General features: G+C 36.5%; 2 protein-coding genes and 1 long non-coding RNA gene across 3 annotated transcripts; 1 reads left to right on the top strand and 2 right to left on the bottom strand.

The window, feature by feature from the left end:
- Positions 1–24,125: 24,125 nt before the first annotated feature.
- Positions 24,126–57,207, bottom strand: psat1 (phosphoserine aminotransferase 1). Its single transcript, XM_039750566.1, has 9 exons — positions 57,020–57,207; positions 42,840–42,900; positions 42,690–42,759; positions 36,781–36,986; positions 34,969–35,141; positions 34,538–34,707; positions 30,998–31,126; positions 30,545–30,682; positions 24,126–24,720 (listed from the first exon to the last, which is right to left on the bottom strand). Exons 1-9 carry the CDS (start codon positions 57,077–57,079, stop codon positions 24,603–24,605), a joined length of 1,125 nt encoding a protein of 374 aa, XP_039606500.1. The 5' UTR covers positions 57,080–57,207; the 3' UTR covers positions 24,126–24,602.
- Positions 57,208–57,345: 138 nt separating this feature from the next.
- On the top strand, positions 57,346–83,120 carry LOC120527306. Its single transcript, XR_005633314.1, has 3 exons — positions 57,346–57,495; positions 63,007–63,118; positions 83,039–83,120. It is a non-coding gene; the product is annotated as an uncharacterized LOC120527306 (long non-coding RNA).
- cep78 (centrosomal protein 78) lies at positions 68,779–110,446 on the bottom strand. Its single transcript, XM_039750565.1, has 16 exons — positions 110,273–110,446; positions 107,082–107,341; positions 106,714–106,883; positions 106,288–106,360; positions 96,194–96,297; positions 95,051–95,225; positions 89,437–89,550; positions 87,762–87,826; positions 87,163–87,271; positions 84,659–84,782; positions 83,996–84,050; positions 83,064–83,201; positions 82,229–82,306; positions 80,942–81,108; positions 72,785–72,926; positions 68,779–69,595 (listed from the first exon to the last, which is right to left on the bottom strand). The coding sequence occupies exons 2-16, from the start codon at positions 107,332–107,334 to the stop codon at positions 69,230–69,232; spliced, it is 2,133 nt and encodes a 710-aa protein (XP_039606499.1). The 5' UTR covers positions 107,335–107,341; positions 110,273–110,446; the 3' UTR covers positions 68,779–69,229.
- Positions 110,447–144,179: the final 33,733 nt, after the last annotated feature.

Genomic DNA, 144,179 nt, shown 5'->3' with positions numbered 1-144,179 from the left:
AGTTGCCTACTTTTCTTTTATCCTAATAAAAAGATGGTCGTGTGAGCAAAAAAAAAAAGGCACCGAACGAATCTGTTCCTTCAAATTAACATCGGCGTGGAATAAATGAGATGGAACGCTCCAGGCTATTTGCTTTCGGCATCTTCCGAAGAAGCATGAATGTTTAAGGGTGGGGGTGAGCAGAGGATGCCTTTGGTTTTTATGCCTCGCAAGAATAAAAGATCTCAAAAGCAGTTTTCATCAAAAACTCCTCCTTGCTGCAGTTCTCCAAAACAGCCCCGTGGTTTGTTTGCATCATGTTAGTGACATTCATGTCGTTTTGCTATCCAGTCTGAGTATGACTGGAGGCATCCTGCCAAGAAACATGAAGAGAATGTCCAAAGTCAACCGGCGGCTTTAGCTGTGAAAAAGAAGCGCGGAAAGCCTCTGGCGCGCGATTCGGCTCGGGTATTTACGTGAAGTGCGCGCGCGGGCTGCAAGATGTGCTTCCTGCGCACGATCCTCGCCAAATGTAAAGGCTGCAAAGGAAAGCTCATTGCGCCGTCTGTGTCTCCCTCTTGTGATCATGCGAACAAATCACTAAATTGACTTCAAGTACTGTCACTTGGTAAGGCTATTTAACGGTGGTAAGCAGAAGGGTTAGGTTATGAATGAAACGGGGTAGCTAATTATAAGAAGGGGGAAAAGCGTGGCTCTTTTTAGGGCTACCGCACTCATTACAAGCCTATTGTTTTCCTGCTTTTGCCTTTTCTTCCGCTCATCTATGCGAGCCTCGACGGGGTTTGAAATATTTAACATAAACACAATGTGCTGGAATGAACAAGCCGCGTTTTAATCTTTTTTAAAAAGTCTCGGGAGGTTTCACTGTTGCCTTGGTTACAACAATTCAGAAAGGATCATTTACTCTTTGTTATTCCATTAACGCTCCATAGCGTGGCCACAGTGGCATGGCCCGTTGTGTCATTAGACGGCAAAAAATAAATGAAAAGATATTGCACCAGGAGGAATTTTTAATGACAAATGTGAATCAAAGGGAAATAATTGCACCTGAGGGTAGTGGCAACCAGGAATGTTAAACGGGGACTTCACAAAGAAACGCAGTAAGCGCATAATGCCTGCAATATAACAAAGAAAGAAAATGAGCTCACGGGCAGCATGCGGGTGTAGTGGTTATTGATGCTTTCTCAGGAATCAAGTATCCTGAATTCAAATCCCACTCCCAGTCGTCTGCGTTCTTACCTTGTTTTTGGTGGCATTGGGAGGGAACTTACTCCGGGTAGTCAATTTGCCACAGATATCTCAAAGAAGCAAATCAGATGAGTGTCTGTGCGAGAGGTCCCCAGTATGAACTGTTTTCAGGATTAGTTGCTTCGTGCATCAAATGCTGCTGAGGTAGATTTCTGTCACCATAATTCTTTACTCACAAAAGATGCCATAATGATCCTGTGTAGGAATTCACTACCAATCAAAAGTTTGGATACATTCAGCTGTTTTCTAGTTTTTTTAAATTGGTAACTGTTTTATCAAGTGACCATTATGTTGATTTTAAAATACAGCCATTATTGGTGTTTCTAATGCTGGGGTCACCAACTGCTGTCCTGGGGCGTCATGTACATCGCTCACACTATAACATGGCGTAAGCACAAAAGAGGAAATGTTCATACGCAAAAAAAACTGAGATGCATAAATCTGTGCGAACGCCAACATCCACGTTCTTCTTCTATAAATCAAGGTCAATGCGAAAAGTAACGCACTTGCAGGCACCTGCTGTCCTGCCCCAACTCCTCTCAGAATTATGCCTCTTTGAATATGCAAATCAATATAAATAGCCCTTAAGCTCAGCCTTCTGTGAAAAGACAATGGCAAAATCACGAGGGAAAATAGAAGAATTTCAGCGAATACCAAGTGGAGGCAAGGAAAAACGTACTATTTGTTGGTTTAAACAGTGGTATAAGCAACAAAAGGAAGTTGATCAAGTGACATAGCGTGTTGGAGAAACTCGAAAGCTCAAGTTCACAACGTCGCACTGTGCCCGAAATAAAAAAGAAGTTTTCACATATCAAAGTTGCCATGAAAAGACAAGTCGTAGCCCACCGTCTGAGTGTCATATGAAAGCATATTAGGATACAGAGAAAAAAAAAGGCACACAGTGGGAAAAATGCACGAAATGTCAACTTTAATCTTGAAATTTCCACTTTAATCACGTAGTTTATTTTGCCATTAAAGTAGAACATCATAAACTTCATCTTAAAATCGTTTAATTTACTAGTTTCTCAAATCCCATCGTAACTAAAGTAGCACATTAAATGCTTTGTTTTGTATTTGATCTTCTATGTGCTCTATGTGTGTGAATCACTATGTGCTTCTGGGCTTTCTCTTCCTCCGACAGAACACAGAATCCATTACATTCATAATATTACAGCTCTGTGAATAATTAAAATACTGAGATGTATACGTGATATCATTTTCATGATGATAGTAGTTAAACCATGATATTAAACATGGGAACACGGTGGCGCAGTGATTGTTCATGTCTCACGCAAGATGCTTGCTGAGCCATGCGCATCCTTCGATGAAATTATTTATTGTAGCAGTACTGTCTCTTTCAAACGTACTAACCCCCAGTTCCTATCCTTACTTTTCTTTCTCCAAATACCCAATCACCACACAATCAGCTCTGTAATAGACATTAAGTCATCTGTAAGCTTAGAACGCCGATTCTTCAAAACTTTTAAGGAACATTGAAATATCTTTGTAGTACGTGTTTAATTATTCTATCCATCTATCCATCCAGTGTCACGCCAGTCCTAGCAGGAATACAGAGCGAGGCAAGAACAATCCACAAACGGATTGCCAGCTCCTCACTAGCGCTGCAGCACCGTGTCCTCACATGTTTAATTATTAACAATACAGATTATTTAAATGAAGTTAAAGTTTTATCTGTATAATATAATAAACATACTTTGCTGCATTTCATCTTAAAAATTATATCATCATCATTGTAAATACGCGCTTTATATAGTGGCTCAGGTTGTGCAATAGTATAACTGTAGTGCAAGTTTACAGTGAGGTACTTGTACTTATAAGTACAAACTGTTCTACAAGGAGCACTTGATGGACTGATTGAGTACGTTTATAGTTCTTGGGATGAAACTGTTTGTGAACTGTGAGGTCCATACAGGAAAGGCTTTGAAGGGTTTGCTTTGCTGTGTGAGAGCAGTTCAATAGACAGCATGGCTGAGGCAGCCTGTGCTTGATGCTGTATACCGATAATTCTCTTTCCGATCAGCTGCTGTAGACCTGTGATTCCCCACTCAGATATAGTGATATAAATACTCCGAGTGGTGCAGTGAGAGTAATATAGAAAAAGATGATCCGCTGTGGCAACCCCTAATGGGAGCAGCTGAAAAAAGAAAAAGAAGGTGCAGTGAGAGTAACAACGCTAAAGCAGCTATGGTATTTGGAATACTTTGGCTATTCCATCCATCCATCTATTTTCCAACCCACTGAATCCGAACACAGGGTCACGGGGGTCTGCTGGAGCCAATCCCAGCCAATACAGGGCACAAGGCAGGAACCAAAGCCGGGCAAATTAACGTTATATTGTTACAGGTTAATTACAATTAGATGCCTTAAACTAGTAATCAAATTGCAGTTAGTTTCAGTGTATGATAAAGCCGCATCAGGGATGTGGATCTAAAAAAGAAAGGGTAACCACACAGGAACAGTAGCACTGCTTTGACGCTGAGGGCCACCAATTTGCAAAACCGAGCAGAGAACTTGTGTTGGACTTGGGTTGGAGCTACTGTGAAAATGTGCGTGGCTTTATGCCAAGTTTAGGTTCTATACATCGCAATTTGAGCGTGGAAATGTTTGTGCACAACATTTTTGTGCATTAGGCCCCTGGAGAGCCACAGTGACTGCAGGTTTTCATTGTAACCCTTTTCTTAATTAGTGACCTGTTTTTGCAGCTAATTAACTTCTTTTGAATTAATTTTAATTGACTTGCTCTTGAAGGCTCTTGAAGACCACTTGGTTGTTTCTTATTTAGCAGCTAAACAATAATGAGATACAAAATGAGACAAAACATGACCAACAAACTATGTCCACCATACAATATCTGAAAATAAAGAAATATGAAGGTCTAAGGAATGTTGATCTGCTCAGCTCCACAAAACATTTTAACAGTGCTCTTAGAAAATCAACAATTTTGGAAATGTAGGCTATTGCACAATGAAAGCAGCAACAAGCCATGGAATTAAAGAATGGGTTTACTTAACAACAAGAATTGGCACCTAATTAAGCAACTGGTTGGAGTGAAATTGATTGGAGTTAGAGGCCCTGACTTAGCTGATCTTCTGTTGGGTCATTCACTTCAAATTTCACTTCTTCTTGGGTACCATGTAAGGAAAGCAATTCAGAGGAACGATGAAGAAATTCAGGGGAACAAATCTTAAAAAACAAGTCAATTAAAATGAATTCAAAAGAAGTTAATTAGCAGCAAAAACAGGTCACTAATTAAGAAAAAGGTTAGCATGAAAACCCACAGCCCCTGCAGCCCTCCAGGACTGTAATAGGACATTCAGTTCTAATGTGTATTACTGCCTTAAATAACCAATTTTAAATTTATCATTCACATATGACTGCAAAGCTGTATTTTTAGCAGCCATTCCTGCATCCAACTGAATCCAGCCGGGATGCTGACCATAATAAACATTTTAACATTTTTCTTTTATTTGCTAGTTTTGCTTGCCATACATCCCGGAGCCATCTTTTCACTGTTGTAGATGACATGTAGTTGGCATGTATTTAATCAAGAAACCAACTAAGGACCTGTAAGGCATTTGTTTCTCAAACTATAGCCTCTGATTCCCTTATCTTTTTTATGCAGTTGTGCTTCTGGGTCTTCACCTTATTTTTCAGTCCTAGTTAGACTTAGTTTGCCACTTTCTCTCAAGAGAGTAATAGATATCTTTGTATGAAATTTTCAATTTTTTTGACAATCTGTCACATGAAAAAAACTTCATTTCTGCAAGAAAGGTGTTTCATTTTGGTAATTTGTGAACCCAGAACTGAACTTTAGGAATGCCAGTAACTTGCAACCAAAAACAAACACAATAACAGATTTCAGCACTGCTAATACAATTACAATGGTTTCTGTAATGGCCAATTACCATTTAAAATGACAAATTAAGGCTAAATTAAGAGTGCTAACCATCAGGGCACTGAAGGAATGGCTGTTGAGAATGGGGCTTTGCAGTCAAATTTGAATAATAATCTAAAAGTCAGTCTCATTTCAAGAAGTAATTGCCATTAGCAACACCAGTAATGTCTTGGTTGTATCTTTAAATAAATTTAACAGTGTCCCGATTAAATAAATGTTATCAATTTCTACAAAAAACAAGAAAACTACTGGGTATGTCCAGACGTTTGACTGATAGTGTAAATGGATTAAGGAGGTGAGAAGATTGATGGCTGTAAAATTCATCCTTATACCACACAATTTTTGCAGACTCATCCCATGGCACCATAAAATTTCCTATATTAACTATACAAAGTGTTTTATTAGCTTGTGGAATGTTAAAATACTTTGTAAGGAGCTCTCTGCAAGCTGGAAACTACCAAGCAGAACAGGGGTATCTCCTGGAGAGATGCAGTTGCTGCAGTTGGTTAATTTTGCAAAATATTATTTGGCTGCTAGTTAAGGAAGAAAGAAAAAATTAAGTTTTTTATTATAAAATGAAAGAGAAGCATGTTCCATCAGCTGCAGTACTAGTAGCAGGTTACTAATTTAAAAAATGGTTGAAACAAAGACCTGCAGCCACTTCAGCCGTCCAGAATCTGAGTTTGACATCCCTAGTGTAGAAAGAAAAAAATTGTAAGAGGTTACTTCTTTACTGTCAAGAAATTAGAATAGCTATTTGCAAGTTTTACTGAGCATGTATTTTAATGATATTCTTGCGATATTCTTACGGTGTAACTGTTTTTTTAGCCTTGGTTTGTAAAAGTAATAGACTTTACGCAATGTTCTCCCACACAATTGTGTCTGTTTGGGTTTTGTGTTCTTGAACTGTTTTTATACATCCATCTACTTACGGAGCCTACTTAATCTACTTTCATAGTTAGAGGGACTCAGAGCCTGCCCTGGCATCATTAGGTCCAAAGCAGAAACCATTTCTAGTCTATTGCAGGTAGGTCAGGTATCCCATATTCTCACATAACAATGAGCTGAATAGTGACAGTACTTTTTGTTGTTGCTGCCTCCCAGCTCTGTGCTGCTGGGATAGAATCTGACCCCTGGCTGCAATATTTTTAGGTTAAGTTTTGAAAGGTTTTACGTGTGTATGTGAGAAGAAATATGAAGTACCCATGGGAAAACCCAATGCAGACACCAGAAAAACATGCACACTTCACAAACACAGTGACCAGGCCAAATATCAAAGTCAGTGTTCTAAGGCTACGAGGCAGAACAAACAAAACATCACACCATTTTGTAACCTGAAGTACTTTTATCCATCCATTTTCCAACCCACTGAATCTGAAAACAGGATCGGGGCATCTGGTGGAGCCAATCCCAGCCAACACAGGGCACAAGGAAGGAACCAGTCCAGGGCAGGGTGCCAACCCACTGCAGGACACACACAAACACACCAAGCACACACTAGGGCCAATTTAGAATCGCCAATCCACCTAACCTGCATGTCTTTGGACTGTGGGAGGAAACCGGAGCACCCAGAGGAAACCCACACAGACACGGGGAGAACATGCAAACTTCACGCAGGGAGGACCCGGGAAGCGAACCCAGGTCTCCTAACTGTGAGGCAGCAGTGCTACCACTGCGCCACCATGCCGCCCAAGTACTTTTATTTCATCATAAAATGTTTAGGGTTTTGAATTGATCCACCTTTCCTATCCTGTGCTTATTTTTCATTGTTTAGATATCAGAACAAATAATAATTGTCATTTTTGTTTGGTTAAAATGACAGACAGTTTGACATCTCACTAAATTGCTCAAATTATCAGCATGGTACAAGTGACTGTTCTGACCAACACATGACAAAATGGATGCTGACATGTGCAGACAATTACATAGTCAATGAAGTGGGAGTGCTTATGTGTGTGTGGGGTGCTTTAAAGTCATTTCATATTTATGACACATTTCCAGATACAATGTTAGCAATGGCACATTGATGTACTGAACACAGGGGATGCAAAAACCAGTGTGTTCACAGGGGACGCACAAACCAGTGTGTTTCTTTGTGCCGGTCCCAAGCCCGGATAAATGGGGAGGGTTACGTCAGGAAGGGCATCCGGTGTAAAAGTTTGCCAAATCAATATATGGACAACAATAAAAATTTCCATACCGGCTCGGTCAAGCCCCAGGTTAACAACGACCGCCACCAGTACTGTTAGCCAACAGGGTGCTGGTGGAAACTGGGCTACTGTTGGCCAAAGAAGAAGAGGGGGGAGACGTGTCCGGAGGCAGGAGGAGAGGAGGAAAGTAAAGAGAGTGGAACTGAAGGTAGGAACTTTGAATGTTGGCAGTATGACTGGTAAGGGGAGAGAGTTAGCAGATATGATACAGAGAAGGAAGGTTGATATATTGTGCGTGCAAGAGACTAAATGGAAGGGGAGTAGGCCAGGTGGATTGGAAGTGGATTAATTGTTCTATCATGGTGTAGATGGGAGGAGAAATGGGGTAGGAGTTATTCTGAAGGAACAGTGTTTTGGAGGTGAAAAGAGTGTCAGGCAGAGTGATGATTATGAAGCTGGAAATTGGAGGTGTGATGATGAATGTTGTTAGTGCATATGCATCGCAAGTCGGGAGTGCAATGGGTGAGAAAGAAGATTTTTGGAGTGAGCTGGATGAAGTGATGAACAGTGTCCCCAAGGGACAGAAAGTGGTGATTGAAGCGGATTTCAATGGGCATGTTGGTGAAGGGAACAGTGGAGACAAGGAGGTGATGGATAGGTATGGTGTCAAGGAGAGGAATTAAGAAGGTCAGAGGATAGTGGATTTTGCCAAACGGATGGACATGGCTGTGGTGAATATGTATTTTAAGAAGAGGGTGGAACATAGGATTACGTACAAGAGTGGAGGAAGATACACACAGGTAGATTACATCCTATGCAGAAGAGTTGATCTGAAGGAGATTGAAGACTGCAGAGTGGTGGCAGGGGAAAGTGTAGTTAAGCAGCATAGGATGGTGGTCTGTAGGATGACGTTGGAGATCAAGAAGAGGAAGAGAGTGAGGGCAGAGCCAAGGATCAAATGGTGGAAGTTGTAAAAGGAAGACTTCAAGGTTGAGTTTAGGGAGGAGGTGAGACAGGCACTGGGTGGGAGTGAAGAGTTACCAGACAGCTGTGAAACTACAGCAGATGTAGTAAGGGTAACAGCAAGAAGGGTGCTTGGCGTGACATCTAGAAAGAGGAAAGGAGGAAAAGGAAACCTGGTGGTGGAATGAGGAAATACAGGAGAGTATACAGAGGAAGAGGATGGCAAAGAAGAAGTGGGATAGTCAGAGAGATGCAGAAAGTAGACAAGAGTACAAGGAGATAAGGCGCAAGGTGAAGAGAGAGATGGCGAAGGCTAAAGAAAAGGCATATGATGAGTTGTATGAGAGGTTGGACACTAAGGAGGGAGAAAAGGACCTGTTCCAATTGGCCAGACAGAGGGACTGAGCTGGGAAAGATGTGCAGCAGGTTAGGGTGATAAAGGATAAAGATGGAAACGTACTCACAAGCGAGGAGAGTGTGTTGAGCAGATGGAAAGAGTACTTTGAGAGGGTGATGAAGAGAATGAGAGAGAGAAGAGGTTGGATGATGTGGAGATAGTGAATCAGGAAGTGCAACGGATTAGCAAGGAGGAAGTAGGGACAGCTATGAAGAGGATGAAAAATGGAAAGGCCATTGGTCCAGATGACATACCTATGGAAGCATGGAGGTGTTTAGGAGAGATGGCAGTGGAGTTTTTAACCAGATTGTTTAATGGAATCTTGGAAAGTGAGAGGATGCCTGAGGAGTGGAGAAGTGTACTGGTGCCGATATTTAAGAATAAGGGGGATGCGCAGGACTGCAGTAACTAAAGGGGAATAAAATTGTTGAGCCACTGCATGAAGTTATGGGAAAGAGTAGTGGAAGCAAGGTTAAGAAGTGAGGTGATTACTAGTGAGCAGCAGTATGGTTTCATGCCAGGAAAGAGCACCACAGATGCAATGTTTGCTCTGAGGATGTTGATGGAGAAGTTTAGAGAAGGCCAGAAGGAGTTGCATTGCGTCTTTGTGGACCTGGAGGAAACATATGACAGGGTGCCTTGAGAGGAGCTGTGGTATTGTATAAGGAAGTCAGGAGTGGCAAAGACGTACATAAGAGTTGTACAGGATATGTACGAGGGAAGTGTGACAGTGGTGAGGCCTGTGGTAGGAGCGACGGATGCATTCAACGTGGAGGTGGGATTACATCAGGGATCAGCTCTGAACCCTTTCTTAATTGCAATGGTGATGGACAGGTTGGCACACGAGATTAGACAGGTGTCCCTGTTGACTATGTTGTTTGCTGATGACATTGTGATCTGTAGCGATAGTAAGGAGCAGGTTGAGGAGACCCTGGAGAGGTGGAGATATGCTCTAGAGAGGAGAGGAATGAAGGTCAGTAGGAACAAGACAGAATACATGTGTGTAAATGAGAGGGAGGTCAGTGGAATGGTGAGGATGCAGGGAGTAGAGTTGGTGAAGGTGGATGAGTTTAAAGATGCTAAGATTTGCACTGGGTGTAACGAGGATGGATAGGGTTAGAAATGAGTACATTAGAGGGTCAGCTCAAGTTGGATGGTTGGGAGACAAAGTCAGAGAGGCGAGATTGTGTTGGTTTAAACATGTGCAGAGGAGAGATGCTGGGTATATTGGGAAAAGGATACTAAGGACAGAGCTGCCAGGGAAGGGGAAAAGAGGAAGGCCTAAGTGAAGGTTTATGGATGTGGTGAGAGAGGACATGCAGGTGATGGGTGTAACAGAACAAGATGCAGAGGACAGAAAGATATGGAAGAAGATGATCCACAAGAAAATGTGCTGAACAAAAGGAAGAAGCTTTAAACCACTGAAACCTCCTCAGCCAGTCCCAAGGCTAATGGTGATAACTGTCCAAGCAATGTCATTGAATCCTACACATGCACTGATGTTTCCAAATTATATTATCCTAACGTGATATAGCATGAAGATTGACTAGTTCCTGTAGACCTAGGCCGTCTCCATACTGCTGAATTTTTTTTTAGTTCTTTAGGGAGGAATGTGTATATGTTCAGAAGGCAGATGATGCTCCTTAATGGAGTGAAAATGAAACTTCAATTTGCTCCTGGCACTGGATATATGTTACTAATCACCCTGAAAAAAGTAGCACTTGTGATAATGATATGTTTTATTTATATAGCACCTTTAGCATGCTTAAAACACTTCAATAAAATTTTAAATGTGTTAGTGGTGTTCACTGACTATAATACAGCAATGAACATCATAATCTCTTGAAGCCATAAACAAAGCTTAGGATTATTAAACTATACACCTCCTCTTTATTTGGATTCAGCATTAATAGACTTCAGGCTCCTAAGCTTGAAATACTCACATCAAGCACTTTAACTAAATACTGGAGTACCCCCAGGTTCTGTGCTCATTCTAGTGATGTTCATTCCATCCACTCATAACTGTATCATCACACATAAACACCATTATCAAGTTTGTTGACGGTACAACACTATTGCGTGTGATTACAAACATTAACAGGACAGCTCAAAGAAGGGAGATAAAACACTAGACTGAATGGTGCAAAAACAATAGTCTTTCCCTTACTTTCACAAAATCAAAGAAGCTGATTGGTAAGTTCAGTTGACTTGGGGGAACATCAACAGAGCTCCAGTGCAAAGAGTGAGCTGCTTTAAGTTTTTAGGATTACACATCTTTAAGCAGCTCACAAGGTCAACATCACTTATCACCTTTCACATTAAAAATGTATAGTAGTGCCTTTACTTTTTTGTGGAGGCTGAGTAAAGTTGAAGTTATCTCCCCTAATCCTCACTAACTTGTAAAAACACCCAGCTGACAGCACATTGGCAAGTTTCATCAGAGTTTGGTAAATAAGCTTCACTGTGTCTAATGTCCTGCAGCAGGTGGTGAAATTTGTTCTCACCAATACAGGATGTTTAAGACAAGAAATACCTGAGAGAAGTACTCTTCATCCTCTTAATAAAATTAAACTCCAAGTTGTGAAGGTCCTCTAATTTGTAATATTGGAGTATCTGATGCTGTACATCAGGGTGTAAAACTGCTACCGTAACATACTCTTGACTTGATCTGTGACAAAATGCCCCAATGTGAAAAGCTCTTTACTTTGCCTTTCTGTTTGCAGTAATGACTCGACCTGCACCTCCAATTTATTCACACTACATTTTTTAACCCTTCAGCCATTTCATCATTCTGTCACTGCAATTTGTATTGTTATTTGTATGGTTACATATGTATTCTGATATGTATTATTATGTTCTGATTTGCATTATTATATTTATTGATAATCATTTTTTATTGCTAAGTTCATGGATGTGTACCTGCTGCTCTGCTGTCAATGGGCATTACTAACATAGTTCATTGCACTGTACTGAATAAATTAATAATTAATAAATATTTCCCATTAGATTAAATGCATATATCAATGTAGACAGTAAACAAAATAATTTCAATTGGCTGTAAAATTCAAATTATATGTATTTTATGTAGTGCAAACTGCATCATCATATTAACATCAAGGTTTTGGCTGGATTATTGCTTTGCAGAGAGTGACAGCTTCTTTTATGTCATTGCAGCCAGGCCTATCTCTTATGCCTAAAGCTCCTTGGTATGTAATGCTAAATATAATCACCTTTAGATAGATATGGAAAAAATCTGAAAATAATAAAGCATTATAATACCCTCTCATGAACCGCAAAAACATTAATCTTAAAAGAAAAAAAAAAACTTTGCTATCCAATTTGAGATTGCTGCACACAATGCTCCAAGGACTGAGCTCTGTTATATTGTTAAATATTGCCAGAGCTGTGGATACAGTTCCCCACAGCGAGTCAAGAGGCGTTTTGTCTGTTGCGAATGCAACATCATCATGTCAAGATTTTCTCTCTGTTGCATTTTCAATCTGTCTGTCAGTATTATTTTTTCCTCTTAGCAGCTCAGCAGTTGCACATCATATTACATGCCCAGATTAAATGTGCCTTACCACTTCAACTCCAGCAAAATCTGATGTAGCTAAGCCATGGGAGTGCAATCTTCATGGCATTTATGACTCTGAAAGAGGGATTTTTTACATCTACAGCAAAAAATATTTTATTTCTAATTATATTATTTACTAACAAAGAAAAAATGTCAAGGAAACTCTATTTACAGCTAACCTTTGTATGCATCTTGTTTGTGACAAACAGTAAATACATATACAGAAAATTATTGCAACACAACTCAATAATTATTGTAAGTTGAAAAACAATGGTAGAAAGGTTTTAATAATAATCACTCTTTTATTGTTCAAAATGCAAGAAATTATTTTATTTTACAAAATAGTGATCTTTTTAGATTCAACAATTAATGAAAAACACACTGTCTTTAAGATTTTTAGAAAGAGGATGATCATCATTCCCACAGAAACCCTGAAAAAATCCAGAGAGTACACGCAAACTCCAAACAGGGTTAATTCTTGTAAACAATATTTAAATCAAATGGTAAAAATGTAACTCATAAAACATTTAGCTGCTTACTGTCTGGCTGTCTCTCACAATGGTTAACATCTGATTGTTGTCTTGTTGAAATTAATTATACCCATACTTACTTTGGCCTCACTGATCTAGTGTGCTGGGTTCAGCTGTCACATCTAGTCATTATCTGTGTTGAGTTTGAATTGTTCTTCTCATTTTTGCTTGGGTGTTTCTCCCATATCACCAAAACTTTTCTGTATGAGTGAGCCTGTGTTGGTAAAGTCTCTGTCTCTCTGTGTCAATGAGTTGAACTAAATGGATTTTAGAATGTTATGTTATGTTATGTTATGTTATTCAGGCATTGGACCTTTTCTTCAAAACATGTCACCTGGACCCAGCTGAAGACCTAAATATTCAGCAACATTAAAGAAACTTACCCATGATCCAGCTGCACCAGACACTCCCATTCTAATGATGGATATGTTCTGCCCTGACAGCTGTTTGTTTGAAGACGTTACATCAGCATTAAAAGTCAAGCTACTGTAAGTGCTACTTTTCTCTATTCAAGGTTTTTGTCTCCCGTCACCTATTTTTGTGTGAGTGTATGATCTGCAGAAGAATTGGATAGGTTAGTATAGGCTATAAGATAAGAACACTGATTTTTTAGGTAATGTACTGTACTGTACTGTAGGATTGCCATTATGCTGAATAATTATTTTTACAAGACTTGATTCAGACTTTACCTCTCCATTATCCTATCCTGAAATAAGTGGAATAAAAACATAAATGATTGATTTATAAAAAATAATACCAGAGTAGTTATAGTTAATCTTCTTCTTTTTCTTTCAGCTGCTCCCGTTAGGGGTTGCCACAGCAGATCATCTTTTTCCATATCTTCCTGTCCTCTTCATCTTTCTCTGTCACATCCATCACTTGCATGTCCTCTCTCACCACATCCATAAACTTTCTCTTAGGCCTTCCTCTTTTCCTCTTCCCTGGCAGCTCCATCCTTTTCCCAATATACTCAACATCTCTCCTCTGCACATGTCCATACCAACACAATCTTGCCTCTCTGACTTTGTCTCTCAACCGTCCAACTTGAGCTGACCCTCTAATGTACTCATTTCTAATCCTATCCATCCTCGTCACACCCAGTGCAAATCCTACCTCCAGCTCTGTCTCCTTCTTTCTGGTCAGTGTATATTAGACCAGATATAATATATGTATTATATATTATATTATATATACCAGATATGTATATTAATATTCAGAGTAGTTATAGTTATTTCTGTAAATAAGTAAATATCCTTTTATGTTTTTTATTATCTAAGATTATATATTCATAATAACTAAATATTATTCATGTATAACAGTCTTTATTAATATAAAGGCAATATATATATATATTCCAACCTACCATCCTTTATCTTTGCACTTTCTAACTTCAGTCATTTCAATTCAGAATTTATTTAATGCTTCCATGGTTTGGCAAATATGTTTTTAACACATATTATTATAAATCAAATATACAAATTATATTAAATTTATATGTATATGATACTGTCATCTACTTCTAGGACTGTGTTCTTTGAGTGACAGAAGCACTAATGTGTTTCAATGAACCTGAGTGTTGCTGCCTCTGAAGACTTGTGTTCTTCATATACTGTAGTTACATATGGCAGCATTGAGATGGCTTTTAATAAATTTAACAGAACTTTTCCTGATGGTGGTGTCCTTTGGCAATTTTCTCATGTCTTTATGACCAATGTATTGTGGTCTGATTTTGCCCAAGTCTGATACAGGTTTGGTAACATGCTTGAGAGGAACTTATGAGACCTTGGCAATGGAAAGTTGACTTCCAGGTTCAGGTTTGTCTCTTTCCTACTCTAAGGTTTCCACTCTAAGTACCCTCAAGATGAAGTAGTTAAGACTGATGTTTGCTTACAGGCACCTTATGTTTAGAGTATTTACCTTTTAGAAATACATGTAGTGGATTCTGCATTCAAATGACTCTGTAATCCCATTAGGAGCCTTCTGTGCCCACATGGTGAATAATGGAGATAACTGGAGAGGCATTATTGCAAGGAATGGCCTGTCTGATCTCAGTCTACATAGTGAATTACTATTGGATTATAGTGCTAATAGATTGTTAATAATAAATGCCAATCATATAAATATCAGGCACAAGGTAGTAAGTTTGGACTGTGAAACCAGTGCACATTCATCCAAACACCCTTGCCTTACTCAGATCAGTCACCAACATATGTAAGTCTTAGGTAGTACACAGACTAAATACAAATGAACATGGGGCTAAAAGTGCAGACTCTACAAAAGTAGTTACTGAGGGCATAGGGCTGTGGTGAAGCTGTGCTAAACAATACATCAATGTGCTTCAAAGAGATAAGGTCAATACATTTTAAAACGATAAAAAATACCATAAATCACTTCAACAAAAGAAACATTTTAAAAGTAATCATGTAGGTTTTTTGTTTCTGGCAGTTTATAAATACAAATATATAATCAATTCTAAATATAGCATATATACAAGTACTGTGTTTCTAAGCAACTTTAATTTTGTGTAAATACTGTTATTTGAACTGTTTAGAAACTAAAATAATTCAATTAGGACATAGCATGTGAAAATATATACCCCATCCAGATTGCTATTCATTAGATATTTTGGAGGTTCTAAAGATAATGTGAGCATTGCCATTAAGTTCATAAATGTTAACCTTTTAGGCAGTTGAGCGTCTTTTTTTCATTTTAAGATGAAACTGCTAAAGGTCATCTAGCATGAAAATGTCAGGCTCAAGAAAAACTGGTAAAGCTGTAGTGCAATGCAACGACAGTTGTGCTTGATAACCTTTAATTCTACATTCAATCTAAATAGTTTGATACAGGGAGATTCTAAATGTCTTTTTTTGTGAACTTATCAACAGAAGATCTGTTTTCTACACATACAGCATGTCTTTTAATGGTACTAGTCAGTTTTGTTTTATAGTTTGCAGGTAATATTGACAGAAGTAATCATGTACTTAAAATTAAGTATTTTGAAAAATATATAGCTGCAAAAGCAATCCACAATTCTGTTTGTCGTTTATTCTCTATAAACGTCTTCCCCATTTTCAGTATGAATAGTAATCCTATCTATTACCCATTGAATGATTTATTTCGCTTTAGCAATTCTCTAAGCCACTCTTTTGCAAGCTGACCCTTATGTATTGAGGAGATGAGTTCAGTAGGTTCATCTTGAAGGAGAACTCCTTCAACAGAATATTCAGCAAAACTACTAAGGTGCCTTTTGCCTATTACCACCATGTCTAACAGTGTTTCATTCTAAATTTGTATAGCATTTAACATACACAATCTAGAAAAAAATGCAAAGCAAATTTGGTTTCCTGAATGCGATTTTCAAAGAGCTTCAGTATTTAGCTGTTTGTGATTTTCTCTTGAACAATCATCATCATTTTAAGACAAGAGATACATTTCTAAAAGCAGGTGGCTGCATTGTAGCAGAGATAGTTTTTGTTTCCAGATTTTGCTGACATTAGTGGAAATGTCCAGATTAAGTGCACTTTAAGGTAAACACTGTTGCAGAATCTGTAACGTTAATGAACTGTGAACCAGGCAAGCATACTCAAATGATTAGGTTCTAAGAGCTGAACTGAACCTGTTTTACCTTGAAGCTATTAGGTACTGTATAGTGATGGGGTTTTTTGTTTCATTTTATTAAATCTGAAAAAAATATACATGTCTTCTTATACATTACAATGGTGAAGTTTTTGAAATATTATAAATCATGATAGTTTGGTGTTAATTAGCTGTGTCAATTCTGACAACTCATTGTAATCTAATTTGTTCTTTTTAACAAATATGATTTGAATCAAATGAATAGTGTAAAATAACAGGTTTCACCTAGCACAGCAAGGACGTTATGTGTATCAATAACTACAATGTATAATGATACAAAAATAGTATTTAAAACTGTTCACACGAATCCACATGAATACTGAACTTTACATTTTATTTGGTGCATTGTATGTAACCAGTATGGTGGAATTCTTAAGTCTGCTTGTACTCTCAGTAGAAAATGAAAATAAAACTCAAATATATAAATGTGAAGCTACAATCATATAATGTGTACAAATCTGTAATATTCAGTACAATTTAGTGAAAAATATTGATGACATAACCTATGTTAAGGGACATTACTCATATAATGAGGGTACCCCTGCTGTTAATGATAAATAACATTTGGGGGAAAATACATAATAAAGCATATCAGCTCCCCCTTAATCTTTAAGCCTTCATAATCAGTGAGCGATTGTGATCATATTGCCAAAGATGACGGTTTTAGGTCTTAAATCCAGCAGTGTCTAGTGATCATTGCTGGAATGGTAAATGACCTGTATTTGATATAGCGCCTAACTAGAGTTCAAGAAGTCTAGGCACTTTACAACACAACAGTCATTCACCCATTCACACGCTGGTGATGATAAGCTACTATGTAGCCACAGCTGCCCTGGGGCACACTGACAGAAGTGAGGCTGCCGAACACTGGCGCCACCAATCCTTCCGACCACCACCAGCAGGCAAGGTAGGTTAAGTGTCTTGCCCAAGGACACAACAGCTGCATTCTCATGCCGGGAGCCAGGATCGAACCTGCGACCCTCCGATTGCTGGACCACCCGCTCTACCGACTGAGCTACATATACATTTGATAATACAAGAAATATTGTTAATATGAACAACATATTTAAGAGAACTACAAATGGAAGATTTCTTTGCATCAGTAATAATTTTTAAGTTTTGTATCCACCTTGACGTCATGGTGGCACGATGGTAGTGCTCGTAGTAAGGATACCAGGGTTTGCATCCTAGATCCTCGGTCTGCGGAGGTTGCATGATCTCCCCAGGTCTGCGTAGGTCTCCTCTGGGTGCTCTGGTTTCCTCGCACAGTCCAAAGATATGCAGGTTAGATGGATTAGCAATACTAAATTGGCCCAAGTGTGGCTGAGGCGTGCGTGTGTGTGTGTTTGCCCTGCAATGGACTGGTGCCCTGCCCAGAGTTTGTTCCTGCCTTGCGGCCTATGCTGACTGGGAATTGCTCTGGCAAACCCTGCAATCTTGTTTAGGACTAAATAAGTTACAAAATGTCATGACATCTGCCATTGAAATAGTAAATTCCCCAAGTGCTGTTTTTATAGTATTAAGTCCAAAAAAGTAAAAGTACTCTGTATAGAGTCTATTACTGGTATTCTAAGTCAACCCTGTGGTGTGCAGGACAATGATGGAAGAAGAACAGCATACATCTTATGTCAGTGTTCTCTTTTTAGTCTTTGTTTGTTTTTTCATTGTTGGATCAAAAGATACAGAACCATGCCTATCCACATTTTAACCTCTGAAATAAGCCTGGCTTAGTTAAGGTAGGATTTCAAAGAGAAAATGGTAGAGTTCTGCTTATTGAAACTAACAGACCTCTGACTTTTTAAAAATAGCTACAAATCAAATTATCTTTGCATGAGGAATGGGGGTGTCTGGACAGTACTGTATGTCAGAGTCACAGCAGCAGAACGCCCTTTAGCCCACAATGAAAAAGTATGCCAGTGTAATCCATTTCTCAAGCAGACCCCATAAACTCAAAATAGGTTGAACATAATCTCCAACAGCTGAGTTGACAACCAAAAGCCATACGGGAAAATGCATCTCTGGCTAGAATTTGGTGCACCAATTTAAGTGAATGAGGAAAATCAGTGAAAAGTTAATATTATTAAATTTGGTTTGGATCAAAAAAGATTAAGAAAAGTGTGTCCAGGATTTGCATGCATGCCTGTTAATTAACTGCAAAAATTTAAAGAGCACTGACTGTACATGTTTTGAATCTTATTGTATTATAGGGTCACAAAGAGCCTGATCCTATGCCAACCAGGGCTGTCACATTCATATGCAAATTTAAATAAATATATTTAAATATATATTACAGTTTGAATATTCAAAAATAAGTGAGGTAGGTCTTTTCGCATTAATAGCATAGTAGGGCTATAGGGAGAACAAGCCCATGAAAAATTACTAGTGATTAATCAAATGCATTGCATACATTAATTTCTACTACTCACCACTGTGGCTGTAGCTGATAGAATAATAATTATTAGCTGAAATACCTTTGCATACACTAGTTGTAATTATTTTAAAATTCATCCATCCAAACCAAACTTATCCAGGGTAGGGTTGCAAGGAATCTATATCCTATCCAAGCAATTAAAGGGGTACAAGACTGGAACAATCCGTGGACAAAGTGCCAGTCCATTACAGGGTGAACACACTGACAAACACCACTAGGTCATTCAATTCAGTTTAATTCTAATATAGCAGAATTGTCAGAATGCAGGCATCAGGCACTATATACAGTTTCAAATCTGCCTAACCCATTACCTGACTGTAGGATAGGAGTCTGGACATAAAACACAAGGCAGGAATAGCTCTGAACTGGACACCAGTACACATTAATATTTAAGATATGAAGCAGTATAAACTCCCCAATTCACCTGTCATGTATATCTTTGTGATTAGTACTCTAAAGTACAAGGAGGAAATTTGTTCAAGAAAGGAGAAAATATGTAAGTCCCACCCTTATTTCAATCATGTTCAAAATCAAGACCATGCTCCTGAAGCTTTGTAATAGAAGCAGAAAGTACTGCACCTGTATCATCATGTCATCTTTATTTACTATTTATATACTGATCAGGCACAACATTTAAAAACACCTCCATAATATTGTGCTGGCCCCCCTCGTACTGCCAAAACAGCTCTGACCTGTTCAGGCATGGACCTCACCTCTGATGGTATCCTGTGGTATCTGGCACAAAGATGTTAGCAACAGATCCCTTAAGTTGTGAAGTGAGTTGTTCATTGATTGGACTTGTTTTTCCAGTACATCCCACTGATTCTTAATTGGACAGCGATATTGGGAATTTGGAGGCCAAGTCAACACCTCAAACTCTTTGTCGTGTCCCTCAAACCATTCTGAACAATGTTTGCAGTGTGACAGGGCAAATTATCCCGCTTAAAGATCAGGGAATACAATTGTCCTGTGGTGGGCTGGCGCCCTACCCAGGGTTTGTTTCCTGCCCTGCGCCATGTGTTGGCTGGGATTGGCTCCAGCAGACCCCTGTGACCCTGTAGTTAGGATATAATGGGTTGGATGATGGATGGATGGATGGAATACAATTGTCATGAAAAAGTATACGTGGTTTGCAACAATTACTAAGTAGGTGATACGTGTCAAACTAACATCCAAATGAATGCCTGGACCAAAGGTTTCCCAGCAGAACATTGCCCACAGCCTCAACTGCCTGCCTGCCTGGCTTGCCTTATTCCCATAGTGCATCCTGATGCCCATCCTTCCCCAGGTAAATGATGCCCGCCCACCCATTCAGTCGTCCACATGATCTAAAAGAACATTAGAATAATCTGGACGGGAACAAGCCATTCAGCTCAACAAAGCTTGCCCAGTCCTATTTACTTAGCATCTGTGGAATATTTAAAAAAAAAAACTCACATGGCAAGTGGTATAATAAACTCTCTTAATGCTCATAGCTATAAATGAGCATATTTTTAAACTATTTTTAATGGATACCCAAAATTGTCTTACCAATTTTTTTTTTTTTTTACCAGACTTGTAATGTATTTAGATCATTCACTGAAAAAACTATAGGTATTGTTACCTTAAATGTAGTAATATAGGTTCCTTTTGCATACCAAATAAATTTTAACTGAATGGTAGGCAGTATGGTGACACACTGTGCAGTGTTATGGTCAAACAACGTTTCGATCTAAAACAGTTTTGACTTTGGACATCCTCCTGTGTTTGTGGTGGTAACTTTAACTATGTTTCTTCCAAAGAGTCTAGTTTTCTCCTGCAGCTGTCAGGACATCTAAAAATGTAATTGGTGTGCCTGCATTAGTGCTATAAAATGGTGTACCATCCTCTTGTGATTTCATACTTGGTTCCTTGGAACACTGAATTGGAAAAAGAAGCTACAGCAAAAGAACAGTTTAACATAATGTGAGAGTGGTAAGGAGGTTATTTTTGTGGGTTCAATCATAGATGTTGAATTGTAGATTAATATACTTATACAGTAGATGGTGTTAAACAATGGTTAGTTATAGCTTATTTTCAAATTAAAAATGTTGAATTAGTCTATTATGATGAAGTCAAACTAAGAAAATAAAATGAAATATTTTTCTTACAGGGCGGCATGGTGGCGCAGTGGTAGTGCTGCTGCTTTGCAGTAGGGAGACCTGGGTTCGCTTCCCGGGTCCTCCCTGCATGGAGTTTACATGTTGTCTGCATGGGTTTCCTCCCATAGTCCAAATACAATCAATCCTTAATTGTGGTTGTGTGTGCCCTGCCTGGGGATTTTTTCCTGCCTTGTGCCCTGTGCTGGCTGGGATTGGCTCCAGCAGACCCCCGTGATCCTGTGTTAGGATATAGCAGGCTGGGAAATGACTGGCTGATTTTTCTTACAATGTCTTTGAAAATAAAAATGATTTTGCATAAAGAGAAAAAAAAAATTACAAACGGAAGGGGAGGTTGCAGCCATTAGCTTAGGGATTTAATGGAGTGTTTCATTCCAAATGGAGTATAAAGTTATTTTCTCTTTATTACAACCTCTAAAGCAAAAGCTCATTCATGCATTAGGAATACCATGAGAAATATGAATGCAATACACAGCTTGCTTAAATGATGCAGGGTAAAAACGTCCATGTTGTAACATAAGATGTTCATTAACATTGAGAATTACTGTGAAACATGTAAATAAGCAGACTTAAAACAACATTGAGAAAAACATGAAGGAGAGTATCAAAATCATTGCTAATTGATCAGCTGCTGGTAGCTCTGCTACTGACTTCTGTTGTGATGTGTTTATTTACTGGACATTGTGTATTATCTGTCTGAGCAAATATGGTCTTAATACAAATAATATCCATCCATCCATCCATCCATTATCCAAATATGGCTGTGTTAATACTTCAGGTCTTCCAAAATTCTAAGTAATGTATCCAAAATTAAGCCTGTATATCTTAACTGTAAAATATGTGATAGATCATTAACATTTAGGCATGGTTAAAGTGGTCTGGGTGTATCCTGTGAAGGACTGTTGTGCTTTCCAAAGCTGCTTCATATATTATAACCAAAGCTAGTGAGACAGACACAAGCACTCTGACCTTTACTAGATTATGCAGTTTTTAAAAATGTCACAAACAGATAGGCTAACTTAGGCAAAACTAGCAGACAGCCTCAAATCAATTCTTTAATACACCCCTTGACATTATTGAGATTGGGTATTTCAGCCATACCCACTGTTAACAGGTGCATAACATCAAGCACGTAGGCTTGGTTTCCATTCCATTTCCAAGTGATCTCCATTGACAAGTACTGACAGTAAAATGGGTCATACTGAAGAACTCGGTGGCTTTAAATGTGGCACTGTCATAGGATGACACTTTTGCCACAAATTAGTAGAATATATTTCTGCTCTGCCAGATCTGCCCCAGTCAACTCGAAGTGGTATGTATTATTACAAAGTCAGAGTGTCTAAGACCAACAACAGCTTAGCCACAAAGTGGTTAACGACACAGATTTACAGAGTATGGTGGCCAAGTGCTTAAGCACATATTTTATCCTCTGTTTCATCAGTTACAGCAATGTTCCAAATTGCCTCTGGCAGTCTGATGGATGTACCTACTTTTGGAGAATGCAAAGAGAATGCTACCTTCTAGACTGCATTATGCCTACTGTAAAGTTAAGTGAAGAAGGGATAATAGTCTGGGCCATCCTGGAAGAGTGGAAGAGCTACAAAGGGGATGTCAACACCATATTAATGCCCACGTTTTTTGAATGGGATGTCCAACAAGCTCATCTGGCCTTTGGCCATATAGTGTGTTTTTCAAACAAATGACTTGGGAGCCACAGGGTAATGGACTTGGTGACTCCCAGGCACACAATTAATTCAAATATATTGAGGCATGGATATATACATAGTTAAATAGTATAAACTGATTTATTTGTGACCCGAAACTTGAATATCAAGCAGCCAGGGTTTTCATTTTAAAACTAGCGGTATAAGCCCGTGCTGTAAAAATCCTGGGGCCTAGAAACTATTGAAATCATCAGAAAAAAAATTAAAATGTAGAGGTAATAATTGAAAGGAACTACTCTGAGCGTCTCTCTCCTAGGAGGTTTCATTTTGCCGATGTGCTAGCTTTGCTTGTGTATTAGTGGCTAAGCGAATTTCCGTTTCTTCGGAGGTGGAGCCCTTACTCCAAATCCACTTCTCACTTCCGGGCCGGACAGACATACACACTTCCACACGTAGACATTTATATATAAGTTCTTCAAACTTTGTTTTTTTTACAAAGAACACACATGCAGCCAATATACCATTGTAAAGCCTAAGAATGACACATTGTGCCACATAACCAAACATCCTATTAGCCTTTTTCATTGCTTCTTTGTAAAGTCTGGATATGGACAGTGGCAAGTTCACAATGACTCCTTAGTCCTTTTTATCAGGTGTACTTCTAAGTTTCAGAAGCCACAATTACAACATTTTAACTTCCACACACATTCCTTTACATTTATTTACATTTCATTTCATTTAATTTCCCATTTATTTGCTCAAGCTTAAATTCTGCCTGTATCCATTTGTAATGGTTCTTCTGGTTTAGTATCACCTGCAAAGTCAACCAGCATATTACTAATATTTGCATGAAGATCATGTTAAAGTATATATATATCAAAATGAGCAGTGGCCCCAACATGGATTCCCAAGGTACACTACCTTCTACAATATATTTAGTTTCACCTTTACTGTTTCTAATATACTGCTCCTCCATGACAATTTACTATTAAAACACTAAAAGAAATGTGTACAATATAAATATAATATGTACATAGTGTATTTAAATATATATATATATCTATACATACACGGTAAATATAAATACACTACCATACTGTATATATTTTGAATGCCATGGAGGAGAAATGGGCATCCCGGCTAGACAACGGCATGACCTCCTATCAAAACTGAAAGTGCCAGGGAATGGACAAGGAGCAGTTCCATCCTTCATATGTTAGGTAGCAGTGGTCCAGCTAGAAAGAATCCTGAGGACCACTCAATGTACACTTGATGTTATTTTGAAAACACTCTACGAGCATCCTGAATTCAAAGGCTTGTTCTAATCAAAAAGGTACTGTTTTTATTAATATTTGGTATTTATATAGTATTATTATGGTTTAGAAGGCCCACACCAATAACACAATAGTGCTGAAAATGGAGATACATCTCAAAAATAATCTTTCTACAGTGGACACATATAGGCTGAACAAATAATGTAGTAACTTTTAATCATTTATTAGTGTTTCATTGTAGTTTCACATTTTAATAAGTGCCACATAAATCACTGCTAGGATACAGTTAGGACAAATCATTACAAAAGAAGTAATAAAAAATACTCCGTATACTATTTACAATTATAAACAATAATTGTTTTATCAGCAAAAGCAAAAAAAGTGCTCTACTATTGAAGGTGATAACTGCGTAATGTTATCTCTTGAAAACATTGGGGTCAAATGTGAACTATAAAATGACATTAGGAATTGGTCCCTTGTAAAGACAAAAGGTACAAAGGTAAGTTTTCCTTTAGCTATATAAAAACTAGCCGTCATACCACAGTAATGTACTACATTTTCAAAAGTAACTTCTTAATGAACAGAAGATTATAACACTTGATTTCATTATATTTGGAAATGGGGAATCTATAACATGTTTTGACTCTTGAACACATGTATTTCATGCAGAACTGAAACTATTTACAACATGCAGTTTTTTCGATGCACCTTCATAAACTCAATCATGTATTCTGCCAATGCTTTTGTTTCTTCCACAGTTACTGCATTGTAAAGTGATGCACGAATACCACCCACTGACCTAGAAAAACAAAGTACAGTATCAGTTAAAGTTCTAAACAGAATGGTCTTTGCTTTCAGAAAATGTAACTGCTTTTATTTAAGTTATTATATCCACAAGTATAAAAGTATTCTCTTCCTTTTTTCTAATAACACATAAATCTTCATTGACTTTTTCAGATATTGTTAATTGAAGAACAGCTTCAAATTAAAGGTACCTTTTAGCTTTTAAAGTTAGCCCAAGAACAAAAATTCTAGCTGAATTTATGTAAGATAAAAATGGCAAAAAAAAGCTTTTTGCTTAACATTCAAACAGTAGTACATATTCCAAGTCATTGGAATATATTATGATGAGTCCGTTTTTCAAGACAATCTCATTGAACAATATGGACCTATGATGCATTAGTCTTGTATGAAAGTGTGCTTGTAAAACAACACAATTTAAATGTGCACAATAAGTAAAAACATAAAAATACAAATGTTTCATTTTTAAAGAAAGTGAATTAATCTGAAGAACATTGCTCTTTATTCCACCAATTAAGTAAAGATCGAACAGTTACTGACATGGGTAACAGTCAGATAAAAGTTCAGCTCAGACTGTCTGTCTTGTATAATATTTCAGTAAGTGGTGGTGCAAGTAGATGCACGGCAAAAAGGTAAAATGATTGCCGTCGAGTAGAAAAGAAAAGAAAGATGTTAGCACACTTAAGTACTTTTCACAATGCAGCAACTGTCATCCGGGTCAGGGGGAAGAAGGAAGTAACTAAGCCTTGCACTGTAGTAGCCTACATTAACACAAGGGGTGTGTCAATTGTGTGGATCAGGCACTGTCATTCTACCCTCTCATTCTCAAGCAACAGAAAAAAATATTATAAGAAAAGTGTGCAAAGAAACATACTTCTACTGTCCTGATTGCAACATCAGGCTGTGCATTGATGACTGTTTCAAAACATGTCACTCAAAAGATGTGTACAAAATCTGCATCAGTACAAGAGCAAACACATAATAACATATTTTTCTTGTTGTAAAAATTTCAGCATGTTGGACTTTTTTCCAGGAATAAACGTAACACTAAGGAGGTCTCATTCTGTTGAACTGGTGAACAAAAGCAAATATTCAACAATCCAGGTGAGTAATCTAAATGAGTTTTCCTACTCCTAGTCCAATTGCTTTGTTCTAAATCGGGGTGATTTTTTACATTGTTTCAACTTCTAGTTAGTTTGGTTGTGTCTCATGCTGCAAACCTTGAAGAAAACTAAACAAATTAGTAAACATCCTATGAGCCTGTCATGGACTTCTTTCATTGGGCAGAAGCATTTTTCCCAGGAACAAATATCATGGAAGATCGACAATAGTTGTGTTTGTGAACCAACGCATTTTCCATAATTATTTATTTACCAAACACAGCTCTGTGTGCAAAATGCCTATTATCAAATAACAGTAAAATACTTAAAAAATTATGCGCTACTATGCATGGTAAAAGAAGGGCATGTTTCAAATAACTGAGTGTACAAAAGAAGGCAAGCTGTGCTTAGGGCACGCATGATGTGCTTCAGTTTATGATAGCAGACATATCAAGTAAGTTTCATTTAACTATATGATTTTACTACCCAGTAGCCACCATATGAATGTAACCTCAAAATAGATTTTCTCAAAGCATGTGTGTACTGGAATAACTCCTATAACTGTTTTTTAATATTGTTGGAAAGTTTGATTGAAATTTACTACTTATGTCAAGGTTACTGTGCCTTTGTATCCACATTACACCCAAAAGCGTCTCACAGGGCACTACTTTGTGTTTCTTGCCATCTCTGTATGTGGTTTGAGTTACCCAGTCACATGTGAATTTGCACCTTTTTCTTCCCCCTGACTAAGCGTGCAATATGTGTGCATTAGGTGCAAGGTTTGCTCTGATTAACTGTTAATTGTGTCACATTTGAACATTTGTGATTTTAATCCTCAACTCTGCTGTGAATTAATTCGATAATTACTAAAAGCAGATGCTTAGCGTGTTTACCACAGTATGCACAGTTTCACCCATAATGTACATTACAGCAGGCATGTCAAACTCACTACCATTGGTGGGCCGCTTCGACTGCCATATGTGCATCAGCGGGCCGCACCGTAACAAATACTATTATACAAAGTTACTGTAGCATTCTTTCCAATACTGAAAACTTTAAAAAATGTAACACTTAAAGTTTAAAGAAAAGCAATTTATTTCCATACACTCTCCGTACAACAGTGTACAATTAAGAGTCTTAGCCTCTTAGCTAGGTCCTTATATTGTTATATTCATTGTTTATATAGGAGTCTTACAGTCTGAGATCTATTTCTTTTGTCCCGACACTTGGCATCTCTTGTTAGTAACCAGTTTGTCAATATCAGGCTTGAAATCTTGTGCAGCTGCAACTTTTATGAGGGATGAAAGGTGCTCGACAGTAAGTCTTGAGCGATGTGGGGTTTTGGTAGCTTTCATTAACAAAAACAATTTCTCACAAAGGTAAGTGCTTCCAAACACAGACAGTACTCTCGATACCAACTTATGGATCTGCACATACGAGGGTGGCAGGTAAGCATACAAGCCTGGCGCACCAACTTTGTTGTATTTTGCCTTCAGAATAAAATCTGACTGCAGTTCAATCAATTCCATTTGGATATTCTCAGGCGAATTCTCAACGTTGTAAGAGAACAACGAAAGTCCTGTTTGTGTGAACTGAAATCACGAAAACGCTCACTGAATTCATTGCTCAGTAATTCAATTTGGAAAACAAATCCTCCAAATTTTACTTTACTATGTTTACTTCAAAGTTTATATTGTAAAATAAGCCGATATGCAAAAAGCCACCTGACCTACACTAATTTTACAAACTCAAAATCACAAAAATATGTTAATAAACAACTCACCAACTTCTTGCGTCTGCTTCAGCTCTTCAGCTGTAGTCTGCACTAACTGTTCGTTACAATACTAACACAAAATTACATAAAACTAGAGCAAAAAAACGTGAAAATATGCGGGCTATTACTACTCGTGATGGTCAGTTCTGCCCAGTGGCCAGTCTCAGCAGCCCAGCCAGTAGTGTAGCCTAGCAGGGGCGGCTCTAGGCGGCCCTGGGCAGAGGAAGAATCGGTGGCCCCTTCACCCGCCAATGTCAATATCATATCTTATGCATGGCGGATGGCCACGTCTGTTGAGGACACTGCATAGCCGCCTCGTGCTCATGATACGCTTCTATATGCGCGTGTCCGTAACTTGAAAACCCAGTGGCGGCCCATGATATTCTCATTATGGCAGAACTTCATAATACTACATATAGTTTACTGCTCCGACTCTAGCGACATTAGTAAATACAGCGTACTAATTAACAAGAAACACAATGTTTTTCTTCAACATTGCCATCAGCTACGTCGTTATTTTCTCTTTCTGTTTTATATTCAATACATATTGGCATGGCGGCCCTGTGCAGGTGCACAGTTTGCACATGCCTAAGGCCGCCCCTGCTGCAGCCTAGCACTTCAGTTGTGACGTTGCAGCTCATTAACTTTGATCAAGGCTCGTGGCTATACTAGCAGATGACGTTTCCGGTACCGTAATGCCATGGGAAAACGCTCTTTTGTCAGAAGACAGAAGTAAGAAAAGTCAATAAATAACACCAAAGATGCAGAATGAATCATTCACAAATGATAGTAATCATTTTGTACAAGTTCAGTGCTAACTAGGATCTGTTATGCAGGCCGCACAGATTTCTGTTGCGGGCCGCGTGTTTCACATGCCTGCCTTACAGTATTTCTTGTAGTTAAATCGGTCCCATGTTGGAACACATTCATACCTCCTGTGAACCACTCTAGGATGTGCTTCCTACTGTACCAAGACCACCCTTTCCAAAGGGTCTCAGTCTGGTCTGCACCTGAGTGTGTGTTTACATCTACTTAAACAAACTGGACTTTCATGGAAATTGCACTGAAGTTTGAACAAAATCACACTTAGGGAACTAGGTGTGAAAGCACCTTTAAAAATGCTTGCAAAAGGCAATCATTCCTTGAGGTGTGTGGTATTGTAAGAGAGCATTAACAAACTTCACTATATTTAATATAACCTAGAATATCACAAAAATTTTGGAAAAGAAAAGCAAATGCATGATAAGAGTATAAAGGAAAGGACTATGAATGTCACTGTACGTAAACAAGGCTAGATGAGTGATCTGTATATCTTAAACACCCACATTTGTTAGATTCGTAATTCTTCCTTTAAATATTAACTTGATTTTTAAATTATATTTTAGTATCACATTGGCAATCGAGTCACAAAATTATAAGTTTAAAATATGCCATTACAATAAATTTTGTACATATGAACTTTTGTGTCTTGGTATAATTTGTTTTAACTTACATCTTTTGTAGGCATTTACAAAACCAATACCATGTTTTAAAATTTTTCATGAAATAAAACCTATTTACTAAATAATAAATGTGTCCAGTTCCTCAGAACAATCCGATTGGTCAGTTTGGCTTTGCTGTGATAGGTCAGTATGGCTTTGGTGACACATTCAAAAGAGGAAGTGCAATTGTGAGACACACAAGGAGGAGTAAAAGAGCAGGAGGCACACCAAGAGTCACCTTCAAAGACAGGAAGTACAAAAGCAGACAAGAGGCAGGAAAGGTGCCTCAACATGACAGTCTGAGAAGCAGGCTTTATAGGAACATACTCAACAGAGAAGTTCAGACACATGAGGATACAGAGGAAAGGTGGTGAAGTTACACGAAAGGCAAGAGATATCAAATATTTTAAAATGTATTCTATTACCGGTCTTTGATGGGTCAAATGACTAGTGGCAATAAAATATAACCATGCCTATTAGTTTACTACCTTCTTATTTTTTATTTAATTTTTAAGACTTTGGGAATATTAACAGAAAACACTTCTACATACAAAAAAAGTACTGTGGTTTAAGCAAACTCATATTTGAAATGGGGAATGTATGTTAATAAAAACATTAGAATCCCTTATTTTTAATTACTACAGCAACATAAATGGTTGCAATTAATTGGTAACCATATAATATCTACAAAAGACATCATGCTGTAAGCAAAAATATTCTGATCAAATTAAAACATTTTTCAGCATTCAAATATACTTTTATTTTTTAAGTTAAATACAAAAAGATACACAAATATCCTTTAGTGCCATGTGTGATGGACGGCCAGGGCACCATCTTAAAGGGACACCTTCTTAAAGGAAGGACCAGGGAAGCAGATATGCACAGGGCACTGCCTCCCCTGGAGCACTAGATGGCAGTCCCCCTGGGTTTCATTGGTTCCTCGGATTTCCACAAGGCTCCACGGGAGTTGGAGTTTGGCACAGCCATTCTGGGTTCCAAGGAGAGTTCTTGAGCCCTAATTTGTCAGGCTTCCATCACACCTGCTTCTGGACCTCGCTAATGAGCCACCTAGAGTACTAACAGGTGGAGCATAAAAGGAGCCGACGGGAGAGGACAAAGCTTGCTGGAGGAGAAGTGGATGCGGAAGAAGAGAAAAAAGAGAATCAGAGAGACAAGACAAATGAAAGAAAAGAATTGTGCTATATTGTGTGTACTGTGCATCGTGCTGGTGGAAAATGAGCAAAAAGCACTTCCCACTGAAATAAAAGCCTTGTGTGTTGCAGAGAGTTGTGCTGTGTCTGTCTGTTTCAGGTTTGGGGAGCTGGTGTACCCCCTGCAGGCCACACATGAAATAAAAAAGTTTCAGAGAAACTGTGTATTCAGAATTATGCCACGCCAAAAGATAGTATTAGCACACCATCACATACCCTGGGTCAAAACACACTATACAAATTCTTTACAACATACCTGTGACCTTTCAAACTTAACATGCTTCTTTTTGCAGCTTCATCCAAAAATTTCTTTTCTAATTCTTCATCTCCATTAATACTTCCTATGCGGAAAAAAATATTCATTCGGCTTCTGCTTTGGCTCTCGACAGGACAACTACATGAATAAAAGTGGAATAAAAGATAAGTCAGAGGAAAATGTCTTTTGAGGCTTTTAGGTTCAATGTGATGGATAGACACAGCAACTAGCCCAACATTCCTAATAGTAATGGCAAAAAGACATACTCATTACAGATTCTAATTATAACGTACAGTACTTCTGAATTAAGGTCTATTATAAAAGTTTAGGAAAGAAAGAGCTACAACATTTTTAAAAGAAAAATATTTTTAATGTTGTATCTTTTGTTACTCTGAATATGTTACTTTTTCCTTCAAGTAAAGTAAGATTATAGTCATAAAAACATTTACTCACACATAGAATCCATTGGATTCATCAATTATGTCATAAAGCAGTTTGGATTTGGTAATGCTTAGTTTCTCCATTGCCTCAAGGCCACCATTATTCTTAATCCATTCACATACCAATCCCATTATATAGATACTGAAAAAAAACATATTTTGGCTTTAGAAATGAATCTATTACCCAGTAGTCTCAAACATTAAAAAAGTAAGAGAAAAGCAAAGAAAATGAAGTACAGTGAGTAATGGGCAGCATAATGGCATTTCTTGCAATTTTACTGAGTAAGAAGGTTAGAAAATGGATGGATCTACAATATCAGATAAAATAAAGTTTCTTCTTTTTTACATCAGTCATAAAATACCAGCACTCAAAAGGTCTCAAAAATTAAAAACTGAATTGATACATTCTATACAACCTTGCGAAGCTTTAAAAATTTGAAACAGTTTTTATAATTCACATCCTGATGCACGCTTCACCATATCTTGTGAAATGAACAGTAGTATATTTTATGGCACTTGAGTAAAAACATCAATAGAAGCCATATTGCTTGGCTCCCATGTCCATTTTGAACTGAAACATGGAATGTTGTAAGTCTGGTGAATTCCAATGCATAAAGCTAACAAGACCTGCAAAATGATGAAATCCTGTCTTTCGTGCAGGCCAGAATACAAAAACAGAATGGAATTGGCTTGAGAAGTAACACCAGGGAGCATGTTTTGCTACTCATTTATTGATTTGATCCACTATGTTCAACACTATCACAACCAAAATCTAGTGCAGTGGTTTGGATTTTCAGTCATCTATGTAAACTCCATGTAGACTGGATATCAGGTTGTTCAATGCATGGTGATGCTCCTGCTAGGGATGAAATACCTTAATTTTACTGACTCTACTGCTTCAAAGGTAGTCTCAACACAGGGTGAAGAGTGGAAAAGATCTGATGAAACAGAATTGCACAAAATAGTGCAATAGGAGTAATATTTTCCAGGTGTCTGCCACTTCATGAAGGCATGTATGTAAGAAATGGTATACCCCCATTTGGAAATAATCAAGAATGTCTTGTTGGTCCACAACATGTTCAGAATGTAACTATAGATTATGCATACACATGCCACAACTCTTTAAAAAAGTGGAGATTCCTGTGTAAGCATAACACATTAAAACATAATAACACTTTGGAACAAAAATTACATGTACTGTACAACCAAAGTTTTCAGGATAATGTACAGTATATGTTGGAAGGTAGTTATGCTATTCCAGGAACTATGCCATCAATACTAATTGAACAGTAGTTAGGACTGCTGTGTCCCAGTTCCAGAAGACTGATTGTATATCTGCTCATTTTTTCTTTGCTATGTTCTCCCACGTATAAAATATATGTATGTTGCATTAACTGGTAAATTTAAACTGGCCCCGTGTGAATAAAAATGCAAATGTGGAAGAGTGTGCCTTGAGATGGAGTCATTGAGGCAGTTCTTAAATGGATAGATATATGCACATACAGAGAAGTTCAAGAAGACTTCTGTTTACAGATTGATCTATATTCCCATTCTCAGCTATGGTCACGAGCTGTAGACAATGACCAAAGCAACATAACTATTGTTGGAAATAAGGTTTTTCCATAGGGTTGATGGGCTTAAATTTCTTTAAAGAATGACATACTTCTTTCAAATTTGGAAAAGCTTTCAAACATTCATCTCATAGAAGTTTCCCAGAGCAAATAAAGCTATAGTTGCAAAGTCCACAGAAAGGAGGTACACTGGGAAATATTTCAAGGGTTTACATATAACAGTAACTCACATTCCATTTTTCACTGTGAGCAAATTGGTCATTTGAATTGCTTGGAAAAACTGAGCAAATAAGTGGAGTGACACTACAGTATATTGGATGTCATTCTTTTTCACTTTTAGCCTTAATTCACCTCTTAACACAATTGGTAATGTTGGTTATGTATGTAGCTATTAAAGACATGTTCTTTTCTTCTACATTCATACAATGTGTTATGTACTTAGATGTGTTGGTTACAAATACAGCTGGATCATTTTTACTGGAAAATCTCTTATTTAGCAAAAATCATTGTAATTCGCAACTGCATTTTGTAGGCTACAGTATAGCACAAAATGCTCCAATAACTGCATTCACATCTAAAGTTTCTCATCATTCTTCATAAACTGTGCAACTTTAATGCTTCAAATGTTCTTCAAATTAAAAGAACTACCAACACAGATGGCAGAATACATAATCAGTATGTACAATATTTATCTTTCTGTTTTGTCTATTATAAGTAGTATGGAAATATACTATTTCCAAAATCCATTTTATTAAAGCCAATATTAACAGAGTCCATGTAATCTGATAATAAAAGTAATGATACATTCTTCTGGAAGGGAGGTTCATAGACACCACTGCTTCTTTTTCATATCAAAGGTGTGCTTTTAAGAAACAGACTTATCTCCCAAATCAACTTATATGCTGAAAATATATTTATATTACAGTACCTATAAAAAGTATTTATTCCCTTGGAAGTTTTCACATTTTATTATTATATCACACGGAATCAATGTGGACTTAATGTGGCTTTTTGACACTGACCAACAGAAAAACAGCAATTAATAGCAAAGTGAAAACAGATCTCTGCAAAGTGGGCTAAATTAATTACAAATATAAAACACAAAATAATTTATCTCATTAAGTATTCATCCCCTCCAAGACAATATTTAGAAGACACAACTTTGGTAGCCATGACACCCTTGTGTTTATATGCAAGGATCTCCATCAGCTTGGCACAGCTGGACACTGGAAGAATAGTTTGTTGCAAGGAACCAACTTCAAATGTTGTACATTTACAAATAAAAGTATGCTCTTTTGAGTGGTATAATACTTTTTAAGGTAGACTTTGTTATGCATGGGCTATATGCATTTCAAATATAGGTGTAAAATATTTTTTTTTCATTTTGAAAGCCCAATAAATCAGAAAGTTTAATTTCTTTCTGACAGTTACCTAGTTGCTAAAGAAGAACTATAACATGAGTATTAGCTTTCAAAATTTTAAAGACCTGATGTGGTTTAGTGTGGAGATGTAGAGAGACAAAATTTCTCTAAAGCATGTAAAAAAATATGTAATTTTTATCAAGCTGTAAACTGACAAGTATGCAATTGTGGACCAACTGTTTTGAATATTAAAGATATCTAATACTAAACAACAATCTCTGAAAATATCATGCATCTAGCATAAACAGTTCCAAAGTTATGACATATGGAACACTGTCATTTTTAGTAGTATTTGTTTTTCAGTACGCCATACCCTCATTTTAAAGCCTCCACTAGAAACTAACGATCATGCAAGCCTATAATTATTTTGTACATTATTTTTTGGGGACAATGGCACTATTTTCTGCAAGTGTAAAGCAAATCGGACATGGTCAATCAGGAACATTTTTTTAAATCTGTTGATTTGACATGGATTGACTCAGACTAAAAATTATTTCTGGTAATTAACACAAACAGAAAAAAGATTAAAGATTTTGTAAGCTGTGGCAAAACCATTGCTACCTGAAACAAGGCGGTGTGTTATATAATGAATTCATTCCAGCTTGTACTTTATAGTCAAGTATAATAGGACACTCTTTGGCAGCATATCCCAGTAGGTCTTCACGCACTATGACCACAGTCACACCGGCACAGCCAGCATTCTTTTGGGCACCAGCAAAAAGAAGTCCAAACTGCAGAATAGAAAAAGCAAACCGTGAGGTTTTATTTACAAAAAATCTCATGTATTTCTTGTTTTTGATCTACATACATATGCATTCCAAAAACCAGCTTAGCATTTAAGGTAGAATATGTACAAAATAAGGATGTTCTGCTGAATATTATGCAGTTTATGCATAACATACCAAAACACCATGTAAGATTGTTGTTATTTCATTAATATGTCTTTATTCACTGTTGAAAGAAAACTGTGACTAAATAATTGGAAACTTCACCTTAGACACATCCACAGGCCTGGAGAGGAAATTCGATGACATGTCACAAACAAGTGTTGTTCCTTTTGTGTCTGGTATAAAGTTGAACTCCACACCATGAACTGTCTCATTTGAGCAATAATATACATATGAAGCATCAGGGTTCAAATTCCAGTTACTGACATCCGGAATTTCTAAAAAAAGAAATTTTTTTTACAAAAAACTTTAACTAAAGATTTTCTGAAGTCCAGAGAATTATTTATCATTACAAGGTAATACATGTGTTAAAACTTTAAAACATGAAGTAGCACTAAAAGTTTGTTTCAGACTGAGCACCAAGTTGTTAAAGTCGACACAGCAGACCATCTACAGCCAACAGTCACTTGTTAGTGTAACTTCGTGTTATAGTTACCTTACTTATTTATTTATTTACGTAAAAAAAAAAAGATCTAATGCAATGTTGCCACATTTAAATTTCAAAGCTCTAGATTTCCAGCATTGATAGGACTGAAGCAGCAGGAAGAAAATTAAGGGTAAATTATACACACACATTAAAACATTTTCTGCACAGAAAACCTATAAACATATTCAAGAGGTTGCCTCCTAGTGTAGTAGTCAGGTAAACCTTTATAGTCCTTTATAACTTCACTTAATGTCATTTTGGAGGAATTGGCTAAGTAGGACAACCTTTATTTGGGATAAATTTTTGCAATGTTCCTAAAAAAAATAGAAAATAATAGAATGAAGCCAAAAAGACAGAAGACCTAACCATGTAAGATCACTTAATTTATTTTTAGTAAAGAAACATGTATTTATATAAATGGCACCCATTACACTAGGCTTCTTTATCTTATCTGTTTAGAGTTACAATGCTGAAGAACTCTACCTTTTCACTGTTAAGAAAATAAATACATGCAATTAATTCAGCAGTGTTCAAACTCGGTTCTGGGGACTCCATGTGGCTGCAAGTTTTTATTCCAGCTAACTTCTGTTTTTAATTGGACTAAGTGTTATTTCTCCGTTTCACTCTTTTGGGGTCAATGTAAAATTTACAAATCCTAGTTTGATCATTTTTTACTTAAAATTTTAGCATTTATGTATATAAATGGGGATAAATTTGGAGATTTTTTTTAAAGTTATATTTTAGGACTTCCATTCTCATCACTGTTATTTTTTTTTAGTTATTCAATCCATTATTTACTAATGAGAAAAATAATGTGGGTGACGCTGAAGTAGTTGTGGTCATTCAGCATTCAGTGTTGTTTGCCCAGATGTCTGCTTTGCTTGATATTAATTGTTATTATTGGAATACTGTACAGTTAAAGAAGTGAACAGAAAAAGGTGAACTAATAGGAAAACAACTAAAGAGAGTTAAACTTTTAAAGCTATAGAAAAAATACAAATATTTCTAAATATGTTATAAATGTAAAAAAATACTGTATAACACACTGCCGTGATTTTCTGAATAAAGAATAAAATAAGAGAAAAACATCAGTTAATTAAATTGGATCAGTTATACTTGACTGACTGACTGTGAAACTGTTTGGAACAAAAACCTGTAGCCACAGGGGTCTCCCAGACTGAGTTTAAGAGCCACTAAATTAGTGGAATATTTCTCAGTTTTAGTACCCCTCACTTGTAGCCTTAAAGACTTGCTCTAAATAAAAAAGAATAAGAAAATATTGTCAGCTCAGAAAGTGATGTAAATGTGCAACATCTGTGCTAAGAATAAATGAGCCTATTGCTGCCTGCAATAAACATGTCAACTCTTTTAATGTATACTTTCACAATATTTTGCTTTACTCCTTTTCTTCAAAAAAATAAAAAACTTACTGGTGTAACTGTCCATTTTAGGGAAAACTGTATTTATTTTGCCGTATTTCTCAGCCTCTTTTGCTGCTTTGCCTGACCATGCTCCTGTCACTACATAATCAGCACAGTGATCCTTCTTAAGTCCTAACAGATTCAGGGGCACAGCACTGAACTGGCCAGAACCACCTCCCTGGAGAAAAATGACTTTGTAGTTCTGTGGAATATTACTGCAAAACAAAACAAAAAAATTCAAATTTCTAAGATTAACATTATATCATATTGTATCAAATCACATATATATTTAAATGAAAGTAAATTGCAAAGTCTATTAAAAACAATTTATAAATAATTCATAATACAAAATATTAGTGGCAAATACAATTAATCATAGTATATAAACTACTAGAAACACGCAGACCTATGGTCCTAAAATACGGACAGTTCATATGATGCATGCAGAACTGTTCCATTTTGGAAACATATTCTTTTCTTCATGAATAAAAATACAACTTGTTGCAATGCATTTCTCTCTTGTTCATGTTCTTACATTATGTATCTTAGATTTTGCCTTGCCTGCCTATGAGCCTATGTGTCTGCCTGCATGCTTAATTGTTCTAATTTAAGTGCCTTCTGTGATGTGCTTGATGCTCAGCAGATGTTGTGGCTCTTCTTTATCCTTCCTCCTACGAAAGAGTTTTTTGCCACATTCGATGATCAATAATTATTTATTATCAATAGATAGGCTGGCAAGGACCTTGCTTTTATTACAATAAACTTTTCTGCCTAGCAGTAAAAACACTAACAGGGTGCTGCAATTCTCAATTTTTTTTTTTAATTTCCAGAACATATCAAGTTATATTCAGGTTTACATCTTGCTTGTTTGTGTGTATCAGTGTCTTGTGTGCTTAATTCTTCTAGGTTTTTGTCACTTAACTTTCTTCTGTGATATGCTTGACACGCATACATTTCTCAATTATTGTCACTGTTGCATTCGGTATACTGCACTTGGCCCTCAGAAGATGGCGCTGCTCTTCTTCTTCCATTTAGCGTTTTTTGTCATGTCATCGGCCTCTGTGGTTTACTTGACACTCAGCTAAACTGGTGTTCTTTTTTTTTCACAATGTCATATCACTTTGCCATAATAAAACCCGTGAGCAGAGGCCAGTTTCTGAGATTCCTGCTACCTCACATTTTTTTTAAATTCCCAGTATGTAGCAGTTCACAAGTTATTGTTCAATACCAAGATCAAGGTTTTAACCCCAGTGGTTTGCAAGTATTCACATGATAAATGAACAAATCTTAGCATTTTGTATACACAGATGTACTTAATACATACACAAATGTTTAACCGAAATTTCTTTTCAATTACTTAATTACAAATACAATTATAAAAAAAACTTAATGAAACATGGTTATCAAATACATTATTGTATGAAGGCTATAAACTTGCTTTCCCAAAATTCTGTTCCTTGACTGTTTATAATAGATTATTTTCTGCTACTGGGCTGAGCACTCCACATTCAGTTCCACTGAGACATATACACTTTGCAACAGGGGTTAAAAATCACACTCTTTCCTGGAGACATAGATCAAGATGATACACACAATCAGGCACCTTCTAAAGAGTAAATTCTGTTATACAAGAAGTTTCTAACAATGGTACATTATCATGCCTTCTCAATTATGATTGATGCTAATAAACAGTTCAGGCATAATTCCACCATGGAACCTCTGTGTAAAATAATGAGTTGCTGTATTGCTAGAGTGTAACTGGTCACATTTCACATAAATGTCAAAACACAATAAATAATAATATCAATCTTTTCTATATCTATGTACAACTTAATTACACTTTAGATTTCACAAATTTGAATCTCTCATGTACTGTATATTCCCAAGCACAGTGTATAGCATAAAGACATGAAACAAACAGAAATGAATGTAGTAAATAGGTAAATATTAATAAACACACACCAGAGACTCAACCCACAAAAAGAATACACACTTTAAATGTAATATAGTAAATGTTTAAAACAATGATTTTTAAACAAATAAATACATGTAAATTTACATTTAAGCAGTGTTTCAGCTGTTAATATCAGTTAAATGTGTCAATGTGCAGACAAAGTATTTTATAAATAATTGCTGCATTGGCATCAACATACAATGATGCTGAATTAAAACAGTGTGGTCTACCACACTAAAACCCTCCACTTATGTCCTTGACCCAGTCCCAACAGGCTTTTGCAAAGAGGTCTTCAGTATGCTAATTGATTGTGTACTCGGCACAGTTAACTCCTCATTAGATACTGGAGTCTTCCCAAAGTCTTCCTCACAGCTAATGGACTATGGCACCAGACTTATTTTTAGAGACTTCAAAAGAAATCTGTATATAAGGATTCTACCTTTTTCCATCACTTGTATATCGATGTTATGTGTGTATTGATTTATACTTATCTGTTATCTTTTGGCCTGCCATTTATTCATTATTTTTATCCATTTCTAATTTGTTTTTCTTTTCTTGTATCTTTTTCTTTGACATCTTTTAAAGCACTCTGAGCTGCATCCATTGTATGAAAATGTAGCATAGAAATTAAATGTTCTTATTGTTGGTTAACATACTGAAGAATAAAATTTCAAAAAATGAATTCATAAAGTTAAACAGCTACTGTACCTTACATTAACTTAATTCAAAACGATCAAGTGTGCTGACTTTTTGTATCGGTTTCTAACAATATTACTTTTAATTAAAGTGCACCTAAATTAAAATAACTTTTGTGTATTTACCATGTATACTGTATGATGAAATCTTTTCATTTTTTTTCTTTTCCTGGCACAGAATTCTAAATTTGGATAAAGTTAATATATTTACCCCTTTGATGCAACACACAAATTGCTCCTGGTGGCACCCATACCCCAATTTTTTGTGGTTATGGAAGACGATTTATGATAGGTTGTTTACAACAAACTGGTGAACCTGTCTCAGACCCTACATCACAAAAGCAAACTTTTCTCTCCACCAAATATTGTGCATAATCATTAAACACTGGATTGTTGTCACTGTATTAAATTGAACAGTCTACTGACTACAACTTTTTAATATGCTCAACTTGTTTTGGTATTTCTATTCAGGTAATTTATTTATTTATATTAGTTAAGCTATAAAGTAAAAATTATGCTACACAAATAATTAGCTTGAGTTGTTTTGATTCACAGTAATTATCCATAGATAGATAGATAGATAGATAGATAGATAGATACTTTATTAATCCCAAGGGGAAATTCACATATGCATATTATGTACTGAATTAAACTGAATTTTAATTGTTGACTGTATTAAGTTTACTAATACAAACTGTGCACTGGACTAAATTATAGCCAAATATTTTTTGTGCAGATTTTCAGCCTGATGCAGATGCATTCATTTATGTACTACATTTCACCATGCAACCAAAATTGCCATTTCCTCCATCTTCATCACTTGATATTTTTGGTATTTACTGTACTTATAAGGCAAAGAGGTTTTGGCACCAGTTTGAAATGTTGAGACGAAAAAAACTGATGAGACATTTTTTGTGTTGCGAGTGGTGAGTCTGTGTGGCGAGTGTAGTACAGTGATATGCCAGCCAGTGTTTTATGCTAAATGCAGTTTATTTGGTCATGTATAATTGGTGCCTCATCACATGTTCAATGTTATGGCATGCATGGAGTTTAAATCTGTAACTGGGGTGCAAAAAAAATGTTGTACTTAAGCTTTATTAATTTCATTTCTATTGATAGTGTGAAGGAAATCTTTGTTAAACCAATTGAGAAATGTAAAAACAGCAGAAAATTTCAAAAGGTTGAGAAGGTCTGTGAAGCGAACTTCGCCATTCAGCACGGTGTCTGTCAGTAGTATTAAACATTTCAGACTGGACTTTTTGCTTAATTCTTAACCCTTAACTACTCACGCGGGTGTATTTTGTACACCAATCTCAGTTACTTTTGTCCAATGCCCTTTTACTTGAACCTACCAGCAGCATCTGCCATCTATCCTCAGCTTGATTCACTAAAAGTACAGTGTTGCAACGGTTTCCCTCCACTGTGCCCCCAGACGGTTTAATGAGTGGATGCACCGTACCAAGTTTTATATGGTGCATTTGGTATACCGTGCAGGGAATTTATGTATGTATGACAACGATAAGAATTTCTTCTTGCAATGACTGTGTGTAAAAAACATTCAACAACTGAAGTGAAATGTGATACATGTGCAAATCCCGCAGTGGATTAAAGTGTGACGAATAGGCACTGGAGAAGTGGATCAGGTTTATTTTCAGATAGTCCTAGACTGTGTCATGCTATTCAGTAATAAGGTATTAAATTACATTAAAAACATGTACAATTTAAAATTATTGCAATATTGTAGATTACAACCTCACAGCGTGCATATAAATAGCCATTTAAATATTGGTGCATAAAGTACACTGTGCAAGTACTTATGAGATGAAAAATGGTGTGAGTAGTTAAGGATTAATCACGATTTACTCTATCACATACATAAATACAAACAGTGCATATGTCTCTTTGGGAATATTTTCAGCTGTTGTACTCAGTTTATTGAAGTGTTAAATAAAAACCACCTGTTGAACAATTTGCAAACTCATTTAGCAATTTTATTAGTGGTAGAGATCATTTGAAAAACATGTTATTCATAAAAAGGTAAATAAACAGTGCTGATTAATTATTTTTGACTACTTTATTCCTTATCTGGCACCATGCGTCAAATGACTAAGTTAAGTGACTCTTCATAACTTCCTTTAAAAATCACTGTATCCTTGTGCTTCACCCATTAAAAAGAAGAATTTACTTTTCTCTGTTTTATTAAAGCTTACACTGGTAGTGATATACTTCAGAAATATATTCCCAGTTTTGAATGATAATTATTGTTCTATTAACAATATGTTTGTCTTTTCTTTTTAAATAAAATGCATGTGAGAAATATGCTTGAATCAAAACAAAAACTTATACTGTTTGTTATTATATGCTTATTGTTTTTTGTCCAAGTATGACTCTGCTGTCATTATATTTATAATCCTCTTTTTGGGTCCCAGTATAGTACCAGTTCTCTTTTACTTCTTTATTATATTGGAAGCCTTGAACTGTTACAATATTAGAGAAAATGGAGTTCTGTCACTGACAGTCAAATTTTATGGATTAGGTTGATAGGTACAATATGAATGATATAAACTTTGACAAGTATAAAAAACTGTCCATCTGGACATTTTTGATAAGTAATATAAAATAAATAAAATGTAACAAAAATTAAAAGATAATAGTTCAAAAACTAAAACTTGATAATAGAAAAAGAACAAAAAACTAATTAGAAAATGGCAATAATAAACAAAAATACTAAAACTAAATAAAAACTAAAAAGGAACAGAAAACTAAATGAAAAATAAAATTAGAAAATAATGAAAAACTAAAACTAAATAAAAAATAAAAAAATACAATCAAAAACTAAACAAACTGTATTTTTAAAGTAGAAAAACACTGTTGTATACATGCTCTTCATTGTCCTAAAATGAAAATTAGTAAGCATAACTTTCAATTCCAAAGAATATGCACAGCTTTTACATTTTCTTTACCTCTTTTAAAAACTGTATACGAGAACATAGGCTTTGCTTTTATTTATTTGACTAAGCTGATTTTGAATAGTTAATAATAAAAAAGTATGAAATTTTCATCTGTTAACCTGTTGTGCAATCTATATGTACAAAATGGCAACTACAGTAATTTAGAAATGTCCTTGTCCTGAAAACCATCTAAGGTGAAATACGGCATACCGTACCCCTAAATCAGATTAAACAGGCTCAGGAAGTAAATGTGTAGATGATTTCTGATAACAGATGTGTGGATGATTCTTATTCTAATTATTAATAAACTTTACTCACAGTAGTTCACACAAAAGGTTTTCTGTTGTATGTAGTATTTTTGAGAATTCTGACGACCTGTGGCTCATCTCTGAAAACAAGAGAATGCAATTAAATACATGTAGAGAGTTAATAATAAGAATATATATACATGCAGATGGGGGAACTCACCTAGAACACTAATGCCAAGTCCTTTATAATCCAGTAGATCATTCTGGGCCTCTAATAATACCTGTAGAAAAAAATTATATGCATGTAAAAATGTTCAAAATAATCCATTTATTAAATCCTTCTATTTACTAAATCTGCTAAATCCCACTTAAAGTTGTAGTAAGATAAGACCATTCCTGGTAGCATTGTGCATAAAGCTGGCATCATTCACACTACTCACTTAAATCAGGTCACCAATAAACATTCACTTTGCATTACAAAGATGTTGAGAAAAAGACGTTACATGGAAAAGATGCTATATAAATAAAATATATTATTATCAATCTATGAAGAAAAACACGCTACCATTTTTAAGATTCTGACTTATCAAATACTTCTAATTCAAGTCAACTATTAGGGAGATTTGTTGACATAAAATATTTGAAATACTTAGAAGTACTCTTTAAAAGACTATTGCTAAACAAAACAATACTATAAAAACATGTTCTCATCACTTATTATCAAATTTGTTTAATTCAAATTATAATTACAAGGGGAAGGACAATACTCCAGCAGCCAGACCCAAGATACTATGCGATGTTTTGTGGGGTTCTAGTCTGCTATAAAGCATATACAACCTAAACAAAAACACAATGCAGAAATTTAGTCTACAGTAAACTTGTCAGCATGTCAATAGATATTAACAGTGAATCCACATGAATAAGGTTATCACACACACCCGCTGTAGAAGCAGTGTTTTAATTTTCTTACATTGCTTTGTAATTCATAAACACATTTAGGACATAATAATTAAAAAATACAAATAATAATAGTGGCAAATACTTATAAATACAGTGTTATAAATACCCACATTATAATTCTCGAAATATTGTATTGGTATTGCAATTTATATTTATTTTATATATATTTATTTATATTTATTTCCAATTAATAAACTCTCTTTTCTGCTACAAACTCCACTTCAATCCTCTGCTCCCAAAAATCAGATTGCAAAATATGCATGACAAAGCTTTAAAAATATTGCCAAACCTTTCACTCTATATTTAAAATAAATGGTGCCCCTCTGTCATAAATATCCTGTATGTATTAATATTTCATAGTTACTTCTTATAGACTTCTCTATCTCAGTGTAATCATAGTGAGTAATATGATTTTTATCCAGCTAACCACAGTCCAAAAATCTCACATTCACTATTGACTTTTGAATTGCACCAAGCAGAGGCATCTCTGCATTTAAGACAGAAGGACACTGCCCCCATCCCTCAGCAGATGGCAGTGTTGTGCCAAAATTAAATAAGAAAATTCACCTCAACAATTTAACGTATTGTTAAAATATTTATAACAACCTCAAATAAGTCATCATAATCAACTTTCTGCAGTTTTCCATGTTATACTCAATGCAATTGTGCTATCCAATTTTAAGGTTGCTTTGGTAAGCAATTGGACCCTGCAGCATTCTTTGCAAACATTTGCTCATGCGTTCACATTTACAGCTTGAACTTTAAAATTCCACCTTGAGGCTGGAATGATTTTACCCTTTTAAGCAACTAACCGGTTAATTTTTCTGTGATGCAATTTAAAGTGTTTATGAACCTGTACGTCTTGGGAGTAATTGTCATTATTATTATGAATCACATTGAGTACTCACAGGCGATATAATTTCACACTTTGCCCAGTGAAATTAAATTAAAAATTGATGAATATTCAATTGTGTTTCTGCTTTTTTGAAGGGAGTATTTAATGTTGGTATTGGCATATCTTTTCTATATTGTTATTTGGTTGTTTTACTATGTGAAAAACAATATGCTGATAGATCCTCATTAAGTTTGATATTTTTATGGTACTACTTAACTGGAATTCTATCATCACTGGTGCTAATACATTGTTAAACACTGTTTTTCTCCTTCATATAATCAATCTTCCAATGTACTTTCAATTCAACTTCAATTATCTTTTTTTTCCTGCAACCTCACACTGTTTCACTTGGGGTCAGAGGCAATACCATCTGTGCTCACTTTCCCCAGTTCCGTGACCTGAACTGAACCAAGTGGGAATCCTTCCTGTGATCACTGGAAGCCATATACCAGAACCAATGTACTTAAGAAGAGGAATGGTCTCATAATTTCTGCTCACTAAGTAGCTGATCCTCTTTTTCTTGGTCTCTCTCTCTATCTCCCTCTCTCTCACAGTCATACACACACACACACACACACACACACACACACATTTTCTCTCTCACTTACTCCCTCCGTCCCTCAACAAAGATTCTCAGGATGGTTCTGCCCTTTCTGACAGTGTCTCTTTCGCAGGTCCACATACCCCACTAGAATTTTCATACTAAAAACACCACTGGCATTAATATTGGAAAATGATATCACAATGTTGCGCCATTACTTAGATGAAGACTGACTGATGAAATCTGTGGTACTACAGACAGGCAATCTTTCAGCTAGACATGTGTATTATTGTGTATTGTGTAAACATGAGGAATTCCAGGCAGAGCAGTGGTGTACTTCCATGATAACAAATTAAACATATTGTGTACTAAAACACCAACACATATGAACCAGGCCTCAGTAAGTAGCGTACAGTATTTTGCTCATACACTACATAGAGTTGTTAAAGACAGAATCAAAATGTACCCATGGTAGTAGGCAACCGGAGAATGCATCAAACATTGGTTCAATGACACTGACCGTTTGTAGCTTCTATTAAAAAAAAAAAAAAAAACTTTTTTTCCCATGTAAATTTTTTGACATGCTACTTTAAACTATGTAACTTGCAAATGTTTTGGACTCTATTTGATTATCTTAGACTTTAAAAAGGACTCACGATCCCAGAGGTTTTCTTTCAGGATTCCAAACCATAAAAATACCTCATTCATTCTTTTGCTTTACAGGCTACTATTGATAAACAATGCAAATTAGTGTCAGAGATAAGGAAAATTTTTACTTATTAATTATTGGTTTTGCCTTCAGCAATGCAAGCAAGTATTTAAATAATTTGGTAAGGCTTCTATTTTATTTTCCTTACTTTCCTCTGTTGTAGGAGGTGGTTCTCCAGCTGTTAGACTCATTTCAAGGTAAATGAAGCCCACTCATTTTACAAAAGAGACTAATACAATTTATTGATAAACACAAGGATTATAGACATATAATATCTACAAAAATATATTGATAAATAAGAAAGGATCCAGACTGGCTAGACAAACATAAAAGATAGAGAGACTGGCTATTTACTGGTTATTTACAGGCCTAATTTATCTTGGCATAGACAAACAGTTTTATGATACCAAGTCTTTAAAATTGATATCCGATGTTGGAGTTGTTGTTTTGCTGCTCATGTGGAGCATTCTTCTTGTGTTGGAGTGCACTCTTTCTCTTTGCTGCCTGATCCTTTTCTGTGGTGTATAGTGCTTTCCTCAGTTAGACCATTTGCTGTGTCGTCTACAAATTCATAGGGAAAAGCGTTTTTCTTTCTGGCATAAGAATTTAGATTCTGAAGTTCCCTTCTTAAAGTAACACCTGCTTCTCAAACTGCTGCCATAATTATTTGGGTTGGCAGACTGCATCTCAGCTTTCTGGTCCTTGAAGAGAAGATTGCCATCTTTCAGCTACCCAAAGAGGGCTCATTTGCTTTCTGGTTTCAAAGAAATTGTTTATAGCTGTTTAGACATTCTGGAGAGTTACAGCAGAGCTTCTGTGTGAGTTTCTCCGAGTTCCGGAGAATTCTCTTGAGAGAGCCCAGAGAGTATCCTACCATGGGATGAGTGCAACTGGTTTATGAATGAAGATGGAACCTCTCATTATTGGATTAAAGTGACTTCCTATTACAAAATCGGACTTATTCTGTCCATTTTAGTTGTCATTCTTTGAATTATAGGTCTTTGTTCTTTCTTGAATCTATTTTGAGCCTCATGACTTGAAAAATGTTTGCAGAAGGGTCTCTGAATAGATATTAATTCAACTCTGATTTACATGTTTGTTATCAGATGAAGCACAGGCTGGTCCTGGTACGAAGAGTTCAGTCTCTTACTTTGTAAGCTGAGTGGGGGAAGGATCAGCTGGATATCTATATCCCTGCTGAATCTCCTTTCTTAACAGACCTAGTGTGCCACTAAAAACTACCAAAATGGACAATGCCCACTATGTCCTACATTAGCAATCTGAGAACTTCCTCTATGGTTTAGATCAGCATGGTAAGTGTGCCAGATTTTTGTATTATTTATGCATTGTACCTTTGGCCTACCCCATGATAATGCTGTCAATCATCAATGTTTAAGGTGACAACTAATCCAACTGAGAAAATTCTACATGCCTCCCAAAAATGTTGTTACGTTTTTGTATTGATAACTCAAAGGCATACATTTTCAAATATCATGTAGAATGATTCAAATAATAATAATAATTAATGCATGTTATTTATCTAGCGCCTTTCCCATGCTCAAGGCACATCCACTATAACTATGAAATACTATGATGCACAGTTCCAGAATGTTTCTTGCACTCCTTAGAAATGTGCTTTTGTTAAAAGGGAATGAGGGAAAAGGACCTCAAGTGTGCCTTGGCATTTGGAATAGTTGACAATCAGGGCAAATAACACAAACATGCTTTAACTCTGCATTCAGTGCAAGCTAAAAACATCTTAACATTAATCATTCAACAGTCTTGTCCACACCAGTCCTTTGCAGGCAACACTCATACACATACGTACTTACTGTACGTACATACATTCCAGGTCCATTTAGAGTCACTTATTCAATTAATATTTATATACCTGCACTGAAGTTTGTGTGCACGATGTGCTATGCATGGATGTTTTGACAGATTAGTTATTTCCTTGTACATCCCAAAGATTTATGTTAAAATAAATGCAAGTCCTAACCAATCCTCTGCAAGCAAGTATTGGTACATGTGTGCTCTCTTGGCTGCTAGGATCAGCTCAGTCTCTAAGCTGCACTGGAATTTAAAATGTTTATTCAGAAAATGAACAGATGGATTTTGGCATCTGACTTTGCTTTGTACATATTATTAGTATATGTTTCTAATACATTGTTTACACATTTCAGCCAGACTAGTGTAAATGAATCCAATCCAGTGTTTAAGTCTTCCATTATCATGCTTAAATGCCCTCCCAATACATTAGTGCCTTTCCTGCTCAAATGTAACCTATCTCAGCCACACAATTTCTATATATTCCAAACGCCACCCCAATCTCTCCCAAGTTTAGTCTCTACATTATTAGGTCAACATTTGAGTCAAACATCTAACATTCTCATCTCCTTAATTTTAACAAACTTTCTGTTCTAATGTTTTCAAGTAATGATTTACATTTGACTATCATTACCTATGCAATATGTTCTGACTTTAAAATTAACAACTGGACTGAGCAATACTCTGGAAAAAATATATCTGTATGCTCATAGAGCCACCTATCTATGCACCAAGTAGGCAACACACAGACTAAAAAAATCAGAAATTTAAAATGTATGTTGATGCATTTAAGTGGCATGTTTATTTAAACTATTCAAGTACATACAATAAATAATTTATTCATTATTCAATTCAGGAAGGTGAACAGATATGCTCTATGTTGTTTATGACCGAAAGTTTAAAAAAAAACTCAGTGGGCATCTTGACAATGTACTTTTTTTAAATAAAGCATTACATATTATTTGATTATTACAAAATCATTAAAGGTTGATATAGTATTATTACAAATCATTAAAGGTTGGTTTGCACTAGTGACTATATTTATGTATCTAGATTGCAAATACCATACATTGCATCAATGTTCATATTGATTACTACACATCAATATTGCTGCTACTTCTTTGTCTTGTCTTTAAACAATGTCTTGTCTTGTGTTTTAATTTTACATTTTAATTCAATTTTTAATTTATTATTTGCACTTCATGTTGTTACACTGTGGGCCCTGAGCTTCATAATTTTGTCTGTTTACTTGTATATGGTTGAGATGAAAATTAAGTTTGCTTTGACTTTGAGTAGTACTGATGCAAATTATACAGTCATATGAAAAAGTTTGGGAAACTCTCGGAGCCTACATAATAATTTACTCTGCTTTCAATACAAAAGATAACCGTGGTATGTCTCATTTCCTAGGAACATCTGAGTAGTGGGATACTTGCAACACCAAATTTGTTGGATTAGCTCACTAAGCCTTGAACTTCATACACAGGTGTGTCCAATCGTGAGAAAAGGTATTTAAGGTGGTCAATTGCAAGTTGGGCTTCCCTTTGACTCTCCTCTGAAGTGTGACAGCATGGGATTCTCAAAGCAGCTCTTAAAAGGTCTGAAAACAAAGATTGTTCAGTATCATGGTTTAGGGGAAGGCTACAAAAAGCTCTCTCAGAGGTTTAAACTGTCAGTTTCAACTGTAAGGAATGTAATCAGGAAATGGAAGGCCACAGGCACAGTTGCTGTTAAACCCAGCAGGTCTGGCAGGCCAAGAAAAATATAGGAGCGACATATGCGCAGGATTGTGAGAATGGTTATAGACAACCCATATATCACCTCCAAAGACCTGCAAGAACATCTTGCTGCAGATGGTGTATCTGTACATCGTTCTAAAATTCAGGGCAATTTGCACAAAGAACATCTGTATGGCAGGATGATGAGAAAGAAGCCCTTTCTGTACTCATGCCACAAATAGAGTCGCTTGTTGTATGAAAATGCTCATTTAGACAAGCCAGTTTCATTTTGGAAAAAAAGTGCTTTGGACTGATGAGACCAAAGCAGTTTGCATGGCAGAAGAAGAACACCACATTCCAAGAAAAGCAACTGCTACCTACTGTCAAATTTGGTGGAGGCTCCATCATGCTGTGGGGCTGTGTGGCTAGTTCAGGGACTGGGGCCCTTGTTAAAGTCAAGGGTCGGATTAATTCAACCCAATATCAACAAATTCTTCAGGACAATGTTCAAGCATCAGTCTCAAAGTTGAAGTTATGCAGGGGTTGGATATTCTAACAAGACAATGACCCAAAACACAGTTCCAAATTTACAAAGGCATTCATGCAGAGGGAGAACTACAATGTTCTGGAATGGCCGTCACAGTTCCCTGACTTGAATATCATCGAAAATCTATGGGATGATTAGAAGCAGTCTGTCCATGCTCGACAGCCATCAAATTTAACTGAAATGGAGAGATTTTGTATGGAAGAATGGTCAAAAATACCTCCATCCAGAATCCAGACATTCATCAAAGGCTATAGGAGGCGTCTAGAGGCTGTTATATTTGCAAAAGGAGGCTCAACTAAGTATTGATGTAATATCTCTGTCGGGGTGCCCAAATTTATACACCTGTCTAATTTTGTTAAAATGCATATTGCATATTTTCTGTTAATCCAATAAACTTAATGTCACTGCTGAAATACTACTGTTTCCATAAGGCATGTCATATATTAAAAGGAAAATGCTACTTTGAAAGATTAGCCAATGATAAAAAAAAATCCAAAGAATTAAGAGGGGTTCCTAACCTTTTTCATATGACTGTATGCATCTGGGATAACCCGTTAAAAAGTGTGTAGTGAATAGCAGAGAAATCTTGCTCTGCAAAAGCTACACCCACATGCCTTCTTCCTAAAACACCTTCTCCCAATTTCTTCAGTCTCCGTGTTTTAAACTGCTGCTAGGGATTTGAGGGGGAAAGAAAAAGATACTGAACAAAAGACCTGAGGCTGAGAGAAAAAAAATAGCTAAAACTGCTGTTATCTGTTCTGGAGCTCAGTAGCACAAGGGAAGTGAAGCTTAATAATTAATTTGCATGTTGTAATGAGCACTTTGACACTGGAGACAGACAGACACACATATATAAACAGAGTGTAGATAAAAACAGTATTGCGGTCACGTGTTAAAACGCTGCGACTATTTTGTTATAGCATGTTTGCATTTCCAGTTAAACAGCAATGTCAAATTTCTTTAGTTATTTGTTTAGATATACTGTAAGAAGGTGGATGTTGTGAAGCCCTGTCTGTGTTTTCCTGGTGTCATTAAGTAGATTTGTTGATTCAGATGTTTTGAGCACTGAAATCTGCATCTCCTGTGGCTCTTCGTTATTAGCTCTCTTAATGGCAGTCCAATTTTTCTGTTCATATTTTCATGAATATAGCTACCAATTCTTTCAAGCTTACATTGACTCCTATGCTACTGTTATACATGTGAACAACAGAGAGCACACACAACACCTGCAACAACATATCTTTCACATTTGCATTTTGTCCATTGGTGTCTACAAATACCAATGTATAACCTACGGCTACAGACAGGTTTTTCCCGTGCTTTGGGTTATATTTATTTTTAAAACAGATTATGTTTATTTTTAAGACATGCAATGTGCTCTCTAGACATGTGATACATATTTCTATAGCTCATAAATTTTTTAGGAGACTTTTCAACTGTAGACAGTTCATCTTAAACAGAAGTTTGCTGTCTGTTGGACCAGGTTAAAGAGAGAACTTCTGATCTTTGCAGTTCAAAATTAACACCCCTACTTTGAGCACCGCCTTCATGAGTCTCAGTGAGCCATGTATCAAGCACAAGTCACCAGATTTAAAAATTGTAAATCTGACTATAATGAGACTAAACTAAGTGGGACACTTTTTTCACACTGATTTCACCTATGGGCTTTCTAGACATTTTAATAGTTTTAATATTTTAATTCTTGGGGGTGGGGCATTATGTTGGCAATACTATACTTCGGACAGGTGATATGGATTTCTTGACTTGCTTCTTTGTGTGCTACTCGAAAAGGCCATGCACAGAAGCAAAAAAAAATGTACTCCGCCAGGTCACACATTCACATTGCAGGAAACATTGACCCCAACTAATTAATAAGTTACCAAGGTGTATGTCTTCCTACTTTTTAAGCCTGAAGTTAAAACACTTTTCTTGTAATGTTTAATAGTTTTCATGTTTCCTCTGTGATGATTTTTCAGAATTTTGCTACATTTTTCCAGATACACATATCTGCCATAAGAAAAAATTGAGAAGGTATTTAACTAGTGACAGAGAAGTTGCAGAATTTATAAAGATGAACACTGATGTCCTTTTAACATATGCAGAACATCCCAGGATGTTGCTGGTCAAATGCATATGTTTATAAAGCAAGACTCGGCTACCCTAGAAAACTTAGTCTTTTGTCAGGATAAAATCTACTATAATTCCAAGACAGATTAAGCAGTCAGAATATCACAAAATTTTCAAATTACCCTTTTTTTTTAATAAAATATAATTATTTCAAAATTGTCTGTAAAATGGATGGAATCTGAAACAAATATGCTGTACTCTGCTGGAGTCAAGGAGGACAATGTTAGCTTGGTTACTCTCATACATAGCAATGGATTGCCCTCTTCACAGTCACTGTTTCCCAGCAACACAAACTCAGGCAACTGTGAAGCAGTTGGTAGAACAGATGGCAGAGTTTTCCAACTTTGGAAAACAATAAAAATAATGGTGTTTTTCAGTTTCTTATTTATGGCATTGTTTATGCCTTTGATGTATCTGTGTGATTTCAGTACCTTGTGAAAAATATTTGTTTGAAAAACCATCAGTAAATTTGCAAAAACAGTACTAAATACTGCAGCTTGACACCCTTTTTTCCTTTTTGTGAGTATATGCTTTGGCTCTTGGTGTTGAATTGTGATGCGACTGTATTTTAAGGGATCTTATAACTTAGTAGGTGCTTTTGCAAAAGCCTACCAACCACATAAAGGGGCTCAGTGTAATAAACAGCACTCCTTTACGTCTAGATACCACTTCCCACCAGTCGTCTGCTTCATTTAATCTTTCATGTCAAATACAATACATTTTAATTTAATGTACTTTTCATTTATACTGGAAAGTAAATGACCCAAAATGTTTGTTACGATTGCCTGGTGGCTGCCATGTTTTTCCTAACATACTTACATAGGAGAATTAATGAAACGGATTACTGGCAAAGAATACAGTATTAGAAATAACATTGCTATGTTTGACTGAACTATTAACTAAAGAGTGCTCAAAGATTGCAGAACTAGGAACTGCTTAAAGTGCATCATTTTACTGTCAAGGGTTAACCATGGCGGCACGGTGGCGCAGCGGTAGCACTGCTGCCTTGCAGTTAGGAGACCCGGGTTCGCTTCCCGGGTCCTCCCTGCGTGGAGTTTGCATGTCCCCCCCGTGTCTGCATGGGTTTCCTCCGGGCGCTCCGGTTTCCTCCCACAGTCCAAAGACATGCAGGTTAGGTAGATTGGTAATTCTAAATTGGCTTTAGTGTGTGCTTGGTGTTTGTGTGTGTCCTGCGGTGGGTTGGCACCCTGCCTGGGATTGGTTCCTGCCTTGTGCCCTGTGTTGTCGTGACCCTGCGTTCGGATTCAGCGGGTTGGAAAATGGATGGGTTAACCATCCGCCTTCACCATCAGAGGAATGTGCAGAAATTGCTAAACAATTTAATTTTGGCTGATCTGCTGTAAAACTCAACAGTTAAAATTCACCATAAAATACTACTTAGCTCACTTTTCAAACATGTACTCAGACTGTATCACATCAAAATCAACTAGCCCACATAAAACAAGTGATAAAAAGGGAACTTCTTGTTTTTTCCACTGCTGTATCAGAATAACATAAAAATACAAACAATTCAAATCAATGCACATATTAAATAGTATGTTATTACAAGTATACGTGACTAAAAAAATGTTGCTACAGTACCCGAGCTAACCACATAGTGGCACCAAAAACAAATAGATATGTCCTTAAAAAATGTATTCTTTTCCAGATCCTGCCTTATAAGATTAAATTCGGTTTATATATTTAAGCTTTTATGAAAATGAAACACAGTAAATAATAATGTACGAAGTAAACTATCCATTTTTACTCTCAAGGATATTTTTATTAACAGTATGTTATGAGTATGACAGAAAGTAAATGGGCATTTTGCAGAAATGGAACACTCATATGACTCCAAAGACAGCAAAGACTGTCCAATAAAGGCAATCCATGCAAATAAACCAAATAAACACAAAGCAAAGCCTTCCATATCTCTTCCACAGGTATATACAGATGAGTGCCAAATTCCAGCTTACAAGAGGAATCAGCTGGACTGCTTTTCTTCTTAGACATTCCTAATGCTCAACTTTTCTTCTGTCATTCTTTCCCTTCTGTTTCACTCTATAGTGTCTTATTAGATGTGGTCATTTATATTCTATGCTGCAAATATTTTTGGGGTTGTGTCTAAAGAACTGTGGCTATCATGCAATGCATCAGTTATTTACTATGCTTTAATGAAAGCTATCTGCATCTAGCAGCTTATTTGAGGTATGATCTCAGCTTCTCATGTTTATTTCATAGTAATTTAAAAAAAAAACTTGCCAAAGAATAAATTTGTCAATGATTTTTTTTCAGTTAATTCACCAGGAAATGTTACAAAGTGGGATCCACCCATCAACATGACTGAAATAAGCACTCTGTCTGATGAGGTGGCTGTTTAAAGGTCAAGCAGAAAATTATACTTGATAATGAAATAACCGCAGCATGCTAAAAACAAAACTGAACAACTGTAGCAAATGGCTGTCCCATAAATATACTGCCAAAGTCATGCTTATCTTTAACCAAATTATTACTAATAAAAAACAATTATGACTTACTTTTCTTTATTTCATAACTTATATGTGACCAACAAAATGACTGACATTTGTTATACTGTATGTTCCTTGTTATGTCATATTAACCAAAAAAAAACATTTTCTGACCAATTTAAGGTAACATATTAGCTAAAAAAAGGACTGGAACACATCTGGACGTAGGCAGATTTTCCTTCAGCAATTTGTTTTGTGCCTTGTGCTTTCAAAACCAGGATGTACAATAACTGCTAAAATGAAACTGCTTGGCTGGCTCAAATAAAAAAGAAAATTAACTTTCCTTTGCAGTTCTTAGGAAAACAATTTTGAAAATCCTCACTGAAATGGTACATTAAAATCTGAAACAGCAAGTTCTGGGTCCAAATCCATTTGAATACATATTTCATTGATCTTAAGTAAATTTAACTTATATAAATCTGATGTTTGAAATGTTTTTCATTCTTATTTTCACTTTACAATAAATATTTAGAGCTATAACATATCTATCCATTTCTCTGTTCTTTTACAGAAACCCACCAATGCAATCTAATGTTGAATGGCCCAAAACACTAATCCTTTCAAATTGTATTAAAATACTGTAACATAAAATAGAAATAATACAAGATAAACCATTCATATATAAAATACAAGAACATCTATTTTGCCCTGTATAGGACATTGTGATATGCAAACATAATCATTAGTACATTACAGTTATTTATGTTTTTAGTAGTAATACTAAATGTTTTATATATATTTCCATATTTTACAAATACATTTAGCTTGCATTTACACACACCACAAAATATTTTCGCTTGCACTGGAAATATGAAACACTTCATGAGTTGCCGAACAAATATCTCTGAAACATACAGTATATGTCCAGAGAGAACCTATAAAACAGGTCTAGAAAGTGCAAGATATCTAACTGCAGACAGAATAATAAAAAGAAGAGGTATAGATTGAATTGCATAGTTTATTGAGCAAATGTTTTAAATGATAGTTGGATAATAAGATAAATGGTCTGCTTACATTCATATTATACACTGTATTATTAAATTATACATTCATCACAGTAATCCCAATGATACACTGCTCAGTATAACATGGAATCGTAGCCACAGGTTGGACCCTGTTTTTCTTCCCTATTTTTATGTACTTCAGATTCAAAAAGATTACTGTACTGATTTTTCATGTGCATGATGTTCCATGTATAAGCTGTACAACTTCACTTTTTCTTTTGTTGTTTCAGTCATCCTACCACTTTTCTTGTCTTTGGCAATGGAAAGTTCCCAAAACAAAAAAGGCATGGTCAATATAAGATGTACATTGGACTTATTAAAACTGAGAAGGATACAAGTGGTGGTACCTTTAAACATATACGTTGGGAAGGTGTGGGGAACAGATAAAAGATAAAATTAAACTATGGGAAGCAGTAAGTGACTTAGATGCTGCTGTATACTATCAAATGCAATATTTTCTACTGCTAGTTAATAGTTAATACTTCTTTGATTACTGACAATTATATTTCCTTTATTCTTCATCCATCCATTTATTTTTCTGAATCAATTTACTGTGGGAGGCCAGTTAATATCCCAACTCATCTAACCCATAGCAAAAAGAAACACTGGATGGCAGTGAAAGGCTGGGTACACTCTCACTGAGTAACTAACCCACCTAATCTTTGGAATGTGGGGTAATCTGCCATATCTGAAGAATGCCCAAGTGAACATAGGAAGATTCAGCACCCAGGCACTGGGCCTAGGACAACTGTAAAGAAGATGTGTTCATCTTTTTTTTTTTTATTTCTGAAGCACTTGCATATTTCCCAAAATCGGTTTAATTGCACAGTCAAAGTAAATGTTTTCCAGGTCTAGTGGCGACTTTAAATTGGCCGTGGGTGTTCTGTGATGAACTGGCGACGTCCAGTCCAGTGTTCATTAATGCTTTACTCCCACTGGAAGGTTTCCCGCTGTAAATTAATCTGCCCTACGAAAAACTTTCATTTTCAAGCAAAATTGTATTTCATTTTTCTCCACGATATCTTGTACTTATTTTTATTTTAATACGTGCCTATGTGTTGGTACAATATGCGTCATATGTGCAATCTTGCACTTTATACAGTACACTTTCACTACAATCTAAAAGGTGACTTTCAATTGTGGTGGTATAGCAACAACTTTAATTCTGTTTTTGACTGTTATTTAACATTTGCAATCCAGGCTCGAAGTTCTACCCACATCAAGCTCTGCATCCACAGCGACCCTTACTTGACGTTTTGTTCTCCGGCATTCCGTCCAAAAAAATCTCGAGTCCCAGACGAATAAAGAAACATACTCTGACTTTCTCATATCGAGATTTTCCCTACGTTTACGTATGTTCTGCATTTTACTAAAACTATAATAGTTTTATTACATGAATCTTACTAAAACATAGAAATGTCACTCTCCTTGAAGAACTATAATTTGTTGACGACGTTTATACTACATCCTGGCAGAGATACTGACTGGGTAACCCACAGATGAAAGATGACACACATGCAATTGTCTTCATATATTTTACTTACTGATGGGGGGATTTTAGCAGGGCCGGCACCGAAGTTGATTGTCAGTTTCTTTTTCTCCATGACTAAATAAACAAGTCGATGATGCGTTTGTCTTCTTTTTGTTTTCTCTCAAGTGCTCTCCAGACTACAAGAAGTCCCAAGCCGCCGATCTTGTGTGAAAACCAGCGCAGCACAATGCAAGTACAGGCATTATCAACAGTACCACCCTCAGAACTTGATTGGTCGCTTTCACATGGTGACTTTTTGTGATGCGCTTCTATTGGGTGGCATAATCAAGCGGCATCCACGATTGGTTGAGTGTCCACGAGAATGGCTCGTGATCGCAGAGAAGTTCCTGCAACCCCAAGTTAGTATTGCACCAGCCAGTAGCCACGCGGACGAGCGAGATAGAGAAACAAAGTGTCAGGGTTGCGTGATGCTTTTGCATAGTCAGGTATGCTATGCTTTTCACTGTCAGCAGAGCGTCTTGGTTTAAGGTACGAGACCTTTAGTTCATAGTCATTCATTAGAAATCGTATGAATACAGTATATGTATATAAAGGATGCTTGGTGAAAATACACCCCAGTAGGCCTTTACAATGTTTTTTGCAGTTCTGGGCAAGGGGATTTATGATGCTTTGAGTGTTAAAAGTTACATTACCGGCAGTAAAGTAAGGTGAAAGACCAGTGACATATTCGGTCATTTCAAGCAGCATTCTTTCAAGTCAGCTGTTACGCTGCATTTTTGTTTGTCTTTTCACACACTGCATTTAACTAAACCTAGTTACAGTGATTAATAATCTTCGCAGCATACTCAGAATGTAAATGCGAATTCGTCTATACACCCATAACTATTCCAAGCAAGAAAGCAGTATCTGTTGATGATAATATTGAAGAACTTCAGTTTTTTAGCTAATGTATAAAGTACTGACCAGCGTTACCATGAATGTATTTTACTTTTAAAAGGTAAGAGTTTCTTCACAAGTACGACAATATGTGAAACTGACATTTTAATTGGTAAATTTTGAAATTCACCCATATTACAGTATTTATTTTACCAGAAAAAATATTTTTGTTTTTCCCATTACAAAATGTAACCAGTGAAGCTTCACTATTAACTAAAAAAATATATAAATAGATTTACATATAATACTGTATAAAATGGACTTTTCTAATATGCAGGGAATTCATCTGTAGTCTCCTTCCAACATTGCCACCAGGCTATGCTGTATCGGCTGTAGATAAATTATTGAATATACAGAATTTATAACTTCTTTCAGACTAGTGTTCAATATGACACCTGTATCTTACCACCAAGTAGCATTTTACAATGGACTTTGGACAATATTATAACATCAAAAAACACATTTACTTTCTTGCTCTATACATAAAAGGTACACATAATTTAATATGATATTTTTCTGCTGCAGACATTCAGGACTTGGACCATGATGTTCAGCAGCTTCATTACATGAGAAAGAAGCATGTTTAAAATTTCTATATAAATCAATGTGTATAAAATGATTAAAAAGGTACAGAATCAAGTATAGCAGATGGATTTCCAGGGTCTCAGTTAAGTGCTAATTGTAACTATTCATTCATAGATGTATTTTATCTTCCAGCCTGCTTATCCAGTTAAGGGTCACAGACAGGAGATGCCTTTCTTAGCAGTATTGAGTATAAGGTGGAAACCAACACAGTTTGAGCCACCAGTCTATCATAGGTTACAATCACACATACTAGCCAATGTAGTTTCCTTTTAACCCCACATATATGACTTTGGCTGTGTGAGCAAAACTAGTATTCCTAAAAAATTAAACACAAATGGAGACAGCATTCATGCCAGAATTCAGTAGTTCTAACAACTGTACCATGGTAGCACACTGTTCTAATTTCTGCATATCTACATTTTATATTACAAAGTTTTTTATATACTTTAATTATCCCCTTTTAATAGTTTAATTAGCCATTTTTAAAAGTGTTGTGCTGTTATGTCTTTGGAAGTTATATAGGTTATTTATTTACAGCTTCAAAATGAATAACAGCTACTTGTCATGCAGACTACATGATTACACTTTCATCCATTTACTGAAACATATTAATCCAACTTTAGGTATTGTGGTGCAAAGCATAGATTAGCTCGGAGAGGGATCAAAATACATCACAACCATTAATAAGTCACAACCATTGGTTCAGTTCTGCTCAGTTGCAAATCATATTTATGCACATACTTTCATTCCCTCATCCATCCACTTTCTAACCTAATTTTCCAGTTCAGGGTTGAAGTACGTAGCAGAATTTAACAGTGGATAATATCACATAATATGATTTGGATTTGTTTAGAGTCCTGGAGACCTCATCCATCAAGCTTCCTCCCCCATTTGGCCATTCCACAGCTGAAACAGTGCTGGGCCAGCCAATCCGATGAAAGGACCTCTGTTTCCCATGATTCCAGCAATCCTCCATCAGGGATGACTTTACCATAGGCAGGCACAACAACTTGGAAGGTGGGCCATGGCACCAAGTGCCACATTTGAGTACCGGGAAGAAAAACAATAGGTGAGAGTTAGTATCAAATTATAACTATCATGTTACTTATGTTTTAGTGCTAATGACTGACAACAGAGATGCAGTCTGTACAGTTAATCCATAGCTCTAGTCAGGATATCCTAAACTGAAGTAGTGAGTCTTCAACTGGGATTTAAAAGCTGAGACCGAAGGAGCATCTCTTATAGTTGCAGGCAGACAATTCCACAGTTTAGGGGCCCTGTAACTAAAAGCTCGACCTCCCACTGTTATTTTATTAATCCTTGGAATCATAAGCAGACCAGCATCTTGAGATCTTAATGTGCACTCTGGTTTGTAAGTCATGATAAGTTCAGACAAGTAAGCCGGACCTTGGCCATTTAATGCTTTATATGTTAAAAGGAGGATTTTGAAATCTGCCCTAAACTTAACCGGGAGCCAGTGTAAGGATTTAAGAACTGGAGTTATGTGTTCATATTTTCTTGTTCTTGTGATAATTCTTGCAGCACAGAATGGTTCAAGATCAAAAAGGGTACAAGGCAAGGATGCATCCTCTCTTCTTTTCTTTTCATGAAGAAGCTGGTCTTAGATGATTCAAGTGTTGGGATAAAAATAGGTGGAAGAACCATCAGCAATTTGAGATACACAGATGATACTACCCTGCTGGCAGAAAGTGAGAAGGACCTCAAGAAGTTGATCCTGAAGCTGATAGAAGAAAATGAGAAGATTGGACTTTACCTGAACATCAAGAACACCAAGATCATGACTACTGTCAACAAGAACGTCTACATAAAAATCAACAATGAAGAAGTGGTTGACAGCTTCGTTTTTTCTTGGGTCCCTCATTGATCGCAGTGGTGTTTCGACAGAAGAGATCAAACGCTGATTAGCACTGAGGCATGCAGCCATGGTGAGCATGGACCAAATATGGAAGTGCAAGGATGTCTTGGTCACCATCAAATAAAGACTGATCGCTGCCATTGTGTTCCCAATTGCAATATATGGTTGTGAAACATGGATACTTATAAAAGCAGATAGAAGAAAAATGAATGCCTTTGAGCTGTGGTGCTGGAGAAGACTTCTACAAATCCCATGGACAGCTAGGATCATCAACAAAGATGTTCTTGATCATATGAACCCAGAGTTGTCCCTGGAAGGCAAGATCACCAGACAAAAACTTACCTATTTTGGACATGCGATGAGGGCAAATTCACTAGAAAAGAGGCTAACTGAGAAATGTCAGTGGTAAAAGGAAGCAAGGGAGACCAAAGACCTGTTGGCTGGATACCATCAAGAATGACATGGGAATGAACATCAAGCAATTGAAAGAAGCTGTTGAAAACAGGGAAGCATGGAGAACACTGGTCTACAGAGTATCCAAGGGTGGGACACGACTGAATGGATAGAGCGATTATGCCTTTGTGTGACACCCATGCCAGTATTGTGACTGATCACAGAATGTGTGCCCCCATTGGCTTAGTCTTTGCAAGACACCTTTCTGCCAGAATATAATAGCAGTGAACCTGCAGTGACTTAAAGTATTTGCATTTTGTTGTCAGATTTTTTAGTTTAAAAAAAGTCACATTTTTGGAGGTGTGAACTTCGGAAGAAAAGGAATGTCACTGTTGATTTGTTGCAGGTAATCAGTTAGATTAAGTAAGATTACTTGTTATTTTTTGGGGGTAAAAATAAAGAGCAATTAAATGCATTAACCCTGTACCTAAGTGCTTCAAATACAATGCGACTGAAAAAAAACAACATATTTTCACATACTGCATGATGTGATGCAGTTAACCCAGAGATGCATGTCTCCTCTTTTATAATAAACTGTGTATCTCTTGTGATAAGAATGAGTCGAAGACATCATAAAGATTTGGGGCAGCCACCCGTATAATTGAATCGGCTGCAAAAGTAGTTGTAAATAGCACAATGTACTTAGTTCGGAGTCCAGAACAGAACTGCCTGTACTGAGGCAAGATGGCAGTTTTAAAGGACTGGAAGGGAAGTGACGTCATCTATGCCGGAACTGGGAGTGGTGTCCTTGTGCCCGGAAGTGACGTCATCCTTGGGGCCGGCAACAGGCGGTATTTCCCGGAAAAGGTCTGCAAGGGACTGAGAGAGATAGTCAGTACACTCCGCCACCCCCTGGCCTGGCGTAGAATTACTAGTGTTTAGGCCCTTCAGCTGGTTCCCATGCGCACGTGTGTGACAAGGCCACCCCCTTAGCCCAGACCCACCAGGTCGGGTGGACCTGTCCAAGAGGTCGTGGACTTGAGAGAGGGCATCAGCATTGGCATGGAGAGTACCCCTACGATGAACGAGCTAAAACTTGTATGGTTGGAGGTCAAGAAACCCCCTAGTGACCCGCGGATTAGACTCCTTGTGAAGGGCTATCCACTGGAGAGGTGCATGGTCCGTCACTAAAGTGAATTCACAGCCCAATAGGTAGTACTTCAACTGTGTAATCGCCCATTTTATCGCAAGAGCCTCCCGTTCCACTGCCGCATACCTGGTTTCCCGATCCAGCAGTTTCCGGCTCAGGTACATGATGGGGTGTTCAACACCATCGACGCATTGGCTCAGCACGGCTCCCAGGCCTGTGTCCGAAGCGTCCATCTGGAGTATGAAAGGAAGTGAAAAGTTGGGTGCTTTCAACACGGTTGCTAACGTAAGGGCCTGTTTTAGGTCACAAAATGCAGCAGCAGTCTTGTCAGTCCATACCATGTGGTTTGGAGCCCTTTTCTTTGTTAAGTCTGTCAAGGGTGCTGCTCTCTCAGAGAACCGGGGTACAAACTGGTGGTAGTACCCGGCCAAACTGAGGAAAGCCTGCACTTGCTGCTTGGTAATCGGACGGGGCCAGTTTAATATGGCATTAACTTTGGAACACTGTGGCTTCACGGCACCTCGACCCACTAGGTAGCCCAAATACTTAGCCTCTTTTAACCCAAAGAAACACTTCTTGGGATTAATTCGAAGCCCGGCTTCACCCAGCATCCGCAATACCGTTTCCACCTGCCGCACATGGTCCTTCCATGTGCTGGAATAGATGACGACATCATCCAAATAGACAGCACTGAACGTGTTATGAGGCCGGAGCACTCTATCCACCAGACGCTGGAAGGTTGCTGGCTCCCCACGTAACCCGAATGGGAGGACCCGGTACTGCCAGTGCCCACTGGGAGTGCTAAACGCAGTCTTCTCCTTCGCGGAGTCCATTAAAGGAACCTGCCAGTACCCCTTCGTCATATAAATATGTAATATGTAGGTATAAATTGGAATTTAACCAAAGGCAGAATGTGATTGTTTTGCATGAATGTTGAGATGTGAACAAGGATGAGAAGATCCTGCACAAAAGATTTTGCCTCATTTTCCATGAGCATTTAAATGTTAACAGCTTACTATACACAGAACAAAAAGCTCAGTGAACAGTTTATCTGGCTGTATTCAACCAAAATGGCAATGTTTTTACTTTTTTCTTGAAGGTTATGACAGTCCGAGTTGGCTCCTTGGTCTTTGGCAGCTTGAACCTGGAACCATCAACAGTCATAGACTAAGGATGAGCAGTGCAAATGAAGACACACACAGCTGGCAAAGGTTGGTGAAAAAGTGATTTAGTGCTTTTATTTAAAACAGTTTCTAAAATGCAGTGCTTCAATTAATAAATAATCCATAAAAGTAAGGCACAAAGTGGAGGTTAAAATGGCATGTAAAAAATAAATCCAATAAAAAGATGGTTAAAAGCATGGCAGGAATCTGTCCATTCATTTAAAACAAACGCAAGCCCCAGTGCTGCTTTCTAAAAACTGATGTCTCCTCCACTTACTCTAGATGAGATCTTCCAGCCCAAAAGCTGTGCTTCTGACAGGCACAGCCTACCCTTTAACTGAACTTGGGTCCTCATCACCAGTCAAATGGTGTTCACAAGACACCGCACCAAGCCTCGCTCCTTTCTCCCCTGCTGCCATTCCTCATCCTTACGCAGTAGCTCCCCTGTAGTGGTCAGTCACTCCTGTGACCCTTAGTGCCAGCGGCCATGCACTCCTCTCCTGTTACTCTCTTCCTGTCTGCCTGCCTCCTCTTCTTTTCGCACCGGGTCTTCTTTTGATCCTGCTCCCTCTGTACCGTTTCTTTAATCTCATACTTTATTTTCTTTATTTTATGGCTGTCCACTTGGACTCCATTTTCTACCTGTGGGCTTAGATGAGAGTTAATAAGGAAGAGCTGCGCTAACCGCACAGGCACTCAACAGACAATTAACTCACTACCCTTAATGAGCTCCTCATGACCACACAGCCGAGTGCCACACCCACAAGCCCAAATCTAGTTAATTTTATTTAAAAATGGCACAAGTGCCAAAGCCCTCACCATACCACAAAGGTAAAAGTAATCATGAACATATTGCAGCACATACTGTACATATAAAAACCTTTGAGTAAATATATAGTGACATACTTTTGTGTGTTGACTCATTCTGACTGCAGTTATAATGTGTGGTGACTTCAACAATGTGACTTAGGAAGGAACTGTGACAAATTTTTATCAGTTTGTGTCTTGTTCCATTCCAGATAACATGCTAGACCCATTATATTCAAATATTAAAAATGCCTTTAAGTGTAAACGTCTGGCACATTTGGGCAAATATGACTACAAACTGATTTATCTTATTCCCAGCTACAAGATTGTTGTTAGACGGCAACTTGTTAGTGAGGAAGTGTAGCCTGTAGGCTAAAATAGCTCAGAATTACTACTTACAAATGACAGACTGAGAAATAATGTGCGAGTCAGACATTATAGGGATGATCTTGCACCACAAACTATATTAACCTTTGTGTCGACACTGTGGTACCCTCAAAGACAGTGTGCTGCTTTTCAAACTAAAAGCCTCAGATTATTAAGGAGCTAAATGGTCTCTATCCATCCATTATCCAACCTGCTATATCCAGGGTCTGCCGGAGCCAATCCCAGCCAACACAGGGTGCAAGGCAGGAACAAATCCCGGGCAGGGCGCCAGTCCACCGCAGGGCACACACACACCCAGCACACACAAGGGACAATTTAGGATCGCCAGTGCACCTAACATGCATGTCTTTGGACTGTGGGAGAAAACCAGAGCACCCAGAGGAAACCCACGCAGACACAGGGAGAACATGCAAACTCCATCCAGGGAGGACCCGGGAAGTGAACCCAGGTCTCCTACCACTGTGCCACCTTGCCACCCTAAAAGGTCTCCTAAATGAGAAAAGGAATGCATACAAGTCTGGTGACAAAGAGGCTGTAAAGAATGCACAGTGAGCGCTAAAGCAAAAGCTGAGCGAAGGAAAGAAAGCTTAAACAAGTAAAACACTCAGAATAACATGAAGGATGTCTGAAAGAACTAGGCATAAATACTGGATTCAAGCAATCTAGTGCTAGTAGGGAATGTGGACATAGCTATCACTCTGAACCAGTTTTCCAATAGATGTTCCCTCCCTCTGCCACCATCTTCCTATGGCCAGTTTTTTCACACCACCCCAACAACATCAACAACTCCTTCCACATCAACTGAATCACACAATAATGAGTCCACCTTTGATGGACCAAGTAAGAAGACAACTGAGGAAGCTACACTCAGGAAAAACCAGGAGACTAGATGGATTTAGTCCTCAGTTTTTAAAGCCTATGCTGACCAGGTTTGTGGTATTCTCTGTCACCTGTTTAGTCTGTTCACAAGGCTCCAAAATGTGCCATTGCTGTAAAAAAAACATCTTGCATTATTTCTGTTCAAAATATGGCAGACACCTCTTCATCAATTGACTACAGACCCGTGACACCTTTGTCTAACATCAGAATGACCTTTGAGATGTTGGTCCTGGACAATATGAATCCTTTTGTAGTGGACCACCTGGGCCCACTCCAGTTCGCCTGTTGAACAAACATTTGAGTGGAAGATGCAATTATCCATAGGCTTATTCTCACCTGAACAAATCTGGCAGAACTGTGAGGAATATGTTTTTTGATTTCTGCAATGCCACCAATAACATCCAGACATTTTTGTTAAGGGGTAAGCACAGAGATATGCAGGTAGATGAGCTTGTGGTGTCCTGGATAATGGACTTTCTGTCGGGCATACCACAGTCTTTGAGACTCAAAGACTGTGTTTTCAATACAGATGTAAGCTACCCTGGAGCACCACGAGGAATAGTCCTGTCTCCTGTCCTTTCTCTTCACTCTGCACAGGGACATGTCACTGGCAGAAATTCTTAGATGGTTCTGCACTTATGAAGTGCATTGATAAGGTGAATGAGACAGAATATTGGAGTCAGCTGGAGAACTTTGTTACTTGGTGCAGATAGAATTGTCTGCAACTTAGCATCAGCAAAACCAAGGAACTAGTTATGTACTTTCTCCAAACCAAAGAGGCACTAAGGTCCTCACTATATGAAGGGAGTGGACGTCAAGGTAGTGTACTCCTACAAGTACTTGGTGGTCCACATGAATGACAGGTTGGACTGGTCTCATAACACAATAAAACTGTTCAAGAAGGGGCAGAGCAGGCTCTTTTTTCCTAGAAGACTGTCCTTTAATGTAGGTAGTGACATCCTTTACATATTCTACAACATGGTGATGGCCAGTGCAATTTTATATGCTGTGGTGTGTTGGGCTGGTAGCATTATTTCAAGAAAGGTCCGACATACTGAGTACTTTCAGCCAACAAATTATTCTGCAGAAGTGTGTCAAGAAACACTCTTTTTTATACCCAATTAGCAATGCACCTGCATAATGTCTCACTGTGACTTCTTTCTTTTTAATTTTCTTCCCTTGTAGTCATTCTGGTGTGTGTTCAGACTATAGTGTGTGTATATTTATGTATCTATATAACTACCTATCTATTTATTTATATATAGAGCTTCTGTAAAAAAAAAATAATTTCTCCCTGGGGACAAATCAAAGTTTTATCTATTTTTTTTAGTAGGTATAGTGTGATGAATTGATACTGTAGTGATGGACAGATTGGTAAAAATGGTGTACCTTTATATTCACTGGACGGTTTTTGAAGTTTTAACATTTAGCAGTTTTCCTATGATAGGCTGGCTTCTTGTCAGGACAGGCCCCAGTCCACACCCCCAATGACCCTGAATAGAATTAAGTGGGTTTGAGAATACTCTGTTAACTTACCATTTCAATACTTGCTTAAATATAGTAATAATTGCTCATGTTAACTCTTTCATGATTTCTGAGGATGATACCTTGGTGAGACATTTATATTTTAGGTTTTTTTTTTTCCATGTCTGAGAAACATTGCACAGGATCAGACATTGGGCTACCTCATACTTTAGTGCATGCTTACTTTCAAAGTGGATGGTTGTTGTATAATGCTTAAGCTGTTACATTTCTGTAGCTCCTCATGTGAAACATCATGTTCAGGGGGAGTCATGCTCATTCACTCTTTCTTCCTTTCACTTCTCTCCAATAGTGCTTGAAATTCCTAATACACATACACAGACAGTTTATCATCTTATGTTAGATCAACAGAGCCATTGTATAAAAGTTGTATGTTACCTGGGAGGTCACCAAGGAGGGCTAGCACATCTCAAAAATAATGTACTCAATGGTGCATTACTAATTTACTTTTTGATGAACGTTTTTTCAATGTTCTACCTTTAAACTTAACACACATGCTGAAGCCTGAAGAACACATGTACATGAGGTCATCTGAAAATATGCAAAGCTTATGCCTGCACCATGTAACCCATGGCAGATATCAAACCTAAAAGCTGCATTAGGGCATCACTAGGTACAGTCATGCGCACTCACTCATTGCAGCTAGTCTGTGCAAACAAACAGTGTGATTAAACCAAAAATTTAATATGGACTCACATCATAATATTCCTAATTAAACTATCTGGATGTTATGTACGCAAGTTTCCATTTCTGTGTTACTTTTTTAATCTGTTTTTACTTCCCATTTGAAGAAAAAAGAAAGGGAATTGTTACTGGTTGCAAGGAAGTAATACATTTGGGGAAATAAAATGCAGGATAATAGGTGAAATATTTTTGAGCGTCAGGAATAAAATTCTATAGTACAAAGGAGACAAAGCTGAACAACTTAAATACAAGGCGAGTCAAAATTCTGTTAATATTTGAATGACGGAAACAATTTATTCACAAAACATACTTCATATGTGCAAGATGATTTACAGGAATGTCTCAATCTGTTCACCATCATGTTCAACACGTGCCCATAAATTGTCCACAAAAATTGTATATAAGTATATACATAGCAGTACCATTAGTGTTAACATAATTTTGACTCACCCTGTACAATAAGATGTCTTATGAGGTATATGAGACCACAGTGGTTAATAAAGCAATGAGGCAAGACATTGCAAAGAGCAATCAACTTGCTGCAGGTAGACGTTACATTCATATGGGTTCAGCTGCAGGCTATACTCTGTACACGTCTCTCTCTTTGGGGAAAAAAAAAAACATTTGGAAAAATGCCTTAAAAGCTAAAAGAATGCAAGACTATTTTCTTACAGGTATAGATTAATTGGAAATGACATTGTTCAAAAAAAGGAGGAGGTGTGGGGAAATCACAATTTAGACTTTAAACCCAAACAAATGTTGTGGAAGGATGTACAGTATATACAAGAGAGCCCTGAAACATCACTAAGATGAAGGTGTATAATAACGTAAAATAAAAAACAGAATTCCTCCCAGGCAAAGTAATGTGTAAGAGAGATCTTGACTGAATTTAGCTTGTTACAGTTGCTAAAGGAGATGCCTCAGGTTACATGAAACTCACAGGGGAACTTGTTTTTTTATCAAAAGAGATTGAATTGTATATTTTGAAACTAAATAATAACAAAACAGAATTTTACCACATAAGATTATTTAAATTTCGATATAAAGTTGGTAAGGATTAGGTAAAGGTCAAACGTGTGATCAGGATATTTTAAAAGTGTAATCACTTCATCACTACACTACTACATATTAAATTAGATATACAGTACCTGGATGGATCCAACATGAGAGGATGTTTAGAAAAGTTGCAAAATGTATATTTTTATTTAAGGGATTAATGTAATGTAACACTTTCTAGGTATGAGTTAGAGATTTATTAAAGTCACCTTCAAACAATTGTTATTTGAAAGGAAAGTCTTGATAGTAGTAATGTTAAAGAGACTTTATTTAACCAAAAAAAATATTTATATAAAAATATTTACCAAGAATGAAAATATACATTTTTATATAGTCTAAGTAGAAATAGCAGATTATATGCAAAAAGTTACAAAATTAATTTCTTTATTTAATGTAATACTTTCTGTGTGTGAAGTAAATTAACATAAATAATTTACATAAAAATGAAATGTTAATATACAATTTTAAAAGCATCATGGTCACGGTGTTGGTTATGATTATTAAGTGATTGTGATTTTAAAAGTATATGTGGGTATGATGTCTTAATGTATGAAACAAATCAATTTTTTTTCAATAATCTCTATAAACACAACTGCTTGGAACAAAACTAGGTTACTGACAGTAACATCAAATTTCATTTAATTAAAATTTGTACAACTTAAAAAGTTACACAATAGCATGAACAGTATTGAAAAATGTATAGATTTCTGATTCATCATAAGAAGCACTTTGACTTTTTAGCAGTTTCCCATTTGGAGATCCACCTTTAACACATAAAAAAGCTGTTCTGCGATGGTGTTTAGTCTATAGTTCCCCTCTTCTTGTTGTGTGATATTCAGACTTAATGCCATTCTTCTGAGATCTGTTTTTCCTGCTAGTCCTACTGCTGGATATTTTGCTGTCATTGCTTTTTTTGCTGTCATTGCTTTTTTGGCTACAGATGCTACTTGAACTGTCGGAAAAATGTTCAGCTGTAGGTATTACTTCTACAAGATTAACTTTTGTTCCAGATTCATTTATTAATTCCCTCCCAGAGTTAAATGCAATTGGAGTTTGATCTTTTATCTTGTCTTTGATCTTTGAGTCCCTTTGACCAGAAAAGATATTTGAAGCGGGCACTCCAATAAATTTCTTTCCACTGTCAGATCCAGAATGATTATCGGCACCAACCTGAGAAAATAATATGGTCACAATGGTTTAATGTCTTAGAAGACTAGTTTTAAAAATAACTGTAAACGCAACTGCAATATTACCATAGTAACTATAAATACATAATAATGTATAATAAATATAAAAGTGTCAACTATAATAATAAATGAAGAAAACAGTATAAACAAGAACTAGTAGCATCATTGGACTGATAGAATTATTTTTGGAACTGCATTTTCCCAAGATGCAGTGCGACAGGATGACCAGGGTATGTAAAGTAGTTAGCTACTATAATAATGCTGTGCGACGAAGGGCCCAGTTCACGACTGGCAGCCGCGTTTAAACAGGGAGCCCTTCACAGGCAACTTTAACATGCGCAATGTAGTTGGGCGCACATGGCTAGTTATAAATAAAATGCATACGTAACAACTGTTAACCTTTATTTTTTTTACTGCCATTCAACAGGAACTAATTCTATAGACATTTAACAGTTCAATTTTTAATGGCTTGTGTATACGGTGAGACACAAAAATAATCGGACTGGGCTTGGGGCTTTCCTGGAAAACCGTCTGGAGGTCGGCCAGACATGAATCATAGAACTATATCCCATCATACATGCCCCCACAAACCGCTGACCGGCTAGGTATATCCTGTGAATAGCCCAGACAGTATTTGCACAACAATCGCTACACGAGTTACCGCGATAATGTTGGGTGAAGAAAAATAAAAAAAAAAACCAACAACAAATTTCTCACAAATTTTCTCTTTTTCCGTAAAGCAGCTTTTGACTGACAAAAACATTCCTGTCTTCGATCATCCTCCCTATTCGCCCAATTTAGCTCCCGGTGATATTTACTTGTTCCCGAAAATCAAAAGTGACCTGAAGGGAACAGATGAAGACAAAAACAGCAAGCCTGTTGAGGAACCACAAGCAAGAACACTTCCAGCACTGTTTCAATCAATGGAAGATACGTATGGAGTGGTGTAGACATCAGAAGGGGGAGTAAATAGAAGGTGATAATGTTTAGAATGCTGTAATTCATCAATAAATATTTTTTTTTCTTTTTACCAATCTGGCTATTTTTGTGTCTAACTTCGTATGTGCAGAGCACCAATACCAGTACTTCTATTCATGACTTTGTATTTATAAATCTTGTGTATTAGTCAACTTAAAATTGGCCTGGGGAACTTTTTAAAAACCAAGGTTAATTCCCAAGACAAATATGTGCATCAAAATGGGATATAAGTAATGTTCAAAGTTGTAGCTGAAGGAAGAATTCATTGAATGTGTTGTGTCTGAAGAGTATATAATGTACGCCAATCCGTGACAAAATTAAATGCAGTCCAACATGGAGGAGCTACTGCTGCATTCATTTGCTGCTGGAGTGCCTTCATTAGCCTTCTGCTTCTCCAGAGAGTGCATGACCTGCCTGAGTAAATCAACAATGTCAACTACATCTGTCAAATGTTTTGGAAAGTGCAGATGATATATATATATAGATATATATCAGGCTATAACAAGAGGTGAAAAAGAAAAAGAAGAACACAAAGTTGAACACATTTGCTTCCAAATGTTTATATTTGGATAGCTGTATGTTTTAATTATCAAATATCAAACAATAAAAATTTATCTGCACTGTTAATTAGCAAAAAAACATTAAACTACTTAAACCCAACAATTGTTTTCTGCAAGGCCACTCACTGTTTCATTAAATTGCATCTATTGTGAAAGAACACATTTGTAGCGATGACTGCACCAGAACATGTCATGATTAAAATGCCTTCTTTCCCTTACTGTTGACACCCCTTGCCCCACCTTGTGGTGCTGGTTAGTCGTTTGATTTCATGTAATTTTGGCACGATTACCTTGTGGTTGTGGAAAAACAAGCAATGCACTCCAAGCTGACACCGATTAAAACATGTAATGAATTTGGTTTATATTTAGTTAAGGATGTTCGGTGTGCAATAGGAATGCACATGAACTAAAATAAAATGTGCACTTGTAATGCATTTCAAATTGCCTTTAATATTGTGTTCTGCATTAAAAATGAGTGAATCATTTGATTCTACTCTTTTAAATTATGATACAAATACTAAATGGGTTTTTACTAATGCTTTGATTTTTGTTTCCTGCATTTGTCTGCAGCAATCTTTGCTAAATAATGTTATGTTTAAATTGACTTAGGTAAAAATTCAAAATGATTTGACTAACTAGTTGCCTTTTTTTTTGTTTTGACAAAGGGCATCTCATGATCTCTATCTGTTAATATGGGATGTTTGAGGTAAAGTGGCGTGCCACAGATAATGGTGTTAAACCCCAGAAGAGATGCGTTTTAATTATATTTGGTGTTGTTTAAAAGGGTACATTTGTGCATAGTCTATACAGACTTTTTTTGGTTATTTTGATCTATAAAGACAGTATATAGTTTGTCTAAAGTTAAAACATACTGGTATTTGTGGAACACTGTGCGACTTTTAGAAATCATGGACAAGCAACTACTCACAGCGCACAATACTATACTGTACATGTACATGGCCGTAGTAGACAGTTTTACTCATTCAAAAACACATGATGGACACAGGCTTCTCAAAATGTTAACAAAAATAAAATAGGTGCGCTCGTGCCTATTGCCATACTGCACTCTGAAAGTACAAAGAAAAGAAAAAGGTGTATGTGGATACGGTGATGGTTGAGGTATGGACAATATGTTCCGACTATTTTACAGAAAGAACTGGAGTTTTTTTTTATTATATCTAACATACCATTGTGTTTGTTTATTTCGGGTTTTTCCAGTAAAGGTTTTGTAAGATGCTTTTGTCATTGGCCATTTAGTATTCTGGTTGTTGCTATATGATATTTATATTTTGAAAATTGAAAATGAGCATGATAATGACGATACCCAATGTACAATATATTGTGATCAATGCACAATTAAATTTTTATAGCAAAATCAGAAAATTGACTTGTTGCTAAATTGGCAATCAAAAGTGGAAAAAACAATGTCATTTAATCTGTTGAGATGTGCTGAAAGCGCATGTACTGAAGCGTTTGACAGTATTGGGCGATATTTTTCCCCTCTCTTAACGGCGCACGTTTCACCAAGGGGAAACTTTTCTCTTCAATTTATAATCATGCACTGTGATGCCCGGATATAATAAAACAACAAATTATATAACCCTGTTAAACAGAATTATATAATCACCACCTACTTGGTTTAGGGACTCCACATATTCTTTATGTCCTTTTTCAGAGCTTGCTTCAGTTTGACCAGTAGATGATGCAAGTTGGGGCTTTCCCAGGGGTGCAAAATCAGATTGATCAATTCCTGCAACAGACGCAAGCTGCTCCAAGCTACAGAAAACAGAAAAAAAAAAGTTTAGTTCATCGTTATATTTAACATTAACTAGGCTTTACAGAAAAACATAAATTAGAAACTGTATGATATTTGTTCAATGCCCTACACATGTATGGACCTTGTTTCAGTTCTACTAGACATTAGAATGGATTTTGGATAGATTTTCAGGGCCAAGTGAATCACTCACAGTATATTATTCATTCAGTGATACAGTTGTGTACGCCTTGTTTTTACCTTTGAAGTCAAATAATAATAATAGAAATATAACTGGCTTTACAAGTAACAGAGTACAAGGAAAAGAGTTAGACATAATCAGCAGCTTTTTAAACACCAACAAGAGGGCAAGTCTGTCTAGATTTAGTATTTTGAAATACCCAGGGTAGAATTTAGGGTGTAGAGATGTTTGAACCACTAGGACCAAATGACGCATTTCAAATTAAATTAAAATTTTTATTAAAATTTTGAGCAGATATGGCTAAGTCTAAATGGGATAGGCTTTTAACTGCGAAAGTCCTTTATGTCGAACAGCAGTGAAAAGTTTAAAATGTTTTGCATATAATGCAGAACTAATTGATCCTGAAATTTGAAAGCAGTGAAATTAAAAAAAAAAAAATAATTCTACCATGGGTAAATGAAGAGATAAAAAAAGAAAATGAAGAGGGGAAAAAAAGTGTATAAAGGTATATAAGCACTAATTGTAGGGCATATGAGAGCATAACAGCCAAAATTAAAAAGGATATAAAGGAACCTTAAAGGGATTTGAGAGAAATACTGAAGGGGAAAGGTGACACAAAGATTCTCTCAGTATATTTAGCAGTGCGATACAGCGGGTCTGTGGCATGTCATTTTTGATCAATAAATGAATAACACACTTAGTTTCATTTGGGGTGTACTTTGCATGGTGGGACGGCAGTGTGGCACGACTCCAAAAGTGGGATCGGCCAGTGACAATGAAGTTGACCTTTTCCCTCGTTAGCACCAGAGTCGTGATTGCTGCACCTTTATCTCACAGCAGACATCATTTTTTTAGAGGGAAGTGCTGTGGCTTGTTTGTTTTTAGAAGAATTCTGCTTTTGAGACTTTTAATCTTGTTTTTATTGGATTTGTTTATTTGACATTTTAACCTGAACTTTGCACATTGTTTTTATAGCTTATTAATTTACTTATTGAAACACTGCACTTTTGCACTATCTAGATTTTGAACCCTTGTTCTTTTTGTTGTTTACACTTACCCTTTGTGAGTGTATGTGTTCTCATTTGCCCGGCTCATCCTCTGTCTATGACTATCGACTGTTCCGAGTTCAAGCTGTGGAGGACTATGGAGCCAACCTTGACCATCACAAATGGTAAATGAATGGCAAATGAGGTTGTGACATGTATTCGGAACAACATGAAATTAAAATATACATTGAAATAGCTGATGCTCTCACATTCTGCATTTATCTGATGTTTTCACGTGTAAAGAAGTCGATAACCTCCCAGCATCAACAAGGACTACTAAAGAGGTACTAAGGGATTTGGAAATTATAGAGGGATAGATACTTAGATTTGAATGTACATCGGAGGTCTGAAACTTAAAAGCACCCCTTATGAGAAGGCCCTAAAGTCATGGTTAACTCATCACTATCAACAGACAGACGGTATACACAAGCCATTAAGAAGGCTAATAGGATATCAAGTTATGTACTGTACCACTACGTGCAAAGTACAAGTCAGAGGAGATAATGCTTAGTTTTCAAATTGCACTACTGAGGCCTTAACTGGAGTACTGCATTTAGGACATAGAGTTGTGATTTATGAGATAGAGTTGTGAGCTATGAGAAAAGAAAGGAGCAAATGAAGATTAAGAGGTGACATAACTAAAGTTTTTTAAATTATTAAAGGAATTAGTACTGTGGAGCTGAGCTGTTACTTTAAAATGAGTTCAACAAGAACACAGTTGAAAACGTGACAAAGATAGTTTCAAATTTTGCAAGGAGTGTGGTGCTTTCTTAATATATGTACTAAACTTCTTGGAATATAAACATTATCATTCCGTCACTTGATAATATCTACCCACCTAGTGCTGGCTACCATTTTCTTGGATGAGCACAACAGATTGCTTACTAGTTTTCAATGGACTATCTACTCCTGAAGTTAAGCCAGTGCAACTCTGTAGATATTTTGTTTGTTCATCTACTACTACTGTTATTCTTAGTAGTGGGCTCACATTCAAACAGCCTGAAGACTGTAGTCCCAGTTACTTTTTCTAATCACAAGAAGGCAAGTGTTTAAAAGCCAGGTACATCTTTTGTTAAAAAAGCATTTTATTTTGATATTCGGCACTGAAAATCATTTGTACTGTCTAGCCCAAAATATTAGAAGAAAATGAAATTAATAATGTAAAAATTGTTCAAAAATATTTGTGATGTACAAAGACGACTCTTATATTAACTCTTTCAAATAATGAACACTTTTTAGCCTCAATTATTCTGCCACCTCCCTGAGGTGTTAAAATAACACTTTTAATATGTTGAATAAAAGTACATTGTTTATATTTCTGAGTAAAAGGATTATACCACTAATAAAGGAACTTCTGTTTAAGATGAAATGTAAGTAACCTTATATATGTTAGCATTTCAATATATACACATAAGGCCATTTTTATTGGCCAGCTTGCTTTAAAACACCATCCTTTGGATGAGGAAGGATGGATGAGTAGTTTAATCCTTTTTGCCTCTTCTGTCAAACTTTAGGTAATTTAGTATAGTCCACAAAGTAAAGGTTATCCCCTAACTGACCATTATTTTATTTTTTAAATCTTTAAGCCCAAAATCACATTAATTATATTTTATACTTTATGTAGGAATTCTACTATAAACATTTTTATCCTCAAGAAAGAACCTCAGAAGCAATAAGACTAGCTGCCAAGCACTAAACAATAGACAAAGTAGTAATCAGGCCAGCCATTCATATGGTGATGTTTCTAGATTCTCATGGTCTAAACAGCTAAGAATCTAGGTCAGCATATAAAAAACAAATTATGGTACTCTGAAATTCAAACGTAAAGAAAATCAAGCATTTTTCTGTTTTATTACTATGATTTTCTTCTACATGAAAGAAACAAAAAAAGAAAGATACAAAAGATAGATACTTTATTAATCCCAAGGGGAAATCCAGCAGCAGTATACTGATACAAAAAAAATATTAAAGAGTAATAAAAATGCATGTAAAAACAGACAATAACTTTGAATGTTAGCATTTACTCCCTTTTTAAGATCATTGAAGTTGTAAAAATGAATTCTGCTACCACCTCCCCCCAAAGAAATTGCAGATGTGCAGTCTATTTCAGCTGGGCATGACAAAAATAATCCAGGATTTGACAGCTTTCCAATTTCTGTAACTACACCAAACTAATTTCATTGTCATTTTAATGTATTTCACATTATGCACCCAACCAGAGAACAAAAGACTTAACAAATCCTTTAGCACAAAGCCTGTATTATTGTAGGATCTGCTCTTTTCTAGCCTCTGGAAAAAATGGAATAACAAAAATTATTCTGCTGCTCCTCTGGAATTTACTGGACAAATCCTTGGTTTGATATCTCATCCATCGGTCAAATTCTTACTCAAGACTCATTATGCAACTACTAAAAAGCAGCCTTTAAAATTTTCTTTCAGTTTTCCTATAATTTAACTGGTATATGATTATGTATGGATTCTCTTTTAATTAAGCAACAGATAAAAGTCTAGGTCCCGGACCTATAACTGTCTGAGTGTCCTTTAGTAGCCCTGAAGACCACTGCATCCCCTTAACCCTACTTTGTCTTAAGAGGACTTAGTCAGGGCTGTCTATCACCTTAAAAGAAATGTGGTCCTCACTTCCCTAATCAGGCAGAGCCTGATCTCTGTATTTCCCTCTTTCTCACCCAATACGAACCTAATACACCTATGGTTGGTGTGATTTTACATAATGTGTAAATTTACTGTAGTTAGTAATTCACAGAATATGTATTGTGTAGGTTTTATGTTTTCTAATATTATAACTGGTATATGATGCTATGCCATTCCCCAATGACTTCTGCTTATGACTAAAGCCGTCTTTATCTCGATCAATTAAAGAACCTACAGGAAAAATTAGTTTGCTTTGAGAAAGCAATGGGCAATCATTTGCTTATTCATTGTATAAATTTATGAAGTATTAAAATGAAAACCACACTTTAGATTTTTTTTACCACATTAAATATGTTGCACAAACAATTAGTTTAGTGTGTTTCAAAACATGTACATCCAATGGTTTAAGTGATTTTCATCATCTCTTTGGTTTTAAAATCTGAAACTGAGTTTGAATAATATACAAAATGTTCTTAATATTTTTATATTCAACACTGTTGCTATACATGTAAATAACAAAAATTCTGCAGTGATTTGGAGAAGGAATGTATTTTGTTAATTTTGTCTTTTAACAAATCCCATTGCATCTCTAATAAAACATAAGAGGTCAGTTACACATTAACTGCAATATCATTGAACGTTCAAATGCTGTTATTATTATTTAGTCACTGCATTTTCACATTCTAAAATTGAGGAATATTATAATGAAAATTAAAAAAAGTTTAACAATATAATTAATAACAATATAATGCATGTATGTAACAGATCCATAAGAATATCTCAGGAATCTATGTATCCTGTAAATGTCTGCAAAATTTGCAGTTATAAATATGACAATTCATAACCTGTTATTTACTTCATAATTCAGAAAAGCTTATTTGATCATAAAAAGAAATTCCTCAACTCAGTTTCACTTAAGTACAGTACAAGAGCCAAAAATGTAGGGTTTATTGTTCTAATAACACAAGCTAATTTATTAAGATGCTATGAAATGTTTGCACACAAGTCCTCACCTCCAGATTTGGCTTTGCTTTGATGCATATGCACAGAAAGATTATTGTTTGTTCACTAGTAACCAAATGCTGGTGATTATTCACTATCCCAAGGAAAAACTGAACAACTAATAGTGAATTTTAGTAAACAATAGCAATACTCTGTAAATGAGGCAAAGAAAAAGAGGATGGAACTAATGATATGTTAATATTATACAAAAACCTTAGCAAGAATTTAACCTTCAAACATTGCCTTGATAAAGTGTCAACTTTTATTTCTGGAATGTACAGCAGTACTTCATATAACAACATGAAGCAGCATCTTCTATAGAGTGTTTACAGGAATCATAAAAACATGATTACTGTATAAAGATGGTAAAGTTCACATTACAAAAAATACATTTCCAAGTCTGTTAACACAAGCTCTCCATTGAGCTTGTGCATCTCTTTTTTTTTTTTTAAAAAGTGTAGTTTACCATATATTTTCAATACAGTAAGTTACTTCAGTTGACTTTTTCCAAAATGTCTTAATATAGATTAACCCTACTAATGTTGTAGTCTAGTTTTATAAATCATGAGGGTAATATTTAAAAAAAACATTCTCGGCAAAATCATACTGGGATTATAGTGTAAAATTCAGATAGTGTCCTATATATAAGCAAAGTACACATTATTTATTTTGACAAAGTATAAAAGTTACTTAAATTTTGATTTTCACCATAGCATGTAGATTATAGTAAGCAGTGTTTTCTTCTAGAAGACAAGTTTAATTCATTTTAAAATAAAAGCTTAAAAACTATATAATGTTTAAATCAAAAATAGCTTAAAAAATGAAGAATAGTAATTCTGACTCATGCTGTAAATAACTTTTCAAACATTATTGCTATATTTCAAGAATTAGAATTAAAACCACATGTTCAATTTGGGACTTCTAACTATAACACTCTTGAAATCAGCACTCAGGAGTTTCTTTTTCAGTTCTTAATTTGCATTGGCAATATTATAGCAAGAAAAGGATTGTTACCTTCTTTACAAGTAAATACATTTTCAGAATCAAAAAATAGCTCCTTCAGATCTTGAAGTTTGTATGTACAAAGCAGTTTTGTGCTAAAAGTTCTTACAGAGTGAAAAAGGAACTTTAAAATAGTGTTTAATCATAACATTTTAGAACAGATTGGACAGTCGCCAACACCTGTAGCCTGAAATGCATTCCATTTTAAATAAAAGTAATGTTACTGGACTGTTGATTTCAATTATGGACAGTGCTTATTAAGTCAAAAGTACTTAGTATGCTTATGACATCTATGAACATACAGGAAATTAAGGCCATGTCACATTAGACAACTTTTCCAGCAATTTCCAGTCATAGTCTTCATTTACATAACAAGTCAGAGGCAGTTGGCAGCATGCTCCCGTACAAACAGTCCTGTAATGTGACATGCCCAGCAACTCACTCCAACTAGCCCACGGCACACACTGACATAATTAAACAGGTTTGATTTTGTCATAGTTCATAGGGGCAGTGTGTGTGCATAAGAGCTAGGAACCAATAAATGCTCATCCAGAAGTACAATTCATATAATGCAGCCAGGAACAGAAGTGAGGCTTGTCTGTCTGATGTCTTATGTTTTATGTACCATGACAGAACAGGAAAAAGGGATTGAGATGGCAAATAAGCATCCTATACCTTTTAACCCTTCGTATAGTGATGGCTTTGTCAGGCGGCACATTATTGGCGGTCACAAAAATAGGCACTAAATGTAACCTGTCCAGTAATTTTCCAGTCATGTAAATTGACATGGTCTGGTGACACTATCAGCAACTGCAAATCGGCAAGTCTGACACAGCCAATGGCTCAAAGTCATCTGCGCAAGTAATCAGGTATACAGCGTTCAATACAAGATAAACTTGATGACATAAACAAATATTTCTTAGACAGTATACAGTAAGTTACCATTCCATATCTTATTATATCTTCAAGTAAACATGTAACTGTAAATCACCAAACGGCCACTGCCTTGGGCAGCTATTATCTCTCCAGTTCCTATGCTTAAAGTGGTATAATATTACTATTAGCAGTAGCAATGGGCAAATGAGCATTAAAGGTAAGCTAGAAATTTTAGGCATGATTGGACATTTTTCTCCAATGCACATTTACTTTTTTTTTTTTTTTAATAAAACAACAGCCCAAAACAAATTAACTTATTTTAACATGCCTTGCAAAAAAATATATATATATATATATTTTATATAATGTTTGTTGCCAATTTTTTATTGTTATATCATTGAATGGCATCAGAATACAGAATGCCTGTTCCAAATATACCTACAAACACACAAATTGTATGTTTGTTAATAAATTAGTCTATCACACACAAGACACGAGAAAACCGTAAACTGTATTCCTTCAAACACAAGTATGGGTGTTCCTGTGAGGCACACTAACAGACACTCGCACTTACTCACTCAGGTGCAAGTTATTTTCACTAATCATACTAGCACTCGTGTCTTAGGAGGAAACTAGACTGTCCAAAAGAAAAAAATAAACAGGAAGAACATCCAAATGCCAGACAGTAAGAGCCCAGGGCTCCAGAGACTGTAAGGTAACAGCACTAACAACTGTCCCACTATGTTGCTCTTTACAGCAGAGCAAAAAATTAGGTAGCTTATTTCCTACATAATATGTAGAAGTGGCAAATGACACTTTAGATAGAATTTTATTTGTTCCTAGGGGGAAATTTGGCTTTTTGCAGAAGCTCTTTAAATAAATAAATACATAAGCAGGTAGGTAGCAAAATAAATAAATTAATAAACAAACAAACAGATACACAAACTCTTTGTTCTGAACAAAGAAAGAAAACTTCTGACTTGGTTGTCACAACCACTGTGAGATGTTATGCAGACATACTGTAGTACAAGTACTCATGTTCGTGTGTTAGATGGATGATGTGCAGAATTGTTCAAAATGGTACTCCATTTTGTTTTAACTCTGTCCTTTGCTACTACTTCCAGGGGGTCCACAGTGCATACTATAACTGAGCGTACCCTTTTCATTCATTGTTCAAATTGATTTAACAGTTCTTTACTCATATGTGACAACACAGAAGAACAACGCAGGTAGTGAATACACATAGAAAATCACTTACCCAGCATCTTTAAGGAGATCCAAAAAGGCATGGAATTTTCTAAAAGAAGCTTCAATACTTTCTAGAACTGCATCGTCCTCCAGTAAACTTGATGTTACAGACTGAGTATGCAAGGCCTCAGAAAGTGAAAGGTTTATATTTTTCAGTTTTGTGTTTTCAAGCTCCAGCTGCAAACAGATAAGTGAACAAATTACACTGCTTTTATTTAAAAAAATATAAAACTTTGAATTTAGAAATAAATTCATACATACATTCATAATATGTAGGAAATATAGAAAATTATAAGTATACTTATTTGCTATTGTAAATATAGAATATTTTAAATATTTAACAAGAAAGATAAATGTTGCTTTGAATTGGGGCAATGTAGCTTGTGAAAACATCAATTGTTATCATACAATTACATAGAATGGATTTAGTAAATGTGTCAGTGCTGTTAGTGACACTAAAAGTGAAGACTGATTCACTAACAGAACAGAAGGGACATGACAAATGTTTAAATTATTTTATAAGTGGTCTTTTATAAACAGTCATACTTTATTCTATGATTTATGTTAGAAAGCTATACTAATTATATTCATACTGCCAAGCTAAATTTGTAAATAGCATTTATAAAATACAATTTAGATACTAACAGAATTAATGAAATACATAGTGCATTAAACTTGAGATCATGCCACTCGGCAACTTTTTTCCCATAAGTTTCATAGTATGTCATACTCTCAGTAAATCTAAATATAGATGTAATAAACTTGTACTTTAAAAAAAAAACAAAAAAAAGAAAAAGGGTGATTTTTGTTAGATTTGTAACAAATAATTAATCTTTTTCAGTGTAATTGTAGTAAATACTTGGTGATTGAGACACATGAGAATGGTCTAAAAAGAGATGTTTCTAATAAAATTTTGAAGATATTCGACAACAAGCCAAAACCCATTTGGTTTGTAGTATAATCTTCACAATTAGCAAAGTAACAAAGCATTGATTAATTTAGTGAACGCATTATTTGCTGTGTTTGACAAGGACCCAGGCCAAATCCAAACAGAACTATCTGCAAGACAGGAAAAAACACTGACAAGACAAGTCTATCACAGGATGCACACTCACCATTACATCCACTCACCCACTCCTTTGTCACAATAGTAGATTAAAAACTCCATTCCACTAACACATACACCTCTAGGATGTGGACAAAAAAAAAAAAACAACATGGAGAAAGCCAAGAAACCCATTCAACCCTGTCCCACCCTAAAAATAATGAACACAAACAGTAAATTTAACTAAAATACCTCAACTATTCGTGAATCTGCTTTGGCTCTAGCTCTTCTTTCCTCTTTTAGTCTTAGCCGACATTCTTCTAGTTCCACCTGCGTAACAAAGGTATTAAAAGTTTCAGAATAAATATTATTCATTGAGAATTTATTTTTATTATGAAAGTATGAAGGTTTCACCTCAATTAAAAGTATCTAACTAAGATCTAACAAGTTATTTAGCAACTTGAAATTAAAGAGCAGCTGCCATAATTGTATACTATTACAGTTTTTCCTTTAGTATATGCACCACATGTGCTACTTCACTGACAGTTTTGTTGATTTAACATATTCAAAGCTATCATGGATCAAAGAAAAAAATGATAATAAAGTTTTCTATTTTCTAAGCACCTTGACTGGTACAGTTTAACCAAGTAAGCCGGATGAAAGAAAATTGATGGAACATTTTTGACAATTGAATACAAAACCCAAGTGTTGACTTAGTTCAGAAACCTGCTACTCGTTTTGTTTTTGTTTTTAATTTCATCTACAAAGTGAATAACTATTGAGGGTGGGAGTGTAAAAGTGGGACAGAAAAGTTAATAAAACTGTATATACTATGCATGGTAACTTCACCAACCTAGCTAGAATGTGGATCTACAGTATGTTCTAAAAGTTTTTAATGTAAACTAATGAATGTAAAATATTTTGCAATGTTTAGGTTATATTCTCTTAGTCATTCTGCATAACTGTCACTTTTAAGCCACAAATCTAACTACTATACAATTTAAAGCTTAAATTGCTCTTAATTACATTATTTTTAAAAGTATATTTTCACTACCTTTACAGGCCATCATGCTTTTGGTTGTAGTACCTGTAATCGTCTGAACTGCTTCACTGAAATCTTATCAGGAGTTACACAGGGGACTGGAAGGAGTGTTTCTAGTGTATCAGCTGCATCTTCTGTTCCAGAGGAATCACTTTCTAAAATCAGCTTCACAGGGCTGGAAACCTGAAGTATACAAAATAATAAAACATAATTTTGAAAGAAAAATTTTCAACTCTTGTTTGATTCACTATCATTTTTAAGCCTGATAATGTAGGTTTCCTATGGGTAGCAAAAAGAAAAGAAATTAATAATAATAAATTACATGTATATACTGTATATAAAACTATAAATATTCTAAAATTAATCAGTAATGCTAAATTATGTTGTTAAAAAAAGTGAATTTGTCGAAACCTAAAATAATGAATTAAACTTAAGAACAGAACAAAGCAAAATAAAAATATAAGGTAGAACTTCTTTATTACTTTATTCATACCAATGAAACTTTGTTTCTTTACCTAAAAAAAAAAAACTATAGATCTGAGTAAAAGCAGACTACATTTTTATTGTTTATACATGTGCTGTTGGTGTGATGCACGTTTCTGGGGCTAACTTGTGCATATGGTATAAATTGTACCTATTGTGGCCTGCAGGAGTTGCACCAGCGGCCCAAACCCAACACAGAAAGATACCAGGCACAAGATCCAAGCACAGCATACGTTTATTAAGAGGGAAATTGTGAATCTTTTAAAATAAAATTTAAAAATGACATTATTTAAACAAATACAACTTACAAAAGAACAGATTTATGATCAACTAGTTTGAGGTTTCGCGTTTGACAAATTTATGAAAGTGATAAGCCATACATACTTTTTCTTAATCGAAATGTAAACTCAAAAAATAAATTAAACAAAAGGTATGCAGGGAATTTAACAGACAGAAATTCAGATATGTGAGAGCCTTTTATAACACTTAATTACCTTGTTTTTTTCATCTACTATTGAGTCATCCTCCAGTGATATTTGAGAAGGACCACTGCAGATGGGGGAAAAAATAAAACACCAAAAATGAAGTGTTACATAATAGAATAATAATAATATATTGTTAAAAAGTTAATATTTCTTATTTTGAGTTGACCCACATTCATTATTAATAATGAATGCAATTTATTCATCCAGAGTAGGAAATGTAAACCTTAGTGCGGTGTCAGAAAAATACAAATTTATATAAAAAGGTTTTTTTTAATATACATTTTCCGTAAATATTTTAAATTTCAGTTTCTTGTGACAATTTCAACAACACACGCATTTGTTTATTGGACATAACGTATAGTAGATTAATTATAACAAAAGAGAAAAGCTATGAAATGCTATTAAAACTGAAGATACATAACTGACGGTGTGATTTCGAAAGGGTGCTGGCACAGAACACTACATGCTAGCACAAGGGAGAATTGTTCCAATGCAGACAGCTCGCAGCGGAGTCTGATGGCTAATCGAGTGATGGATAATTCAGGTGTTACTGTATGTATATATGTGTGTGTGTGTATATAACTGTTAAATATAAGCTGGTACAAGTTGACCCAGCTTTCTCCATCACAACATTGTGCTACAACTGATGAAATAAACACTTTTTGCACTCACCTGCATCGGATGCCCTCTATAGCCTTTCGCACAGGCTTATAACCATGTGTTACAGGTGACAAAGAATGGCAGACATCTTTTTCCACAGTTAAATGTTTCTTCTTGATTGGTGGCTTCCGAGATCCTATAACAAATAAGTTGTTTAACTTTTTTTCTTATGGCATAAATAAAACTAGATTACATTACAGTATGTATAAAAAAAATACAAAAATTAATTCACAACAAAAAGTTGATGCCACAAAAAAAAAGAAAACCAAAAATAATTGCATTAATAAATGCATGTTATTCATAAAGTAAATTCTTAACAAGCTTACATTAAGTACAAAGTATTTTGGTTCCAAAATAAATCATTCATAAAAAAGAAAATACTTTAAGGTTAAACAAAAATTAGAAGTAGACATTCTTTGAGATATAACCTTAAAGAATACTAAACAAATTATACTTAGCAGACAGTTGCTCTACATCCTCAGACAGTAGCAACTCAGTGAAATCACATAACAATTTGAGTTTCTTTTAAATTCTCTTGCCATTTAAGGAAACATTGATGTAACATATATATAAAATTTTCTTTAGGCTACTCAATGTCCCTTAGGTTTTTGTAGTTAAGACAGTGTTAAAAAAAAAAAAAAAAACACTACATTTTATAGAAGGAATGGGACAACTCCCCTACAAGGAAAATGCAGTGCTTTGTTAAAAGTGTTGAGATTCTTGACTAATTATCCAATTTTACTGAGTAAGAAATTTTACAAAATTTAAGGCACCATCATCCAGGATGTGAAAATCGAGAACAGTTGTAAAAATGAAGATTAAATAGCATTCTATAAAAGTTACTGATAAAACAATGCAAATATGTAAATTAGAAAAAGGGTTAAAGACAAAGAATCAAGAGTCTGAATGCTTTTACAAGACTGTAGACTGGAAGCAAAAATACAAAAACTAAAAAAAATAAACCAGGGTTAATGTGACAGTGTTGCTTGCAATAGTCTTGTTCTTCTCTTTTATCTTAAGTTTCAACTTAAGAACTAAAAAATTAGTTTGTTTTCACTGTATTTATAACCGTAATGAATAAATCTATTAAATACACCATTACAAAAAAAGGATTCAGTCTTTATATTATAGCAAGAATTGGAATGTGATATATGCCAAGTTGTTTCCAGCTATCCTCATACGGTTTATCTGCAGTACAAGCAGTCCATTCCTGAAGACCAGCAATACAAGCCCATATGACTACAGCTTTAGACTACTGTAAAACATTTTTAAATCTTACAATAAAAGTAATCTGTTGCTTTATTTTTAGAATATGTGCACTGCACGTTTGTCAGAACCCACAAAAAGTATTCATTATTCTAAAAATTTAATTACTTCGTTATTCACTATAATGGGATTTGACCTGTAATTATTTTTTATACCCCATCACTGGAAAATTACCAATGAAATAATATAGTGCCACTTGCTTTCTAATTTAGTCATAAATTCTTTACACAACTTATCTTGTGTATTTTCTTTCAAAATGTTAACCCAGACTTTTAAAACCACTCTGCATCTATTCCATGTGGAATTAGCAAGTAAGAGTTTTCAGTATTTTCCTAGACCAACATATATGAAAGTTTTAACTCTAATATCGTAATATCTATAGCTGCTTTTCAGTAGGAATCATCATTCTAGACTCAATGTAAATAAGCAACCAGTTCTTACATCAGTGGTTCAAGGATTTAGTCATGTAAAAGAAAAAATAAACATATGTATTAAGTAAAGACATATATATGGACATGATCATGTAAATAGTGCAATAACAGAAGTCAACTTCTATTGTAAATTACAAGTTAAAAATAAATAAAATTGAAAAGTTACTAATGCTAACTGATTAAACAGATTTTGGTCTTACCTACTTATTCACAAATCATTTTCCCCCACAAGAGAACACACCAAGTTCTATTGGTTTGTTTCAGCAAATATTTTCAGTGTTAGTGCCAGTTTTCCTCCTGAATCCCAGGGTATGGATGTTTGGCTGACCAGTACAGTACTCTGGGATCACCCAGAAGGAATGAATGTGTGTCTCTATGTGTTTTGTGTCTGTAAGTGTGCCCTCTGATAGACTGCATTCACAGTTGTTTCATACCTGCTGCTGGGATAGAAATCAGCTGATTGCAAGATTAAATTTAAATGAGTTTGAAAACCAGATGAACAGATGTTTCAAGCACCTAAAATATTTATGTTGAACTCTATTTGTAATGATTATGATGCGATTTAATAAAGACCAATTTAGATATTAATGAAAATCTCAAGTAGCTTAAGTTTTAGGAATCTAGTAGTTACTAGTGACTAATGAATTTTGAGACCCAGTGAAAGCAGTTGTCTGAATGCAAAGATGTAGTATTTAAAATGTACAGTTCTCAAGTAAAATATGTGAGGAACAATGTTTAAATGGTATTCTAATACACAGGAAGAATACATCAGAAACAGTGTATGATTAATTATTTCATAAAAGTAATTAAAAAAAGTACCTATCCTCACAGTAGCCTTTAGTTTTGTCCCAGTGCTAAACACCATGCTCCTTTTTCGAGGTTTGGGTTTCACAGGCTCTTTTGAAGTAGGCGTTTTAATCCACTTATACTAATAGAGAGAGAAGTGAAATCACTATGCTAAGATGGGTATATACAAGTATATTTATTATACACAAAATATACAGTTGTTTATTACTCTATTCTTTATATAAAATTAGAATTTGAAAAATTCCACATAATTTTACAACATTTTGTAGCAGGTTGTTGAATGAAGTCGTTTAATTTTTAAAATAAAAAAGGGGAAAAACTATAAGAATAGCTAATGCTGAACTGCACTGCTACCAGACTGCAATCTTATTTCAAAAACATCCCACCATTCACATAGTGTGTGTCAAAGCCAGGTGGTATATCAACAGTATCCATTTGGGTGTTCACCACTACACACCAAGCCTAGACGTGTGTATCCAGCGTTCCTGTTCTTAGCAAGTCACTCAGTTTGCAGTCTTGTGACATGGGTGTAATTAAATTGAAGCAGGCTTAAGGATGTTATTTCATGATCATTTTATACCACAAAAACACTTTAAAGTAAAAATGCTTACCTCAGAATTTGCACCACTACTATTAACAAGAACTCTCTCAATTATAGACTTCAAAAGGATGGTATCTGCATAAAGGACACGATACTGTTATTGAATTAGTTTGCTTAGTTAATCTGCTTTATGCAGTACAGCGATGGATAGTGAAATCAGCCCAACCCAAAACACATATAACAAGTAATAAAATTTTCAGTACATCATATGAATGTATTTTATTTTACTCCTTTGGCTTGCATCAGTACAATGTATCGGGTACAGTACAGGGTATCTGATACTATGGCTACATTTATACTGTAAATCTAATCACCTGAACTTCACATTTTTTTTGCAGTATCTGACACAGATCTCCTGAGTAAAAAGAAAAAACTTAAATGAAATCTAACCTGTGACCTTAAATAATACAATCCCAGTTTGTGAACATTCAGTTCCAAACAGAGATTGTTATGCCATTTTGCATGCACAGTATTGAATAGTATCATCACACTGATTTCATAGTAAGTTGTGTGAGAATGTTATGGAAATTAAATTACATTTGATGAAATATTGGCAGAAAGGATTGAAAAAATGTTTATTGGGGGAAAGCGCTCATCCATTCCAGCATTATTTAATTTGTACACCTATATAGTTACCTGAATTTTAAATTCTGAGCCATATATAGGACACATTTCACACATCTGCTACACTCATTTGAGCTTACCAAATATTTTGGGGTTTATGAATATATATCCAAAGTAGAGTTGGCTTTTCCTGCAGTCTAAAATGTGACCTATAAAAACTAAATGTATAAAAGACATGTTATGTATCCTCTCCTTTCAGTGGATTCAGAATACATAAAAAAAACGTGACGGTGAATATAAACTGCCAAAAATAAAGGCCTGTAATCACCAAAGATGATTTCAACAGCTTTAAAGAATCTTGCCTGAAGTCGCCCCCTTTGAATTTATTTTTGAAAGCATATACTGTACAGGAAATGTACAGTATTCAATGTTACGAATTATACAGACACGTTATTTAAAAACAACTAATGAGATATGGACTTCTCAGAACAGTAGTAGACAAATCTGGGTTGCTAGTTTCACATACTGCTCAAAATTTGTAAGCTAATTGCTTACAATTTATGATCTTTTGGCAAGTTTGTTCAAAATACATTTTTGTGTGCTAAAGTCTTTTGAACAACTGCCTTGAGGTTTAAGTTGCAACTGCAGTTAATACACTATATTTCCAAAAGTATTGGGATGCCTGCCATTACAGACACATGAAATTTAATGATATACCATTCTCAATACATAGGCTTTAATATGGAGTTGGCCCACCCTTTGCAGCTGTAACAGCTTCAACTCTTCTGGGAAGGCTTTCCACAAGGTTTAGGAGTGTGTTTATGGGACTTCTTGACCATTCTTCCAGGAGAACATTTGTGAGGTTAGGCACTGAAGACCTGTCTTGCAGTCTCCACTCTAATTCATCCCAAAAGTGTTCTATCGGGTTGAGGTCAGGGCTCTGTGCAGGCCAGTCAGGTTCCTCTACACCAAACTCACTCATCAATTTCTTTATAGACCTTGCTTTGTGCACTGGTGCAGAGTCATGTTGGAACAGGAAGGGGCCATCCCCAGGGGATTACTGTCGATCTCTAAAAGAAACATTTTATAAACATGCATGATTGAATCAAGAAAAACTTTACCTATAAGAGGATTCCTTCTTAGATCAAGCACCACTATTGTTGTATTAGACTGCAAGACATCATACAATGCTTGTGCCCCTTCATTGGATATTCCACACTTCTGTAAGTCAAGTGCTAAAAATCAAGTGAAGGATAACAGATGAAATCCAGGAGTTTCAATTAGATTCTAATATGTATAGTCTGTTTGACAGTCAAACAACTGCTTAAAGGTTCCATCCAAATAGCACAATTTTTAAAATAAGTTGAAAAAAGAAAATAATTTTAAAAATAATAAATGGAAAAAGCATTAGAATCACAGGTAATGATGTACCTTTTATAGTAAGTCTGTCACCTTTGACTATATGGTACTCCAGTATGCACATACACTCTTCTAAATACCAAATGGGAAGAAATCCAAATGTTGGATTCAACAAAGAAATAAATGGTTAGGGTTAGAACACCTACTATGAAAAGCCACTGAGCGACTCAGATATTACACATTTAGCAAAACATTACACTTTGCCAGATAATATAAAACATTTCTGTCTTTGTTTTAGTTTCAACTTTAATCATTAATACTAACTTGTTCATTTTAGACTTTACACTAATTTCAGAGAAACTATATTATTTGCTTTATGCCATATTATCTTTACTTTGAACACTGAAGGCCAATAGATTTATAAATGTTTACTGTTGTTAATGAATAAAAATACTTTATCCCTAAATGAAAATGTCACTAAAAAAAAAAAAAGAAAGAAAAAGAAAGTAGTTTTTCCAAAAGACTGAGTGACAGCTTTATTTGATTCATAAATGCTACTTTGAGCAGACAGTTGTTTACCTTATTGGCATAATGTATACAAGTAATTAAGAGGGTCAATTGACAAGTCAAAAGATTTAAGTGGTGTTAAATTTGGTTGTGTGTTATGAATTAATCACCACCTAAAAACATTAAAACAACAGTAGCCTGCTTGTCAAAAAATAACACTGATGAAAGTTGCTGAGGAAGGGAAATTGGACTTGTACAGCATGGCAGAGCTGTTGCTTAGCCAACAGCCAATTTTTTGCTGTACAGTTCAGCAGCCAAAAGACGAATATCAGGATATAAAATTTATATTTTATCAGGGATGGGGTATGGCTGCCAGCAGCCCAGTGGAGATCAATTTAGAAAACCAAAAAATAAAAATGTGCAGTTATAGTGAGTTAAGTAAGATCAACACTTCAGAAATTGCCAGGTCTGATCCCAGTATCTGCTAATTCACAATGAACAGAGGAGCAGAAAAAAAAAATACACATCCATTCTAGCTCATGTTAGCAGTGAGGGCAGGTAGCAGTTGTGCGACTATATTGATTTTGAGTTTTAGCATGTGCGTCAGGGAAATTGTGGGTGGACTTTACAAGCAGAGATGGACTTTGACAGAATATTTGATCATCTTACGATCTGATACACAAATGCATATTGGTTTGTTTAGCACACTGCTGTGGAAAGTGACAAGAAATAGTAAACTTCTACAACATTCTAGAGAGAGGATTATGTTTAATCCAGCTTGATATACTTATCCTATTTCAATCATGAGGAGGATATACTGGATGAAAGCTAGTTAGCTGGCCCACTGATCCACCAGCAGCTACAGTAATTTACAGTAACTATAGGGCATAACTCTGCAACATAAATTCACCACCCAACTTACTCCATAATGAAATGAATTAGGGCAATTGTGAGGTAAAGTTCAGGTAGGGTGGAAACTTGCTGTTACGTAGGTTTATCCAATAAAGTAGTCATTAACTATGTCACAGTTTTTCAACAAGTCTCACTTGGAATTGCTTGCAACTTTCTGGTAATTGCTGTCACTACGCCTTAGGAACCAATTTCCATCGCCATAATCACCAGTGCAATTAATACTGTACTAGGAATGATTCAATGATTGAAATAAAATCTTTTATGTTTGGGGCCTTGCCAGAGTTCATATAATGTACAACTTCAACTAGATAATATACATTTATAAGCAAACTGATGCTTTATGTCAGTGACTATATTTTCTGACACCTTTGAGATTCACATAACTCAATACACTACCAAAATATATATACATATATACATATATATACAAAGAATATGACGTGTATACTGTTTCTAAGCTTCATCATTAATTTCAAAATTGATATGTCTTGAATATAAAAGGCTAGCCAAACCTTGCATGTGATAACAGAAAATCAGCAATAGATGGTTTTAATAGGAAAGACCACTGGGCATAATCAGTGAGATGATGACGCAATTCATGAGAAATCAAGTAATTTGGGAACCAATTCCAAACATTCTACATGAAAACAGTGATAAACAGGCAGGTAAATGGGGACAAAACATACAAATATAATTGGGTTCAATGCATTTTAAATGCCCGTCATTATTATCTTATAAGTTACAATCAACACCAAATAGGGACTTTATAGCTTGAGAAAACACATTTTTTGCTGTACAGTTCATAAGACTACATGCTGCACTTTAAAAATGATATATTATTCTCTTCAGTATAATGTATAATGATTTGTGGCACTACAGTTCCAATTCAATGTCAATTTCAATATGTTTTAAATATATTCTAAATTGACTGATGTGTTGAATCACAAAAACATAATTGGGTTTGACTTCACTTAATAATATAGTTTTAATAAAGATGTTGAACTTTCAAATTTGGTAAGTGCATAGTGTCATGCCACGCCACTCATTATTTTAGGAACTCTTGAATCTGAATCTAAGCATCTACTTAATGCAAGTTGCAAGAAAAATTAAATAACAACAAAATTTATTTATATAGCATATTTTCATAAAAAATTATGTATTTCAAAGTTGAAAGATGTTCTATGAATAGTAAGAGTCTTAGAGCATAATATTCACTAGAATGGCATTAAGGGCTGCAACAATTAGTCGACGTAATCAACGACGTCGACTATAAAAAATTGTCAACGCAGATTTTTTATTGTCAACACATCATAAACAGAACCTTCAATAGAGGCTCCAGTCACAAAGAACCACATTGGTTTTTGTAACTGCAATGCACTACATAAACGTTTGGGGGCAGTATCATTTGTTATTGTTTGTCAAGACTGCACACAGTCCTACCAACGAAGAATGTCTGAGGAGAAAAAGAACGTAGAGGAGAATAAACGTGGTTGCAATGGCGAGTTGGATAGAGTAGGGGGAAGGAGATGAAAAAAAAATTGAGACAGAAACTTTCTAAATTGTGGGACCACCTCACCTAAAGAAAAAAAAAACTGAATGCAGATTACGCAAAGCAGAGCTTTCTTTTCACGGCAGCACCACTGCGATGCATGAGCATCTCAAACGCAAGCATCCTGGAGCTGTGATGCCGCCGTGTCTCGAGAGGTAAGTTTTAGCGAGTAAAGTTAGCGCCATGTGTTAACGTTGATGTTTGTACTATAATGTGTATATCAAGGTTTCGACAGTGATAGCTAACCCTTAAACCGACACATACTTAGGGTTTAATGCACCCCTGGAAGCCAAATACTTTTTAGCATCACTTTTTAAGTAAACGTCAAAATTCACGAAGAAAATGTGAAATTTTAATGGAATGCATTTTTTTTTCATGCAAACACCATCACAATTACTGCAACACTGGTCATTTTACACACTGCAAATGAACTGTAAAAACTATAAAAAAAAAAAAAAAACAACTACTGCAACAATCTATTATTATATGTTCAAGGTGCAACTGAAGCCATCAATGAAATTCAGTAAATCACCGAGCCAACTGCTCTTGAACTGGCTGCACGCAAACACACAGAGGTAAACGCTGATTATGGCAGGCTTGTTTAGTGCAGCGGCTGAATCCCAAAGACAGTGGTGCTGCAGTTCTGCCAGGGCCAGCAGTGGTCGTGAGCTGGCTGCTCAACGAATATATGGCACCAACTGATAAGTTCCGGCGTGCTGGCAAATTGCTCTGCGAAGCAGATATAGCCAGCTGCAACAGTGCATCGCCGAATATATACTCGGCTCTGGCGTGCTGGCAAATTGTACTGAGAAACAACTTTAGCCAGTTGCCGAGTTCAATGAATGTACGTCGCCAAATGTATATCGCCGCATATACTTGGCTTCAGTGTGCTTCCAAATTTTATTTTGGCATAATATAGTACATGATGTGATAAACTACAACACCTTTCCTTCAGAGTGTGATGATTAAAACATTTTTCTCTGTCTGCAAAATCATTCTTGTGTATTCCTGCTTCCTCTACTCCATCCGAGTGTCTCTTCTTAGCAGCTGGGATCATTGTCTCAAAGAAGGGAGCCAGCCTCACACCAGAGCATGTCGAAATGCTCACGTTCCTGCACTGTGATCAGGAATATATGAAACTAAATCTTTTATAAACTGTACATTATTGTTTTATTTTATTTGAATTGAAGCTTTATTTAAACTTTTGGACTTTTAGACACACCAGTGGCCATTTTTGGTTAAGTTAAATGCACTTTTTTTGTTTAAAGACTATGTGCACTTTAGTTTGTATTGATTAATGTATTTTTTTTTTTTTTGTGATGATCACACTAACATAAAACGTGATTATTTTCAAATTCACATGTTTCACTGGTTGTTATTTTAATTTGATTATTATCAATTTTAATCGTGTTAATGCAGAGACATTAGAGTGACATTGGTGGACAGACGTGAGCAGATGAGGCCAGACATGCACTGGAGCCCAGAACAGGATGTGCAACCACAGGTCGCAGGCATCAAAATAGTCAGGCATGAAATATTTGTGACTAATCGAAAAAAAAAATTGAACAATTAGTCGACTACCAAAATAATCATTAGTTGCAGCACTAAATGGCATACTCAATTGTTATAATTAAACCAAATCAAACTAAATCACTCTTCTGCGTTTTTTTTTTTTTAAATAAGCACTGTTTTGGGTGGCATGATGACACATCATGGGGAGCACTGTTGCCTCATACCTCCAGAAATCTAGGTTTAGTTCTCCTTGTTCACATGGGGTTTCACATTTAATCAATAGGCATTTTAGGCTAATTAGTTTAAATTGTTCTGGGAATACCAAATGTGACAACTGATGAAACACCAGCCTATACACATTTTATTTCTAATTAATATACACTTGCATTTACTACTTTACCTACACTTTAAAAAAAAAAAAATAATTTGAGCAATTGGCCTGTATATCAGTCTCATTAGGGAAGCACAAAGGTGGCTTTCAAGACTTAGGTCGGAAGGTGTGATGCCTGGTAAATCAAATACAACAAAATGAGAGGTTTTGTACACACTACTGCACTTTTTAAATATCTGGACTAGAAAGTTTCAATAACGGTAATAATGGCCAAGTCAACAGATTTTAAAGAACACAAAGGGTCACTGTTATTAATACTAGTGCATTAGAAACATATTTCATACTGTGAGTTTTTTCTTTTCCTCGTCTCAATCATGTCTGTCTGTTTTGTCTATTTCAATATGTCCATGGAACAGAGAAATAATTGTATTTCTGATTAATGTTATGGTACATAAATGTTGTGATGATGATAAATATGGTTACTGTTTTATTCAAGGATAGCAAAAGAAATGTATGAAATATATATTTACAAGCAAAGACAAAACTAACCAATATGATTTATCACCTTTTAGCCAACAATCTTCAACAAGTGGTTCAACAAAGGCCTTTGCGCCACGATCTCCAATTAGGGCATTACAGTTCAGTGTAATTCTTCTTAGGCCTGACATACAATCCAGATCAGGTTTTCTGTAGCGGAGGCTTTCAGCCCATGCAATACTGTGACGTTTAGTTGCCTGGTGCTTAAAAGAAAGACAATTAGTTAAATATTATAATCAAATAAAATTAGCACCTTTTTTCTGTAGACAATGATTTATTATAAAATTTATACTGCTTTAAAAAAAGGTATGAACAAATTAAAATATGAAATGATCATTCAAATATAGTCAGCATAGAAAGCCAGCACAGAAAGGAACACTGTACTATTTCAAGCTAATAAAAAGAAAATTTATGTTGAAGTTTATCTTTAAAAAGTGATCAATGTTGTATGTTACAATGCCATAACTAAAACAAAGACTGACTACAGTTCCCCTAGTAATCACATTCCTTGTTTAAAAATCAACTGTCAATGAACTGGTGTTAGAAAAATAAAGGAGTTTATTAAAGGGTTCAGTGTTAGGGCCTACAATACTGAGGTGTGTCAAAAAGGAGGTTCCCCGTAGATGTGACCAATTCAATGTCGCTTGATCACAGGATAAAGTTTATTGCTGTGCTAGAAGAAAAACATCTTAAAGATCCAGACATGATATTTCAGCATTTGTTATATCTGTAATATGATCTTGAAAGAATAACAATGTTATTATTGCTTTTGAAAAAGAAAAAAAAAATAAACACACAATACCAAAGTGCAAAAGCAACAACATGGAACATATCATTCATTTACAACAGTCATGCAAATGCTTGCCGGGTTCCACCGCAGCCAGTGTACCACTGATTGATGAAGTTAACCAACAAGATAACAAAGTGAGTGCATCCGTGTTCCCTGCTAGTTTTGTAGGCAAAGCATAGGAAGATAGTTGTTCATAGATTGAGCTCTACTAAATTTTCATAATACACTAACAACATTAACTTTTTTCAAGACACATATTAACCCAAATCACATATTTGTAAGAAAATATATTAAAAATAAGACTATTCTTATACATACATGCTATCAAAGCACTATCAAGATTTTTATAATCATATCAAATGTAAATATTAAATAACATACCTTAATAATATTTGCCATTTGTTCTGCGCTCTTCCATGTGAGGTTACAGCTAGTGAAATCAATTGTCTTGATTGATGAAGAATTTTTTACACTGTGGCAAATAACTTCAAAACAGAGCATAAACAACAAAATAAAATTAGCAAACGTAGTCTCATGTTATTCACAATAACTTTTGATGCACTGGAAAACTCCATCCTATTATAAACAGTTTATTCCATATTATGTAAACAATGAATGGTGAACAAATGCTACTGTAGTCTCGTGGCACTGTTCACCAGTCACTGAATTTGTTTTACAGTGAAGTGTCAGCCACTCTGCAGAGAGAGTTCATATCAGTATTATTGAGAGCCATGCATCTTGCTCAGCATTAGCTCCAAGGCTAGCACAGCTAACCCAAGTGCATTGGGAACAATAGAAATGCATTAACAAACTGCAAAAAGGACATCCCAACAGCTTTTTCACTTGTTATTTTATCAATGCAAATTTTAAATCAATTTTCCCCAAATTTTACCAGCATGTACGTTCCCAAACCAGAAGAGATTACTGTTTAGACGACGTTTACCCAATTGTACAGAATGCATACACAGCCAAGACCTACCCTTATCTTAGCCACTCTGATCACGTCTCTGTAAAATTGTCCACCACTTAGCAAGCCAAACTGAGGCAGACTAAACCAGTCTTCAAAGAAATCAGAGTTTTTTCCTGAAGCCACCTCATCCCTTCAGGACTGTTTTGACCACAAAGCCCGAGACCTGTCCCCAGGCAGGCTGCAGTCAGCAGTGAACAATGGATCTACAGGAGTACACATCATCTGTGACCATATGTACCTTCAAGTGCACAGAAGATGTTAGTTACAAAATGTGTCATCACAAGGGCAAACCAGAAACCCTGGCTGACTGCAAAGGTATGTGCACTGCTAAAAGCCTGCAACACTGTTTTCACATCTGGAGACCTCTCAGAACAGCAAGTGCTAACCTTTCCCAGAACATCAGGGAGGCAAAGCATGACTACACAGTTAAAATTCAGGGTTTCTTCCAGAACGCTAAAGAAACGCAAAGTATGTGGCAGAGCCTTCATGTCATCAGTCATCACAGGCTATAACATCACACAACAAGATCATATTGATGAAGCAAATTTTCTCCCTGGCAGGCTGAACAACTCCTGTGCACAGAATGACACACCTGTGAGGGAAAAAAATACCTTGTGTTCCAATGACCAGGGAAACTGTTTGTCCAAAGCCAAAGTGAGGAGATCCCTATCCAGGGTCAATCCACATTAGACATTTGGACTCACTAATATACCTGGCTGTGTTCTCAAGGAGTGCGCTGTCCAAGTGACTGAGGTCTTCAACATTCCCTTGAGCTAGGTGATAGTGCCTGTGAACATCAAGACTTCCACCATTATTCCAACAATGAAGAAAACACCTGTGACATGTCTACATAACTACGCCCCTATAACACTTACTCCTATCATCATGAAGTGCTGTGAGAGGCAAGTGAAGATCGTACATATTAAGGAAAATCTCCAAGACAGAATGGTCCCATATCAGTTTGAGTCAACATGTAAGCAGTTCCACTAAAGATACTACAGTCACATCTAGAAATATTGGCACCCTTCATTAAATAGTGCAAAAAATAATATGTAAAAGGGACCATACATAAATGTTCTCCCCATGTCTGTGTGGGTTTGCTCCAGGTGCTCCAGTTTCTTCCCACAGTCCAAAGACATGCAGGTTAGGTGCATTGGCAGTTCTAAATTGTCCCTAGTGTGTGCTTGGTGTGTATGTGTGTGTGTGTGTGTGTGTGTGTGTGTGTGTGTGCGCACTGCGGTGGGCTGGCGCCCTGCCCGGGGTTTGTTTCCTGCCTTGCGCCCCGTGTTGGCTTGGATTGGCTCCGGCAAACCCCCGGGACCCTGTAGTTAGGATATACCGGGTTGGATAATGGATGGACCATACATGCAATGAGTGATATTTTCTATGATAAACAATTTGATAAGCCTCATCTTTTTATTGTAAAACTGACTTATGGAACAAAGTAATGTCAGTATTTGGTGGAGCCTCTCATGGTGAGAATGACACCGCTCAGCCTCTTTAACAAGGCTGGAAGACACTTGTGGAGGGCCCTGGGCCACTCTTCCATGCAGAGCATTTCCAACACATGGAGATTATTGGGTTTTCTCTTTTGAACTGCTCTCTTCAATTGAGACCACAGATTTTCAATTGGGTTCAAATCTAGAGACAGTGACAGCCATTGCAAAACCTTGATTGTCTTTCTGCAACCAATTCTTTATTTTGATGTATGCTTTGGAATATTATCTTGTTGGAAGACCCAACCACAGCCCAGTTTCAGCCTTATCACAGAGGTAACCAGGTTTTCAGCTAAAATTTTCTGGTATTTAATGGAATTGATTATGTCCCTGACCTTAAGAAAAGCCCCTGGAACACTGGCAGCAAAATTGCCCCAAAGCATCAAAGAGCCACCACCATATTTTACTATTTGTATGAAGTGTTCTGCTTTGTGTGTAGTTACCTTTTTTCACCAAAAATGTCAATGGTGTGAGTGGCCAAAAAGTTCAATTTTTGTCTCATCTTAACACAACACGCAATTCCAGTTATATCTCCAGCGTTGCTTGGCAAAGTTGAGATTCTAGGATTTGTGTCCTGTATTGAGGAGAGGCTTCTTTTGTGTCACTCGTCCATAAAGCTTCTGGTCATAAAGGTGTTGCCTCACAGTTGACTTTGAAATGAGGAATCCCAAGATTCAACTAAACTTTGCAGTTGTGAAATTGTGATCTTTGGGCTCCTCTTTGCCTCTCTTAGCATTATCCTCACTGTGCATGAGGGCAATATGCAGATACATTCCCTTCCTGGCAAATGTTCAACAGTTCCATCCTTTTCAAACTTCTGTATTATGACCCTGATTGTGATTACTGGTAATTTCAAATGAATATATCTTTTTGTAGCCATTCCCAAATCTATGCAGCTCAACAACTTTTTTTCTTATTTGAGTTTTACCCATGTGGATGGATGACAAAAGGATTTTACCATTATGTTACCGCATATTAATACCCCAGTAAAACATGAAATGGCCATAGACAACAGTTCCTTGACACCAAAAGTTCCTAGGCACTAAAATTTATTTGGTCTTATTTATAGTGTTCTTCAAGGGGTCCAATAATATTGCTACATACATTTTTGATAAACTATCCCAAAGATAAAACATCATTGCAGGTTTTATTTATATTAAATAGTCAATGTATCCAAACAGTTGAGGAATTTTAGAATCATTGTATGTATTATTTTTTTCAGGTGTCCCGATATTTCTGGAGTTGACTGTATATGCTCTGTCCTACATTTACAAAAAAAGGCCATGTATATATGAATATTGTTCATCAATTTTAGTTCAGCTTTCAACACAAGCATTTCACAGAAGCGGATTGTGAAACTTAGCTGACTGGGTCTGAATACCTCTCAATGTAACTGGATCCTGGACTTCTGACAAAGTGGCCTCAGGCTGTCTGGATAGCCACCAACATCACCAGCACCATCTTTCAGAGTACTGGTGTACCGCAAGGTGGAGTACTCCCACCACTGCTTTTCAGCTCAAATCTTGTCACCAGGTGAGCTGATGACATGATAGTGGACCTCATCAGCAACATGGATGAATTGACATACAGGGAGTAGCTTTAAAAGCTGGTGGTTTGGTGTACAAAAAACAGTCTCTCTCTTATGATTGATTAAACAAAGGAGACGATTGTGGACTGTCCTGTCCACACACCATTGTACATCAACGACTCCTCTGTTGAGGTTATTAAAAGGGTAGAGTTTCTGGGAGTATACATTGTGGAAAACCTCACCTAGGGCCTTGTTAATAAAGCTTGCGTTGGCACAAAAAAAAAGAGGCTCAAAATGCAATTCCACAACTTCCCATACAAACATCTGGGTTCATTAAATAAACCTTGATGGGAGAACATGCGTATATCTACAGCAACTGACTAAACATTTCGGAGAAACTGAGAAATGACAACAGCCTTGATAAAGTATGTAAATGCAGCTAAGTCAGCTAAATAACAACTTGCACACATAATAATAAATATCACTTAGCCATTGGCACAGCAAACATATTACAAGTCAAAAGTGATGAATATGAGGTAGCCTGTATTTTCATTACTTAAGAGGGCCAATGCTGTATATTTGCACTGAACAACTTTTTTGGTTATTTCTCAGTTTACATCAGCTACTGTTGTTGTCGCTCAGGGAACTGGTTGGCAGGTGGGGAATATGACAACCAAGCTGTCATATCTGCTGTGCTGGACAGTATTAACTAACCAGTGAGGCACTATATCTATCCATCCATCCATCCATACTGTACATAAAGGCAATCTGTAGCCATGTTCTTTTCTCCTAACATAATCAGAGCAATTTACTGCATTCATATTGCAATAAGGGCATCTAGCGAAAATGAAGCTACATTTGTTATATGTGAGCAGTGATATGTCGTTAAATCAAATGTCACCTGTGGTGGCAATATGTGACTGGTAAACATAGTGCCTCAGTGGCCCGGGTCAACCTGTGATTCATTTATTTTGATGCAAATGTGATAGTACTGTACATGGTGGCTGGCTTACTGGTAAAGTAACTGGCTAAACCCTTAGTTTTCACTGTAATTCTACACACCTACTATAAATGCTGGAGTGATCTTGTGTTAACATACTTAATGTACCAAACTTGCCAACAAGAGTCTGTCTGTTTGAACCTGCATTACATATATGCCTAGATATTCTTTGCTAGCCACAAAGCCGTTAAATTCATGTTGCTGCTCCTATTTCTGTCTGCTACAAGCTTTGTACAGCAATCATTTTCAATACTGTATACCCACACTGAAGATTTAACCTTTGATATTTTATTTTTATTATTTTGTTTGGTCTGTGTTGCATGATGGTCCAAGAGACAAGTTACTTTGGCTGTTTATATGGAAAGATAACAGATAAAGCTTACTTGACTTGCTAGACACATACAGTAGACTGTATATAAGGTAAAGTGTAAGCATGTGTGTGTATATATAAGTAATTACTTGAAGGTGAGGAATAGTACTGCACAGTACAGACTTTGTCACCATCTTCAGTCATTTTGTGCTTTCATGTGCACATGTCATTGAATGTAACTATCAGCATGCAAAGTTGTGGATACAAATAAGCTCTGTCACAGGAAAGCAACAGCAGCTGGCCGTTTAGTTGAGCTAGGAGGATAGGTGACACTTGGAACGACTACTCAACACAGATAGCGTTTATTCCGCTAAAGGATCAATGGTCAGTTAGTGGTGTGATTTTGTGCCACCGCTATGCCTTTTCAAACTGTTTCAGACACTGTCAGTGCAAGTTCCAACTTACATACAAAAACTAAAGACAATATCGAGTTAAGATCTGATTAAGCTAAATCCTACTCTGATGACAATGAATCCCTTGAAGGATAAACTATTATATCAACTGTGGCACATGCTCAAGATGATCTGGAGGAGTGAAAAGGAAGCCCTGTGATGGAAACCTGAAGAGGGTGTTCATAGTTCAAAAGTAGGAGAACTCAAACAACACTAAGCAGCTCAGAATCATCTCCTTCCTATGTATTGAAGGCAATAACTTTTTTCAGCATTGGTGTCTACTGCCAGACAGTGCATCTGCTGAGGAATGCTTATAATGATACCTTAGTGTAAAACATTGGACTGGACTCCTGGGGTTCCAGGGTGTATTAAAGTAATACTCCACCTAAAAAAATACTTTTTGTATATGTAAATAATTAGCCCATGTACTTTGTAGTGATGGCCAAGTAAAAAAAAATTACATTTATACATGTTTTCATGCACAATGAAGAGAAAAACATTTATGATAACTAAACCCTCAAGGGACTGATGTTTTGAAATGAATATCTGCCCTTCCCCCTCAATTGTTGGTCAAAACTCCTGTCTGTAATTCAAAGAGTCAGTCCAGTGAGGCTTTAGATTCCTGTTTATGACGTACACCAAGACTGGCAGCTTAAGGTTGACTTGAGAAAGCAACTGGAGATCCCAAATTCCATTGCAGCAACCATGCTTTGGCCCCATATGATCCCGATGTCTGAAGCAGCAAACGCAAACATCTGACCCTGATGGAACGGCCAGTTTCCTGGAAAACCGTACGGAAGAGGCATTTGAGAGGAAGATGGCTAGACAGGGGGCCCTTAAGCTCCTTGATATCACAGAGCAACACAGGAAGAATATCACAAAGGCTGTGAAAAGATTGCGGTGATTCCAGTGGAGCAGCGCATGGTTTTTGATCCGTGCTCATCTTATGCAAATCTGCATTTGAATAATTCAAACAGTGCTCAATAGAGAACACCATCCCTTAGATGGTCAACGTGAGAGGGCAATGAGTGTATAATGGTTAACAGCTTTATCAGAACCACTTGCAAGCTCATACTGGCTGGTTGATTTTGGATGGAGTGTACATATCAAATACTGAAGTACTATACTAGGAAGCCAATGGGATGCTGATACTGGCAGGGTCCTATTTCCAACTACAATGTACTTTGAAACATTAAACATTTTTTCCAGAATCATATGCTTTGATGGCTGATCAACAAGGTCTGGTTAGCAAAAGCTTTTTAAACTTACTGCAATAAAGGATGTGTGGGATAAATGGGCTGCAAGTTTGACCTTTCTTTACAATGCAGGGCTCCATGTGAGTGAGGATAAATTACGTGTTCTATTCCATGGGCACTGTCATTTCACACAGTGCATGCCAAAGAAATAAAAAACTATGCCATGAAAATCTAAAACCATACGATTCCCAGTCGAGTTATGCACCAAGTTTAAACTACAAAACAAAGGACAGGAAGATCTTGGAAAACATTTACCTTAAAGAATAGCAAAAGTGTTTTTCTCTGTAATATCACAAGATCAAATTAGACTAAAGACAGACACATAACATGTAATCTTTACTGTTTGTTTAAAGTAATACACTCTCCTAAAAAAACTGAATAACCTGAGATCAAATTATCTCTGGGTGCAGAAAAGGCCTTTGCCAGAGTTGAAGGGTTTTTCTGTTTATTATGCAAGTTTGGGTTAAAACCCAATATACCTGCACAGATTACTCTATACTACTGCATAGTCCTCAGTCCATATTAATAAAATAACCTTGGATCATTTCCATTTAGAGCATGGAAAATTCAAGAGGATCCAAACAGATTTTCTCAGTAGTTTAGTCAGAAAAAAAAAAAAAAAAAGACAATCAGAAGTAACGTGTATTATGAACAACAGTATGGATAATTTAAATTTATATTTCTTTAAAATTTCCCAGTGGTCAATAACCTATTAGAGGCAACAGGGACTAGTATGGGCACTTTCAGCAATTTGGAGTTGCTCAGAGAGAGAGAGAGGTGCACTTTGATTAAAAAGGCTGAAATCAAATAAATCACCTGGACCAAATAAAATGAATTTTAGGGTGGTTAGCAAGTATTTATATAAACCTCTACCACTCTTTTCAAAAATAACTGCATAATAAGGGGAATTCTTACAGATTGGAAGCTAGCAAATTGTTTCCCTATTACACAGGGGAGAATCCTGTTGTAATGAAACTCACGGGACCATAAAAATATTTCATCGGAATGGAAATTTCGTTATAGCAAATATGGGGGGAAATACATATACTATTGTGACCAGGGTCATCGACGAATCACCATCTCTAACAGCAGAGATGCAAAGACAACCCCGTAGCTGCTCTGTCTGGTAAACAGCACACCGCTGGTGTTCTTCTATTCTGAAGATGGGAGCTAAAGCAGGACAACTGCCACGTCACAGCTCCTATCTCATGTGCTTCAGTGCTGAAGTAACAGCTCCTATTTTGAATGACGTTTTGAGTCTGTACCTGCCTTCTTTATACAGTAATAAAGTACCTGTATATTCCTTGCACCTTTCTGTCTCTCATGTGACTAACTCTGTGACCCAAGCTTTACAAAACCTGTATTAAAAAAAAAAACAGCGCTTCTTAAATTGAAAAAATATTTTATTTGAACAGGACACGTTAGATGTAACTTTTTTTGATAGAAATAAAAGGTATGAATACAGAATGAAAATGAGACGTTAGACATTACTTTTCTTTTTATATATAGAGAGATATAAACATGCTTCTAATTTATTTTTTTCATTCAGGTCCCAATGCCTGGTCTTTAACTTTGTTTTCTATTTTTTTCGATCCTTCAAATTTGTTGACAGCATTGAAGGTGCGATTCATTTTTCTCATTCCGGAATAAACTTTTCCAGGATTGTTAATTTTTCTTTCAGTGAAATCTCACACTGTTGCATTGCAAAGAAAACTTGAGAAGAACTATGAAACTCAAAACAGTGCAGTATCCACAAACAAACTACCCACATGGATGCTCAGTGGAGCACTGACTCTGAATTCAGCTATGTGCAGGTCGTGCCTACACTCTCACCGAACCTCGCTTAAACTGTCCGGGATCAGAAATTTCGCAACACACCGTCACTTTCTTTTGGTCTAACAAGAAAGACACAGCCTGTTGCAGGGATCCCAAGACTTAGTGAGTGTAGGTGCGGCATTAAGTATTTTGCTTTATTATCTTTGGTGGCCCATTTTTTGTTGAAAAAACATTTAATATATTAAAATTTACATTTTGTTAAAATGAAATTCATTAAACACTATGTTGTATGAACAACAATATGGATTTGTTTTTCTGGCATTTGCTATAATGAGATTTGACCTGTGTACATAGTATATACAGTATATTATGGAAGAGAAGGTCTGTGATACGGTGTGCATATTTGCAGCTGGAGATCCACAAAGGGAGAAAATGAATCACATATCAAAAGTAGTTTTTTTTTTATTCCTGAGCTTTCAAACCCTGCCAGGGGTCTTCATCAGAGGATAATGGTTAGACTTACAAGAATCAAAGGCAATATATAGCAAAACATTACGTTTGGAGGTGGCTATGTCAGTGTGGTCATTTCATTAATCAAAGCCTACACAGAAGACACCAAAAAACTCAGCAAACAATTGACTTGAATCAGAACCCCCACCCCACCTGGAACTCACTCCCTTATCACCACAAGGGGTCTGAAGGTGCAGCACGCATCCTGGCCAAGTCAGGCATCAGAATAGCACACAAACCCATGAATAATCTGCGCATGGTCCTCTTTAATGCTAAAAACAAGAAATCGACAGCAGAAACACGAAACGCAGTGTACAGCATTCCATGCAGTTCGTGCTCAGCGGTATACATTGGACAAACTTCAAAAAGAATCTCAACACGTATACAGGAACATCGCAATTCTATCAGAAGAAAGGACTCACGATCATTGATCTATACGCACACTAAATCAACAGGACAAACATTTAACTGGGACAATGTACAAATAAAATTCAAGTACGAAAAGTGCCAGAGAGCTGGCCGAATCCTGGTTATCAAATGAGAACACCATCAACAGACACTTGGACATAAATCCAGAATATGCAAACTTAAGAAGAACATGTTCATAATAATCAAAACTTTACACCCAATATCCCCCCCCCGACCACACTGACTTAGCCAAATAATTTTTTTTTTGCTATATATTGCCTTTGATTCTTGTAAGTCTAAGAATTATCCTCTGATGAAGACAGAGACAGGGTTGAAAGCTCTGGAATAAAAAACTACTTTTGATATGCGATTCATTTTCTCCCTTTGTGACTCTCCAGCTGCAAATGGTATAATATATATGTAGAAATCGGTGATTAGAATAATAGTAGTAACTGCCAGCCAGTAAGTTTAACATCTATCATATATCTCAGGTAAATTATTGGGAGCAATAAGGAGGGAAAAAAAGACCAACAAATGCAAAGAACAGGCGTATTTGTGATCAGCCAGGTTTATATGGGGGGGTAAAACTCAAAAACTTGAGGAAGCAGGGCTTAAGAAAAATGGTTATAAAGAAAGCCTGCAGCTTTCCAGGGTCACTTACTTCTTATTTTTATTGTTGTTCAATTTCATATTGTACTTGTTTTATGTATATTAGCCAGTGTTATCTTATAAACCTCACTAACATTTTTTGAAGTTTACAATAACTTACCTTGTAATCCTTCATCGCCAATAGAGCAATATGCCAAAGAAAATCTCTGCAGTGATACAGCCTTGGATAATCCCTATTAAACAGACACACATATACAAATTCATGATTCTATATCAGATCCTATGTTAAAAAAACACATAGTGACAGATGTTGATTTTCTCAAAACATACACACTGCTTTTCTCAAAGGTATATTTAAATATTAAAAAAAAAAAAGTAAAATCATGTGTTTTAAAATCGTGACCAACATAAATAATGTCAACCACTGAAGTGCTTAATTTTACACATATTGGAATACAGTACATGAATGGATAATTATGATTAGATATGGAGAAAGCTCCTATTTGCAGTATTTTTCTGCATAGCTATCTAAACATAATCTATACATTATCAAAGGAAATTAATTTAAATGGATGTTCTCCAATACCTTTGTTAGGGTAACTAAATCCCTTTCTCTTAGTGGAAGTCCTTGAAGTTCCAAAGTCCTCAGAACCTGAGAAATGCACAAGCAATCTCGAACTGATTTACATAACCGAAACGTCATATCTTTGGACCGAAATACTGGAATCTTTCTCCTGTAAAATGTTCTAGGTCTTTCTGCAACAAAACAAAACAGATCTGATGCCTTAAATAACTCTTACGTTAGGTAAAATAATAATAATTTGAATAATTTCTGTGCACCATGCTTCTTGTTTTTAAAAGAGAACAATTAAGAATGCAAATAATACATGAGAGACTTGTTTACATCATTGATATTGCCAATCAAACAAAATACATAATCTCTTAAAAACAAACCTGCATCATCAAGAATTGGCTGATGGAAACTTCTTATTGCAACATGGTGGAGATGTTTGTTAATCGCAAGAGTGTTCAAAATGGGAGTCCAGTCAATCAATCGTATGCGATCACCACAAAAGTCCAAGGTTTCCTGTGCAAGGTTTGCTTTGACAGCTACTAGTGGGACAGTGTCTTGCAAAGCACAAGAGTACTCATAATAAGAATGAAAATCCATCCCACCACGACGCCTAACTTGAATGGGGTCTAGCATTGTGAAGCTATAAGAGAAAGAAAAATATGGAACATTTAAATGTTGTAAAAATGTGCCCACAAAAGCTTTAAAAACGTTTAAAACCAAATATGGCTAAAACAAGGGACATGTAATTTTAAGGGATAACCAATACTTCTGCACATTTTTCTAGTAGACCATCATTAAACCAACTGAGGAAATTATATACAAATATTCCAGTCAAAAGTCTGGACAGAAATGTTCATGTTTTTGATAGAAATGTATACCTTTTTTTAATCAACGTACCATTAAATTAAATTTAACAATATAGCCAAGACTTTAGAAGTGTTTCTAATGGCTGTCACTGCTTGAAATGATTTATTTTAATTTATTGTTCTCATATGACTGCAAATCCCCATTTTCAGCAGCTATTCCTTTGGCGTCCTAATGGTAAAATCCCTTGGCTGGCCATTTATTTGTTATGTTTAAATGCTAACTGCCTTATAGAGACATTTTTTGTAATTGCATTAGTACTGCTGAAACCTGTTATTCTCTTCTCTTGGGTTGCGAGGTACTGGCATGCCTAAAATTCTATTCTGAGTTTAACAAACTGCCAAAATGAAACAGCTTTCTCAAGAAACTTGTCAGATTATTTTCTGTTTGCAGAATGAAAGTAATTACATGAGACAGATTGCCAAGAAACTGAATATGTCATACAAAGGTGTATACTGCAGTCTTGAGAAAGGAGGCCAAACTACATCTAACTAGGATAGAAAAGGAAGGGGAAGACCTAGATTCATAACCACATAACAGGATAAGTACAGCAGAATCTGTAGTTTGGGAAATAAATTCTTTACAGTTCCTCAGTTGGCTTGTTGCGTAAATAAACACCAAATACCAGTGGCATCTGCACCAGAGAAAAGAGGATTCCAGGGTGCTGATCTTAATACACTTCTCCAGTCTTCTTCAGTCCAATGTCTTTGTGTTATTTTGCTTATTTTAACTTCTTCATTATTATTTGCCAGTTTCCAATATGGCTTTTTTTAAAACTCTGCCTCTAAGGCCAGCATCCCAGAACAATCTTTTCTCAGTTGTAAATAATGCTTGTATTTGACATGAATTTAATGAAGAAGCCCACTGAAGACATCATGCAGGGCATTTGTTTGTCAGACTACAGACTCTGATTTACTTCCTTCTACCAAAAAACATGAAAACCAAACACATCACCAGTACATTGCTACGCGCTCACACCTGCTGAAACTGGGCTACTAAACCTAAACTGTACATTTGAGATGGGGGAAGAAAATTGAGATCCAAACAGAACATATAGATAGAGGCCTTCAGCGCCGGTTACAGACCACTATTATGGCTACAGGATTTCATTATAACTCCTTTCTTAATTTAGTGACCACTTTTTACTGCTAACTATTTTGCCTTCGTTTTAATTGACTTGCTATTTACAACTCAGACCCCATAATTATTTATTATTTCCTTAATTAGTAGTCAAACAATATTGAAATACAAAATGAGCCAACAGATGACCATCATACAATGAATGAAAATAAAGAAAGGTGAACGTCTCAGTAATGTTGATCTGATAAGGTCCACAAAACATTTTGACAGTGTTCTTAGAAAAAAGAAAATCAAGAGTTTTGGAAATGTTTGCTGTTGCAGAATGAAAGCACCAATAGGCCATGGAATTAAATAATGGGTTTAATTAACAACAAGAATTGGCTCCCAATTAGAAAACTGGTTGGAGTGAAATTGGTTGGGGGGTGAGGCCCTGACTTAGCTGGTCATCTGTTGTCTCACTCACTTCATATCTCATTTCTGTTTGGGTGCAGGTGGAGAAGCAATTCAGAAGACCAAACCTTAAAAAAATAAGTCAATTAAAATGAAGGGGGAAAAAGTTATTTAAAAGCAAAAACTGGTATTTAAGAAATGGTTAAAATATAAACTTGCAGCCACAGTAGTGCTTCAGCACCAGAGTTGGAGACCCTAGTGGTAGGGTTAAGATTTGAACTCAGGTCTCTGTGAGATGAAAGGCACTAGTGCTAAACAACAAAGCTAGGAAGTGAACAATAAGGAAATTAAGTAGTAGATTATATACATGAAATTTCTGAAAAAGGTAATGAAAGATCAACAAATCAACCAAAGATATTAGCGCACATTACATTAAATTAGCTTATTATAAGTTTAAAACCAAGTAAAGATTATATTACTGTGTAAAAAGAAGTGTATAATTTTCATAAAATTTACCACCTGTTCATAATGCAATACTCGATTAATTACATTTTTTGATCAGAGTCAAATGTACTTTCATTTGCTACTGATACGATTTACAATGTAATCGTATGCACGTTTATTTTATTCTGGTGGTACTTTGTATACTACCTGTTGCACATAATGTCCATATGTAATCACAGGGCAGTGTATTTTCTATTTTGTTTTCGTCTTGTCAGAGATCTGTTGTCAAGCGCCACTCGTACAGTTTTTTTTTTTTTTTTTTTTTAAAGATTTACTACGCTGCACTGCCGAATCGCACTTATTGATTATGAAATTCTGACCTCCCCGTACTAACAATGCAGAAAACACAAAAAAGGGCTAAGGGCGGCTCACGCATTTGAACAACTTCTACCTCCAGGGGCTCGATTCAGAATTTCAATCTCCCTTTACAAGATCTCTCACTGTGCGAGGATTTCCTTTCACATCCCAAAGAGAAGCAAGTTAAATGACCAATGTGTGGGCGACTGCTATTCTGATCTGACGATGTACCGGCTTCCGAACACTGTATTCGCTCCTATCATTCTCCAAGATATGCACGTTGTCAGGGGCTAAGGAAGTTACCAAGAAGCTGCGAAAAGACTGGCAAGCTGGACGCGAAACACAACACGGCGCCGAATTTAAAAATGAGTTCGAGGATAATGCAGCTATGAGGAGCGATCTAGTAGATAACAACTAACGACGAGATCACACTCACATTTAACGCCGACTTTCCTCACAAATACGGCAAATCCTTCAAAAAGAACTCCTGACGCGTGCACTGCAACACCTCGACCGTTAGGCTCAAGACCTGCAAACACAGAGCTCGTTTGGTCGTATTATCTCCCCCTCCCGTTTCCCAAGCGGCCAACCGGCGCCGCCTGTCGCTTTCTCCGCGCTACTTCCTTCAGCTGGCCGCCGTTTCCTTGGTTTCTTAACCGTTCACGTATGTCGTAGGCAGACTCGAAAGATTAAACAGCTTACTACTGCCATCTGTTGTGGTGGAAGACATAGCGCAGATCAACTCCTCAGCTATTTTAGGTTTTGCTTATGGATGTTTACTTCCATTCTGTGTTTTTAAGATGATGAATTTACACTGTTACATATTTTCTTCAGAGCAAGACAAGGTAAATAAGAAAGAGGTGACTGAGATGGCTAGGTCTGTGAGGACACGACCAAATGATTGATTGGCTGACATCACATATTGTTGAAGCATTTAATCCAATAGGAAGACATAATAGGAACTAACAGCACGATGATAGATGTGCACACTTTGTATATTTTAATAATCCTTAGTCTTTTACAGTACTTGTAGTGGAAATGTGTGAAGGCTGTGATCGTTCTTTTTACTATAGTTGCCAGGTAAGAATCCAGCCATACTCTTTCTAACTTGCATATATTCATGGTGGGTGGATTCCCATTCTTAGAAGGGCACATTCAAGCATACACTCATGTTCACTTGTGTTTGACCAATTCAGACATCCCACCCCTGCACAACTGATTTCAGGGAGGTTTGGGTGAAGGGCATACATGCAGTAAAAGTACCAAGGAGCCATGCACAGGGGCATTTTTAGGGTTTGCTAGTATTAGCACTCTGGTCTCCCTTAGAGTTTCCAGTCTGATGGACACCCTTGGGGAGTCCTCCTTGGGGTTTCAAGTTCAATGGGCATCTGTGGGTGGACCCTGGGAGGTTTCCAGTCTGATGGCCCCACTTGTGGTGGCACCCTTGGGGTTACCAGTCCGATAAGCACCATTATGGTTTCAAGTTGAGAACAAGAAGGATTTCCAGGAGATTGCGAATTGCCTGCGTGAGTCTAGGAGAATACCAGGAAACTCCCAGAGCTTCCAGGAGACATGGAATGTCTGCCAATTTAGAGTCATCACTCAAGTTTACCAGTGTGACTTTGGGATGTGGAGGAAAACCCATGCCAACACCCATGCACTGACGATCCTCTGTACAGTACTTTTAGAGTACTTAGCATTAGTAAATTACTTAGTAAGCAGATCCTTTCAAAACTCTAAAGTACATAGCCAAGAAGTGCTAATGAACATGAACTATGCAGACAAAATTCACAATAATGCCCTCTGAAAAGTTTACTTTACTCGTCCCCAGAACACAGGTCTGCAAAATGAAACTCATAAAGAATTGTTTTAATTGTGAATAGTTTATTTTATTTACATTCAAGAACACCATAAAATATACTGCCCAAAAAATTAAGGGAAAACTTTATCATCACATTCAAATACCAAGTTGGTTAAGCTTCAGGGATATCAGTCTGTCCAGTTAGGAAGCATAAATGAGTCCGCTTCACCTGCTTTGATGCAAATGAAAGTGACAACAGGTGCGCTGGAAAAGGCGACGACAAGGACACCCCCCAAAAAAGGGAATGGCTTTCCAAGTGATGGCAACAGACAGTTGCTCTCTCCTTATCCTTCCTGATTGATTCTCCTCTAGTTTTACATTTTGCTAGTGTCTATGTCAGTACTAGTAGCATGAGGCAGTACTTGCATCCAGTTAAGGTTGCACAGGTTGTCCAGCTCCTCCAGGATGACACATCCATACGTGCAGTCACAAGATGCTCTCAAGAGCATGGAGGAGATACCATGAGACAGGGTGTTAAACCAGGAGAGCTGGGGGATGTGCAGGCCAGTCAATGGCATTAATGCATTCATCATCCAGGAACTGCCTGCACACTCTGGCCACATGAGGCTGGGCATTGTCCTGCGTCAGGCAGAATCCCAGGGCCCACTGCACCAGCATAAGGTCTGGCAGTGGCTCTGAGGATTTCATCCCGGTTACTTAAACTTTGAAAACAGTAAGAAAAATAATTGATAACTAGAAAATGTTTCCTGAAAAAATGTTACATTATGGAGAAAAATGGATTTAATTTCTGAATTCAGCTCCCAAAAATATACAAAAATCACCTCCAATAATCAAAACAGTTTTTTAATGGATACCTGTGGGATAGGCTATGGTCTGAAACTCATTTAGCAGGTTAGAAAGTGGATGAAGACATGGTCAGATGAATTTCATAGTGAGTTCACCCATCTCTTCAAGGTTTATAACTAAGTCAAATAAATAGAGTGAACATTTTACAAGCAAATATTTGTTTTTAAGTTTGCTATTATTGGCCATGTCATTTTCACCTCTTCATCACTACCTTGTCTTTAATGGTTAGTTTGGTTATTGCAGCATTTTGCCAGTACTTTGAATCAAATGATGTCTGCTTTATACTTTGCATGTTTGTTTATTTTGTATTTAAGTAACAGTTTTTTTAGATGGCTGATTACATTTGTCATAGTAGGTGATTCTTAAAGCCTGGTCTTTCTAAATCTCTAGAGATTGTCAAATAGCAAACAATATTTAATTTCCCTCATTAATTGTGTCACCCCTCCTAATGAATGGTTAAAGTGTCCTGTCACTTAGGACAGTTAGGCTTTAAATTACTTAACTCACCCCTTGCCCATATACTGTATAAGCAGGGTTATTCTTATTCTCTTCAACTTTCCACTCATTTGCATAGGGACTCTAAGAGCTTTTTTCTCAACAGGGGATCTGTTCCCTGATATTTTATTTTTTCTTCTTTTAGCAGTTTGAAATTCAATTATTAAATTGTTGACAGTTCTACAGTGGCACTACTTAATTTCCTAAATCATAGATTACTATTTCCTAAAATATTCTTTCCCCATTTCAAATCAGGTTTTTAAATACCATGACATCCTACTGTGTAGATTTTCTACACTGGTATACAGTAGATTTAAAAGCTTGCATGTACTCTGAATTGCATTCAGGAGCCTTAAAAAAGGCAGAAAAGTGGTGGCCAGTATTAAAGGGAGAATATAAATTTTTTAAGGGAGATTATATTTTTTTCAGTGAGTAGTAAAATATTAACTGCAATTTTGCCCATATCAGTAGATAATACAGTATATGTTGGATTTCAAATATAAACCTGTTACTGCTAAAAATGCACATGAATTAGGGTTTCACCTATATGGTTTTGTAACAGAAATTGAGATTTCTCACATATTACTACTGGACATTTTGTGGAAGTAGCTTCTGTGACAGCAACGACTTGTTTATTACTATTTATTTACAGCCCCATCACTGTCAAGATTTTTTGATGCAGTATGGGGTTTTAAATTTGAAAGCAGATGTTGAAGGTAATTTGTTTTTGCAGTTTGTGCAGAAACCTGTGAGAGAAGCTCTTCTAACTAGGCATTCACTCTGATATGTGGCTTGAACTTATTTTGTGTCTTAGATGGCTATTTTAGCTCAATAATATACAACTGTGCAAAGAAAATTACTCATATTTTTACAAGAACGAGGTATGGAGAAAAGCACTCTCAAATTCATGTTATTTAAGATGAAACTGTTCTCTAAGAGCACAGCCGTATTCATTGCCAAAAATGGTAATTCAGAGATGTTCCAGATTTTCTTAACAATTTCCATACAGCCTTACCTAGTATATACTGAGGATCAAGCAATAAAGATTGAGAGTCACAACTTTTTATAATCACAATCTGAAATTGCCTATGGTTTTTCTAAATTACATCTTCGTAATTCTTTGGGATTACATGTACATCACCTACTTATCAGCACCGCAAGCTACTGTTTAGTAACATCATCCCAATGTATCTCTTAAAATATGAAAAAATAACATAAACATAATTAAATATTTAAAAAATGTAATATGTGTGCTTTTCACCACACAAGCCCTGCAAGTTCCAAATATGAAAACACTAGAGCCTCTAAATCTATTGCTCACTCCCAATTCTTTCAGCCAGTCACCCTTCACATCTTCTACTATGTAACTTCTACAGAGATCAGCCTGCTTTTGGTGCAAAAGATGTTGACTGCACTGAATCTTCTTCCATTTTCTCTATTCGGATCATTCTGAACCACTTAGCATAGTTTAACTTCAAACTTTGAATCAAATAGCCTGTGTTAGACTGGTTAAAGTCACACTTTAGGGAAAGGTTCTTTGTGTCTATGGGCATAACTTACTGTTTTTTCTTAAGGGACTCTACAAACGCTGGGCTCAAGATTGGTGGGACCCTCTTTTCGTATTATTTTTATCTGATAGCTGCACTTATACAGTACCTTCTATCTGTTCCTCAGATATGGATTAGGTCCTTTTTTCGTTTTTACCTTTCCTTTCCAAGTTTTGGACCATATCTTCAACTGCCTCTCCATCGTCTCTTCTGGATAAATAACAGTTCTCTGAAACTGTTCCCATCCAAGACAGGTATTTTGTGCATAACTTCTGCTATCCACTCCACTTTTATTGTCTAGAACTATGTTAACAGAAACATCACCTTTTCATCATCATCTGCGTCATGAACCTTGGAATGACTTTTTTGCATTCTCTCTCTTCTTCAATCAAAATATTTCTTAATTGATGTAATGCCTTTCTCTAGAGACAATACAAATGTACAATATGCTTTAAAGCTGTGAAATGATGAGCCAACTTGTTGCAAGTATTCTGATCTTTAGGTGCCACTTGAATTCCAGCATCTTCACCCAACATCTCAAAGCTTCATAAGGTTTCTGTCACTCAGCTTTATATTGTGTGCAGTATGTTTACTTTTTTTGCCCAGTGGCTGAATAATAGGGCGGTACGGTGGCGCTGTGGTAGCACTGCTGCCTCGCAGTAAAGAGACCTGGGTCCTCCCTGCGTGGAGTTTGCATGTTCTCCCCACGTCTGCATGGGTTTCGTCCGGGGGCTCTGGTTTCCTCCCACAGTCCAAAGACATGCAGGTTAGGTGGACTGGCGATTCTAAATTGTCCCTAGTGTGTGCTTGGTGTGTGTGTGTGTGTGTGTGCCCTGCGGTGGGTTGGTGCCCTGCCCAGGATTGGTTCCTGCCTTGCGCCCTGTGTTGGCTGGGATTGGCTCCAGCAGATCCCTGTGACCCTGCGTTTGGATTCAGCGGGTTGGAAAATGGATGGATGGATGCATGGAAGGCTGAATAATAAGAAAAAAAAATAAACTTAAAATATCACTTCCATAATTGTTATAATGTATTATTTGTAATGGACTTGTACCATAACTGACATATATTGTTTTCCTCCCTAATGAGGCAGAACAAACTGTTCATAATAATTCCCTATCCCTCTGCAATCCTCTTTGTGATAAAGAAATAATTAGAATTGAAGAAAAACACTAAGGGACACCCTACACTTGCTGAGTTAATTGTTTTGGGGTCTTTTTAGAAATCTGTAGAGGACTTTGGGCCTTTTTGACCTGAACCAATCTGAGTTAAAATGACATTCAGTATCACATTCATGCAGGACAGAGTTTCTGATTAAAATACTATTAGATGTTGGGGCCTCACTGTTTGTGAAGAATGGCCAAAAGCTTAGTAGTCATTCCAGCACTGCTTCAATCCACTGATCAACTCATCTGAAAGGAACATTGGATTGCAGACTGAAAGCTTACAACTAAACCTTTAGCACTCAAGCATAATGTGAACAAAATTATTGGTCACTCAAAATATTCAAAGCAGTGTGCATCTATCATTCTCGGCTTCATTATGGATGATACAAGGATCCGTAACTTTAAACAAGGGACCAAAACACAGACAATGGAATTGAGTCATCTAGGTTATCCTTGAAATAATAAGTTTATTGGTTGCCTTTTCAGCAAGGTAAGTCATCGGCAATGTATTTTTGGATGTAGCCATCTGCACATTCAAATTCTTAGGTGCCTTGAGATTTGCACCTCCATGTCATCTGTAATTAAAGGTTTTAGATTGATGACAAGATTATTAAACAAATGAAGAAGTAGCTAGAGTTGCAGGATTTAGCCCGGTTTAAGAAGGTGGTGCATGGTTTTGTGCTTTGCATTCTCAGAGGGTGATAGGAAGGATAATGCATACATCTAATTATCTTATAAGTATTGGCTATTGCAAAACTATCCAAAAATATGCAACTTTTGAATTTGCCTGATGCTTTTATGTATGGTTACTAACAGATTACAACTGAACACTACAATTGCTTTCCTATTACAGGAAATTCTCAGTGTCACAGCTATAGCCAGGATAAAATTTTTTAAACAATATTAATCTAGGAACTGGAAGCATAATACAATGTTACTCAAGTTTGTCTGGTTCCAGTCATCTCCCAAAATAGAAGTGATTCTAAGGCATATATAAAAAGATATTCACTTGCACACATGAAAGAGAAGGATAATGAGCGAGCTTTGTGTTTTTTCTCTTTTCTCGTCTAGATGCTTCTTTTTCTCTCTTTTGGCTTTTACCTTGTAATGGACATCTTTATACAGCAGTTACAGTTTCACACAATGCTCCTCTCTGGTAAGAGTTGGTGATCAATGAACTCTTTGCTTAAGTAAGACAAATGTGCTGCTCTTACTGTCCATATGGTCTATCCTGCATGTGCATCTCAGTGTCCTTTGCAGAGGCTGGATTCAATGCAACACTCGAGCCAAACTCCATTACAGACCATCTTCTGCTGTTAAGTTCTGGCAAAATATAAACTCTATTTAGTAGATGGGTCACACCTGCCTTTTGTGAACCATAACCTAAGCAACAAGGGTTTTGCCCTGGAGTAAACGTTAAATTTAATTAATAGAGAGGGAGAGATAGAGGAGCTAGTAATAACATTAAGATAGAAAGGAAGGATTGGACATTTTACAACTTTATTCTTAGGTGCACATCAGTACAAACTTTTTAGATGATACTTGGTACAAAGTGTTGTCTATCATAGTTGGCAAAATTTGTGTTATGGCAATTTTTGTTAATGACTGATAAGATAAATAAAAGAAGATTGACACGTCCTCAGGCCGAGCTATACCAGAACCAGTGTAATTCGACTATGATTGAAACAATTCTATGAGAAAGAGATCCATATGTTGCATACTGAAGAGAGGCCATTGAAACCTTTTACAGAGAACTTACACTTAGACTGAAAGCGGACACTTGCTGTTAAGTGTCAGTAAACGGGGAGGGGGGCTAACTCACATCTGTAGTTGCAACTTAAGTCCCATGAGCCATACCAAAGGAAAAAGAGCAATGCCATTACAGTATATTCTACAAGCACTGGCAAGTTAATCATCCAGGTGAGGACATGAAAATGAAGCCACAAAGCCCCACCCAAACTATTACTAACAATTAAAAAATATTGCTTAATCTGAAGAATTTTCATTACTGTTATGACATGCAGATGGTAGTGTAGAAATCTTGCATAAAAAAAACACAATCCATCCTTCCTTTTAGTCAGTAGTACAGATGTTGTAGTGTAGTGGTGCAGTATTTATATGGCAAATGTTGGGTCTGTTAACACAAAATGAACCTCATGTGATTGCTACACATTACTGAGCATTGTTGCTGACCATGTAACATCCTTTTATGGCCACTTTCTACCCTTTTTCAAATGGATGCTTCTACCACGCACAATATTACTGAGCAAAGTAGACTAAGTTAATAACAAACACAACATAAATAATAAGTAATCACCCCCTTTGATATGACACACCTAAACCATCACTGGTGTAGCTAATTGGTCTTATTAGTAACATACTAAGTTAAATGGCCAAGGGGTATCAACTGATTGTAGCCTAAATGCACTTTATCAAGAACAGGAGTGTTGAACTCCAGTCCTGGAGGACCACAGTGGCTGAAGGTTTTCCTTCTAACCCTTTTCCTGATTAGTGACCAGTTTTCACTGCTAATTAACTTAATTTCCCTTCATTTTAATAGCCCTGTTTTTAAGGATTCAGTCTTCTGAATTGATTATTTTCTTCATTAAATGGCAGCCAAACAGAAATGAGACATGAAACGAGCCAACAGATGACCAGCTAAACTGGAACATCAAACCCCAATCAATTTCACTCCAACCAGTTGCTTAATGAGGAGCCAATTCTTGTTGTTAATTAAACCCATTATTTAATTCCATCTGCGGTGGGCTGGCACCCTGCCCAGGGTTTGTTTCCTGCCTTGCGCCCTGTGTTGGCTGGGATTGGCTCCAGCAGACCCCCCGTGACCCAGTAGTTAGGATATAGCGGGTTGGATAATGGATGGATGGATGTATTTAATTCCATAGCTTGTTGCTGCTCTCCTTCTGTGACAGTAGACATTTCCCAAACTGTTACATTTCTGTTTTTTCTAAGAACAAAATATTTTGGTGACCTGAGCAGAGTAACTTCACTGAGACCTTACTGGTCACACGGCGTCTTGTTTTGTGTCTCATTATCATTAGGCTGCTAATTAAGGGAAAAGAAACAACTAGGAGGTCCAAGTCAAGTTAATTAAAATTAAGGCAAAAGGTGTTAATTAGCAGCAAAAACTGGTAACTAATTAAGAAGATGGTTAGAATGAAAACCTGCAGCCGCTACGGCCCTCCAGGACTGGAGTTTGACATTCGTGATCTAGAAGGTCCAATTTGTGGTGATTTAGAAAACTCCAAGCTACCCTGTAAAAAGGTGACTTAAAAGCATAAATCGGGGCATGAATACAAGAAATTATCCAAATTAGTGAATATCCCTTAGAGTCCACTTAAATGAATCATTCAGAAATGGATGGCCCACTGTAAACATGCCTATAGCAGGTCATCCATAAAGACTGAGTGATTGAAAAAGAAAAATACTAGTCTGGGAGGACACCAAGAGACCTGTAATAACACTGAACACTTAGTTACATGCCGCACTAACTGAGAGTGGAGAGGCCGTGCAGACAACTTTTGCACTGGTACTTCACCATTGTAGCTTTATAGGAGAGTGTCAAAGAGAAAGCCACTGTTAAAAAAACACACATGACATCTTGGCTAGAGTTTGTTAGAAGGCATATGTATGCGCTTCAGATCAGCTGGAAGAAGGTTCTGTGGTTTGATGAGACCAAAACTGAACTTTGTAAACACCATGTAAGCCAAACATTGTACAATATCAAAAACACAACTTGCCCTCCATGAGGCTTGGTGGCGGCAGCATTAGATTGTGGGGATGCCCTGGAGAGCCCGTGAGTATAGTGGGTTAGAATCAGTTCAGCAAAAGATATTGAAATCCTGCATTAAAATCTGATGCAATCTGCATGAAACTTGCTCCTTGGGAGAAGATTTGTTTTCCAGCAAGAGAACAACCCTGAGCATGAAGCCACTGCTTCTTGAAAATGGCTTAAGAACAACAACTCAAGCTGTGTTTAAATAAAACAATCATAAAGGCACCAATTTAATCTTTAAAGGCTTTTTAAATGGGAAACCCGCTAAGGTTAATAATGTACATCCGTACATTTCTAGGCACTGACTCTCTATAGACTCCCTGTTTGGAATGTCAGCAGTTTGTGTTTTCTCATCAGTAAAACAGCTTTACAAAAAACTGAAGATGCAGGAGTTTCTGTTCTTTACAACTATAGGCCTCCAAGTAATTGCATGCTGCTCTTTTACTAACTGGACCACCATAGCTGTAGCAGCCTTCTTAATACCAGGTTTCTATATGTTCTATAAAACATTTTCTATGTAGCTTTATGCTTTCAATGTTGAAGCACTGAGTGCAGAAGGACCAACATCAAAAGTGTAATCATTCCACTGATTGAGGAGGTACAATATGTAACTAACAGAAGTACTCAGTGATGTCAAACATGTGGTATAAAGAATGGAGTATAATTTGTGGGGTTTCACATGGGCACATGGCCAGGAAGAGGATATCTCCTGAAGAAAGGTGTTTTGCAAACATCAGTAACATATTCTTGTTATCTCCAAATTAAAATGAAAAATAAAGCAATCACCTTACCATACCCACACCCTCACATCTGAACTGAGGCAATCTAGAGATTAATGATCACTTTCTGGAGTCTTTAGGTTGTTCTACTTTGCAGTGGGTTCTGCTTAACAACATACCAGATTATCTACAGATTAGCAAATCTTTGTCTGTTTTATATCACCTCATTGTCTTGACATGGTATAATCCATCTACCACTTTTATCCAGATAAGGTTTGTAAGAAGAAAGCACAGTAAACAAATCCTGGAAGGCAACCAATTTAAGGTGAAATATTTATGTGATTACTTAACATATGCAATTGTGTAAGCTAATCATTTTTCATAACATAGAGTCAACATGTGATTCTGTCCTGTTAGTGCTGCTGGGACAGGCTACAGCTCCTGTGACTCCATATTGTGTTTGAAAAATGAATAAATATACACTACTTGTAAAATGTCTGGCACAGTGGTGCAGTATTCCAATCCTACCTAATTTCTCCAACATAACATCACATGGAGATCTGAAGGACACAAAGGTCCTGCTCTCTACCAGACTACAAGCTACTTGATAATTTATTCCATGTGTCTATGGTTCTGTGTGTGAAGAAAACATTTCTAATGTTTATGTGCGATTTGTCTGAAATTCCCAGCTGTGTTACTTTATTCTTGCTGAAGAATTCATTGTAAAGTTGTGCCTGGTATCCACTGTGCTAATTCTTTTGTGATTTTAAGCAATTCAATAATATCATCTCTTAATCCCTGTTTGCATGAACTGAAGAGGTTCAACTCCAGTTTTTCCTCATAACTCATATCTGTTGCCCTGGAATCATTCTAGTTGCTCTTCTCTGAACCTTCTCCGGTGCTGCCATCTTTTTTGTAATATGGAGACCAAAACTATGCACAGTATTCAAGGTGAATCTTCACTAGTATGTTATATAACTTGTACTCTGCACATTGCACTATATAACTTTAACATTCAATTAGCCTTCTCAGTTGCTTCTCTATGTTGCCTGGGTGTAGATAGTGATGAATCCAATAATACTCCTAAGTACTCTGTTCTCCTACATTGTATTAAAATGTAACATTTTACTTCCTACATGTAATCATTTACATTGAATTTCTTCTGACACAAATCAGAGCGAGTGTTTTTCTAGTTCCTCTGGAATAATTAGCTGATTCTGTCTGATCTGCCCCTCCAGTTTAGTGTCATCTGAAAACTTAAGCAGTGTGGACCACCAGGGGGCATGCCAGCCACTCTACCCAACACAGACAGGCACGGACACAAGTGCAGCTGCAACGCACCTTTATTTTTTGGTGTGAGAACAGCTTCCCCCAGCTTCCCACCCTTACAGCACAGCTCTTCAATAAAGAATCTCAGGTTCTTTCCTTCCTTCGCCTTTACAATGCACCATTCCTCCTCCAACAAGCTTCGTCCTCTTCCACCCGACTCTAGCCTCTTGAGTAGTGTCTGCTGACTCCTTTTATAAGGCACCTGGAAGTGTTCCAGATGCTCTTCAATGGCTTCTGGCAGCACTTCCAGGTGTAGCGGAAGTGCTGCAATACAGGGCACCAACACAGTACAAGTGCCCTCTGGCAGTGGCCATGGGCCCCAGCAGGGTGGAGCATTCAAGCTTCAAATTTGTGGCTGTACAGCAAGCCAGGGCGACTGCCCTCTAGTGTCCTGGGGATGGTAATGCGCAGAATATAGTCTCTGCTCCGGTCCTTCCAATACGGGGCATCCCAGCTGTGCAAAGGTTCTGACCATCCGTCACACCAGTTTATTGATTATATTCTTGTCCAGATCGAACATCTATACCCCAACAATGGTCCTTAAGGGGCACAGATTGAACATCTATACCCCAACAATGGTCCTTATGAGGCACACATTTTAAATTTAACCTAATTCTGAAAAAGTTTCTTTTAACATCACTTTTTGTTTGCGGTTATTAGACCAACTTCTCACACTTCTACACACTACGCCCTTAATTCCCATTTGTTTTAGGTTGAGTAATAGCCTCTCATGTGATAGCTCCTCAAAGCTTTCTGAAGCTCAGAATAAATAACATCATACGCACCTGTCTGATCATTTGCTGTTGTTGTTTACAGACATCGAGCGAATGTGAAAACTTCATAAAGAAAGTGTCTGAGCCAGGACAGGTTACACTAAAAATACTGTGTATGATTATTGCAATAGACTGGCAACTGACTGTTGCTTTTTAGATAGGCTCTGGCTGTTTTTAGCCCAGGACTGTATAAAGCAGGTCCAGAATATGATTAACTAGCAGATTTAGAAAATAGTATCATATAAATTTGCATGTCTGTGGAGTTGACAAACTCCGCTACAAACTCAAAGGATCTGAATAACCTGCTGTGCAGCTAGGTAGCTTTCTGTCAAGTAAGAAATAGTCTCGCAGAGCCATACGTATAATTCATACGTCTGGAGACATCCATGAGAGAATTTTACTTAAAACTGGATGGGAACAATCAGACACCTCACTGAGTGTCACATTTCTAAACAACAACATTTATTTATATAGCACATTTTCATACAAAAAAAATGTAGCTCAAAGTGCTTTACAAAATAAAGAATAGAAAAATAGAAAACACAATAAAAAATAAAAAAAAGTCAACATTAATTAACATAGAATAAGTAAGGTCTGATGGCCAGGGTGGACAGAAAAAAAAAACTCCAGACGGCTGGAGAAAAAAAAATAAAATCTGTAGGGATTCCAGACCATGAGACCGCCCAGTGCCCTCTGGGCAATCTACCTAACATAAATGAAATAGTCCTCTTTGGATTTAGGGTTCTCATGGAAGGACTTGATGATGATGGTCACATAGACTTCTGGCTTTCAGTCCATCAATGTTGGAGCATCATGATGCTTTGAGTAGGTTGTGGTGGCGCAGGCCGCCACCACAAAGAAACCAGAAAAAGAAACAGAATAGAGAGTAGGGGTCAGTACGGATTTTAGAGCCACCATGAATAGTTATTATGATGAATTGAACATATAGAGTATCAGGATTAAGTTAAAGTGAAGTTAGGAGAAAGCCATGTTAAAGTAATGTGTTTTCAGCTGTGTTTTAAACTGCTCTTCTGTATTAGCCTGGCGAATTCCTATTGGCAGGCTATTCCAGATTTTAGGTGCATAACAGCAGAAGGCCGCCTCACCACTTCTTTTAAGTTTTGCTCTTGGAATTCTAAGGAGACACTCATTTGAGGATCTAAGGTTACAATTTGGAATATAAGGAGTCAGACATTCCGTTATATAAGATGGAGCGAGATTATTTAAGGCTTTATAAACCATAAGCAGAATTTTAAAGTCAATCCTGAATGACAAAGGTAACCAGTGTAGTGACATCAAAACTGGAGAGATGTACTCTGATTTTCTTTTCCTAGTTAGTAAACCAATCCAATGCGTCATGAAAGTAGGGGAAGTTATACTGAACTGTTGCAAGGTAATAACCTTTCTGTAACAAAAGATTATATATTGGCATTCAAAGACATAAGTGGACTAGTGATAAAAGTGAACAATACATTGTTGCAGGTTCAGTGAGTGGCCTTCATCTAAGGCCTGCCATTAAGAGAGCTGATAACAACAAGCCACAGGAAATGCAGGTCTCAGTAATCAAAACATCCTAATCAACAAATCTGCCTAACGACAACAGTAGATGCACAGATGAGGCTGCACAGCATCCCTTCTGACTGTACGTCTAAAGGAATAATTAAAGTAAGTTAACATTACTGTGTAATTGGAAATGCAGACATGCAATGCCAGAATAGAGCTGCAGCATTTAAACACATTGTATATATCCATATGCCACAATATCTATCTAAACTCTGTTTGCTATTGTTGTGCCATATGGTGATGCAATATTCAAAATGACATAAAAATATGTAGTAGCAGCACTTCTCAAATGCATGGAGCCATATAGTTGTATCCTCTGTTGCAGTGATTATTACAATGTTCAAATGAATCATTAAATTTCAGTGACGATGTGTTACTGAGTTCCTGAATTGAAAACAGCCATTTTAGCTTTTTTATTTTCTCTCAGAGTCAGAACTTTTGTTCAGTTTCTTTTGCTCTGTCCCTGAAACCCCAGCAATTTAAATTGCAAGGACTGAAGAAATTTGGGGCTGGTGGTTTAGGAAGAAACCCTGTAAATGTAGCCTTTGCAGCAACAGATTGTGCCTGAATTCACTACAGATTTTTCAATGAGTTGTCCCCAGACTTTTATTCTCGTTTGAGTATCACATCTGGCTCAGTGAGACTAAGTAAAAAGAAACCTGCTTCAAACTACTTAATCCCATTCAAATCTGAAGCCTATCTCAGCAGCATCTGGTGGAAGGAAATCACAGGAATCACAGAGTAATCAGGGGAATGCAGAAGCAGTTTTCAGGAGGCCATTTCAACCTTTCATGCTTTATACTATATGACATTTCCACCACTGCCTGTGATGTGCTAATCTCATTGTTTTCATGAAAACTGGTTTGGAGGTTCCTCATTGTATCTACAGAAGTGAGAGGATATGCAGCATGTCCTCCAGGCTCCAGCTCTCCAGCAGACAAGAATGATCTTGGGGAGTGCATATATATGCTATATAAAGCAGAGTTAATCATGGCAACAACAACATTTATTTCTAAAACACATTTTCTACACAGAATGTAGCTCAAAATGAGTTACAGTACATGATGTCAAAGAAACAGTAACAATAAAAGAAAAACAAAAAACAAATACAATTATTTAAGAATATTAAAGAATAAGTAACAAAAAATAAATGAATACAAGGTTACTTAACACAAATATATAATCAGTAGAAAGGTCAATTCCTTATATATAATTTCATATTGTAAGTGTCTATGAAGAGAATGATGATAAGGTCAGAATACAGGACAGAAAAAACAAGGGGGAAAAAATGGAGAAAAATAATGCAATAAGTAGGGGTCCCAAGGCCACACTGGACATTCTACTGACCATGAATGTTCTTAAGTCATTTCCAGGCTTCATCCCAGAGGACCTGATGTAGTGGATCTCTGGGACATCTGGGGCACCTGCCTTCCTTCAAGCATCTCAGGTGGCTCCACAATGCCTCACCCAAATAGTGGTGGCAAAATAATGCTAACACATAAAAAAAAGAGGAAAGAACAAAAAGAAAATGATTAGTGAAGATTGTAAAGAATATGTTAATTCTATACATGTATAGTCAGGGGTGCCCAAACCATCAATCGCGATCGACCGGTAGATCACAAAGGTAGTGCAGGTAGATCGCGTTGCATTCCAAAAAAAAATGTTTTTAAACGTTAGTCTATCATATATCCTCCCTATGGCATTTGCCACTTGATTGATGTACAGGGTGGCCAGTCTGAGATTTCTTCTCTTCCAACACACTAGTCATCCCGCACGCACGATCAAATGCGCGAGCTACTGCAAAACTCCAGCTGTGATCTAGTTATCGACTAAAGAAGGGATTTAAAAAAAATTGTTATGGGCTGGATGTGAAATTGGAAGAGGATTTTTTTTTCTCACAATGTTACAATCGAAGTGCGTTTGTCTGATCTGTCGATCTATCATTGCTATTCCAAAGAAGGAAAATGTAGAAAGGCACTTTTGAACTGTTCATAAAAACTACGAAACTAACTTCCTTCAGAAAAGCGATCTGAGAAAGAGAAAGGAGAAGGAACTAAAATCGCAGTTAATCGGACAGCCGTCATTTTTCACTTGGCTAAATTCAAAAGCTTCCTGACTGCATTATTCGGCTCTACTTATTTATGCGAGTCAGCCTTTTCCCACATGAAGAATATTGAATCCAAATACTGTAGTCACCATAAATGTATTGAATTGTTATTGTGCCATAAAGGTTATTCAGTTATGCAAGGTACGACAACATACATTCTATGTATAAAGTATACTCAGTATATATATATATATATATATATATATATATATATATATATATATAATTTTCTAATGTAGGTAGATCATTTCGACCTGGTCGTTTTAAAAGTAGCTCGCAAGCAGAAAAAGTGTGGGCACCCCTGGTCTATTAGGTGTACAACTAAAACCAACAGTATTTGAGAAAACCAGGGCAAATCACAGAAAGTACAGAAATGTTTATTTCATAAAAATATGAATGTTTTACCTGAAAAAGTCTATGATGCAAAATGTTAAGTCCAAAAGTCAGGCAGAAATGTTAAGTGGATGAATACAAAAAGGTCAAAAAGAAAAACAGTAGTTGAAAAAGGCAAATCAAGGAATCAAGATAAGAAGTGAAACGTTGACAAAATCCAAAGAAAATACCAAAATGTCAGAAACAACAGGTGTTAGAAAAACAAAAAGAAAAGGCATCATTAAAATGAAGGGAGTTCTGGATGGGTTGTTGGATAAATGAACCAGCATTTTTACAAGCTCCAGTCCCATGTCCCCCCATCAAGTGACTGCTATGCAGTGTAAGTTGTATAGCAACAGGCACAGATTAAAGGGGCCAGCAGCAAAGAATATATAAAAGGACGGACTACGGGGTGAGTCCCAACCCAATCCAGACAGCAGTCTGGGTTTTGTGAAAGTTGCTCATTCATATTTAAAGGAGAACTGTCATCAGTACTTTACTGACAAAAAGCTGAACCCATAAATTTGGTATTTCAAGGAATCCTTTACTTTTTTCTGAATCTTTCTGTATTTTAAATACATCTAAATGAGGGCTGTTCTTTTAAGGTCACAGTCTTGTTTAAAAAGTACAACTGTTTTTTTTAACTAGTTTGCACTGTTGCAAAAGAAAAAAATATGTTACACTACAAAAAGGCAAACTATTCCTTGATTGCAAAAGTAGCAATATATATATAGCCTGCATTTCCTTATACACTGTGAGTGCAATACCACAGAGAAACAGTTGGGGGAGCCATTTAATAAGAAACTGGTCCTGTTTTCAAACTGTACCGTTGCACGGACTTGCATTCTGCATATTAATAATATTATTACTCTAATTTGAAATTATTTTAATTTCTAATTAATGGTGTTTTAAAGAAACATAGTGGGTTACTGATATTTAGTAATATTCAACCTGAAGAATTCCTCAGTTACTCTTTCATTCCTTTTTAGAATAAGGGCCCTTGCTGTTGTCTACTGTTGCGTATCACCCCTATGCCCTTCCCAGTCTGACATCCTGTCATAATATATACAACGTATAAAGTCATGGATTGAATAATGGATTGCCTCAGTGTCAAGGGGTTACCAAGACAGTAGAATGAAATAGAATGGGGAACGGTGCCATAGCTGACCATAAGAAATAATACAAATTTATACTACCATACACACCTGTTTTTGGAAGGCAAATGCTATAAAGGGTGCTACATTAAATGTCTGCAGATGGTGCTACATGAGCAAGTACTCAAAGGACACCAGGATGGGAGCAGAGACAGAGAGGTTATGTGGGACAAACTGAAAGCTAGCAGTGTTCCCTCAGACAGTAAGGTGGCAGCAGAGTAGCACCACAGAGCAGGTGGAGTCCTAGTCCCCATTACACATGGCAGCCAGCCCAGAATTACAGAACGTCAAACGTGCCACTTTCTCAGCAATGAGCAGCCATATCTTATGTACTTATCATACATTTCTGCTTTGTAATATTGCAAAATAGTGTATTTATCTCTGCTGTACAGCTGCTGAGATAATTATGCTCGAGAAAGGCGTGGATTTGTGTTTGAAATCAGTTTACTGTGTGACAATTGTTCTGTCTCCATCAGAGCACTGAACTTGTTGAAAAACTCTGTTAGTGCAAGACAGAGGCACTATGGTCTTCCACAAATGGGCTGCTAGGACTCAGCTTAGATAACAAAGTACAAGATAACCAACAGACAAATGGTCTGTTCTCACATAATTTCTTAAGTTTGTGTACATTGTAAATGGTTGCATGGCTGGCAAAGGTTTTCTTGGAAAGGAAAGGGCATTAAGCTGAAACAAAACAGGAGGTAGAACCTTGGGGGATCCACGTTTCAAAAATGGAGACACCAGGGGCATTATACTATGTATGTATGTATGAAAAGTGCCATGGATATAACTACTTCACACACATTAAAGTACAGAATTGTTCACAAGGGACTGGCAGAAAAGGTGGAAGAATTCCTCCAAACTACAAGTTTTGCAGCAGCGCCACAATTACATACATTCTAACTAATTTTTATTTTTTTATTTAGTCACGTTTGTTACGTTATCAAGGACTGCCTTTTTAGTATTTAGTTATTATAATATAAGTACTTGGGGTTTCACATCAATAACAAATTTGCCTGGTCTCAGAACAGAGAGGAACTCCATAAGAAAGGGCAGAACAGGCTCTTCTTCCTTAGCAGACTGTGTTCTTTTAATATGGGAAGTGACATCTTTCACATCTTCTATAGCTGTGGTGGTCAGGGCTGTGGTGTGCTGGTAACATCACTTCAAGAGAGACCTAATGAATCAACAACTAATTAAAAAGGTAAGCTCAGTTATAGGACACACTCTGAACCTCCTGGAGGTAGAAGAGAAGGACTGAGTGCCATTATGAACAATGCTGCACATCCTCTCCCTGACACACTAACAGTATGAGGACTTTCAGCCAACAAATTCAGCAGAAGTGTGTCAAGAAACACTACTGGGGCTCCTTTATACTAATGGCGATATGTCTGCAAGTCAGAAGTTTTCTTTCTATTTAGATTTTCTACCTTTTTAGTCATTCTGGTGTGTGTTTAAACCATAATGTGTGTGATTGTGTGTATTAATTTATTTATGTATGTATTTATTTAAAGCACTTCTGTAAAAAGCCAAATTTCACCCTGGTGACACATAAAGTTCAATCTATCTATCTATCTATCTATCTATCTATCTATCTATCTATCTATCTATCTAGTCGCAATTCAGTCTACCATATAATGCCTTTATCTGTCTGTTCAAAAAGTATTTTCTTTTGGCAAAACTTTTGAAATAATGACAAATATAATTAAAGTCAAAAATTGGGTGTGAAGGGGAAAATTAAAATTTAAAAAACAATCACACTTCTACTATCCGCCCATCCTTCCATTTATCATCAAACACTTTTAATCTAGTTTCATGATCACAATGTGTAGACCCCATTTGCCTCCATCAGAATCAAACAGGAACCAAGAAGGAATAAGTCTCTAGGGCACATTGACACATACATACCTATACTTGCTTATATGAGGCCAACGTAGATTGGCCAATAATCTGAAATACAAGCTTTTGGGATGTGGGAGGAAAACTGTAATTCCAAACCAGACCCCTCACTGACAATAGCTGAATGTGAGATTCAAAACCAGGACAATGGATCAGTTAGACAGAAGCTCTACCCACTACATCACCATCTCTCTGGCTATCTGAGGCTAACAGAGAGGACTGCAATTCCAGAAAGTAAGAGAAGGTAGTCATTGAAAGCTGTTAAGGGGCTGCAAATCATCCTGCTTGACAAATAGTCAGTATGGTGGTCTCTAGCTGAGGAAACTGGAGCTTGATTGCCTGTTCAGGGGGAAGTTCAGGAAGACTGGACATAGGTTAGTTCACTCCTGCTTAACTGCTAAGGGGCAGCACATAGTCCCTGATTCTGTCAGGTTTGCTCTGGTGGATTAGTCTGATTTATTCTTGAAAGGATATATGGATGGAAAATATTACTTGATAAAAAGGGAAATACTTTACCTTTCTAGCCTGTAGTCATTTTCATAAGTGAAGAATGTGGCTGTCCTTTTAGACTCGGACGCAAACACAGAATTGTGATTTGTAGCAATTTAAAATCAGGTTTAAATGATTTTAAATCAGGGTTCTACAACTCAGGTCTTGGACACAACTCTGGCTGCAAGTTTTCATTCTAACACTTTTTTTTAATTAGTGACCAGTTTTTGTTTCTAATTCACTTCTTTTCCTTTCGTTTTGTTTGATTTGTTTTTTATGATTCATTCCTCTGAATTGCTTCATTTTTTCATTAAGTGGCACCAAAACAGACATTAGATATGAAGTGAGCCAAAACATGACCATCTCAGCTTGTGCCTCAAACTCCAACCAATTTACCTCCAATTAATTAGAAGTCAATTCTTGTTGTAAATTAAACCCGTTATTTACATTTACATTCATTTGCTTGATAGACGCTTTGGACAAAGCGAATTACAACATTGGTAAATTTAATCGAGTAACCTTAGGCTAGGGCCTGTTGGTTCAGCAAGTGTAATAGGACAGGTAACAAAAGTTGGTTGCCACAAGTGTAAAGAGGTAATAACTAATAATTTACAATCATAGATTATGATTGATTAGGCAATTAAAACTTACACAACAAAGTAACCAACTTAAAGAACAAATTAACCAATAACATAAAAGATCATAGAGCATAGTTTTTTTCTTCAGTGAATTAGACAGATGTCTACGGGTCTTCAATTGATTCTTACAGACATTGAGGGAGTTAGTAGTATGGATGGAGGTGGGTAGCCCTTTCCACCAACTGGGAACTACACAAGAAAAGAGTCTTGATTGAAACTCGATACCATGCAGAGGTGGCATCACCCTGGCAGACCTGAGTGGGACAGCAGGCATATACTCTAACACTTCACCAGTGTCCCCGTATGTACAGGTGCTGGCCCATTGACTACTCTGTAGGCAAGCATCACGGATGTGAATTTGATGTGTGCTGCTACAGGAAGCCAATGTAGCGACCTGAAGAAAGGAGTGACATGTGCTCATCTCGGCTGGTTAAATAAAAGATGGGTTGCTGCATTCTCGATCAACTGCAGTGGCTTGATAGCACATGACATGACAAAACCAGAAGTTGTGTAGCATACTCAATGGATGTTGAACAGAGTGAACCTTAAATGAATGAAAAACAGTACAAATGAGGTCAGAAAAACATAGCTGCTCATCAATCACCACCCCAAGATTCTGTACTGACTTGGCAGGTGTTAGCGACAGTGAGCCAAACTGTTCAGAGGTGGGAAGTTCAACAGACTGGCTGGCCAGGATCACAAGAAGCCCGGTTTTTGCTAGGTTGAACTGTAGATGGTGCTTTTTCATCCAGTTTGAGATATCAGTAAGACATGAGGAGACTAGCTGATACCATGTTGTCCTCCTGGGGGAATGACAGGCTCAGCTGTGTATCATCGGCATAGCACTGATAAGAGAGTCCATGGGTTTGGATGATGGAGCCCAGCAAGATGGCGTACAGAGAGAAAAGTAGAGGACCCAGCACCGATCCCTGGGGTACACCTGTGTATGTCTGGTGTGCTTTTTTACAACTCTCCTGGCCAGGATACGCTGTAGTATCAGCCCAAAATGCAGAACTCAAACCATATGAGAGCTTTACCAGTGATGCCAGTGTCAGGGAGGTTGGCATGAAGGGTGTTGTGGTTGACTGCGTCAAAGGCAGAAGCCAGATGACCTGTTGGCCCTCATTCTGTAGTAGCTAGCTGACATTTCCAGAACTGTTTATTTTCTTTTTTCTAAGAACATAGTCAAAATATTGTGGTGATCTGAGCAGAGCAACCTTACTGAGACCTTCACCTTTCTTTATTTTCAGGTATTGTATAATGGGCACAGGTTAGCTTGTATTGTGTTGACTCATTTTGTATTTCAGTATTGTTCGGCTGCTAATTAAGAAAAAAATTAATAATTAAGGGGTCTGAGTCTTAAACATCAAGTCAATTAAAATGAAGGCAAAAAAGTTAAAAAACAGCAAAAACTGGTTACTAACTAAGAACCAAAACCAGCAGCTACAGGAGTTGGAGACCCCTGTCTTAAATAATCTAGATTTACTGTATGTAGCATGCTATTCAAGAAGGTACATGGTAGAGTTGCTCATACAATTTCTTTCAGTCATGATCAGCGTACAGAGTATCTGTTCATCTTTATAAATGAATCAATTAATAAATTCATGATTTGTACAGCATGTTCATGAATGGTTAATATGTTATTTTGACAAATACATTTACAAGTTCCTGTGAATAGATAATTATGTTGTAAAATACTAAAGTAGTACTGGCAAGGTAATGCAACTGAAAACTTTTGCTCACCTTGAAGAGCTTGTTGCTATTGCCTGTCCTTTCTTTTTCACTATATGGCTATGAAGCCTAATGAGCATGACAGTTGTCAGGGACCCAGACAGAACATGTTTTTGAACATGGACACAGAAAAGTATTTGTTTTATATGGGAAGATACAGTAATACTGTACATGTATGACACAGACAGTAAGGGAAAGAAACTTGCAGATTTAAAAAACATATTTAAACAATTTTAATTAAGATGTCAACAAAGTGGTTCAAGACCACTTCTTGCTAAAAACACCATCCTACCTATAAGATAAAATGAAAGGCTATGTTGGTCAACAAGATTAAACTTTCTCAGTAGAAAGCTGCTATCTGGTTAATTCAGTCGATAGAACACATAAAGAAAGAAAGGGCGCTGACACAGCTATTATTGAATTTGTAGCAGGTTGTGTGAATTATCTTCCTTCATAAAGGTACTATGAAGTACTTGATCCGAACTTTAAAATGCCCAGTGCTGCCAAAGTAAATAGGCTGCTCCTTGAACAGCTGGATACCACTACAGTGCCGGTGAGGCACACTTTATTAAATGTTCAGTAGATAACTCAGTATACTGTAAATGGCTGGAGCAAAAGCAGCCTCACTGAGACTTTTATGGGCATGTCTGTCTGTGTGCCTCTACAAATCCTTTTCTTTGTACTATAAACCCAGTGTGCGTTTCTTAATCTTTATTCATTTTTAAGCTAAACTGAAGTTATTCTCTTACAATAAAAACTAATCGCCAAATCTAAAAACTAAAATAGAAATGTACTAACATTTATAAAAAAAGTAAAATGAAAATGAAATCTTTAGTGAAAATCAAATAGAAATAAAAATGAATTAAAAAAAATTAAACAAATTAACCAGGCCTCACACTATTTGCCTGATTCTAGGACATTCTGATGCTTAATCATAGAACAATATTCTTAATTAAAATAACGACCTGCTTGATTGGTGCTTTTAAAGTGCATGTAATTACCCTGAGTTCTGAAGCAACTGCTGAGATCAATGTTTAATAAGCCAGAAAGCAGAATGGAAGATGACGTCACTGTATGTACTGGCTAAAATAATAAAAATTATGTCATAAAGTAAATTAAAAGAAAGAGTTGAAGAATGTATACAATGCTGCAAAAATTCACAGACAAGAAGGCTGTCTTAAAAACAATACAACTTTATTGATGGCTTCCTCTGACCTGCCTATACATTACAATTACATGAACAGTATGTAAATAAAAGGACCCATAATGTGACAATTTAATTCATTTTTGTATAGTGCCCTTTACTGAGTGCAGGCGCAGAGTTCCGTAACTAATTCTCAGGTAAAATGCAAGTTCAGATTATACTAATTGCTAAATGCAGAATTAATGCGTATGAAGTTACAGATTTATTAAAATATATAAGTGGAAACCAACAATCTCTCTCCATTAATTAATTGTTGAACTGTGGCCAGCTGAAAATAGAGAAGGGGAAACTGTGAAAGAGAAGGTCAAAGACCAATTCAGACACAGTCACAGACCTCAGCCACCCCCTCCTTGGAAATCTATACCGGAGACTATACTGGACTATCTGATTTGTCCATCTGATGATTCCAGTGCTCCTTTATCTGAGATGACTTGTCCATAAGTAGAAGAACAGCTTGGCAACACAGTAGTGACACCCAGATACTGTTACGCACGCGCGGATAGGGAGCCGTGTAAAGATCCAATGAGCAGCGTAATATATCACGCCTGGGGACAAAGGCGAGGTACTAACCTCTCTTTCTTTTGTTTTCGCAGAAAGACAGAAACAACACAACAACATAGTCTACACGGAATTCCCTAACCACGCGCCACCACTTCCGCATTTTCCCCTGGCCCACCTTAGATGACGCCATGGCTCCCATACAGCACCTCGGTTCCTTCCCAGCATTCTATTTATCAATTTCCCACCCCATAAATGTTCCCCCTCATAATAAGCACACTGTCTGTTGTATGTTTTATGCTTAATCACTGACCTTGGAGAATAATTATTGCAAACTGTACAGTATACGGGGCCAGAAAACCCCAAACCTTTATGCTTTTCTTGTCTGTTTATCACAATACCAAGAAGAGAAACATAATGGAGAAGTGTTAGTACCAGTTTATAAATATTGTACTACTTATATTTCTATACAAATGACTAGCAAACAGAAATGCAGTATGCACAGCTAATCAACAGCTCTATTCAGGGTATGCTAAACTAAAGTAGTGAGTCTTCAACCTGGATTTCAATGCTGACACTCAATGGACATCTCTTGTGTTAGCAGGTAGATCTTTCCTGAGCTTTGGAGCCCTGTAAATAAAAGCTTGGCCTCCCACTGTTATTTTAGTAAACCTTGGAGACATAAGTAGGCCAGAATCTTAAGATCGTAGTGCACACTCTGGTTTGTAAGTAAACATAAATGTGGGTAAGTAAGCAGGGCCTTGGCCATTTTAGGCTTTATATATTAAAATGAGGATTTTGAAATATACCCTGTTCTTACCTGGGAGCAAATGTAAGCACTTGAGAAATGGAGTGATGTGTTCATGCTTTGTGGTTCTTGTAATAATTCTTGCAGCAGCATTTTGAATTAACTGAAAGCTGTATAAAGAAGGATTTGAACAGCCAGTCAATAACACATTGCAGTAGTCAATCTTAATAGAAATAAATACATGAATTAATTTCTCATATTTAGAAAACATTTTCATTTTCTAACATTTTTATGAAGGAAAAAACATGTTTTGGATAGTTTTGTAATTTGTATTTTAAATGGCATGCTAATGTCAAAGATAACACCTAATTTGCACACTGACTCGGTAAAAATAATGGTGATTCCAACTGAGTTAAAAAGTGACAGAATAGCAAGGTTAAGGATGCATATTTAGTACTGATTATTTCCAAGAACATTTGTAGGTAATTAGCCACACTTGTAGCATTAAACAGGTGTCAGTATGTATAATCTATTTAGACTTTCAAAAACTATGACAATAGAGGGATAGAAAAAATAGATTCCTCATTTGTTCCAATTGTTGCATGGCTATGGGTTGTTTTTTAAATGAAGTTGTAGCAAGTGCCATTACAAATCTAAACACATTCTTTTACAATATGTTGGTTCCATTCAGATACGCACTAAGAAGATCCCCACTGAAAGGAGGAGAAAGAGTGAAGAAAAGTAAATATGGCAGGTTATGCTAGGTAATGGGTTAGTTAAGCCCATTAGAGAGTTTACTATTATCCTGTATGATCACAACTTAATTGAATAGATGTAAACCTGGCTCATACAATTTGACAGAATAGCTGCTTGTTCATTTTCCTTGAGTCACAATTTATATTGTAATCATTTACAATTTTTTTACATTTGTTTATTTTAAAATGGTAACATCATTGTTGCACAAGTTTTTCATCAATATGCTGCTGTACGTCTCTAGGAGGCACAGTTATGTATCTGTGTTGATGTTGTAGTCGCTATCTCATTTATTGAACTGTGTGGTCTCTCATTGCCCATATTTCACTACAAAGAACACATTTTTGACTAGCTTGGGAAAACAATTTTTTTCCAGCAATCTCTTTGTCTGAGGCTTTTTGATTTTTTGGTTTGGACCACATTTTGGTACAAATGTGAATTCTACTTGTCCTACTGGTTTTAATGAAAAAGAATTCACAACAGATGCTTGTTTAAAGGTTTCATTTAAGTAGGTAGCCCCAAGATTAATTACACGTTTTAAGATTTTTAAACATTTTGGACTTGGCACTTATAAATTAGCATTACTGAAACATCGCTGAGTTCATCATTTATTCCATTATTCTCATTTTAAGACAGTTTTATCCAGCTTATAACTTCCTACTCCAACTACTTCTCTTCCTAGAATTGCAAACAGTGAACCAGAATATGAAAACCACAAAACAGTCTCACAGAGTTGGATCTCAGATATAATATTTTCTTGATTTGTGAGATTAATGGCCTGAAGAATGTTTTTGGATATATGCCAATGGTGTCTGTGCTCCTGTAAGTAGTTTAATCAGAATCACCCTGATGATTATTCACAGTCTGTATTTTAGTAGGGTTTTTTAACAAGAATGATATTATTTTTACTTTTCCATTTTTTGAATTGTACAGATGCATATGTAAATATATAGATAAATGGACAAAGAGCGAGAGAGGTTAGGAGCACACACAGCACTTTGCTGCGCCCACCACATGACAAACCAACTCAGGATTCCAGATTAGGACCTGAGTGCAGCCATACAATGGGTGACAGCTCAGCACCACACTAGAGTTATACATACAGTTAGATCCATAAATATTTGGACAGAGACCACTTTTTTCTAATTTTGGTTCTGTACATTACCACAATGAATTTTAAATGAAACAACTCAGATGCAGTTGAAGTGCAGACTTTCAGCTTTAATTCAGTGGGTTGAACAAAAAGATTGCATAGAAATGTGAGGTAACTAAAGCATTTTCTTAACTGAATCTGAGTTGTTTCATTTAAAATTCATTGTGGTAATGTACAGAACCAAAATTAGCAAAAAAGTTGTCTCTGTCCAAATATTTATGGACCTAACTGTAAATGAGAGAACAACAACATTTACATTTTCAAATATAGGATGTAGCTCAGAGTTCATCCAAAATAACATCAAGTCAAGTTTTGAAAGTCCCAAAAGTCTTACTGTCTACCATGCTAGCTTATTCCAAATGTCTTTTATTCTCCGTGAAATAAAAAATTTAAAGAAAACCTGTGAGTTTTAAAGCTTGAACATAACCTTCTTGGACTTGTAATCCACACATCACGCTATATAGCCTAACATTCTGTTTGCCTTCTTAATGGCTTCTGTCGGGAAGTCGATATCACTCTTAAATCATTCTTATGAAGTGTACTCTCGATTTTCAGACCTCCCATTGTGTATTCAAACCTAACATTTTTAGTTCCTATGTATAATACTTTACATTTGCTGACATTAAATGTCATCTGCCACAAATCTGCCCAAGCCTGTATGCTATCCAAGTCCTTCTGCAATGATTCAATGGATTCCAGATTATCTGCCAGTCCACCTATCTTGGTATCATCTGCAAACTTAACCAGCTTGTTATTTATATTTCTATCCAAATCATGTATATATATATTAAAATAGCAGTGGCCTTAGCACTGACCCCTGTTAAAATATATAGTATATATATTAATAGGGGTATACATAGTATATATAGTTAATGGGGGATAGCTATATATGTTACTGTACATAGTGTGTCATTTTATAAGAAGTCTCTATAGATGTTTGATAGCCGGGAAGACAGAAAAAAAAACTCTAGGTATCCATCCATCCATCCATTTTCTAACCCGCTGAATCCGAACACAGGGTCTCGGGGGTCTGCTGGAGCCAATCCCAGCCAACACAGGGCACAAGGCAGGAACCAATCCTGGGTAGGGTGCCAACCCACCGCAGAAAACTCTAGGTAAGAGGAAAAAATAAAAATCTGCTAGGGTTCCAAGGCTGAAAGACCACCTATTCTCTACTACGCAAGAAAATAAAAATATCAATAGAAATTGTGTAAAATAAACAAATGAAACAAATAAAGCCCAAAAGAGAAAGGTGACGATGGACCACAACAGTTCTCTAAATGTTAGAAAATAGTCGCAATGGTAACAATGATTCAGTCAGGTATAAAAAGAGATCAGCTCAGTGCCCAATAGCTGCTGAACCACCAATGTGTTTCTTCAGGGTCAAAAGCCGAAATCAGTGAATATAAAGCAAGACACCTTAGTGCATATTTAAATATATGGCAACAGGTAACTAATAATAATAAAAAATTCCCCTCCTTGCAAATGCCCACATACTTTGTAAAGTCCTGACTATCCGTCAATATCATCTAAAGAGCCCGAGGGATTCCCAATCACCACAAACTGAGAAAAAGAAAAAAAATAGTAACAATAATAGTAGTAATGAGAGTCAGATACATACAAAAAATACAAAATAATTAATCTGTAACAAATAAATATTATATCTTGAAAGGAAAAATCACAAAATATATATAGCAAAGTATAATAATAATGTATTTACCAAGAAAGTTACATTTAGATTTTTTTAGATGTCTGAAAAATCTAAGAACAAAAATAATCCATATAAATAAAGCTGAGTTGGCATTTATATTTATATGTATGTATATTTTTATGTTTTTTATGTAATTGCACAGAAACGTTTGTACATACGTATTTTCATGTCAATTGTTCAATAATTCAGTGATAATCTATGTTAGAACACAGGCCATATGACATCCCAGTGCCACCCCAGGGCTGAAGTTGCTTCCTTTAATGGAAACTAGAGTATATACCATGTGGCTCAAAGGTCAGCAGCAGCAGGACTTTTTATTTGTGTCTCTTACAGATTAAAAAAAAAGAACATCATTTATCAGGAAACATTAAACTGACTGCTTCCTCCTGAATTAGATATAAATCAAATCTAATTCTATCAACAATTTCTAAAGAATTGGTTAATCTGCACTCAGCCCTTTAAGCAGATCCTCCAATTTACAGGGAAAACTAGGGGGTTGTTGGCAGGATTGGCACTCCAGCCACTGTCATACACCTCACACTTTTCCAGTGTGGTGCTGAGGTGTCACCACAGCACTCGGGTCCCAAATCATGTGGTTTGTCGTTCACAAACGTTTTCTCTGTCTCTGCAGACAATCATGACACACTGTTTTACTCCTTTATGTTCTGCATCCTTGTTTCAAAAATTGTTTAATTAGATTGGATCAGATTCAAATTTATTGTTATAGCTCACAGTATAAGTACCATGACAGCATATACAGTAACCCAAAGTGCAAATAATTGTATCTGGCAAGAAAAATATATATAAATATATGTATGACTACATATAAATGTGAATATATACCAACAATGAAGTAATACACAATAATAATTATACAGCCTAAGTACTACTATGAGAATTAAATATGAGCAATATGTACAGTATAGACTACAACAAAATAGTCAAAAACTGGGAATGAAATTAGTTATGAAAAACAGTTTATATAGTGGAAAAAGGAAAGGAAGAAAGGAGCAGAAGAGGGATAGATAGGTATGTCTAATGCTGGAGTGTACTGTAGATTTGACCAGGGCAACTGCTGCAGGGAATGAGCTGTTTCTGGGTCTGCCAGTGTTAGCACCGAGGCCTTTATATTCTCCTTTAGGGAAGAAGGTAGACAATCCAGGGTTGGGGTGGGAGGATTTATTGATGATGTTACATGCTTTTCATGGACACTACTTGGCTCTCAAAACATCTGTCATAACAGCATTGTGTCAGAACATTCGTGATGGTAAAGCAATGAAAGCTTTACAGTATCTAACTGATTGACTTTCCTCAGTCTCCTCAGAAAATAGAGATGCTAGTGTCCTTTTAACCATTATGGAGCTGCCAACATTACACTTCTTCTGGACTTTCAGTACACACGAAGTACAACAGTACTGCAATCTGCAGCTATCATGTCACAACTGTTGGTTTTTTTTTTTTCTTCTTCTTCCTTCTTTTTACTTTTTTATGTATTATATAGTTGAAGAATTGAACCACCTTCTTATGGGCAATTTCTTAAGAATATATTTATAACTATTGATTTGGAAAAAAATCATGTCAGTAAAATACAGTATCTCTGAAAACATTATTTTTCTCAGTCAAGATCAGTGGGCAAAAATTTAAGAGTGTGACCTAGTTATTAAGTTACCTTAATAAAATTGAGATGTTTACACCTCAATTTAGAAACAGTAAAGCAGGTTTCAATTGCATTGCTGGAAGCACTATTAATCCATGATGCAGACAACTCCAGATGTTTTAAACTGTAGAAGTAGAACTGCCATTGGTCTACAGTAGCGTGTATAGGTGTCGTCTAATGGGAGGCAATCATTAATTTGGCAGCCAGGGTACCCAATTTGTTCACTCTCCTCTTTTCTTCTTTGGCTGCTGGATTCTCTCAGAATGTTTTACCCCTTGGCTCAGGCTGGGTGGGAGAGGGAGATTTGGGTTCTTTTGTAATCTGTGTTTATTGTTTATATTCTCTTATTTTGCCTTCACTTAATAAAAAGCTTAAAACAAAGATTGAGGTTTTAATGATACAGAAATGCAAATATTTTTGTTTCAAAGTTATTGTCCCTAAATTCACACATATGATTAGTGAAATAAATGAGCCTTCATCCATCTACCTGCTGCCTAAACCTGCATACTCGAAATTTGGGGCATATCTTGACGCCAGTGTGCTCTCTGCCTAGTTTATTCATTCTGAAATATAGAGTAGGACTCCTAAATACTTTGGGCCAGAATAACGTGCTTTACACAAAATAAGGTTCAAACAAGGCATCCAAAAATATGTTTATTCTTTCTAGTGTTTTCCGTTGACATGTCTTGTTTAATAATGACTTTTTTGTATTTTAGTATATGTGATGGTCTAGAACAGGGGTGTCCAATGCATCGATCGCGATCGACCGGTAGATCGCAATGGTAGCGCAGGTAGATCGCGTTGCATTCAAAAAAAATTTTTTTCAATGTTAGTCTATCACAGGGGTCCTCAATCACGGTCCTCGAGAGCCGCAGTGGCTGCAGGTTTTTGCTCCAACCCAGTTGCTTAATAAAAAGCACTTATTGATAAAGTAACACTTCTGCTTCAGTTTAGTGATTTTGAGCCCTTATTGCTTAATTTTGTCTTAAACAGCTATTTTAATTGCTCCTTATTATCAATAACATGCAAATGACAAGAGAGAGGAGCATTTCTCCATTTAGCTTATTTACATTTACACCTGTGTGTATTTATCTGCACTATTGGGTTTAATTAAATACTTGGAAGAAAAATGAAGAGACAAAAAGTGAAGGACTGAGAATTACTCGTCCAGTTTAGCCTTCAAACCATTTGCATGATAGAAAGGGAAAGAAAATCTAGGATATGAGAATGACCTGACATAGCAGAGTTAATTTAATTTCATAGCTTGTTAGTGCTTTATTGGCAAGAATTGCTTTCTAATTAAGCAACCAGGTCAGAACAAAAACCTGCAGCCACTGCGGCTCTCCAGGACTGGGATTGAGGACCCCTGGTCTATCATATATCCTCCCTATGGCATTTGCCACTTGATTGACATACAGGAAGGCCAGTCTGAGATCTCTTTTCTTCTGGTCATCCCGCATGCACGATCAAACGCGCGAGCCACTGCAAAACTCCGGCAATCTCAGTGATCTAGTTAGCCTTCCAATTTATATCGACTAAAGAAGGGATTTTAAAAAAAATGTTTGGGGAGGGTATGGGATGGATGTGGAATTGGAAGAGGATTTTTTTCTCACAATGTCACAATCGAAGTGCGTTTGTCTGATGTCCGAGGTTCGATCCCCGATGAGGGGTGCAGTGGAGTGTGTACGCCTGATGAATCCAGAATAGGGCGAAACACGTGTCTCGTATTGTTTGCATCATTTGACAGTTAACTGTGTAACATTCTATTCTATGCATCTCCTCGCAACTGAGAGGGCACCCGTGGCGGATGTCTGCCGACTTGCAGACCAACCACACGCGTTACCTGGTAGGTAACCACCTATACACTCAAACTGTGATTCAGACTTCGAATGATATATATATATATATATATATATATATATATATACGAGGTGTGGTAGAAAAGTAATGAGACTGGCAACACTGAAAGCGATCTGGCAACGCTGCGCTGTTGTCCTTGATAGAGCACGTGTATCAGTACCCTCCCATAGCTCAGTGCAAGTTTCAACTCCTTCCGTTAACTGCGTAATTTTTGTGACTGTGCGTCACGCAAAATGGAACAGCGGAATTTGGAGCAACGTTGTGCCATTAAACGGCAAGTGTGACGTTTGAAAAGTTAAAACAGGCCTATGGGGAACATTCTTTATCCCGAGCTCAATTTTTTCGCTGGCACAAATCATTTTTGGAAGGCAGAAAACACGTTGAAGATGAACACCGTTCAGGGAGGACTTCAACTTCGAAAACCAATGAAAACATCGAACGTGTGAACACTCTTGTGAGATCAGACCGTCGTTTAACATTAAGAATGTTGAGTAAACAATTAAATTTGAACAGATTTACCGTTGTTCAAATTTTGACTGAACATTTGCACATGCGAAAGGTCTGTGGCAAAATGGTGCCAAAAAACTGCCCTCTCCATAACAGAATTTTTGACCTCAAAAGGCATTCCTGTGGTTCCCCAGCCCCCTTATTCACCTGACCTCAGTCCGTGTGACTTTTTCCTTTTTCCTAAACTGAAAAATGTCCTCAAAGGACGTCATTTCGGGACTTTAGAAAACATCCAAAAGAGTGTAACGGACATGCTGAAGACCATACCGGTTGAAGACTTCCAGCGCTGCTACCAACAGTGGGAACAACATCTCCATCGGTGTGTAGCTGCCCAAGGGAACTACTTTGAAGAGGATAACATTGATGTTTGAAAAAAATAAAAACTTTGGTAAATAAAAAATCAGTCTCATTACTTTTCTGTTACACCTATATATATGTGTGTGTAATTTTTAATGTAGGTAGATCATTTTGACGTGCTCATTTTAAAAGTAGCTCGCAAGCCGAAAAAGTGTGGACACCCCTGGTCTAGAATGTTCCAGTGTTATCATCTATGGTGATATAGTTCATTTACTGTGAACTAGTGTACTGTACATGCCACTGCCAGATCCATAATTTGATAAAGAGATATCTTATTTTTTGTGCACATAACGTGCATGTGTGTTTTATTCAATGGACGTCATACAAGACAAATATATAGCTACTCAGTTACTAATTATAATTCAATGTTTGAACTGTTCACTTTCACATATAATCTAAATCTTATGTAATACATATGAATTGCAAAAATTGGAGGAACTACAAATTACTTTTAATTTTGAGCCCACGACCTTTAGTTGCTTTTACATTTCTTTTGAATGCCTAGCACTCTGCAGTGGTAAACGTTTTATACATTTCATCCACTCATTCTGTGCGCAAAGTAATCCCCTTTGCTAGGGATGCAGAATCTCAGTAGAAAGGAATAGCACAGTTATGTTCAACAATAGAATAATTATCTTTATTGGAAAATAAGCATCTTAATAGATAGATAGATAGATAGATAGATAGATAGATAGATAGATAGATAGATAGATAGATAGATAGATAGATAGATAGATAGATAGATAGATACTTTATTAATCCCAAGGGGAATAGGATGTCTTTTTAATAATCTAGATGTAATAATAATCTATTTGAAGAGAACAACTTTCTAAACAATCATATCAAACTTAACAAACCATAATTCAACCCCCTCCCAAGAGAAAGAGAGAAGAAACTACAACATGAGCAAATCTTTAAAATCAACAATGGAAGGAGAATGTCCTTCTCCCCGATAAATGCTTATTCTAAGATTTGATTACTGGTAATTAGATCTTGCCATGTTTTTAAAAAGTTTTGGAAAGATCCTATAAGTGGGAATTACATTTTTTCCAATTTCAAAGAGTATAGAACATCAGTTACCTGCTGACTTTTTATAAGGTGGGCTGGGATTCTTCCAGTTAAGCAAGATCTAGTAGTATGTACTAGTAGTGTGGTATAAGAACTAACAATCAATTTGTCCTTCTCCACTTTAAGTGCATCGGGAGTACACCAAACACAGCTGTTAATGGATTAGGAGAGACTGTGACACCATTCAAAGATTTTTGTCCAAAATGTTGTTAAATTGGTGCAGGCCCAAAACATGTGGCCCAGTGAGGCTGGAGCTAAATTGTAACATTCACATGTTGAATCTTGCCCTGAATACATTTTGGACAATTTTAAATGAGATTAATGTGCTTCATAAAAGATTTTAAGTTGGATGATTGAATGCTCTGCACATATGGAGCTGGAGTGTAT

Source organism: Polypterus senegalus, chromosome 4 (genome assembly GCF_016835505.1).
Source record: "Polypterus senegalus isolate Bchr_013 chromosome 4, ASM1683550v1, whole genome shotgun sequence".
Taxonomy (NCBI): Eukaryota; Metazoa; Chordata; class Cladistia; order Polypteriformes; family Polypteridae; genus Polypterus; species Polypterus senegalus.
Note: the sequence above shows the minus strand (reverse complement) of the source record. Positions and strands in the feature narration are given on the sequence as shown.

Coding starts and splice junctions, on each gene's coding strand:
- psat1 (XM_039750566.1), bottom strand. CDS start 57,079: ATGGAGAAAAAGAAACTGACAATCAACTTCGGTGCCGGCCCTGCTAAA. Junction 34,708..34,968: donor GGCCTGTGGATGTGTCTAAG/GTGAAGTTTCCA, acceptor TCTATTCTGCAG/TTTGGACTTCTTTTTGCTGG. Junction 30,683..30,997: donor GAATCCAATGGATTCTATGT/GTGAGTAAATGT, acceptor TTATTCATGTAG/TTGTCCTGTCGAGAGCCAAA.
- cep78 (XM_039750565.1), bottom strand. CDS start 107,334: ATGCTAGACCCCATTCAAGTTAGGCGTCGTGGTGGGATGGATTTTCAT. Junction 87,827..89,436: donor AAGAAGGAATCCTCTTATAG/GTAAAGTTTTTC, acceptor TCCTTTATGCAG/ATACCATCCTTTTGAAGTCT. Junction 84,783..87,162: donor AAAGGCTACTGTGAGGATAG/GTACTTTTTTTA, acceptor TATTTGTTATAG/GATCTCGGAAGCCACCAATC.